Source organism: Heteronotia binoei, chromosome 2 (genome assembly GCF_032191835.1).
Source record: "Heteronotia binoei isolate CCM8104 ecotype False Entrance Well chromosome 2, APGP_CSIRO_Hbin_v1, whole genome shotgun sequence".
Taxonomy (NCBI): domain Eukaryota; kingdom Metazoa; phylum Chordata; class Lepidosauria; order Squamata; family Gekkonidae; genus Heteronotia; species Heteronotia binoei.
Genome location: NC_083224.1, coordinates 189,338,386 through 189,479,112, shown reverse-complemented (window position 1 = coordinate 189,479,112; position 140,727 = coordinate 189,338,386). Strand labels below are relative to the sequence as shown.

Sequence of the window (140,727 nt, the reverse complement as noted above, 5' to 3'; positions counted from 1 at the left end):
CATGGCAGATTTTTGGCTATTGCCTCTTCGTATAAAAAAGGAAAGGAACTGATTAGCTCTAATTTGGTTGCCAACATTACTAAACTGAAGGAAAAATTTAAGAAATTCAGTAGCAAAAAAAATTTATTCAAAACTTCTTATTGAAAGGAAAAAATTAGACTCCATTGAAGTCTCCAATATTCAAAAACAAATGGCATTTGTCAAGCAAAAATACTGGTTCGAACTCCTCAATCCCTTAAACTCCTCTCGTGGAAGGTAAAAAAAAATATATCCTCAATGACTATACCTTCTATTCATTCCAAATCTGGTTTATTGAAGCACTCAACTAAAGACATAGTAAGAGTCTTTAAAAAGTATTACTCAACCCTTTATACTTCTCGGCACCCATCATCAGATCTTATATCGTCTTTCCTAGACTCCCATTCAAGCCTTAAACCTATCTCTCCTGAGATTAAATCCTTTTTGGACCAACCTTTTAAAGCACTTGAAATGCAGGAGACTATTAAATCTTTGAAATCGAATAAATCTCCAGGCCAGTACGGCTTTATCCCAGAATTTTATAATTTTTTAAATGTCGTGCTAGCTCCCATCTTGGCTGATGCCTGTAATCAGTTTGTACAGTCTGGCTCTTTTCCTGACACCTGGTCACAGGCAAAAATTATAGTCCTTCCAAAGAAAGGTAAGGACTTGTTGGATCCTGGTTCTTATAGACTGATATAGCTCCTTAATTGTGATTATAAGATTTTCACAGCACCGTTGGTGTCTAGGCTTAATACTTTTATTGGGAAATATATTCACCCTGACCAATCGGGATTTATCCCACATCGGGAGTTAACAGACAACACTAGAAAGGTCCTTAATATCATTCAATATTGCAGGAAATTCAATATAGAATCTTCTTTTATCTTATCCATTGATTTTGAAAAAGCCTTTGACTCAGTTGAAGTTCCTTACCTTATCACTTTATTACAGAAAATGGATTTTGGCCCGAACTTCATCAAGATAATTCAATCCTTGTACGAGTCGCCTTCAGCTATTCTGAATATTAATAACTTAGATTCAGAAGAATTTTATCTCTCCAGAGGGACTAGGCAAGGTTGTCCCTTGTCTCCTCTGCTTTTTGCGATTGCAATTGAACCTCTTGCAAACTACTATTGCAGGCATCCCTATTAAAAAGAATTCCATTAAGTTGTCTTTGTTTGCTGATGACTTAATGCTTTTGGTAACAAAACCTGACTCTTCTCTACCTGCTATCTTTGATTTATTATCTGTATTTTCTTCTATATCAGGCCTTCTTGCTAACCCATCCAAAACTATTCTTTATCCCATCACAATTTCAGATGCTCTCCAAGATTCCATCTATTCTAAGTACCACTTAAAAAAAATTGATAGGTTTTGGACATATTTGGGGATTAATATTCCTTTAAGATTGGGTGATATTTTTAAGGTCAACCATCATCTTTTGATTAAAGACATCCTTAACCTGCAAAAGAATAAGAATTCTTCCATGATTCCCTAGAACAAAAAAATTCAGATTATTAAAACTTATTTTTCCCAAATTTTTGTTTTTATTTCGAGCCATTCCTATTCTTATTTCTGAGGATTTATTCACTGGTTGGCGGCATTCATTCTTAAGATATATTTGGAATAAGGGCTTATCTAGAATAGGGTATTCTACCCTTATTCGTTCTAATGTCTCAGGTGGCTTGGCTCTTCCTGACTTACACAAATTTTATGAAGCTGCCTTTTTAGGTGGTCTTATCAGATACTATGATTTTGCTTTGTATCCAGATTGGAAGGTTCTGGAAGACACTTATCTAGGCAACAAATCGTTTCACTATACATTATGAGAATCTCCGAAGAACAGATCACCAAATATCCCATCCAATCTTTTTCTTAAAGCTATTTTTCAGATTTGGGACAAACATCGCCTTTCTTTAGCCCCCCCAGTGTCTCCACTTTCTCACTTCCTAGATATTTCTTTGTTTCAGCCTGGGTTTTTATATAAGTCTTTTCCAATTTGGAAACAATCCAATTTATGTCGGTTTGTGGACATTTTGTCCAATGGAAATATGCTTGATAAGAAATCCTTGGAAGACAAAACTGGTGGGAAAGCAATCCCATGGTTTGAATATATGCAAACTAATAATTTAGGGACATCACTTTCAAAGAAATATAATTTCAATCGTCCTCTCACTTTTTTTGAACATTTGTTATTCTCACCTTCTTTAAAGCGGAAGGCATTGATTTCATTTATTTATAAAGGACTCCTTGAAATTGATACCATTGATTTGCTTTCTTACCAGGAAATTTGGCAACGGGATGGCTTAATCAATTTTAAAGAGGAGGTTTGGCAACAAATCTGGTCTTCCCCTTTGTACACTTCAAATTCATTGAATATTCAATTGCAAACACAAAAAAATTTGTTTAGGTGGTACCTAACACCCCAGAGATTGAGTCACATTGCGATAATCAATCTTCCAAATGTTGGAAAGATTGTGGAGATGAGGGCACGTTCATTCATTGTTGGTGGTCGTGCCCGGTGGTGCATTCTTTTTGGGCAATGTTTGTAGCAAAAATCAAAGATATCACGGGCTACAGTTTACCCTTAAGATCGGAACTCATATTGTTAGACTGCTGGAAAGGTATTCCTATCACGTCACTCAACAAATCCCTGGTATCTCTCTTACTAACTGCTGCTAAAATAGTGTTGGCTCAATTTTGGAAATCTCCCAATATTCCTTCGGTTAAAATCCAATATGCAAAAATCTGGGCGGTTTATGCAATGGACAAGATAGCTGACGGCTTACGTTGTACAAGTGACCCAGAAGACAACAATTCCCTGATGTACAAGTGGCTTCCGTTTCTTGAGTTCTCTTTTGGCCCAGTAGATCAAGTGCGTTCACATATACCTTGTATATACTATGATATTATTAATCTGATGTAATCTGGATATGATCAAAATAGTTATCTATTAATTCTGCTGCCAATTATGTATTTGTTTTGTTGTTTTGTTTTTATTTTGTGTATATTATCATTTTATTGTTTTTGCTTATTCTCAAAGATTGGTGATACAGTCATTGATCGCCTTGTATATGCTTTTATTAAGCTCAATGCAATGTTTTTGAAAATTTAAAAAAAAAACACAAAAAACCCAATAAAATAGTCTTCCTCATTTGCACCATTGGCTTTTTTTGGTGTCTATTCTTAATCTCTGGGACTGGCGTAACATCCTTCCTGTGCTGAAAGATTCCCATTACCTGACAACCACAGGCAATCTGCCTCTGAACCTGGAGGTTCCATTCAGCTATTATAGCTAACAGCCAGCAGTAAAGGGGTACCCTCCCATGAAGTTGTCCATCCCCCTTTTGAATCTATCTAAGCCAATGGCCATCACTACATCTAATGGCAGTGAGTTCCGTTAGTCAACTATCATCACATGAAGCAGAGTTTCCTTTTTGTGTCTTGAATCTATTGCCAAACAAGCAATACCAATGGCCAGTCTTATGTGAAAATTGAGAAATGTTTCTCTCTATCCACTCGCTTTACACATAATTTTGTAGACCTTGATTTTATCCTCTTTTGGCCCAGTTTTTCTAAACAAAAAAGCCCTGCTTTTTCTAAACAAAAAAGCCTTGCTTGCTAAGGCGGACCGCTCAGCCCCATCATCATTTTGGTTGCAGCAACCGCTCTTTCCAGCTCTTTAGGATCCTTTTCAGCAATCAGAATATTGCAAATGTGGCAGCCCAAGAGACTTCTACAAGGTCTTATTCTCCCTCTCTCTCTCTGCAAAGTTTTCAAGGCAGGAGATGTTCAGAGTGTTGGCAAAGTAATTAATGGGGCACAGACTAATTAAAGAGTAGATAAAGGTTTATTTGAGAATTAACTTACTCGATAGGAAATAGGAGAGAGAGAGGGTTCTAACTCTCTACATCTCTAGCTAAGAGAGAGGGTAGGACTGAGCGCGGCACTTCCAAGAAGAAGGGCAGAACTGCTCTAAGAGTAGCAACCTGGAGACAGACAAGGAATGACACTTAACCAGGGCTTTTTTTGTAGCAGGAGCTCCTTTGCATATTAGGCCACGCACCTTTGATGTAGCCAATCATCCTGGAGCTTACAGTAGGCCCTGTAAGTTCTTGGAGAATTGGATTCATCAGGGGTGTGTGGCCTAATATGCAAAGGAGCTCCTGCTACAAAAAAAAGCCTTGCACTTAACAGAAGAGAAGGTGCTGACCTCGTTTCCTAATTGTCTTCTTGCTGCCCCCCACCCCCGCAGAGTCTTCTTCTCTTCCTTGTACATCTGACACAGAGGTAGTTTGCCATTGCCTGCCTCTGTTTAGCAACCCTGGGAGGAATCCTTGGGTCCCATTCCAGTCCTAATCAGGGCTGACCCTGCTTGGCTTCCAGTCTTGCCCTCTACAAGACCGGGGTAGCCTGTTTTATTCTCAGTCCCTTTCGCTAGCATGGGATTTGCCTTTTTATTCATCAGCATGCCATTACTGATGCCTCTGGCTGTTCTTTCACAGACATTTTAATGTCCCATCTCCGCCTCGTGCTTACCTGGAGGTTTGGGCCGCCCCAGCATTGAAAACGAGGGGCCTTTGGCTCTGCCAAAGCGGGTGATCTCAGGTTCTACATAGTAACAGGGTCCAGGGCTTGAGTCTTTCAAATGTACTGTAAACAAGCAGAACCACCAGATAGTAAGCCTGATGCAGAGCTGCGGGTACCGTGAGCAGAGTGGGGGTTTGCATGCAGCAAGGGGCCCAAGTGCCAGTTCACAGCAGCGTGGAGTGGAGTGCTGCCTAACTAAATCTATTGCACTTTGGAAGAAACACGCAGCCTTCGGGGCTCTGCAGTCCTGATGGATGAAAGGGTTTGGTCATGCCCAAAAGGGGAACACCTCCCCCTACCGCCCCCCCCCCCCCAGAAAAAGTCTGGCAATTTTCAACTTTGGTAGAAAGCCTTATATTAAAAGCTTACTGCTGTTGTGAAGTCTCTGATGGAGGGAGCAGGCAGGACTGGTGAAGCGGGTGTAGTCATGGTTGATGAATCCGACCGTTGGAGGCAAGCTGTAGCACCCAGGACCAGGGCCTGGCACAACAAAACAGCATCTCAGAAGCAGCATTTTGCCTCAACATTCTTGTACCCCTGGCCCTGCCCTCCCTAGATAGACCAGGAGACTGATTATAGGAAGTCCATGTTCTGAAGGTGGGACATTCCATTGGATACAAATCCCATTGGAAAGTCCCACAGATGAAAGGCCACCTGTTGCTGTGGGACTCAGTAAAGAAGGAATAATGCAGCCTTAGAGTTGGAAGGGTCTCCCAGGTCATCTAGTCCAAGCCCCTTGCACAATGCAGGAAATTCACAGATACCTCCCCACACACACCCAGTGTCCCCTGCTCCATGCTCAGAAGAAGGCAAAAAAAAAAAAAACCCCAAAAACCCTCCAGGCTCCCTGGCCAAACTGGCCTGGAGAAGAATTGCTGCCTGACTCCAAAGTAGCAAACAGCATTTTCCCAGGCAACCATGGCCTCTGCTCCATGCTCAGATGAAGGCAACCCCCCCCCCCCAAAAAAAACCCTCCAGGCTCCCTGGCCAAACTGGCCTGGAGAAGAACTGCTGCCTGACTCCAAAGTAGCAAACAGCATTTTCCCAGGCAACCATGGCCTCTGTGGGAAACTGCCCCACAATTGCTCAGTGTTCTATAAGCCCCCATACATTTTTCCTTGATAGGTCATCAAGCCCATTCTGAAACTACCAAGGCATGAAAACTGGGCATCAGAGCCAGAGTGATGTCATGTGGAAGAGCAACAGCCTGTAATCTGGAGAGCCAGGGTTGATGCATTGCCAGCTTCTCCTCCACATGCAGCCTGCTGGGTGATCTTGGGCCAGTCCCAGTTCTCTCAGAACTGTCAGCGAAGGGGCATTGAAGTTCCAACAATGAACAGGCTTAGCTTTGTTGAAAACAAAGTTTCCTTTTATTGATTACAGCAATGCATTTCACTACGCAGGTTCATTGATACTAATAACGAGAGGGGTGCAAGCATGAGCATATATGGAAACAGATCAAAGGGTAAGGGGTTTAAATCACTTCCCACAATAAAACTGGGACTTCTCTGTTTGAGAAGAGCCAGGGCACCTATCTGTTATCTCCCACCGACATGGCAGTTTCTCCTCCCCTGCAATGGCCTTGCTCGTCTCTGCTTGTTCCCGCTAGGCACCTGGGAACCGGCTAGATGTTTTGCACTTCAAAAAGCCTGTTGGCACGTCGGCTTCCCCCCTCCTTCACATTCCACTACAATACTATGGTTAGTATGGCAAAAGGTATGGAGTTAGCTAGCAGTAAATAAACAATTCAGGTCATAAAGTAAACTTCAATGTATACAAGCTGACAAGAACTCGCCCAGCCCCACCTACCTCACAAGGTGCCTATTGTGGTGACAGAAAGGGAATTTGTTTGGATGCTGCTTTGAGACTCCTTATGGTAGAGAAAAGTGGAGTATAAAACCAACTCTTCTTCTCTTTAGGCCCCTGGCACTTGGACTCATCACCAAGGCCTACTGGATGCAATAAGGTGCCCAGGGCTCCTGGGAACAACTCTTATACTGTCCTCAGAACTGTCCATGGTGCTGACGCATTCTGTGCCTCATTTGAGGCTCCGTCATCATGACCACCTAATGCAGCTACCACCACCTGAAGCCATTTGTCCACTTCTCCACATGCACAAGTTGAACCCATACGTTGAACCCACATGCACAAGTTGAACCCTTTGAGCCAAGCTTCAAAGGACCCTCCCAAGTACCCAACAAACCAGGAATATTACATCCTAGTGAGAAGGCCTGCGTCTTTTTGCTCCAGTCCCTGCCCCGTGCCAAAAACAGCCATTCCCCAGGTAGTGAAAGTGGGGGGAGAGACTCCCTGGTGGGTGCATTTGCCTCCACAATGAGTGTTTGAGGAGGAAAACGGCAAGCTAGCGGGCGAGCTTCCAACCTAACGGAGCCTTTCTCTGCTGGGAGCTTCATCTGTGCAAGAAACAAACTTCACTGTAAGGGCCAACAGCTTCAATGGTAGGCAGATCAATTAAAGAAATAATGGATAAAGTGAGGAGGGCAAATTCTAATCAGTGGGGCTGCAAATTAAAGGCAAGCTTGTTTATTTTTTCCAGTCTATTTGGGTTCTGATACATCTTTACTTTCCTGTTTGAACCCTGGGCCCAAAGTTGTGTTTTGGACCTACAAGCTGCGCCGGAGATGATCAGTAGCAGATATTCAAGTTGTCATTACCAGAAGCTTATCTGCTGCTAGTGAGGAGGTCTTGACAGCTGAGACTCCCCCCGCCCCCAGGCAGAACAAGTTGAAAACAGCAGCCTTGCTTCATAATTACCCCATGACAACAAAGGGAGCTTTTTTCCATACCGGTCTCTTGAGCAGCAATCCCTGGTGTTTTTCTCAGTCTTGAGTCTTCCATCTTGAATGCATCAGCTCTGAAATTTAGGCCTTACAAATGGCTTTTGTCAGAGGCCGTCATTCTCCCTTGCTCCTGTCCATCCACCCCACCCCTGTAAGTGCCCCTGCTGGTCAGAAGCAAACAAATTTTACGATGGAAGCAATGCTCTGCGTCAAGGGAGAAGAGTTTTCTCTTCCGAAGCTGATGAGCCAAGAGCAGGTATCTTGGTATGAGAGTGATCCTGGGGGTACAAAGGAGATGTCGAAAGCAGATGCGCAGCAGGGGGCCAGAAGGCTTCCTCTCTGTAACTGTATCTTCCTTCTCCTCTTTGCAGCGGCGGGGGCTGGCATGGAGGAGAAGGAAGGCCAGAGGCAAAAGACAGCCGGCTCTGCTGAACCTTGATGGTGTCAAGGGCACCGTTGCAGGCCTACGAAGTTAGACGCTTTCACAGGGGATGACAGGCACACACTGTGGCATTATGTTACATCTATGCTAGATCTGTGACTCACCCAAAGGAATGCTTGTACAAGGATGCTCAGCCATGCCTGACTCCCTTTTTTTAACTGAACAAAGTTTGAGTCCAGTGGCAGAACTCTTTGGCAGCCTGTCTGTATATGAAAGCTTATACCTTGAATAAAACTTTGATTACCCTCTTTAAGTACCGGAAGGGCTGTCGCTTAGAGGAAGACAGGGAGCTGTTCCTGTTGGCAACAGAGGAGAGGACTCACAATAACGGGTCTAAATTAAGGGCAGGAAGATACTGGCTGAATATTAGGAGAAACTTCTTTAGAAGAAGAAGAAGATGAAGATATTGGATTTATATCCCGCCCTCCACTCCAAAGAGTCTCAGAGCGGCTCACAATCTCCTTTACCTTCCTCCCCCACAACAGACACCCTGTGAGTTGGGTGGGGCTGGAGAGGGCTCTCACAGCAGCTGCCCTTTCAAGGACAGAGACTCAGAGCGGCCTACAATCTCCTTTACCTTCCTCCCCCACAACAGACACCCTGTGAGGTGGGTGGGGCTGGAGAGGGCTCTCACAGCAGCTGCCCTTTCAAGGACAGAGACTCAGAGCAGCCTACAGTGTCCTTTACCTTCCTCCCCCACAACAGACACCCTGTGAGGTGGGTGGGGCTGGAGAGGGCTCTCACTGAAGCTGCCCTTTCAAGGGCAGAGTCTCAGAGCAGCTCACAATCTCCTTTACCTTCCTCCCCCACAACAGACACCCTGTGAGATGGGTGGGGCTGAGAGGGCTCTCACAGCAGCTGCCCTTTCAAGGACAGAGACTCAGAGCGGCCTACAGTCTCCTTTACCTTCCTCCCCCACAACAGACACCCTGTGAGGTGGGTGGGGCTTGAGAGGGCTCTCACAGCAGCTGCCCTTTCAAGGACAGCGTCTCAAAGCGGCTCACAATCTCCTTTACCTTACTCCCCCACAACAGACATCCTGTGAAGTGGGTGGGGCTGAGAGGGCTCTCCCAGAAGCTGCCCCTTCAAGGACAATCTCTGCCAGAGCTATGGCTGACCCAAGGCCATTCCAGCAGGTGCAAGTGGAGGAGTGGGGGAATCAAACCCGGTCCTCCCAGATAAGAGTCCGCACACTTAACCACTACACCAAACTGGCTCTTTTACAGTCCCAGTTGTTCAGCATTGGAATCAGCTACTGAGGGAGGTGGTGAGCCCCCCTCACTGGCAGTCTTTAAGCAGCAGCTGGACAAACACTTGTCAGGGATGCTCATCTAGGCTGATCTGTATTGGACTAGATGGCCTGTATGGCTGTGAGAGTTGGACCATAAGGAAGGCCGAGCACAGAAGAATAGATGCTTTAGAGATGTGGTGCTGGAGAAGACTCTTGAGAGTTTTGGACTGCAAGAAGATCCGACCAGTCAGTCCTAAGGGAAACCAACCTTGACTGTTTCCTAGAAGGTCAGATGCTGAAGCTGAAGCAACCCCAGAGTGTTTTAAGCACTTGGCAAATCAGACAACGCACCTGATGGCCTCTGCACAGCTTGGTGAGTCCCAGGGAATTCTCTCTGTGTCATACAGTCTAGCACAATCCTTCTACCAGAAAAGGGGAAAGGGAGTTTTTCACAGATGAAAATAGGGAGCACCATCTTGCATTAAGACTGTCTAAGATAATATTATGCAGTTGTTGCAGTTGCTGCAATGTCACATTGACAACGACTGAGATGTGATTATGGATGGTGACCACCAAGGTTCCAGTTCAGGATCAAACAAGCTGAAGTGCTGGGAGGCACCAGGTCAGATCTCTAGTGTATTTATGATCGGCACTTGTCATAGGAACTATTCAGATAGGGACTATTCATTTTGGGACAAATAGCAATTCTAAAGGCTATGGTATGTGCCAAAGGGGCCTTGCTTATCCATCCACCCCAAATCTAAATGAGGAATTTCCACAGGTTCTGCTTAGTGATTTTTTTTTTTTTAAGGGCCATGTCATGCATTCACAGTGCTTGATTCTCAGGCCAGCATCCTCAGGAACTGAGCTCAGTGAGACTTATTTTGAGGAACAGAATTTGTACTCAGACAGCGGAGGGAGAGTTGTTTTTATGAGCAGCCAGAAGGTCTCCACTTGAAGCAGGGATGCCAGCCTTCCGGTGGAACCTGGGGGTCTCCTGGAATTACAGCTGATTTCCAGACTACAGAGATCAGCTCCACGGGAGAAAATGGATTCTTCAAAGGGTAGACTCTATGGCACTCCAGACTCCATCCCCAAATCTCCAAGAATTTCCCAGTCTGAAGCTGGTAACCCTACGCTCTATCCCCCACTGGTATCCAGGAGGGACCTGGCAGCCCTCCCCCTGCTTCTCAAGGCATGATGAGAAACGAGATTCCCCAAAAGAAAAATTAGCCCACCACAAACACGGCTTTGATTGACTCCCCATGTCTGGTGGGGTTCTTTGGTTGGGAAAAGCCTGAAGATTGGAGGGTGGACCTTGGGGAGGGGGCATTTAAGGAGAGAGGGCCCTTATCAGGCTACAGTGCCACACAGTTCACCTTCCTGAACAGCCATTTTTTTTTTACAGATCAGTTGTAACTCCAGTAAGGCCACCATGTTTTGAAAAGCAAAAAGTAGGCATATTTCCCAACTGAAGTTTGAGTCAAGTGGTACCTTTAAGACCAACAAAGCTTAATTCTTGGTAAATGATTTGGAGTTGGGAGTGAGCAGTGAAGTGGCCAAGTTTGCAGATGACACTAAATTGTTCAGGGTGGTGAGAACCAGAGAGGATTGTGAGACACTCCAAAGGGATCTGTTGAGGCTGGGTGAGTGGGCGTCAACGTGGCAGATGAGGTTCAATGTGGCCAAGTGCAAAGTAATGCACATTGGGGCCAAGAATCCCAGCTACAAATACAAGTTGATGGGGTGTGAACTGGCAGAGACTGACCAAGAGAGAGATTTTGGGGTCGTGGTAGATAACTCACTGAAAATGTCAAGATAGTGTGCAATTGCAATAAAAAAGGCCAATGCCATGCTGGGAATTGAAAACAAATCAGCCAGTATCATAATGCCCCTGTATAAATTGATAGTGCGGTCTCATTTGGAATACTGTGTGCAATTCTGGTCACCGCACCTCCAAAAGGATATTATAGCATTGGAAAAAGTGCAGAAAAGGGCAACTAGAATGATTAAAGTGTTGGAACACTTTCCCTATGAAGAAAGGTTAAAATGCTTGGGGCTTTTTAGCTTGGAGAAACGTCGACTGCGGGGTGACATGATAGAGGTTTACAAGATTATGCATGGGATGGAGAAAGTAGAGAAAGAAGTACTTTTCTTCCTTTCTCACAATACAACTCGTGGGCATTTGATGAAATTGCTGAGCAGTTGGGTTAAAACGGATAAAAGGAAGTACTTCTTCACCCAAAGGGTGATTAACATGTGGAATTCACTGCCACAGAAGGTGGTGGCGGCTACAAGCATAGACAGCTTCAAGAGGGGGTTAGATAAAAATATGGAGCAGAGGTCCATATATATAATTTTTTTGGCCACTGTGTGACACAGAGTGTTGGTCTGGATGGGCCATTGGCCTGATCCAACATGGCTTCTCTTATATTCTTATGGTATCAGCTTGCATGCACACAGAAGCTTAGACCCAGAATTAAACTTGGTTTGTCTTAAAGGTGCCACTGGACTAGAACCTTTTATTGCTGCAGACCAACACAACTACCCGCCTGAATCCATACGGACTACTTCAAACACATGATCTTAAAGACCCCTCCTATTTAAGCTGTGAAATCAGAGCCTTTTTTGTAGATTCGTTTGCATATTAGGCCACACCCCCCTGACATTACCATTGTTTCACACAGGGCTAGCACGAGCTTATTTGCATATTAGGCTGCACTTCCTGATGCCAAGGCAGCCGAAATTGCATTCCTGTGCGTTCCTGCTCAGAAAAAATCCTGATTGTGATCATTGCTAAAAAAGATAAAGATAGTTCCCTGTGCAAGCACCAGTTGTTTCTGATTCCGGGTGATGCCGGGATCAAACTCAGGTCGTGAGCAGAGAGCTGGGATTGCAGTACTGCAGTTTTACCACTCTGCGCCACGGGCTACTAACAATGAATATTCCTAACCTTCCAATCCCAAAAGTGGACATTTTTATCTGTTTTTTGAAAAGAGCCCAAATATAGACGGACACCAAAAAAGAGGATATACACTTTTTTAAAAGGACACCTAATAGCCCTAAACTCCAGGATATCTGCAGCCTCCACCTGGAGGTTGGCAACGGACATGATAAGAAGGACTGGAGGCGAATGGGCGGGACAATACGAAGGGAGAAGACTTGAGCCTTGCAGCGCTCTGTAGAGTAGGTAACCCGCAAGCGAAGCCTAGCTCACCTGCGCGCGCAATCTGTGAGAGCCGGCGTAACAAAAAAGCAAGTCGCTTCGAAAGGGGTGGGAGGGACTAGCTTGGTTGCGTGCGCAGCCGCGGAAGCGGGCTTTTTTGTGTGTGTAGACCGCGCGCATGCGCACCCATCTCCGTCGGCTCTGAGGCGATGCTGACGGGCGGCGGGAAGAGGGAGGCGGCGTTGTCGTCCGCGATGGCGGCGGCCTGGAGAGCAATTCGGTGAGAGGGCGGCGAGCGGCGGCGGAAAAGGAAGAGGATGGGGGAGCCTCGGCGGGGGCCGCCGCGCAGCAGGATCCACGCCTGTATCGGCGGGCGGGCCTGGGCGGCCGCGCCATGACCGGCGAGAAGAAGAAGAAGAAGCGGCTCAACCGCAGCGTCCTCCTGGCCAAGAAGACCGTCATCCGCGATGGCGCCGGCGTGAGTGGCTGGCGGGCGAGGGGAGGGGAGGCTTCGGCCTCGGGCTGTCGTATCTTTCTCCTCCGCGGTGGAGCCAGAGCCGGGGAAGATTCGGCCTTCGCTCCCTGCGCTGGCTGGGTCATCTTTGGGCAGCCGCGCTCTCGGCCTAGCCTACCTCACAGGGCTGTTGTGAGGACAGAATGGAGGAGGAGGAGGGCAGCTGCTCCCGGGGGTGGGGATGCATGCAGAGCGGCGGCTGCCCTTGGCTGTGCTTCCGGGATGGCCCCCGCGTTCACACGGTTGGAGGCTTTATCGAGTGAGCGGCTCAGCATGCAAGAGGTGCTGCCTCCTCCTCGAATGAGACGCCCCTGCTGATTCCTCTCCCTCCTGTCAGGTGGCCTTCCAGGGAGACACCTGTCTCTCCCGTCGTTGCAGTGCCCTCAGACTCCCACACCTGTGATGCTGGGCTGCCTGGCCAGTTGCCAGAGGAAAACTGCTCTTTAGATTAGGCCTCTCTCTTCTTATGATTGTAACCCAAATGTGAACTGAATCTACTTGAATAAATAGATCCAAGCGGGGTGGCCCTGTTGGGCAGTCTGATGAAGTGTGCTTAGAGCACACGGAAGCTTGCATTCTGAATTAAAACTTTGCTAGTCTTAAAGGTGCAACTTGACTCCTGTTTTGTTCTACTTGAAGAAATGTAACTTTCCATCAAATTGCTGAGCAGACAGGTTAAAACGGATAAAAGGAAGTACTTCTTCACCCAAAGGGTGATTAACATGTGGAATTCATTGCCACAGGAGGTGGTGGCGGCCACAAGCATAGCCACCTTCAAGAGGGGGTTAGATAAAAATATGGAGCAGAGATCCATCAGTGGCTATTAGCCACAGTGTGTGTGTGTGTGTGTGTGTATATATATATATATATATATATATATATATATATATATATATATATATATATATATATATATATATTTTGGCCACTGTGTGACACAAAATGTTGGACTGGATGGGCCATTGGCCTGATCTAACATGGCTTCTCTTATGTTCTTACCTTTTTTGCATATACTTTTTGGTACATTTACTGCTCTCAGTACTTCGCTTCTAAGACTGGGCAGAACTCTGTTATATTAACCAAATTTTCCAATAATGCATATATTGTTTTTTCACAAGAAGTTCAGGAAGGCATGTACCCTCTGCGCACCCCGCCTCCTCCATGTTAATTTCACAACATCAAGGGTTCAGGGAAGGTTAGACTGCATGAGTGTGAGTGACCCATTGTTGAGTGGGGATTTGAACCTAGCTCTTGTAAGACTTACGTAGTTTACATTCTGAGCTACTGTACCACATGGGTTGTTGTTTCACCTGTACGGCCTTGTCACAGCCTGCACAGCAGCCAAGGTTGTGCTGTTCTTATTCTTATAGGCAGGTTGAGGAGGGGCAGACCGTCCTTCGCCTTCAAAGGCCTGGTTAGCAGTTTGAGTGTTGTTAGGTCCTGCCTTGCTTATGGAAGCCCAGGTAGTGCTTCTGCTCTATAGTCACACCCTCTACCATCCTGACAAGGGACAATTGTGGCCTGGTGGTTAATGCTTCATTTCTCCCAGTTTTTTAAAATTGGTGTTAGCAATCTGCCTCCCTTAGTGAGTCGATAAAATCAATAGGATGGGATATTCAATAAAAATCAATAGGATTAGGGTTGTAGAAGCAGTCAGGAATTTAAAAACAACTAAAGCAAAGCATGGTATAACACATTATGATGCAGAATACATAACTGAAAGCCAATTTCAGCAAGCTAAACACAGTAGTCTAACCTAATGGTTTATCCAAGTAACTTTGTGAATCATGTTGCCCTGTTGAATTATTCAGTGTTGTATAGTTTGTAGAAAGCCAGGAGAGGGGGAGCCTTCCTTTTTTCCCCCCTCTCTCTGCAGCAGTAATTTTATTCCAAATTTCCACATAGCATAACATAAAATCACAAACCAAACTTAAACAATATAACATAAAAAAACAAAGATGAGGTGAGCAGTTCCTCCCTACACCATCCCTTTCTCACAATACAAGAACTCGTGGGCATTCAATGAAATTGCTGAGCAGTCGGGTTAGAACGGATAAAAGGAGGTACTTCTTCACCCAAAGGGTGATTAACATGTGGAATTCACTGCCACAGGAGGTGGTGGCGGCTACAAGCATAGCCAGCTTCAAGAGGGGGTTAGATAAAAATATGGAGCAGAGGTCCATCAGTGGCTATTAGCCACAGTGTGTGTGTGTGTGTGTGTGTGTGTGTGTATATGTGTGTATATATATATATATATATATATATAAATTTTTTTTGGTCACTGGGTGATACAGAGTGTTGGACTGAATGGGCCATTGGCCTGATCCAATATGGCTTCTCTTATGTTCTTATGTGACACAGAGTGTTGGACTGGATGGGCCATTGGCCTGATCCAACATGGCTTCTCTTATGTTCTTATGTTAATCTTATCTGTGTTTCTATACAACGATATACTCCTATTTCAGTGTGTACTTACGAATAAAAATATCAGTATTATTTTTATTCTTTTTATATTTTAATATATTTTCTCACCCTTAATTCTTGTATTTTCAACCTTCTACCATTTTCCTAAGTATTTCAATACATTTCTATTTTTCATATACATAACCATTTATAGAACTTGGACCAGTTCTGGGTCTTATTCTTGTTGGTTTGAGAATTAAGCATATATGTCAATTCATCTACTTCCACTACCTCCATTATTTTTACTATCAAGTCATCTATAGTCGGATTTTCTTTTTTTCTTCCAGTATTGAGCAAATATAATTCTCACAGCTGTTATTATGTGAATTATCATATGCTTTGCTGTTTTATCCATCTTGGCTGTAAACATTTAGCAAAAATAATTCAGGTTTAAAGGGTACTGGCTGTGTCAATATCTTTTGAATCAATTCATGAACCTTTATCCAATGCCTTTTTGTAATCTTCCAGGTCCACCACGTGTGGTAGTAAGTACTGACTTGTTGCTTACACTTCCAGCATCAGTTAGAGATCTCCGGATGCATTTTTGCCAATTTTGCAGGCGTTATCCAAGTTTAGGTTTATTCAAGTAACTTTGTGAATCATGTTGCCCCTGTTGAATTATTCAGTGTTGTATAGTTTGTAGAAAGCCAGGAGAGGGGGAGCTTTCCTGACCTCAGGCAGCCCATTCCACAAGGAGGGAGCTGGAATTGAGAAAGGACAGGCGGCTGTTGGATTTTGCCCATTTGCAGGTTGGCATCTGCAGAAGAACTTGCTTGTGTCTTTTCAGACACTGCCTTGAGTTTGAAGGCTTCTTTAGGGTTACCAGCTGAGAAGATCTGCCAGGGTGTGGGAGAGAAGGGTGAGATTAATTTGGTAATGCCAGATTGCTGCTGCACATGACCTTTGTAGAGTGTATGGAGATTTTTCAGTGGCTCTGAAATATGGTGGCCTGGTTACACTTGCTTGCTGGAAGCTGCTTGTGAATCCATTTCTCCAGTGCTGTGAACTCTATGAGGATAGTGTTGGTCTGCAATAGAACATCTAGAATTGGTTCCAGTTGAACCTTAGGGACTGACAAGATTTTCACAATATAAGCTTTCTAGAATCCAAACTCCCTTTGTCAAATGCAAAGCTTCTTCAAATCTGTGAGTCTTTAGCACACAAGTACAGTAAGAGCCCCGTGGTACAGAGTGGTAAAGCTGCATTACTGCAGTCGGAGCCCTCTGCTCACAACCTGAGTTCAATCCCAGCGGAAGCTGGGTTCAGGTAGCTGGCTCCAGGTTGACTCAGCCTTCCATCCTTCCGAGGTCGGTAGAATGAGTACCCAGCTTGCTGGGGGGAAAGTGTAGATGACTGGGGAAGGCAATGGCAAACTACCCCATAAAAAGTCTGTCATGAAAACGTTGTGAAAGCAACGTCACCCCAGAGTCGAAAACAACTGGTGCTTGCACAGGGGACTACCTTTACCTTTTTACAGTAAGTACAAAGGCTGTAGTATTCTGTAGTATAGCAAAGTTACAGATGTCCACTGGTGAAGAGAGTGCTGCAAAGTCCAGCACTCTATTCGACATTAGTACCTGAATCTTAAGATTTTGCTTTCAGATCGTTGTGAGGAGATTGAAAACAAAAACCTTGTAGTAAAGAGTGTTTATTTGGACAGAAACAATCTCTTACAGTTGTAGCAGGCTAGTGGCATATCTAGATAGGAAATTAAACTTAATGACACAGAACACATGAAATATTCAGTAGTGTATGCATTTTTTGCCCTAAAATTGGAGCAAATTGGAGCATAGGATGCTCAAGGCAAGAGACATTCAGAAGTGGTTTGCCATTACCGTGCCTCTGAGTAGCAACTGCGGCCATCCTTGGTGGTCTATTCAGGTACTAACCAAGGCTGACCCTGTATAGTTTCTAAGATCTGATATCGAGCTAGCCTGGGCCATCCAGGTGAGGGCATCATACACATTGAAGTACTTTAATAGTTGGGAAATCAGTCCCATTTTAACCATTATATGCTTGAAAATATGTTGTATAGTTCTACAACTGTTAACTGCAGGTTTATGAAAACATTTTGTAATATGCTTTTTAAGTGATTAGCACCTTCTCTTCATTCATTCCGAAAGGAAGAATATTAAGAGGTTTCTTCAGTGGTTCCTAAGATCTCCAGCATTACTGTTTGCAAAAACATTCTGGGGTGGTTCTGACCTCAGGGGTTTTTTTCCTTGGCTTTTTTCCAGAAGCCTTAATAAGAAAAATGAAAAAAAAATGCAAAGGGCTGGGAATGTAATGCCTGGTGAAATTTCATTATGGTTCAACATAGCCCCAATTTTGTCATGTGCAGGAGATAGGAAGTTCATAGTTTTTACAGCCAGTTGCTGGTCAGTAGTATTCCTTATAGCTTCTGGTCCAGTCAGCGGAGTGGTTGAAAGAGAGGCTCTGTAATCATGGATGAATGATGCCAAAATCTGTGAATTCCAACTGTGGAGCAGCCTCTTGGTCACCTTGATGTATTGCTTGGGGCAAAGAGCTAGGCAAGGAAATGGTTTGCACTAAAAACATCTGAAATAGTATTCTATGTCTAGAGACTTCTGGTCCACTGTGACTCACTCTCAACCTTCTTGTGCCCAGAACCCAGTTGGTTGGCTCTGATGGGGACAAAGAATACTGAACCATGTGTGCCTGCCTACTGACTTCCCATTCAGGCTACCTGCTAAGCAGCTTTTTCTAGAGACTTCCCACTCCCTTCTCAATATTGCTTTGAGTTAAAATGAAACAAAACCCTCCAAAACAGTATTTTTGAAATACTGCCTTAGTACATAACAAAAGAAGAGCCTTGCTGGACTAGATGGACCAGTGCAGTGGTCCATCTAATCCAGCATCCTGTCTCACACAGCAGCCAGCCAATTCCTCTGAAGGGCCAACAACAGGGCATAGATGCTGAGGCCTTCCCCTGATGTTGCCTCCTGGCTCTGGGATGCAGAGGATCAGTGCCTCTGAATGTGGAGATTCCTCTCAGTCGCCACAAACAACTTCATTGGTTTGTACCATACCATACCAAACCTTTAATGGCATAATAGATTCAGATAAAAATACACAGAATATAAAAATTTAAACATTGGAGATAAAATCAAAATAAAACCGAGCTTACAGATACATTCAAACATGGTCAGAATTAAATTTAAGGATGTCAGCCAGAAATTTTGCCACAGCCTCACTAACCACCCCCTCAGTATCACTCAATAAATAATAACAGGGTGGCAGAATAGACAAATCTGGAGAAAAAGAAAGCTTGCCAAATAAATCTTTACGGAGGTTATGGTAAAAAGAACAATCAAGCAATATATGCTGGATTGAGTCAGGGGTATTCGCTCCACAGGAGCAAAGTCTGTCGGCTAAAGGGACTCGCTGATATCTCCCTTGTAAAACTTTGGAGGGAAACGCGTTTAGTCTGGCCAACATAAATGCCCTGCGATGACTTGGAGTGGTTAGGTCTGATAGATAATTGGGCATTTTGCCACAAAAAGCATAAAGACCTAAGGAAGCTGGAGAGCAAGTATAAGGGAGAGTTGGCCATAATTTCGTTTCCTCCAATTCCCACAGTCTCAGTTTAATACATCTGAAGATATATGACTCTTCAGAGGTAGAAAAATCATCTACCTCTAACCCCAATTGATTGAGTTTAGACAGAAGCACTGCTGTCCAGGACGAAATATATGGGTCTCTTTTCATACAATCAAGAAGGCTGTTGGGATCTGTTCTAAAATGAATTTTGAGCCAGAATTTAAACACTGCAATCCAGGCTTTTGTCTCCACCAAAGACTGACCCACTTCAGAGCAGAGAGCAAAGTAGGACACACATTTTGGCATGGTTTGTAATATATAGGGGCTGGTGTAGAACGAAGACAGCAAGCGCTGACCTTTGTTCCTCCTTTTTCAGCGACAAGGGATTGGGGAGCCCAGTGTGTACCATGCTGTGGTGGTGATTTTCCTGGAGTTCTTTGCCTGGGGGCTGCTCACCACCCCAATGTTAACAGTGAGTACCTTTTGCTTGGTCATTGAAGGTGACAGTATGCAGAAACCATGTAGCCAAGGGGGCGGGCAGCACAGTGTGGTGTTGTGGGAACGTTTTCATGCTTTTGCATAGATCCTCCCCTCCTGCCTGTACAGAAGACATGAAGATGAATAATAGTTACAGGTAAGTGCAGTCATGGTTTTTGTGAACATTCAGTAGTATTAAATAACATACTCACTGGTGCCTTTAATGAGGGATACACATCTATGTGCCCAGGTCTCTAAATCAGTGTTAGATTAGGCTGCAAAAATTCCTTGCCCACAAAGTTTCATTAGTCTGCCTTCCACTGTCCACCGGTGGCATATTGGCAGCCAGAAAATGGACAGAAGTGGATGCTTTCCTGTCTGTGTAGTGTCTTCCTTGCAGCACCAGCACAATCTCAGTTTTGAGGTGCCTGCTGTGACCCATACAGCCAATCCAGCAGAAGCTGACACCAACTAAAGCAGTGGCCCCCAGCCATTTTGGCACCAAGGACTGATTTTGTGGAAGACAATTTTTCCACAGACCGGTGAGGGTGCTGGGGTTTTTGCTGCCCCAGGATGCCCCCACACCCCATCCCTGTCCGTCCCCCACCACGAGGGTCTTTAAATGAGGACTAGGTGAAGGTCTCTGCCTCACTCCGCGGCCCAGTTGCTAACAGGCCACGGACCGGTACTGGTCCACAGACCGGGGGTTGGGGACCCCTTGAACTAAAGGAAGATGCTTGTAGTCTGGCCTGATGATTTTATCTCTGGTGATACTTAAATGCCAGAAAACTGCTGCTCTCAGAAAGATTTAAACAGTATTCTTGGATTCATTTTCTGGAGGCAGCCTGCCACTTTGCTCTGAGGTGTACCTTTAATATCGTTCAGGTTGATCTGATTATCTGGAAAATGTAACTTGCACAACCAGCTTATTGTCACAGGTGTTGACAATAGGGTGGGGAGGGGGAAGGAAAAATTGAAGCCAAACAATGGTTAGAGCTTATGCAGAAGGGACAAGAGTGACTGTAGGTATGGGGCTGGCTGAAGTTCTAGATCTAAACAAATGCATGCCCAACTTCTGCAGTTTTTCAAAGGAATATTCTTTCCCCCCTAATTTCCAGACATCTCTTTAAATTCAAATTCAGAGAACAGTTTGTGAATCAATAGTACTGACCTGTCTGGTTGGTTCTCCCTGCAGGTCTTACACCAGACTTTCCCTCAACATACCTTCTTAATGAATGGTCTTATCCACGGAGTCAAGGTAAGGCTGTCTCCCTGAAGCAGTTCCTGTGCCCAGTGGCCACCATTGGAAAACTGAGCTTGGGGGGTGGATGCTACTTTTAGGGCAGCTTGGTGATGGACTTCTTCTGACTGTACTAGCTTGTGATGTATTCAGGAATAATATTTTGGAAGGAGTGTGTATCCCCTGCCATATTTTCCGTCACTGGTGCTGCACCAGATCACCGACTGTCACCAGCAAAAGAAGTTGCTGTGAAAGTCGCCCCCCCCCCCCAAAAAAAATTTCCATCATAGCTGTTGAAAATCCTTTAATTGACTAATTGGGGTGGAGGGGAGTCTAGTTGCCCAAGTGTGTATTAAGTCTCCTGTTTCATGTGATGATTTATATACTTTTGTGATTTTTTTTTTAATTTTTAAATGTCAGTATGATACCTTTCTTGGTTTTACATCTGTTGTGCAGTATGTTTTTGTGGTGTGTAAATTGCTTCAAACAGAACTCTCCCCCCCCCCCCCAAGACTATAGACATACCTCAAATATTTCTTAAGTTGTAACCTCTTGGCTCAGGATATTGACATCTTACTTTGGCAGAAGAGGCTTAAATAGTTCTTGTGACCAATTTTAAGGTATTGTAGCAAAACTGGCTATGAGCTATATAGCTGAGATCCCCCTTCTGTTCTCTTCATAGGGTCTTCTCTCTTTCCTAAGCGCCCCGTTAATTGGAGCCCTGTCTGATGTCTGGGGTAGAAAATCGTTCCTGCTCCTCACAGTCTTTTTCACCTGTGCACCAATCCCTCTCATGAAGATCAGTCCATGGTAAGTAACTTCCAAGCTGAGCGTATGAAGGCCTGCCCATGGCCTGGGTATGTCAGCTAAGTGCTGGCCTTGATTTTGGCTCCAGATCCTGCCTGTTTTGGGGTGCAAAGTTCTGGATTCTGGTACACTCTAAGTTAGCCTGTTGATGAAGAAATTGCAGTTTCAATATATCTGAGAAAATGTATTTGCATATGAAAGTGCATACGTTGAATAAAACTTTGTAGTTCTGCGTTTGCGTGTGCCCATTGTACGCATTCTTTGGCTTTTTACCAGGCCCTCTGATAAAATGTAAGAAGAAAATTTTGGGCATGGAACTGGGTTCTGGGGATGCTGATTTGTTTTGCAGCTGCTTAAGTGAACGAAATTTGAGTCCAGTGTTACCTTTAAGACCAACAAAACTTTATTCAAGGAATGAGCTTTCACACGCGCTCACATTTTCTCAGATGCATTGAAATAGAAGTTACCAGCCCATACATATAAGTAGAGGTTGAATGGAGCAAATTAGTATACAACATAGTGAAAATGTTTTCGCAAATGCAAAAAGGAATAACATGCTTAAGTTTATATCGTCGCCATTTGTTTGGATTTAATTCTAGGGGAAGGGAGACAGTAACATGTATTTGTCGAAAGCTTGGTGTGGAAGCACAAATAAATGCAATTGTTTCCCTCTGTCCCATTCCTTAGCTGCTTGCTGAAAGTTGCTTTTCTACAGATGTGGCTAAACAGGTGTTGATTCTTTCATTATAAAATGTAAATCTGATCCTTTGGAACTGAGAGAAGGTTTGAATGCAAGATCTATAATACAACATATGTGAACATATGAAGCTGCCTTATACTGAATCAGACCTTTGGTCCATCAAAGTCAGTATTGTCTTCTCAGACTGGCAGCGGCTCTCCAGGGTCTCAAGCGGAGGTTTTTCACACCTATTTGCCTGGACCCTTTTTTGGAGATGCCAGGGATTGAACCTAGGACCTTCTGCTTCCCAAGCAGATGCTCTACCACTGAGCCACCGTCCCTCCCCAATGATAATACCAGTGCAGATGTATAATACAAAATCCGGTCAATGTATTTGCCAGACTTTTAGCTGTTGGCAGGGACGATTTCTTCATTTGTGTAGAACTGTGCAGTGCCTCGCATGACACTTGGATTATCTAGTGCCAAGCATGACATGCAACACTATGGGTTCTGCAGTGCTGCCCCATCCCAAAGAGAAGATTTCCATGGCTCCCATAAACACCAGTTTAGGAGTTAGATAAGTCAATGACTTGGCTGTGTCATGGCAGGCATTGTCTTTGATTCAAGTCAGGTTCTCCATTTGCTTTTGTGAACTCTACTTCAGAGCCATGTGGCATCACTCAACTCCTTCCTTCTCTTCCAGGTGGTATTTTGCCGTCATCTCAATGTCTGGAGTGTTTGCTGTCACCTTCTCTGTGATTTTTGCCTATGTTGCTGACATCACGCAAGAACATGAACGCAGTACGGCTTATGGCTTGGTAAGGCCTCTTGTTTTGCTGGCTATCCTTCTGTGGCTGTCTGCTCCTTGTGCCACTTGTTTTGCTTCTGGGAGAAGATGTTAATCTTCTAGCTTTGTTTATTTTTTTTAAGAGTAAGGCAGGTTTTTTTCCTCTGGACCTGAGTAAGATTAGGGTGCTGATAATAAAGGGTTCTGAACTGAATGGGAAGTTCAGCGATACAGCCTTTGTGCCAGAAGATCCCTAATCTGCCTGCCTGCCCGCCCATCCTTGCTCTCTCCAAGAGTTAAGAACATCAGAAGAGCTCTGATGCATAGAGGCCAAGGCCTTACCCTGATGTGGTCTCCTGGCTCCGGGATTCAGAACTCTATCTGCAGCCAGTGCAGCCTGCAGAGGACTGACCAAATGTGGAGGTTCCCTTCTGCCACCATGGCTGGTAGCCATTGATAGACTCATCTTCCATGAAAATTATATCTAATCCACTTTTAAAGCTGTTTATTCCTGTGGCACAGACTGGTAAGCTGCAGTACTACAGTCCAAGCTCTGCTCACAACCTGAGTTTGATCCTGGTGGAAGTTGGGTTCAGGTAGCCAGCTCACGATTGACTCAGCCTTCCATTAGAACATAAGAACATAAGAGAAGCCATGTTAGATCAGGCCAATGGCCCATCCAGTCCAACACTCTGTGTCACAAAGTGGCAAAATTTATATATATATATATATATATATATACACACACACACACATACACACACACACACACACTGTGGCTAATAGCCACTGATGGACCTCTTATCCGTTTTAACCTGTCTGCTCTTCCGAGGTCGGTAAAATGAATAACCAGCTTGCTGGGGATAAAGTGTAGATGACTGGGGAAGGCAATGGCAAACCACACTGTAAAAAAAAAAGTCTTCCATGAAAACGTTGTGAAAGCAGTGTCATCCCAGAGTCAGAAACAACTGGTGCTTGCACAGAGGATTACCTTTACCTTTTTATTCCTGTGGCCATCACTATCCTCTAGCAGCAAATTCCACATTTTAATCACTCTGTGTAAAGTATTTCCTGTTGTCCATCCTGAACCTACTGCCTATCAGCTTCATTGGATGTCGTTGAGTTCTAGTATTTTAGGAGAGGGGGGAAAAATTCTTTGTCAGCTCTCTCCACCCAATGCACAATTTTATAAAATTTGCTCATGTCCCCCCCCTTATTGTCTCTTCTAAACGGAAAAGACTGAGACTCTTCAGCCTTTCTTAATAGGGAAGATGTTCTAATCCCCTAATTATCTTGCTCACTTTCCTCTGTACTTTTTCCAGACATGCAGTGCTCTTTTTGAGATTCAGTGGCCAGAACCGTACACGGTATTCCAAATGAGGCGGCATCATAGATCTTTACAGGAACATCACAATGTCAGCCGTATTATCTTCAATCCCTTGCCTAATAATCCGTAATAGAGTTCCTGTTTCTATCCTCTGAGAGGCATGGGTCCCTTGGCATTAAAGGAGATCTGTGCCACCACCTGGCCTCGTTCTTCATGTGGCATGTTTCGCTACCACTCAAGGCATGGGCTTCGCTCCCTTTAAGCAGCCATTCCATGTATCATCACAAGCACGCTGTTAGATCAGCAGTCTTCATCCTGTGGGACGGGACTTCCAGGTGCTCAGGATTTTCAGAGCTCCATCTGCTGGAGTCAGCATTCTGTCTGCTGCCTTTGGGAACATCCTGCTGCTAGTGCCCATGCATGTACCAAGACGAGGCCGCTGAGCAGTGGAGAGGATTCCGCCAAGGGGCTAACCCGTGGCTTGCTCACCTTGTACATGTTTCCTGGTGCTTGTCTTCTGTTTCATATTCCTGCCTGTCTCGGTTCGCTTCTAGGAGTCATAAGAAAATAAGTAGCCTGCTGGATCAGGCTAGTGTTCCATCTAGTACAACTTCCAGTTTCACCGAGTGGCTAACCATTTGCCCTGGAAGGCCAGACAAACAGGGCATAAAGGCTAAGGTCCTCCCCTGCTGCTGCCTCTGTAGATGGAGGCTTCCTTCAGTTACCGTGGCTAGTAGCCACTGTTGGACCTCTCCACCATGGATCTGTCTCTCCCCTTTTAAAGCTAACTGTGCTCATGGCCATCACTGCATTCACTGGCAGTGGATTTCACAGTTGAATGACTCATTGAGTAAAGCACTTCCTTTTGCCTGCCCTGAACCTGTTCCCAACAGTTAGATTTGAATCCACTAGCACTGCCGAAAAGCTTCTACCTTTAAGATCTGTTTGATCTTTGTGGTGTTTGATCTTTGTGAACATAAGAACATAAGAGAAGCCATGTTGGATCAGGCCAATGGCCCATCCAGTCCAACACTCTGTGTCACACAGTGGCAAAAAATTTTATACATACACACACACTGTGGCTAATAGCCACTGATGGACCTCTGCTCCATATTTTTATCTAAACTCCTCTTGAAGGTGGCTATTCTTGTAGCCACCACCACCTCCTGTGGCAGTGAATTCCACATGTTAATCACCCTTTGGGTGAAGAAGTACTTCCTTTTATCTGTTTTAATCTGACTGCTCAGCAATTTCATCGAATGCCCACGAGTTCTTGTATTGTGAGAAAGGAAAAAAAGTACTTCTTTCTCTACTTTCTCCATCCCATGCATTAGCTTGTAAACCTCTATCATGTCACCCCGCAATCGACGTTTCTCCAAGCTAAAGAGTCCCAAGCGTTTCAACCTTTCTTCATAGGGAAAATGTTCCAGCCCTTTTGTGGTGTTACTGGACTTCATAGAATCATGGAGTTGGAAGGGGCCATAAAGACCCATCTAGTCCCAACCCCCTGCTCAGTGCAGGATCAGCCTAGATCAGTGTTTGCCCAGCCACTGCTTTGAAGATTGCCAGTGAGGGGGAGCTCATCACTGTCAAACAACTCTTGCTGTAAAAAAGTCACTGTCAAACAACTCTTGATGTAAAAAAGTTTTTCCTAATATCCAGTACCTTCCCACCCTTCATTTAAACTCATTATTATGAGTCCTCTCCTCTGCTGCCAACAGAAACAGCTCCCTGCCCTCTTCTAAGCCCTTCCAATGCTTATAGAGAGCAAACATGCCCTCCCCCCACCTCCTCTTCTCCAGACTGAACAGTCCCAAGTCCCTCAGCCTGTCCTCCTAGGGCTTGGTCTCCAGGCCCCTCATCATCCCAGGCACTTTCCTCTGCGCCCGCTCTATTCTGTCCATATCTTCTAGAACTGCACACAGGATTCCAGGTGTGGCCTGACCAATGCAGTGTACAGCAGAACTATGACCTCTTGCGATCTGGAAGTTATGCCTTTGTCGATACACCCCAATATGGCATTTGCCTTTTTTGTCGCTGCATCTCACTGGTTGCTCATATTTAACTCTGGTCCACCCATACCCCAAGATCTTGTCCACACACACACTGCTACCCAGAAGTGTGTCCCCCATCCAGTATGTGTGTTTCTCGTTTTTGTTACTGAGATGTAGAACTCTGCACTTATCCTTGTTCAATTGTATCTTGTTCACTTCCGCCCACTTTTCCAGCATGTTCAGATCTCATTGAATTCTATGTCTTCCAGCGTGTTCGCTGCTCCTTCCAATTTGGTGTCATCTGCAAATTTAAATGAGCAGCCCTCCTCCACACTCTCATCCAGATCATTGATAAAAATATTGTAAAGTACCTGGCCCAGAACTGAGCCCTGTGGCTCCCCACCGGACATCTCCCTCCATTCAGATGTAATGCCATTGATAACTACTCTTTGAATATTGTTCTCCAGCCAGTTCCCTATCCACCTAACTCTCCTAGAGGAGAATCTAGCTGTTCTCCTGCAGACTAACACAGCTGACCTCTGAATCTATTTCCCAACAACTTCTTTGGAAGAAGTTGTTGGGAAATAGATTCAGCTAACCTCTTTGGAAGAAGTTGTTGGGAAATAGATTAAGCTAACCTCTTTGGAAGAAGTTGTTGGGAAATAGATTCAGCTAACCTCTTTGGAAGAAGTTGTTGGGAAATAGATTCAGCTAACCTTTTTGGAAGAAGTTGTTGGGAAATAGATTCAGCTAACCTCTTTGGAAGAAGTTGTTGGGAAATAGATTCAGCTAACCTCTTTGGAAGAAGTTGTTGGGAAATAGATTCAGCTAACCTCTTTGGAAGAAGTTGTTGGGAAATAGATTCAGCTAACCTCTTTGGAAGAAGTTGTTGGGAAATAGATTCAGCTAACCTCTTTGGAAGAAGTTGTTGGGAAATAGATTCAGCTAACCTCTTTGGAAGAAGTTGTTGGGAAATAGATTCAGCTAACCTCTTTGGAAGAAGTTGTTGGGAAATAGATTCAGCTAACCTCTTTGGAAGAAGTTGTTGGGAAATAGATTCAGCTAACCTCTGGATCTGTTTCCCAACAACTTCTTTGTGGGAGAGGGAACAAAAGCTTTTTTTCCACATGTATAGCCCTATCCTGTATCCATGTATAGCCCTGTAAAGCCCTATCCTGTCCTTGCTCAGTGATTTTTTTAACTGAAAAAGCCTAGAATCTTCAGCCTTTCCTCCTGGGGAAGGTGTTCAAGCCCTCTAATCACCTTGGATGCCCTCCTGGGAGCTCACTGGGAAGTTTGGAAGACTTGAAGGACAAGCGTGGGAGATAACACAGAGGCGAGGAAGAAGAAGGCCAGGGAAACTGTCAATACCGGAGCTTAGAAAGGACTGTGAGCTGGAGAGTTCTGAAACTGAGGGGGGCTGTAGAAGTCAGAAAATCTGGGCTATACATTGACTTAGGCTGCAGGTCTTTGTGGCAGGGGTGGATAATAACTTCCGCAACCCTCTTGTGCTTAGTTTTATTTATACCTGCCTGGATTCTCCTTCAGTGGAAGAGAACTAAGCTCCATTTTGAAACGGGTGCATTTACAGGTATCGGCCACGTTTGCTGCCAGCTTGGTGACGAGCCCTGCCATCGGCGCCTACCTGTCCCGTGACTATAGCGACACCCTCGTTGTGGTGCTAGCTTCAGGGGTCGCTTTGTTGGACATTGGCTTTATCCTGTTGGCCGTGCCGGAGTCCCTGCCAGAGGAGATGCGCCCTGTGTCCTGGGGGGCGCCCATCTCTTGGGAGCAAGCAGACCCCTTTGCTGTAAGTTGGAGAGAGGGTGCTGTGTGTTTCTGTGTGGGCTGGCACAGTGTCAGCTTCAGGCAGAGGGTGGGGAGTGAAGAGCCATGTTGCATTGAAGGATTTCCTGTGGGGGAGAGTCGGTGGCGGGGAGAGTGAGCTTGGATGCCCCTGGTTCAAGTCTTGCCCGATTGTTAGGCCAGCCATCATTGTTTCACATGTGATGGGGGATACGATTGACAAAACCACGCTTTCACTTTATCAGTTTGCTTATTTTTCAACTTTATATTCCGCCCTCCCTAAGAGCGGGCTCAGGGCAAATCACAAGTAAATAATCAGTAATCCTGTAAGGTGGGCTGATTATCTTTTTCTTGGCGAGGTGTTGAAGCTGGACCGTTTGCATGGCCGAGATCATGGTGCAGGTGAGGCATGAAGGAAGGGTTTCCTGGCTTTCTCACTCTCATGCCCTGACCTGGGATAGCCCAGGCTGGCCTGATCCTATCAGATCTCAGGAGCTAAGCAGGGTCAGGCTTGTCTAATATTTGGATGGGCAACCGCCAAGGAATACCGAGGTCCTTATGCAGAGCCGGACAAGGGCAGACCGCCTCTGAAACATCTCTTGCTTAAAAAACAGGTCTAGTTCACTACCTGGTGGTGCATAATGCTAAAAGAACTGGAGCTTTTGGCTGCCAGGTCATTTTAGGATCTCCTACACACACTGCCATATGATAGTTAATTATCTCTCATGTCCGTTATGTTTTTGCAATCCCTGTTCTTAACTTTTAACAACAGAACGACGGAGCTGGCTGTGTGTCAACTGGTGTTGCGCCCTCGATGCAGCAGCAGCCCCTTTTCACTTTCCTTAACCTGAGAACTTGCCAACTGCAGAGAAAGCTTGTCTTTTTTAAAAAATCCCTTCATCCGGGAAGCTCAGAGCAATGCATACGGTTCTCTGTTTCCCATTTTATCCTCACAACAACTCTTCAAGTTGGTTTGGAAGAGTTGGCTGCCTTAAGGTAGCGTGGCTGTGTGTAGGGATTTGATCTCTTGTTTCAAAAGGTCATAGCCAGACAGTGTTGCTGCTGCAGACGTTTTGCACCATAATTGAAATGGCACGTTCTCGCCTCTTGCAGTCCCTCCGCAAAGTGGGCCAGGATTCCACCGTACTCCTGATTTGCATCACAGTCTTCCTCTCCTACCTTCCTGAAGCTGGCCAGTACTCCAGCTTTTTCCTCTACCTGCGCCAGGTGAGCCACTGCAGTCATGGGGCATGTGACTTTTGGGGCAGCTGACCTGTTCACTATCCTTCCCTGTGGGTAGAGGCCCTATTTCAAAAAGGTATGGTTGTGCATTATGGTGTGACAGGTGACCGCCATTAAAAATGGCAACTCCTTAAAGAGAGCCAGTTTGGTGTTAAGTGTGTGAACTCTTATCTGGGAGACCTGGATTTGATTCCCCATTCCTCTCCACATGCAGCTGCTGGTGTAACCTTGGGTCAGTCATAACTATCAGAAGCTGTTCTGGAAAGAGCAGTTTCTGTCAGAGCTCTCAGTCCCACCTGCTTCTCAGGGTGTCTGTTGTGAGGAGGGGAAGGGAAAGGAGATTGTAAGCTGCTCTGAGACTCCTTCGAATAGTGAAGGATTGGGGTATTTATTATTTTATTTTATCACATTTATATCTCGCCTTCCCCTGACAGGCTCAGGGGGGCTAACAACAAGTAAAAACGACATACATTTAAAAACAGAATATACAGTATAAACCATAAATACATAATTTACAATCAACAAGGTCCGTGTCGATGTTACAATTTATTATTTAGCGCTATATCTATTGGTGTTTCTAATTATTTAGCGCTTTTTATCTATATGCTGGTATCGGTTAGGCTGTTAATTTAAAAAAACAAAAATAATAAGAGAGATTAATTAAAATCCAGCATTAAAAACACCTTGGCATAAACACGTAGACCCTTTAACGTGTGGGGCACTTGCTTGTGTTTGGTAGTGTTCCTGGCTATTCAACATTCCAAGCACATTTGGCTCTAGGACCATCAGCTTGTGTTATTGTCTTTGCAGGTCATCAGTTTTTCCTCAGAGACTGTGGCAGCCTTTATTGGTGTAGTTGGAATTCTTTCCATACTGGCTCAGGTGAGTACCTGGTTTCTTCTCTTTGGACTAAAAAAACCGTAAAGGCAAGCACCAGTCGTTTTCTGGGGTGATGTTGCTTTCACGTTTCACTGCAGACTTTTTACGGGGTGGTTTGCCATTGCCTTCCCCAGTCATCTACACTTTCCCCCCAGCAAACTGGGTACTCATTTTACCGACCTCAGAAGGATGGAAGGCTGAGTCAACCTTGAGCCGGCTACCTGGACCCAGCTTCTGCCGAGATCGAACTCAGATTGTGAGCAGAGCTTAAGACTGCAGTACTACTAGAGCACTAATTCCTGAGCAGTGTGCTCAGGGCACTTTGACTTGCATTGCAAAATGAAAACTGCTGTCAGTTCCACAGAACCCTCCCTGGATTAAAATGCTTACTGCCTTTCTGTATGAGCCCCAGCTTTGGCCTTCCCTACTTCCAGCCAGGCTCTTCTGGGGGGAGGCAGATAACTTTGCCATCAAAAGGAGGATTTATATCCCGCCCTTCACTCTGAATTTCAGAGAGCAGCTCACAATCTCCTCTACTTTCCTCTCCCACAACAGACACCCTGTGAGGTAGGTGAGGCTGAGAGAGCTCTCCCAGAAGCTGCCCATTCAAGGATAACTCTGTGAGAGCTATGGCTGACCCAAGGCCATTACAGCAGCTGGAATTGGAGGAGTGGGGAATCAAACCCAGTTCTCTCAGATAAGAGCCCATGCGCTTAACCACTACACCAAACTGGCATAAGGTGAGTCATCCACTCACTGTCAATGCAGACCTGTCACAGAAAGCTGCCTATTGTGTCTCTGCATGAGTTGCTGCTATGACTTCCTGGTCATTCAGATACAAGTAAATCTCCCTCATATATTGAGACTCTGTATGAGGGAAACACACCTTCAAATTTAAATTGGCCATAACAATGCATCTGTACTGTAAGGCATCTGAATAAGACTGCACTAAACATGGCTGTGATGGACTCAGGCCCTTAGCCTGAGTAGCTGAGAAACAGGCTTGCAGCATTGCCTGAGCAACGGAAAAGTATCCTTTTGAGGTTTGCTTAGGAGAAAAACACCTCAGAAACACCTGAGCCAGGGAGCCTTCAAGAGAAGTCTTCAGTATACCAGTCTGAAGTGAAGACAGTGGGCTTAGGCTGGGCAGTTGTAAAATCAATTGGACGAGGGGCTGAGAACGGCCAGAGTGGCTGGGCTCCTTGTGGGGGACAGAGCTGAGTGGACTCTGTCTGAAAGAGGGAATTTTCAAGCGGTTTGAAACTCTCTGTGGGAGATTTTGCCAGCACATCAGGCAATCTCCAAGTACAAACAAGAACACACAAATACACACTGAGGGGTGAACTGGATTCTGGTGGTCGGCAGGGTTACCCAAGACTCAGACCAGAGGACTAGCTGTGGGGCTGTGATGCATAGGTATTGAGGGTTGCAAGTCCTGGAAGATAGCTAGTGTGAAAGGGTCTATGAGGGAGAATACTGACACCAGTCAGGAGATCTCTATGTGTGTGTGGAAGAGTGATTGAGGTTTGTTATTTTTATGATTTGGCACTGCCAAAGTTAGGGTTAAACAACTGAAGAAACAGAATTCTGAGTGCCCAGAAGGCACAGACAGTCTATGTGAAGTAGAGTCTAGTGGGACTCTGAAACCTGCCTGGTTTATTGTTTATTTTAAAGATATTCTGCCCAAGTAGTGTTATATTTTTCCTCAGCCTGATTAGTCTCTACTCTCTGTAATTGTTTTATTCTGCCAACCAGCTGCCAGCTGATTTGCCTCTTGCATAGTGAATAGCCATAATCAATATTATTTCATCCCTCTCCCTTGCCTTTTGTTCCTTAATAAATATTTTGTGGTTTTTAACTTTAAAACCGTCTGGTGCCGATTATTAATAGTTCTGACAGGATTTGTGGGAGTGTTACCAAGGGACAGACGGAAGGTGACCGGGGAGAAATTTAAAGTGGTCGCCCTCCGGAGTGAAGGCTCTGACCGGCTCCCTCACAACAGCACTCCTACTTCACTACCAGTTACTCTCCTCTCCAAGAGCTCTTTGTTTTTAAAATTCTAGAATGAGAAGTAGCAATAAAGGTGTAATGTGATAAATAATTTTGAATGTAAAATGTTGAATATTAATGTACGCTAAAAGAAGTTATTTTTTTTTATTGTACCTTATAGTGTTTCAAAAATTATTTAATATAATGAAGGGTGTTGGGGAGAAATATTTTTTATTTATGATATTCAATTACTGTTCTTTTTTGTACTCTCTTTATATTGTTTGTACATGTGTGTGTACACACACACAGACACCCCTAAAACAAGGTCTGGAGAACTTCCTTTTTCCCCTCTCTCTCTCTGTTTTCTAGACTGTTGTGCTTGGGATTCTGATGCGGTCAATAGGGAACAAAAACACCATCCTCCTGGGCTTAGGCTTTCAAATTCTGCAGCTTGCCTGGTATGGCTTTGGATCACAGCCTTGGTAAGTGCTGTTTGGCGGATGGGAGCAATTTGACTGCCAGGCAGGCCTCCCAAATCAAAATATGGGCCATTTTCAGAGGAGAGTCCAGCCTGAACTGGCCCCAATAGGGCCCTGGGGCCAAATGGCCTGCTTGAAAGCCCTCGGTCATGAGGCAGATGCCCTGTTTGCTGGAGGCACAAATGGGAGCTCCATCTTTCCCAGCAGCGCTGTCAGGCTTCCATTGACATCCTCCTGGGTCTTCATTTGCTCTGCTGCCTTTTTGTGGAAAGACTCACAATCCCACCAGGCTGCCTACCAGATGCAGTGTGTTCTGGCCAGCGACATGTGCTTGACAAGTCTCTCCCCCCCCCCCCTCGCCCCGCCTTTTCATTTGAAGTCTCAGGCAGCAGATGGGTTTGTTTTTAAGGCATAGCAATTTAAATTATTGTGTGAATGGCCAAGTCACAAGGACCAATTTAAATCACTGACTTACCTTTTTTCCTTGTTGACCTTCATATCTTCCCTGAACAAGAAAGCTTACCAAGTGGGTAGCTACAGCAATTTAAATAGATTAGCCTACAACAAAATCCTTTACAGGAGCACAATTTGAAGTAATATCCTTGTTCAGTGTACCTTTTTTATCCTGGCCTTCTTCCAGTGAACTTAAGGCAGTTTTATCTTCTCAACAATGCTTTGCGGTAGATTAGGGTAAGAAAGCATGCCTGGCTAGAGGCACCTGATGACTTTCATGGCTTGAGTCTCTGGGGGCTTGAGCCTCTGTCTTCCCAGGCCTTGCCCAACAATGACTCCAGCCACAGTGCTGTGCCTTCTCTTTTTGGTCATGCACTCCAGTTACTTGCCTAAAAACAGATCTCTCTATGCATGCATGGATAATTGACATCTCTTGCTTGCTTTTGGCTGCTGTCCTGTCAGTGTGGAAGCCAGTCCCATTTGAACATTGAATGGCTTGGTTCTGACCAGTTAACAGCATCACGAAATCCTAAAACTTTGCAGAAGCAAGGAAGAAGGCATTGCAGGGCAAAATGTTTCTCCCAGAGATGAAAAATGAATGTTTGTGCTCTTGGGTGGGATCATCATAAAACAAAATGTTAACATGTCCTTCCGAGAAGTGGAAGATGTCTGACGAGATGCAGAATGCAACCTCTTGAATTCCACTGCTTATTAGATGATTTGGCAGACCCTGGGGCAGTAAGAAGGCAGTATAGTTTGTGAGTGGATGGTCCACGGTTATCTTCTCATTTGAGATACTTTTCCCCATAGGATTTACCTTTCAAATGCAAAAGCATGCTTCTCGTAATGCGTATGTTAGAGTGTCCTGGTTCTGTGTTCAAATGTTAAAAGTATAGCCATTAGCATGTTGGGTTTTTTTATGGAATTCAGATTTTAAAAAACACTTCAAAAGTATTCTTTTAAATGCAGTCTTTAATGTATTTTATCATCTTCCTAAGTAGCCAGAATGCTAGAGGGCAGTGAGAAGAGGAGGGAATTTAGCCTCTAGATGCATAGGTCTCGATTCTTTAACCGTTTGGATTTGACCTGATCAGCTGGCCATGCCATAAAACCTAGTCGTGTCAATTCCTAGAGTTGTGCATCTGATAATTGTTTGGAGACCAACTTTTATTGGCCTATCATATATATATATATGAAAATATATGAAGCTGCCTTATACTGAATCAGACCCTTGGTCCATCAAAGTCAGTATTGTCTACTCAGACTGGCAGTGGCTCTCCAGGGTCTCAAGCTGAGGTTTTTCACACCTATTTGCCTGGACCCTTTTTTGGAGATGCCAGGGATTGAACCTGGGACCTTCTGCTTCCCAAGCAGATGCTCTACCACTAAGCCACAGCTCCATTCATGGCTCTCCAGGGTCTCAAGCTGAGGTTTTTCACACCTATTTGCCTGGACCCTTTTTTGGAGATGCCAGGGATTGAACCTGGGACCTTCTGCTTCCCAAGCAGATGCTCTACCACTGAGCCACCGTCCCTACCGAAAGAAGCTGGTATGCCCTCATTTGTTTACATCCCTGTTTCGTATGCTGCTTCCACCCAAGGCGTATCCTGTTGGTGTGGTTTAGTGCTGAGCAAGAGGGGTGAGGCCCAGGTTCATCCATTGCCATGAAACTCACGAGGTGAACTTGAGTCCAGTGGCACTTTTAAGACCAATGAAGTTTAAATAATTTTTGTGTGTGCACCCAGAATTAAACTTCATTGGTCTTCAGGATGTTACCAGGCTCAAACGTTGGTCTGTTACCCACCCGAATTCAAGTAAGCTTGGGTCTTTCAAATGTCTTGGCCTAACGTCCCTCAGAGGGTAGCTGCGAGGACAGAATGGGGATAGGATAACTGTGTCTGCTGCTTGGAGTTCTTTGGGGAAAGGGCAAGATCGCAATGCCCTGGGCTGATTAAGGTGCCCCCCCCCCCCCCCCAGGTGGCTAGTCTGAACCATTTTCTCAGTTCCTCTCTTGTTTGTTCTTCCCTGGCAGGATGATGTGGGCAGCTGGGGCCGTGGCTGCCATGTCAAGCATCACTTTTCCTGCCATTAGTGCCATGGTGTCAAGGAACGCTGATCCTGACCAGCAAGGTAGCAACTGGTTTTCATACTAACGCTATGACCCATGTCCAAACTGTACGTAGAGCAAATATTTTTTTGGCAGTTTTGCTTGAGTGCAGAAATACTTTTGTTGTATTGCTCTCTGTTTTGGGCTGCCCCAGATGGGAGTAGTCAGAGGAGATGGATATTTTAATGTAGCTCTCTGCATTTAAACACCTACCGTCCACTCTTCCAATACGCTGAACTGAGGAGAAGGCTGAATGCTTCTTCCAAATATACTAATGTTCCATATCTGTTTTGCCTTTCGGTTGACTTTCTGCTGAGATGTAGCTCAAGCAGTTTCATTCCAGATAGTGCAGTGTGAAGGCCTGCAAGGAGTCATGTGGTTGTTTTCCTTATGTGGGGGGGGGGGGGGGCATGGCAGAATCAACTTTGAAATCCCATTCTAAAACACCCTCCCCACACAATACACCTGGAGCCTGAGAAGGCTGATTCCCTCCCTCCCTTCCCCCTCAGTTGTTTTTGTTAACTTGGTGGTGACAGCAGAAAGTGCCATCGGGTCACAGCTGAATTACAGCAACTCCGTAGGGTTTTCAAGTCAAGAGATTGTTCAGAGATGGTTTGCCATCGCCTGCCTTTGTGTAGCAACCCTGGGCTTCCTTGGTGGTCTCCCATACACATGCTAACTAGGGCAGACTCTGCTTAGCTTCCAAGATCTGATGAGATCAGGCTAGCCTAGGCCATCGAAGTGAGAGCAGGAGACGAACAGAGGTGGCTTTTGTGGTGGTCTCCCATCCAAGGACTAAGCAGGGCTGACCCAGCTTAGCTTCCAAGATCTCCCAATACTCTGTTAGCCTGGGCCATCCAGGTTAGAGATTGGTTAATTTAGAGTCACACACTGGTGAGCCAGTTTGGTGTAGTGGTTAAGTGTGTGGACTCTTATCTGGGAGAACCGGGTTTGATTCCCCACTCCTCCACTTGCACCTGCTAGCATGGCCTTGGGTCAGCCATAGCTCTGGCAGAGGTTGTCCTTGAAAGGGCAGCTGCTGTGAGAGCCCTCTCAGCCCCACCTACCTCACAGGGTGTCTGTTGTGGGGGAGGAAGGTAAAGGAGATTGTGAGCCGCTCTGTGAGACTGTCCTTGAAAGGGCAGCTTCTGGGAGAGCCCTCTCCAGCCCCACCCACCTCACAGGGTGTTTGTTGTGGGGGAGGAAGGTAAAGGAGATTGTGAGCCACTCTGAGACTCTTTGGAGTGGAGGGCGGGATATAAATCCAATATCTTCTTCTTCTTATAATATTATTATTTATTTGATTTACTAATTGTCCTGTCCTGTCCCAGTTTATGCCAGGCTGTGGGCAGTGTGCAAGAGCATAATGCCATAAAAACAATACAAAATTTTAAAAACCAGTATAGATTTTGAATAAAAACTTGAAAAAAACAAAATTAAAAAGAGTAAAGATCCCAGATGGAGTTCTGTGAATTTTCTATTCCCATGCTGAACCACCAAGCTGTCTTCTGGGGAGGAGGTAAAGCTTAAGACAGAGTGTCTGGGAGGAGGGGAGGAATAGAAAAAAAGAGGGTGCCTGCCAATAGAAACCATTGCTGCCCTCAACCCAAAGCCTTGACAGTACATCTTTGCCTTTCAGGCCCTGCAAGATTGCATTAGATCCCTCAGGGCCCTGGTGTCATTTTGCAGAGTTCCACCAGGACAGGGACAGGACCAAAAAGTCCTTGGTTGAGGACAGCCGGATCTCCCTAGGCACAGGAATGGCCAGCAAGTTATCAGTAGAGTGGAAGGCTCTCCTGGGGGTATACCTGAGGAGACTATCCCACAGATACGTTGGCCACAGACTGCTCAAGGCCTTACAGGTCAATACTAGGACCTTGAACCTGACTTAATACTCCATTGGGAGCCAGGGTAGCTGGCGCAGCACTGATTGAATATGTGCTGTCAGTGGTGTTTCCATTAGGACATGTGCTGCCACATTCTGTGGACCCATTGGAGTTTCTGGGTCAGTCTCAAGGGTAGGCCAGTGTAGAGCGAGTAATCCAGTCTGGAGGTGACCGTGGATTACTGTGGCTGGGTCAAGGTGTGACAAGAAAGGAGCCAGTTGCTGAGCTTGTTGGAGGTGGAAAAAAATACCAGCTCATCAACATCCATGACTTGGACCTTTATTGATAAGGAGGCATCCCAAGGTCACGCCCAGACTCTTGATGGACGGCACCAGTGTCAGGGGTGCCTCTTCAAGAACTGAAAGCCTGCACTCCGATTCCAAAGGCCCCCCCACCCAGCCACAGAACCTCTGTCTTGGACCAATTACATCTCGGCCTGCTCTTTTTAACCATTCCATCATGGTGTCAGCGAAGGGGCATTGAAGTTTCAACAATGAACAGCCTTGATCTTGTTTAAAACAAAGTTTCCATTTATTGATTACAACAATGCTGTTCACTACGCAGGTTCATTGATACTAATAACGAGAGGGGTGCAAGCATGAGCATTTATGGATACACATCAAAGCATAGGGGCTTTAAATCACTTCCCATGATAAAACTGGGGCTCCTCTGTGGAGAATAGCCAGTGCGCCTATCTGTTATCTCCCGCCTACACCATTCTGTCTCTCCTCCCCTGCTGTGGCCTTGCTTGTCTCTGCCAGGCGCCTGGGAACCGGCTAGATGTTTTGCACTTCAAAGGACCTTTGGCACCTCCGTTCCCTCCTCCCAGCCATCCTTCACATTCCTTTACCACATTGGGGTTAGTACAGCAAAAGTTATAGGGTTAGTTAGCAGTAAATAAACATTTCAGGTAATAAAGTAAACTTCAATGTATACAAGCTGACATATGGCCTCCAGACCTTCAGCCAGGTTTTGTGGAGCAGTGACCAGCCACCCAATAACATACAGTTGGGTGTCATCAGCATCTTTCTATGTAACTGGGAATCTCCCGAGTAGGAAGAGATCCCTACCTTGCCTGTTGGCAGCCCAGTTTACCTTCTTCGTGACTGCAAAAGGAGCCAGCCACTTGACAGTTAAAAGGAGTGATTGGATTGTGCACCTGGACCAGGGCGCTTGTCTCTGCTTCCAAGGGTCAGGGGTGGCCTTCATCATATCTTGCAAAGCTGCTGTTAGGCAAGAACACCTAATCATTATGCACAGATGAGTTCTACTGGAGGAGGCATTCTTGTTTTGTAAATTTGAGAAATTCCTGTATGAGGGTGAGCGAAATCAACTGCACACAACTGGAGTCAGCTGCTTCTGGTCATGTCTGTGTGCTTCCTCAGTACCCTAGCTGCACCCCTGCACTGTGACTAGAGAAGGGCGGGAGGGGGAAACAGCTCGCTCTTGCCACCCTGATTATCCTGATGCTCCATCTTTAGGTGTGGTTCAAGGGATGATCACCGGGATCCGTGGCTTGTGCAACGGGCTGGGCCCTGCCCTCTACGGCTTCGTCTTCTACCTTTTCCATGTGGAGCTGAACGAAATGGCCAGTGTGGAGCCCCTGGGCAAAGCCTCAAAGGCCAACATGGCCAACCCAACTGATGAGGTAGCCTTTTTTTCTGGAGGGGGAGGGGGTGCCAGGACATTTTTATGGCCCTGTCTCTTGTGGCGGGGCAGTTTGAGAAGTTCTCTAGGTGAGCACATAAGGCAGTGATGCCCACCCTGCGTCCTCGGAAGACAGCTGTGGAGCATGTCAGCACAAGAGGGGGCAGGAAGGGTTTGGCTGGCACAGTTCCCACAGCTGTATTTGCTAGATTGAGCTCTCACCCCCTTGTTTGGCTGGACGTATCCTACCCAGTGTTTTCTTTTTTTCTAGAGGGGCATCATTCCAGGCCCCCCTTTTCTCTTTGGAGCATGCTCCGTTCTGCTGTCCCTCCTGGTGGCCCTGTTCATTCCAGAGCACAGCCTTGCCCTGAGGTCGGGCAGCCACAAGAGACACAGCAATGGGGCCCAGGCCCACATTCATGGCCCCCCAGGTGTGGGCTCAGACAGCAAGGAGCCTCTGCTGGAGGACAGCAGCGTATGAAGGAAGCAGAGGCCACCCTGGAGCTCCAAACGCTCTCCAAGGACAGACCACGTGGCACGGATCAACGGTGGAGGGGACGACAAGGTGACAGGAACGCCGGGGGTCGCAGTTCAGTGGGACGGAGGTTGGGAAAGCCGTCCCTCCTGGAGCCAAATACATTCATCTGTGGCAGAAGGGAGAGGAAGCCTGTACCGTTGGGTGCCTCGAGAAGGAAAGATGTCTTTCAGTTTCCCGAATGGAAGATGCTAAAATGCTCTTAAACGCAGACAGGATCAGGGAGGAGGATCAACTTGCCAAAAACCCCTCTCCTTTTCCAGTTGGGAGGAAGAAGGGGTGGTTCTCATTTCTGCTTTCTGTAATAAACCAAGACCAAGCTGAGGTGTGTATCGCCTACAGGACATTTTTTTTAGAACAAAAAACGTTGCTAATAGCAGTCCTCTGATACGTGTTGGTCTATAACGAGGCAGCAAGGTTTGTGCCACTGAAGACGGCAAAGGCATCGCTGTATTAGTGTATTGCAGCAAAATTAAAAGTCCAGGGGCACCTTCAAGACAACCGGCCTTTATTTCTGTATGTGACTCAAGAAAGCTGGTAGAGAAATAAAGGCCAGTAGTCTTGGTTGTTCCGTTTGGTTGTTCTGTTAAGGCCTCCTGTTAGCCAGGAGGGGCCGGGGCTGTAGGATGCTTCTGTAGCCTGAAATGGGGTAAGACCTGAGTTCAGCTGGGGAAGTCTCTGGAGAGAGTTCCAGTCTCTTCGCTAAGTTGATCATCATTTGTCTGCTCTCTCGTGTTGCCCCAGGACCTTGATGGATGATCACCTTGAGGCCTATGAGGGTGTGCAGGATCCAACCAGGTAGAGCTGCACGTCCATTCTCAACAGCTAAATTCTCCCCCTCCCCCCGGTTTGAAGAGGTCCATCTGCCCATCCTAAGAGGCTGGATTTCATCCGGTCCAGCCTGTGTGAGCACTTCAGACCAAAAAAAAAGACAGACCTCTTTGCACACAAGTTTTGGCAGTTCCACAAGCTGACAGCTGTCCCATGGAGTTGGCTGCATGGTCCCTCTTCCTTGGGTTACACCCTCTAGATGTGAAGAAGCGATAGGATGGAGAGAGAGCCTGAGTTCTTTCCTTGAGCCAAAGAAACAGTTTATGGGTATGAAGTGCCCCCTTCCTTCCAGCCTCTATCTTGACGCGTTGCTTCTGCTGGTGCTTGAGAACTGACACTCCTGAAGAGCCCTGGAGTTCTAAGGAAGCCTGTAGGGAGCACTCAGTGGCAAGGGAGGGCCAGGGTGCCTGCAGAGCTTATTCATGGGATTACTTTTTCCTCTATGACTACCTGGCACAGAGTCCATTCCAGCGCATGCACACCTCGGTTGGGGTTGTGAGGAGGCTTAGCTAGGTCTCCGGTGCCCAGATGAAGTATCACTGCTGAGGCACAGAAACCCTGCAATAGGCAGGATGAGATGGAAGGGGGGGTAAGGCTACCCCGCCCAGAAGGGGTATCGCTTTATTGTTGGTTTCTTAGGTAGAGATGTGAATTTTCTGGAAGCTCTGAAGCAAGGCAGAGAAAAATCCCCCTCCCCCGTTTTTCTTTTTGAACTTTAGGGAAGAATTAAATGTATGCAATGTTTATCAAAAAATAAGCTTAGTTTTACTATTTTCCGCAACATAAAACACATCATTTATAACTTAATGTACAAAATTGTGCCATTTGGCATATTTATTAAACTGAGAATTGTAAATGCCTTAGATTTTGGTGGGCAAAACTGGAAAAAGGCACTGTATTAGAGAGAGAGCCGCAATCTGCTGTGCTGTGTGTTACCTACTCTCTTCTCGCCTGTTAGTTTTCAAGGACACCTGAGGGAGGCAGATAGCAAGAAAGGGCCCGGTCTGCTTGCTTTGTGAAGATGACCGCATCCTCGAGGGGTAGAAATGCCCCCTGGATCCTGGGCATTGTTCCTGTCTGGAGTCCATACAGAAATTTTCATTCCCTAATGCTAAAGGTCCTGCACTATACATTTTTAATGACCAAAACCTTATTTTTAAAACTTTCCTCACTAATCCCAAAAGAGAATACTTCATAGGAGTTGTTTTTGTTGCTCCCTCAAATGAGAAGTTTTCTGTTGGAAAACTGAAAGTCCATTGCATGGAGGACAGGGAAACAATAGTAAGCCTTCCCGCTGCCCCAGCCTTCACCTCCTTATTCTTAGAGTGACGTCGCATGTTATAAGCCAGCGGTTCCCTGCTTCTGTTCTGGACACAGGCAGTGAATTTGACTAATGGCTCCCGTTTGTGTAGAGCTTCTACTCGCAGAGTCTGCCTGCTGTGCCGTGGCATGCGTCTTTGCTCCGGCTCTGCCTCTTTCCTTTGCTTTGTGTCCGCATAAGTTAGCGCTCCAGATGTGCCTCATAATCAGGCATCATACCCAGGACTGAGGGGGAATAATCCTTCCTTCTGCACATTCAGACTATTGGGTGCAAGAGGGAAGGTTGCCTCCAGCTCTAACGTGGGGGGGTTGGGGTGGGGTATGCTTCAGGCTTTGGAGAACGGCCCAAAGAGGAACTATACATGAGTTGTTGAGGACTTGCTGTATCCAGGCCCCTCCCACTCCCCTTACTCCCTTGGTTAGGATGTTTGAAAACCTCTGGTGAGAAATCACGTTCCTGAATTTGCTTCAAGTTCTTTTCCTGTTCATGCATGAGGGATAGAAACTTAGTGCCAAGAGACAGAGTTTCAGGGATTGGCACAAGATGAAGTGAATTGTGCTGTAAGCAAAATGGGTTTTCTTAAGCTGCAGGGGGCATGTATAGAAGAATATCAGTGTCTAGAGGGAACATTGATCCCCATCCCATCTTCTCACTGTCTAAATTGGACTTGGTTGTCGCTTACCCCTGTCCTGGCTGACCGAGATATTCTGCTAGAAACTGCAGCCAGAAGAAGAGCTTGTTGGTTCAGACTGATGAGAACCCCACCCTCCTTTTTCTCGTGCCCTTGTGATTCCTGGCCCAAAAGTTTCCCTGCTTACAGATCTCTGCTTGTCCCTGTGCCTTGTGTCCCAAGGGACTGTGGCTCTGAAGCAGTGGACATACTTTGTATGCAGAAGGGTCTGAGTTCAAGCCCCAGTAGCTCCAGTTCGCAAGAACCTTGAATAATGTGTACCTCTTCTTTTGCTGACGATCCTGGACAATTGGGGCTCCAGTCAGATTAGACAATATTGAGCTCCTTCTTTTTCAGTTTTTGCCAACCAAACTGATCTTTAACTTTTCCGGTGGAAGAGTGAGTTGTTCTCAACATTCCTTCACTTGCATCTGAACGATTAGGAGAAGGAAAACAGGGTATAGAACAAAGGGAGGGCAGGTGGAAGAAAACTGCAAGTTCTGGGCGGAGAGAAAAGCATTTCATTGTATTTAAGCCCAGTGTGGACAAGTACCGAAAAGCAAATTATTTTCCGGTGGATGTCTCTTCTCATTCCCATCTTCTCTGCCTCTTTCAATGGGTAGGGGTGGGACTTCTTTATGTTGCATTCTCCCCCATCTCTGATCCTAAGTGCTTGTGCCAGATTGACAGGCCCAAAGCTACCAGAGCCCAATGAAGAAGCGTGCTGTTCTGAAGGGCCTGGAGGCTGCCCATAGGAATTGCTCTGCCGGTTTAGCCAGCTTTTGTGTCTCGGGATGGGTGCGGACTGCTCTTTGCCAACATCAAACGCCCCGAGTTCTCATCTTTCCTGGCACTGGAATGGCTTTCTGTGCCATCTTGCCTTTAGCATCACATCTGGCCTTCCAGCCACCCCCTGGGTTGGGGTCCCTGTCCCAGATACATTTCCTAGGATTGTGGTGGGGTCTGTCTTCTTTCAAGGCTGCTGAGTCAGCAAGGAGTGCGCAGCATGGGCATTGCGGGCAGAATTTGGAGCCCCTGGATGATAGCTGAGAAATGAAGAGATTCCCCCCCCCCTCCCCCAATACAGCCGCTGTGACGGACCTAGGGTTCTACATGCGCTCCAGTTCGCTGGAACACTGGTTTCTCCTGGCTCCCACCTTGAATGAACACTCTCTGGCATATTTGGTGATATATGAGCACAACCGTACCACCGGGGAGGGGGGGGGCGGGCAGTGAGGCTTCCACAACAGCGCCAAAATCACCTGCTGGCCAGGCGGTAATGTGTCTCCCCCTTCTTGCACCACCATCTAATCATTTTAACAAGGTTTGCCAAGCCAGAAACCTGTTCCCTTGCCTTGATCTTTTTTTTTCCCCTTTCACTTTTTAGATTACTACTTTTCAACTGAATAAGACAATCTTGTGGGGGTGTGGGGAGAGGGCTGGCAAGACCCAACAGCCCCTCTGGGACAAATCCATGCTTTGGAAATTCAGGGCGGGGCCTCCTCCACTCGATTGTTGATTTCTGAGTGTAAACTTCTTCGTTTCTGATGACATGTGGTTGTTGGGTTGTTTTTGTTTTTTAAAGAAAACTTTTATTTTGAATTTAGAGTTGGCTAATATTTTGTGGGCTATTTATTAAACTCTTTGCAGTTACGGTAAAATGTGTTTGTCTTTTTTTTTTTTTTTAAGTGTTACGGAAAAGGGTCTCTCCAGCTTTTCTGTGCTGAAGCTCCTCTGCCACGGTTTCATTTTGCCTCCTATGCACGGACTCTCAACTGGGAGAATCAGGTTTGATTCCTCCCTCCTCCACTTGCAGCTGCTGGAATGGCCTTGGGTCAGCCATGGCTCTGGCAGAGTTGTCCTTGAAAGGGCAGCTGCTGTGAGAGCCCTCTCAGCCCCACCCACCTCACAGGGGGTCTCTTGTGGGGGAGGAAGGGAAAGGAGATTGTAGCCCGCTCTGAGACTCTGTCCTTGAAAGGGCAGCTTCTGGGAGAGCCCTCTTAGCCCCACCCGTCTCACAGGGTGTCTGTTGTGGGGGAGGAAGGGAAAGGAGATTGTAGGCTGCTCTGACTCTGTCCTTGAAAAGGAAGCTTCTGGGAGAGCCCTCTCAGCCCCACCCACCTCACAGGGGGTCTCTTGTGGGGGAGGAAGGGAAAGGAGATTGTAGCCCGCTCTGAGACTCTGTCCTTGAAAGGGCAGCTTCTGGGAGAGCCCTCTTGGCCCCACCCGCCTCACAGGGTGTCTGTTGTGTGGGAGGAAGGGAAAGGAGATTGTAGGCCGCTCTGAGACTCTGTCCTTGAAAAGGAAGCTTCTGGGAGAGCTCTCTCAGCCCCATTCACCTCACAGGGTGTCTGTTGTGGCGGGGAGGAAGGTAAAGGAGATTGTAAGCTGCTCTGAGATTCAGAGTATAGGGTGGGATATAAATCCAATATCTCCTTCTGTTGTGATATGGATGGCCCTGCATGCTCTGAAAAATCCTTCTTTGGCTGTACCACTTCAGAAGGCAGAGAGGGATACTGCAGCAAATGTTTGTTTAAAAAAAAAAAAAAGCTGTCCAGAAAACGAATGCCTCAGGAAACAGTATCCTCGGTCAGGGGTTCTCTCCAAGATGCGGTGGCTTCTTTTGAGTGTGCAGTTTTGCCATGAGCAGACCTTCTTGTAGCAATTAGGTGGCCAGCTTGGGATCCGGAAGACCCCACCGCACATTCCCCTTCCTGCCACAGAAGCTCCCTGAGCGACTTTGACTTGCCTTCATAGCACTGCGGCGGCTGTGAAGAGGGGAGAACCTTGTAAGCCACTTTGAGTCCCGTGGTGTCCTTTTACTGCCTTGGATCAGGAACGCTGTGGTGGTCTCTGCCTCGGGATCCAACTTAGGAAGCAGAGAAAGCAACAGATTCCATGCTCAGCAGGGCTCGGCTAAGGATAGTGAGCTCCCTCTGCTACCCTTCGTACCTTTCCTTTTGTGTTCAAGCTCCCCCCCCCCCCAAATTGGGGAGTAAAGTATCAGGGAAGGGACCATACTTCTGCTGCTCTGTAAAGAGGGGCCACAGTTCAGTGGTAGATCCGCTTTCAAAGCTGAAGGGCCGGGTTCAAACCCTCCCCTTGAAACTCCTGTGAAAAAAAATCTGATAGTAGGTGGTGTGGCAGATATTGACTTGCTATCTATGCATAGTTTTAGAGCTTATTAGTGCAAGTAGTATAGATAAGGCCTATTGACAAGTCAGAGGGGTGGCTGAGTTTTATTTTGTTGCATGAACATGGGAGAGCGGGGGCCCTACTAGCATCTTACCCCTCCTAAGAACGTAAGAGAAGCTATGTTGGATCAGGCCAATGGCCCATCCAGTCCAACACTCTGTGCCACATAAGAACATAAGAGAAGCCCTGTTGGATCAGGCCAATGGCCCCTCCAGTCCAACACTCTGTGCCACATAAGAACATAAGAGAAGCCATGTTGGATCAGGCCAATGGCCCATCCAGTCCAATACACTGTGTCACACAGTGGCCAAAATTTTTTTATATATACACACACACACACACTGTGGCTAATAGCCACTGATGGACCTCTGCTCTATATTTTTATCTAAACCTCTCTTGAAGGTGGTCATGCTTGTGGCCGCCACCACCTCCTTTGGCAGTGAATTCCACATGTTAATCACCCTTTGGGTGAAGAAGTACTTCCTTTTATCCGTTTTAACCTGTCTGCTCAGCAATTTCATCGAATGCCCACGAGTTCTTGTATTGTGAGAAAGGGAGAAAAGTACCTCTTTCTTTACTTTCTCCATCCCATGCATTATCTTGTAAACCTCCTATCATGTCACCCCACAGTCGACGTTTCTCCAAGCTAAAGAGCCCCAAGCGTTTCAACCTTTCTTCATAGGGAAAGTGTTCCAGCCCTTTAATCATTCCAGTTGCCCTTTTCTGGACTTTCTCCAATGGTATAATATCCTTTTTGAGGTGCGGCGACCAGAACTGCACACAGTACTCCAAATGAGACCGCACCATCGATTTATACAGGGGCATTATGATACTGGCTGATTTGTTTTCAATTCCCTTCCTAATAATTCCCAGCATGGCGTTGGCCTTTTTTATTGCAAACGCACACTGTCTTGACGTTTTCAGTGAGTTATCTACCACGACCCCAAGATCTTTCTCTTGGTCAGTCTCCGCCAGTTCACACCCCATCAACTTGTATTTGACTAACAGAAACCAAATCAGTTGTGCAAAATTACTTCTAAAATCAGTTGCACAGCTGCGTGATTTTTGGGTCTGTGTCTCCTCCCCCCCCCCCCCGCCGCATGTTGATGATGGTGTCGTATTCCTAAATAGAGAATAAATGCACTCCTAATCTAAAGCTTTGCATTTGCTTCCAAGCTGAAAAAGTCCTCTTGACTTTGTTAACAAAAATCTGTGGGAATTAGTGTGAGCTAGCTCACCGGTTTTTAGCCTCCGGCTCATGCATTTTTGCCTTAGCCCAGGAAAGATGGCCCCAGAGCAAACTAATTTATGCAGCAGCTCGCAGTTTTAATGCCAGTAGCTCGCAAAGTAGAATTTTTGCTCACAAGACTCTGCAGCTTAGAAGGAGCATTGCTTAGCTCTATATGGCAGAATGAAAGAACGGTCGGCATGTGTTTGTGGCTCTGAGGTAAAAGAGGATCCTTTAAATAAAGCAGATGTATCCAGGTGGGCAGCCAAGTTGGTCTGAAGCAGCAGAACAAAGTCTGAGCCGGGGGCACTTTTAAGGCCAACAAACTCTAATTCTGGGCGTAAGCTCGCATGTGCATGCTCACAGCAGCTTACGCCCTTAGTTAAACTTTGTTCTAAATAAAGTAGTTTTCGCTTAAACATAGTTTATTTAGAAATAAAACAGTCTGGTGCGTAAGCAGAAGATTTCGGATAGGTTACTCAGGGATAATGGTTTCAGAGAGATGCAAACAGACCTCACCGCCGAGGCTTATTTTCTCACTCACCACTTAGACAAATAACTTCCACAAAGAACAGGGATTTCTCTCACTCTCCACAGTGTTTCACTCGTCGTTCTCTTCTCCTCTCTCCCCTACACGACACTCTCTACAACCCCATCCATGTGCCCCCCTCAAGGTGCAGCCACCACCAGCTCTTCGGGTCACTCACACAGCCCTCCCCCCTTTCTTACTCTAGAGACCTGCGTTTTAAACCACCCCACGTTAATTTGTGGAAATAAAAACACACACCCCATAATTGACGTAGGAAAACGTGGGGTTGCTTGGGTGCCTGCAGGAGAGCCCCCTGCTTTCCTCCTACGCTCTTCCCTACCGGTTGTGTTGAAGAGAGTAGAAATTCAACAGGTGTGCTTCATGCTTGGAGGAAGGAGCCCTCCCAGGAGGAGATGTGGCTCTCCACAAGCTTGCTGTCAAACCCCTCACCCCACAGAAAAAAATCCCTCCCAATTAGTCTGTGTTGTCAGTGTTCTCTGCAGCTCCCTGCCTTGAAGAAATATCACACGGAGGCTTCATCTGTTTCCTTCCCCCCCCCCCCACCCCCTGAGCTATTCATTAAAAGTTTTAAAATGTCTGCTCAAGCAGTGTTTCCTCGCTCTTCCCTTGATTGTGGCTTCCAGTGTCCTCTGGTGCCCCTGCCAATTTAGCTAATTGGGAGTCTCGGTGCCGTCAGGCATGATGTTCCCTTTGGCAATTGGGCCCAGCCAGTGCTCGGGTGGGGGAGGAGATCAGCATTCAGCTGTGTTTGCCTGTGCACCCCTCTCCCCCCCACCCGAGCTTCTCCTTAGGACCTTAGCTGTGGTCTCTCCCCCCCCCCGCCCCGCCATCTCAAGCGCTCGGGCTATTCCGGTGGAGAGGAGATTAGAGCACAAGAGAAGCCCTGTTGGATCAGGCCAGTGGCCCACCCAGTCCAACACTCTGTGTCACATAAGAACAGAAGAGAAGCCATGTTGGATCAGGCCAATGGCCCATCCAGCCCAACACTGTGTCTCATAAGAACAGAAGAGAAGCCATGTTGGATCAGGCCAATGGCCCACCCAGTCCAACACTCTGTGTCACATAAGAACAGAAGAGAAGCCTTGTCGGATCAGGCCAATGGCCCCTCCAGTCCGACACTCTGTGTCACATAAGAACACAAGAGAAGCCCTGTTGGATCAGGCCAGTGGCCCCTCCAGTCCAACACTCTGTGTCACATAAGAACAGAAGAGAAGCCATGTTGGATCAGGCCAGTGGCCCCTCCAGTCCAACACTCTGTGTCACATAAGAACAGAAGAGAAGCCATGTTGGATCAGGCCAATGGCCCACCCAGTCCAATACTCCGGCCAAAACTCAGGAGCCGGCAGGAGGTCCATCCATGGGGTCAGAACTCCAGAAGCCCTCTCACTGTCCCCTTGCAAAAAACCACCAAGAATGCAGAGCATCACTGCCCACGACAGAGTGTTCCATCTATATCTTGTGGCTAACAGCTACTGATGGACCTCTGCTCCCAATGGCCCACTCAGTCCAACACTCCTGTGTCACACAAGGGCCAAAAGGTGCCATCAGAAGGTCCACCAGTGGGGCCAGAACTCTGGAAGCCTTCCTATTGTTGGCCTCAAGTACCAAGAATGCAGAGCATCACTGCCGCATACAGAATGTTCCATCTATACCTTGTGGCTAAGAGCCATTGATGGGCCAAACTAGTTTCCCTCTGGTATTAATCTAGGAGCTATAGAAAGTGGAGGCATTGTTTGTTTCTAATGTGAGCGCACACAAGTCAGTGTGGTGTAGCACTTAGACTTTCTTAGGAGATCTAAGCTCAGATTCCCACTCTGCTCTGAAGCTTGCCAGGGGCCCTTGACTGTGTCTGGTTGTCTCTGCAGGCTCATCTGCCCACATGGAGATGCCACTGAGAGCAGTTAGTGAGCTTATGGCTGAGAGGATATTTGAACTGGGGACTTCCTAGGATTCTCTTAGCATTCCTTTCCACCTTTGTTTGTACAGAGGTTCGTGTGCTAGCCTTCCCGAGAGACGTCCACCTAGTCCTAACCAGGGCCAGAGCATTTTCTGCCCTGACCTCAGCCTGATGGGACACACTCCCTCTTGAGATCAGGGCCCTGCCGGAATTATCACAATTCTGCAGGGCCTGTAAAATGGAGCTGTTCCACCAGGCCTTTGGTTGAGGCAGTGGAAGTTTGACCTCCCCTGCCACGACTGTTAGTCTTAAAGGTGCTGCTGGACTCCTGCTCTTTTCTACTTTGACAGCTTCATGTGTTCTCAAAAGCACAGTTTTTTTTCCTGAGTAGAGGTGATCCTTCCAAATGATCAGTTCTCACTATTCCTTAGAGTGAGAATGGCCTGCCTGCAAGGAGCCCCCCCCCCCCTTGCATCTGCCTGAGACCAGTGCAGGGACTCTTGTCACCTCCTGGCAGCAGGTTTTTCTGCTGCATGCCTCTGTTGAGTGATCTGTGTGCCGAGGAATGGCGATTGGTAGGGAGTGCCAAGCAGAAAAGCTTACCAGCATTCAGGGCTCGTAGGTTTCAGTGAATTTCTCATGACACGCTCATTGGCCTATGATGCGTGGGTATTTCTCTCGCTTTCACCATGCATGTCTGTCAGGTTTTCTTTGTCATTCTGCATTGGTTTTCCTCCCTTCAGTGCTCAGTTCACTTTCTGGTCGCTGTTTCTCCAGGCTTTCTGCTTTTGTGCCAGTTTTCTCCTTGTTTTGCTTCCAAGCCAAAGGTAATTCACGAGCATATTAGATTGGCTCAGATTTCCCCCCTGTCCTTTTGCTGCCCCTCGAAGGTCAATCCCCCTCTCACATTGAGGTTGTCCTGCCCACTCTGCATCTTCCCCCTTTCATCAGTGTACAAGCTCCATTTTCTCCTCATTTAATTTTTTTTTACAAGTGGCACGAGTCTAGTGACACGAGACTATTGCTAGTCTCGGATCACTGGATTAAAAATTAAAACAACGGGGGAAATTAAAAGGAGCCACGTGAGGTTGCTGCTGGTACTGACTTGAAAGGGGGGGGATTGGAGAGAAGGCAAACAGCAGTGTCTCATGTGCAAAAAAAAAGGATTTCAGTGCTGCATGCAAACAAAATGGGGGAAGGGGTTTGAATCTTCAACACAGAATGAAATTAGCATGAGATGTAAAAAGAGAGAGACTGGGATGGGAAGCCCTAAAGCTTTGGAAACATTTTCCCCTTTAATGCTTCAGCGAACAATGTTGGGGTGGGGGCACCATTTTGACAGTCTCTGGAAGCTTAATATTAAAATGGTGGCTGAGCCACATGGACCTTCTGCAAAGCGACAAACTTAAAAACTGTTTGCAATTGATCCATTTGGAGGGCAGAGTGCAATCTGCACAGGACAGGCTCCAAAAATTGCCAAGATCATGACCAGTGTGCAGGATCAAATTAGAGAATCGCAAAGAAAAAAACCAGGCAAATCTGGAAGGAATGGGAGGGAATTTGTGTTATTATGCAGCAGTGCTCAGGCATGAGCAAAATACCACCCTCAGGTGTTGTAGTTTTTTTTTCAATTTAGTGACACAAGACTAAAAAAGCTCTCCAGAGCTTCTGCCAAAGGACTCCTCCCCCATCCAAACTGCAGCCCTGGGCAAAGCATGGTAGAAGAAGATGAAGAAGAAGATATTGGATTTATATCCCACCCTCCACTCCGAAGAGTCTCAGAGCGGCTCACAATCTCCTTTACCTTCCTCCCCCACAACAGACACCCTGTGAGGTGGGTGGGGCTGGAGAGGGCTCTCACAGCAGCTGCCCTTTCAAGGACAACCTCTGCCAGAGCTATGGCTGACCCAAGGCCATTCCAGCAGGTGCAAGTGGGGGAGTGGGGGAGTGGGGAATCAAACCCGGTTCTCCCAGATAAGAGTCCGCACATTTAACCACTACACCAAACTGGCTCTCTAGAGTTGCAGGCGACTGCACAAGCTCATGTGCACTCACACACTCATGTTGCCAACAATCACAGCTTGCAGCGCCAAAGTCAATGGGTTCTACCATGTATTCTGTACATTCAACACGTTGCCCCATATTATGAGATCATGTGACTCCCATTTTTCATAGCGGCTGATAACAAAACGGAGAACGCTCAGCAATATGGAAAAGCGGGGCTTTACGACTCCTTGGCAATTTCAACATTGGTTTTCCTCCTTTGCCTTCCTTTCTGTTCCCTTTTGTTCAGTGAAATAACACTAAAATGCATGCTCAAAACCTGAACCGTAAGGATTTAACTGGAGTCGTTTGCTAGATGCTACTGTGCAGCTGCAATAGAGCAGTTACGTGAATTCTTTTTTTTTTAAAGCTTTGGACTCCACCCCCAACAAATGACCTTTAAAATTGCAGCTGCAGGATAAATATATCGGAGGAAAAAGAATGATGTGTAAGGTGGGCATAGAATCTGAAGTCAAGTTTAAAGGTTTGCTGCTCTGAAAATCTGCAATAAGATAGATGTCCTTGTGTAATGGGCCACTGTTTGGGAATTTCTGCACTGGAGTGCTACAGGGCTGGCCTTGTGTTTTCACCACATGAGAAAGGACAACAGGAGGGGCCCTGTTCCCCCACCCCATTGTCAAGTCGGCAGATTCAATAACGAGTCTTTGATACAAAGAAACTACTTTATTGATACTGATACTTGAGGCTAGGCCAGCATTGAAAAGACTAAAGAGTATACAGTAGATACATTGCATATAAGGGACACTTCAAAGGAATTCCTAAGGGGGGGAGGATTATGCAGGGAACATTCACACATTGATGTTACCAGTTCGTTCTCAGGCTCGCATGGCCTTGATCGTAGTGAGCTCCTGACTCCCTTCCGAGAGCCAGGCCTGAGAAGGCACAGATAAGACTTTCACATCTTTCCATTTCAAAGCAAAGCTACACACTACAAGAAGGGAGGGGTGGGGAGAGTATGAGCTAGCAGCATTTGGTTATACTTTGGCTCTGCCCAGAATGCTCTTTGACTGAGCCAGAGTTACAGACAGACTTGACACCCAGTGTTGCTGGATGCTCTCGAATCCATCCCGGCTCATTCTCCAATGAAGGCTGACCGATTGTGTCACAAATTCATGGAAGAATGTACGCTTTACATGATCACGTCTCTTCAGACAGGTGAGTTTTGCCTCCTTGGCAGCTCCCTGCCATCTTGATTTAACTCCTTGGGCATTGAAAGAAATCGGAGCTTGGCCCGAACGAGGAGCTTTTTCTCTCAGAGCCTCTAATGGCATCAAATGGGGCTTTCTTTCCCACCCCCCCACCCCCGTCTTTTTAATATTTCATTAATTGCTTAAATTGGACTTTATTCGGGGTTTTAGAAATGCTGCTCCCCAAAGTAGGAACATACCCTGTGATGTGGCTATAAAGATCTGGCTGTAGTCAAGTGTATCGCTGCGGGCTTGCTGTGTATCCATTCAGTCGGGCAGGTTCCCCCCCCCCCTTGGGGTAATCATAGCTGTGTTGGTTGCTTGACATGCAAATAGGTGTGAGGACGATGAGTGTCACGGCTGGTGGTGTCACAAAGGCACTGTCTGGATGCATATCCTCTTCTTGTGCATTTCTTGGAGGGAATGGGCACTTTGAGGGGTTTCACTGAAGTGAAACAACATCACCACCACCTTGAAACAACATCACCACCACCACCCCAAGTGGGGGCTTCTGTCTCTGCTAGGAAAGCAGTTTGGGAGGGGCAGACTGTCCTGCTGTATGGTATTATTTTAGGCTAGCCCTGGCGATCTTCTATGTTTTTGGGAACTGTCTTATCTGTGGCTGGGGGGAAGGGTGTTCTTTCCAGGCTGGAATAATTGCTGGGAAGGAGCTCATTTCCCAAGAAAATAATTTGATTATGAAAGAAAAAGAAAGTCTTGCAAGCTGAAACTGACCCTTGAAGGTAAGGCCTGAGTGGAGGAAGCTGTCGATTGGCTGCGGAGGATGAAGGAAAGGGGCTGTGTTTACACAGAGGGAAGAGGGCCAGAATTCCACCCACCCGCCCCCATCTTCAGTCCCTCGAACTTCTTGGCCCATTCGCAACACGCATTGTGCAGCAGCCTGACTCTCAGCTGTTTATATAAGGCTTCCTTTCTCATCAACCAGGCATTCCAATCTTGAACAATCCATTAATCTTCTTTCCATCCAAAGGAAGGAAAACCTGACCTCTTCCTACCATTTCCTGCTTTGCCGGGTTTTTGTAATTTTTCTAGAGGAAGGGGGCATTGGAGAATTCTCTTTCACCGCCCCCCCCCCTTTTCTGGTAATCTCTTGCAAACTTCTTTCCGAGCACAACAATGCTGTAGAGATAACGCAGGTGCTTTTGCTGAATTATTTTGTATTGTTTGAGTCAGTTTCCTTGCGTAGTGGTCCAGGGGTCAGACTTGGGTCTAGGAGACCTGGGTTTGAATCCCCACTCTGCCATGGAAACTCACTGGGTGACCGTGGGCCAGTCATGCTCAGCCTAACCTACCTCACAGGATTGTTGTGAAGATAAAAAGGAAGGCGAGGAGAATGGCATTATAAGCTTCATCGGGTCCCATGGGGGAGAAAAGCAGGAAATTAATAAAAGAGTGAGTCCTTATGGTGGTCTGTCTTTCTTTCTTTCCTCTCTCCCCTCCCCTTTCCTTCCCTTCTTGTGTATTTTAGGTGTATGTGTATGTTGTGCGTGTCTCCGCCTGGAAGTCGTGTTGACCTCTGGTGACTTTTCACTGGGTTTCATCCTGTCTTCCTTGCAAAGAACTCCAGGGGTGGCTCTGATGGTTTCCCCTCTTCTGTTTCATTCTCCCGACAACCCTGTGAGGTAGGCCAGACGGTTGGGTCACTCAGTTAACTTTGAGACCCAGCAAAGATTTGAATCTATCTAGTAAACGTTTTTTGTCCTGCCCTGTCTTTGAAAGCAGCTGTTCTTGCAAAAGAAATCAGTGTTTGGGGCAAAGACTTGTTTTTGACAGCCGGCTGTGAACTCCTGGGTAGGGTCTTTTGCGCTGGCAACACTCCCGTCAGAGCCTCCTTTCACATCCCTTTGTAGATGCTTTCTCCTCCACTGTCAAGAGACCGGCAGCCATCAAAGTCAATCTAAGCAGGCCGTCTTTAGCCCTTAGTACCCCCCCCTTAATGCAGCATCTCTTACTATTGAGGGAAAGAAACAACTGGGATGTGGTTGTTGCATTTTAGACCACTGAGGTCGAGGTGCATCGTGCTCGAAGTGCTGCAAGAGAGCATTGGAGTTGCACTGCAAAAGGCTTGCTGCACAAAAGGAAAAGCCAGCAAGGTGACTGGGGGTAGGGTTGCCAGCTCCAGGTGGGGAAATACCTGGAGGTTTGGGGGACAGAGCTTGGAATGGACCTCAGCAAGGCACAATGCCATGTAGCTCACCCTCCAAGGAAGCAGCCGTATACTCCAGGGAAAAGTGATCTTTGTAGCTTGCAGATCAATTATAATGCTGGAAGCTGGCAATCCTACTGGGGGAATTTTAAAAAAAATATTTCATCCCTTGGGCTCAGGGCAGTGTATAACTATTGTCCCAGAGGGCCCACACTCTTGGGATCTTTTGGATATGGAGGGGTGGCATTGAAAATATCACTGGGGGATGACATCACATTTCTATCATCCTTTACCTCCAAGGAGCTCAGGGCAGTGGATGTGGTTCATTCTCCTTTTATCCTCACATCAATCCTGCGAAGTGGCTTAGAGTGTGTGACTGGCCCAAGGTCACCCAACAAGCTGCCAGGGCAGAGGTGAGCTTCAAATCTGTATCACACAGATCAGGATGGGGAACAGTGGCTCTCCAGATGTTGTCACCCAACAAGCTGCCAGGGCAGAGGTGAGCTTCAAATCTGTATCACACAGATCAGGATGGGGAACCGTGGCTCTCCAGATGTTGTCACCCAACAAGCTGCCAGGGCAGAGGTGAGCTTCAAATCTGTATCACACAGATCAGGATGGGGAACAGTGGCTCTCCAGATGTTGTCACCCAACAAGCTGCCAGGGCAGAGGTGAGCTTCAAATCTGTATCACACAGATCAGGATGGGGAACCGTGGCTCTCCAGATGTTGTCACCCAACAAGCTGCCAGGGCAGAGGTGAACTTCAAATCTGTATCACACAGATCAGGGTGGGGAACAGTGGCTCTCCAGATGTCACCCAACAAGCTGCCAGGGCAGAGGTGAGCTTCAAATCTGTATCACACAGATCAGGATGGGGAACAGTGGCTCTCCAGATGTTGTCACCCAACAAGCTGCCAGGGCAGAGGTGAGCTTCAAATCTGTATCACACAGATCAGGGTGGGGAACAGCGGCTCTCCAGATGTTTTTTGCCTACAACTCCCATCAGCCCCAGTCAGCATGGCCAATGGCTGGGGCTGATGGGAGTTGTAGGCAAAAAACACCTGGAGAGCCACCGTCCCCCACCCCTGTCCTAGTCCATCCATGACACCACACTGGTGCTCCAACAGTCCAAAGGGGCGTTGACTTGTCATTCTACGCAAAATGTAGCTCAACTTGGCCAGTGAAACGTGAAAGTATTTAGTGGTCTGCAGAGATGGGACACGCATGAAATCAGAATGCAAGCTTACGGGCCAGGGTTTTGAAACGGCTTTTGCCACACCTCTGAACCCCAAAGTTCTTTTCCCAGCTGGTACGGATCCCAGTGGAAATGCTGTGCAATTCCAGACCTGAGAATGGAAAGTCCTGTCGTTGTTGCTCAAGGCCTTGGCATGTGGTTGTTTGTTGCCGACCTTGAGAGCTGTGCCCCCAACCATGTGTGCAGCCCATTGTTCCCACCAGCAGGACTTGGACTCTTCTCTCGGCGCCTTCTCTTCCTGCCTTGAGATCCACTTTGCCACCTCAGCAGTTCCTGAGAAAAACGCTTCGTCCTCACTTGCGGTTGTGTGGCCTCGGCCATCTCTTGCCCTTTCCCCTCCACTTTCACAGCTTCTTCCTTCTGAGGTTGCCAACCGGGTGAGGGGATGTTGTGCCCCAGCCCTTCAGTGTCTCTTTGGACTGGGCCCACCAAAGCACAGGAGCCGTTGCCAGAGATGATGGATCACTTGCCGTATTTTGTTTTGGGATTGGCCTACAGGCTGCGGTTGGCAAAAATATGGAACAAACCATTTGCCTGTGTTCTGTTGCATGTGTTAATTGGGTTTTGTTTTTTGGGAAGAACACCACCACCACGTTCTTATACTTCTTTTTGACGCTACCACATTTCCCTTTACTCCCCCCCCCCCCCCCATCTGCCATCTTTTAGTTTTTCACTTTATTTTTGTCCTTTTGGCAAACGGGGAGTTTTGATTCTCAAAAGCTCTTCCCCCCAAAAAATCTGGTTGATCTCTAAGATGCTGCTGGACTCAAATTCCAACTGTTTTACTTTATTTAAACTATTTTATTCTGCTTTTCTACCCAACAAAGTCCACAAAGTGGTGAACATTAAAGCATTTAAACAATTAAAAATACAGTTAATGTTATACAGTTCTGTTAAATGGATACACACACAGGGCCAGTGAGAGTAGGCGACCTAGGCAATTGCCTCAGGCACCAGCTCCCACTCACGCCATCCCTGAGCCTCCAACTGCATGCTGACGGTTGGAGGAGCTCCCTCAGCACCCAGAAATAACAGTGCTTTCAGGCCGTGGGGCTCCCCGAACTCAGAGAATGCCAAGGCCTGAAAGCGCTGCTCATTGTTTCTGGGCGCTGAAGGGTCGGAGGAACTCCCCCGCCCCTCAGTGCCCAGAAACAATGGCGCTTTGAGGCCTCGGGGCTCCCTGAACTCAGAGAACGCCGAGGCCTGAAAGCACCACTCGTCGTTTCTGGGCGCTGAAAGGTCGGAGGAACTCCCCCGCCCCTCAGCGCTCAGAAACAACGGTGCTTCAGTGACCGACGTGATGACTTCACCTCTGGGTGATGTTATCACACTGCATGAGCGCAAAAATTTTCCCCCTTGGGAGGGGGGTGGGCATGTGTCGGGTTCTGCCTCGGGCAACGGAACCACACGCGCCAGACCTAGACACACAGTGCTGGAAGGATGACCAATGCCATTATTGGGGGTATGCCAGGTGACTCAAAAAGGTCTTTACAGATCTGAAGTGTCCTCCTTTGTCCCTTGCTGCTGCCTGAATTGGGTTTTTTTAAAGGTGAAGAAGGGAGCTGAACAGTCTGGGAATGGAACTATTTGGCCAAGTGCTGCATTGTGAGATTCGTAATGTTTCGTGTTTCTTTCCACACCTGCCCCATCTGTCAAATGCCAAAGGATAAAAAGTTCCTTCAGCCAACAGAAGAGGTGCATCCAGGCTGCATGGCTGGTACTTCTTGTATTCTGGGCTGGCTCATTGTGCCAAGCTGCACAACAGGCACGGAGGGAGCAAATGGGATGAGCCTCCTCTGCTGGAGCATCTGGTCCCCTTAATGACCCCAGTCCTCCTCACCAGTGATGGGCACCCTTCTTCTGCCCACTGACTATGTGGGTGGAAAAGCTCCTGCAAGTCACCACATGTGAGTTACAGGTGTAGCTTCTCTGCTCAGGCCCAGCCCAGCCACAATCCTGCTCCACACAGCATCCACTTAAAACTTGGAGCAACTATGCTGTGGGGATGAACATATATATGAACATATGAAGCTGCCTTATACTGAATCAGACCCTTGGTCCATCAAAGTCAGTATTGTCTTCTCAGACTGGCAGCGGCTCTCCAGTGTCTCAAGCTGAGGATTTTCACACCTATTTGCCTGGGCCCTTTTTTGGAGATGACGGGGATTGAACCTGGGACCTTCTGCTTCCCAAGCAGATGCTCTACCACTGAGCCACTGTCCCTCCCCCTTTAAATGCACCTGTACATATGAACATATGAAGCTGCCTTCTACTGAATCAGACCCTTGGTCCATCAAAGTCAGTATTGTCTTCTCAGACTGGCAGCGGCTCTCCAGGGTCTCAAGCTGAGGATTTTCATGCCTATTTGCCTGGACCCTTTTTTGGAGATGACGGGGATTGAACCTGGGACCTTCTGCTTCCCAAGCAGATGCTCTACCACTGAGCCACCGTCCCTCCCCTGCTCTCCAGGGTCTCAAGCTGAGGTTTTTCACACCTATTTGCCTGGACCCTTTTTTGGAGATGCCGGGGATTGAACCTGGGACCTTCTGCTTCCCAAGCAGATGCTCTACCACTGAGCCACCGTCCCTCCCCTGCTCTCCAGGGTCTCAAGCTGAGGTTTTCCACACCTACTTGCCTGGACCCTTTTTTGGAGATGCCGGGGATTGAACCTGGGACCTTCTGCTTCCCAAGCAGATGCTCTACCACTGAGCCACCGTCCCTCACCTGACTGGCAGCGGCTCTCCAGGGTCTCAAGCTGAGGTTTTCCACACCTATTTGCCTGGACCCTTTTTTGGAGATGCCAGGGATTGAACCTGGGACCTTCTGCTTCCCAAGCAGATGCTCTACCACTGAGCCACCGTCCCTCCCCAACAGGGATGCTGTAAGGGAGCAGTTTGATCAAGTTGGAATATCGTTTGCATCTGCACCAAAATTTGCAGCTTCCCTGTCTGTTTGACCCCCGCATGTTCCAAGTTTCTACTCTTATCCATTTAAACCTTTGCCCGTAAGACTTACTGTGGCCACTGTCTGAAGAGGAAAAGTTTATATTTGGGCTGGTGTTTTCTCAAGTTGTAACCCACCCTTCTTCTCCCCCCACCCCCGCCCGGTGTCTGGTAGGAACTTTAAAATGGTGTTTCTGGCAGTAAAACGATCAGGAGGGTCCTATGAGGAGTGGTGATGGAACGGGGAGAGACCAGTGCTGTTTAATTTGGAATTGTGGACGAGCAGCGTAGTTGCCAAGGAAGGTGAAAATCTAGGCAGGTTGGGAACAGCTACTGGAGGATCTTCCTATATTTAGGTGAGTGGGAAACAATGTGGCAGATGAAGTTCAATATTTGTAAATATAAGGTGATGAATACTGGAACAAAATAAAATCCTACTTTTAAATATATGCCAGTGCAGTCTGAACTGGCCGCGACAGCAACTAAAAAGATCTCGAGGTTGTGGAGGAAGCTTGATGAAAATCGTTGACCCATCATGTAGCAGTGGTGAAAAAAAGGCAAACTCTGTGCAGGGATTGATTAGGAAAGGGGCTGAAAATAAAAAGGCCAACAATGCAATGCCCTTGTATAAAGCTATGATGTGGCCTCAATCGGGATACCATGTGCAGTTCTGGTCAATGTATCTCAGGAACGGATATTGCAGAGCTGGGAAGAAGCACAAAGCAGGGCAACCGAGATGATGAGGCTGTTGGAGCAGCTTTCCTGTGAGCGAGCTTTCCAGTGGCACAGGTACGGGTGTATTAAGCACAATATATCCTTCAAAACCTCACCAGTTGAATGATCACTCTCACACAAAAAGTGTGTAAACATGCATTTAGTGCACAGTTTATAATTTATATATTTATTTATTACGTTCAACTTATATCCTGCCCTCTCTGCAAGCAGACTCAGGGCGGCTCACAGCATCATATCAATACAATTAAACCAATAAAACATATAAAGCCATAATTTACATATTTCAATTTTTAAAACATATTTCAATTTTTAAAACCATTCTGTGGTGCTGCATCAGTACAGCATAGGCGGCATTTTATTTCCGAACAGGGATCACCAGCATTCTATGTGATGTCCTGGTGGCAGCCCTCCTTCCGTCAAGCATCGAAGGCCTGCTTGAACAATTCGGTCTTACAGGCCCTGCGGAACGCAGACAGATCCCGCAGGGCCCGTATGGTTTCCGGAAGGGTGTTCCAAAGTTCTGGTGCTGCCACCGAAAAAGCCCTAGATCTTGTCACACATAACCTGGCTTCTTTTGGTCTGGGGGCGGACAGTAAGTTTTTTGCCCCTGAATGCAGTGCTCTCCAGGGAATATATGGAGAAAGGCGGTCCAGTAGATAGGCAGGTCCCTGACCATATATGTTTATAAGAAGTTCATACAGCAAAATAATAGAACAAACACCCACACGACGCTCCCGCAGGCTGTTTTCTAAAGACATGTCTCAGAGGCACTGCTTTCAGCTGCTTCTTGCCATTCAGAATCACCCAGATTCTGAACTGCAAGAAGCGGCTGAAGGAGGTGCCTCTGAGACGTGACTTTAGAAAACAGCCTGGGGGAGCGTCGTGTGGGTATTCGTTCTATTATTTTGCTGTATGGACTTCTTATAAACTGTGCACTGAATGTTTGTTTACACACTTTTTGGTGAGAGTGATCATTCAACTGGTGAGGTTTTGAAGGATTCCTGTGAGTCTGGGACTTTTCAGTCTCAAAAGATGATGGCTAAGGGGAGGCATGGGAGAGGTTTACAAAGTTATGCCAGGTGCAGAGCAAAAAAGAAATGAGTCGATCAAACGAAAGTATTTCTCTCTGGCTCCGTGGGACAATGGTTGTGGAGAGCTCAGGCTGAGGAAGGGACAAGAAACAAAGCTGTAATTTGACCTAGGAGTAGGGTTGCCAAGTCCAATTCAAGAAATATCTGGGGACTTTGGGGGTGGAGCCAGGAGATTAGGGGTGGAGCCAAGATCAAGGCTGTGAGAAGCATAATTGAACTCCAAAGGGAGTTCTGGCCATCACCTTTAAAGGGATGGCACACCTTTTCAATTCCTTCCTTCCATAGGAAATAATGAAGGATAGGGGCACCTTCTTTGGGGGCTAATAGAATTGGACTCCCTGGTCCAATCTTTTTGAAACTTGGGGGGTATTTTGGGGAGAGGCACTAGATGCTATACTGAAAATTTGGTGCCTCTACCCCAAAAAACAGCCCCCCCAGAGCCCCATATATCCACGGTTTAATTCTCTATGATTTTCTATGGGAATAAATCTCCATAGGGAATAATAGAGTTCCCAGCAGACATTTTCCCTCCCCTCCCCCCGCTTTCTGACGACCCTGAAGCAAGGGGAGGGCCTCCAAACCGGGGGATCCCCTGCCCCCACCTGGGGATTGGCAACCCTACCTAGGAGTCAAACCCTTTCTCTTTCCAGTGAATTTTTCGGATTCCTTGGAAGCAGCACAGAAGACAACAGGACATAGAGACATGTACAGGAAGTGAGCTTTGCCCTATATATGGAGTTGTGTGGACTTTTGCACTGTTAGACTTCTTCGGTGATTGAGTTTTGTAGCCAGCTGCTTTTCCGGAATCATTACTGTGTGTTTAAATGTTGTTAAGTCTTTGTCACTAAAATATATGTTTGTACACACTTTGGTGTGACAATATAAGTGTATTTCCGGTGCTGATTGTATTGTTCCTGTGAGGAAAGGCCGGAGAATCTGGGACTTTTCAGTCTTGAAAAACAATGGCTAAGGGGAGGCACAGGAGAAGTCTACAAAGTTGTGCATGGAGTGGAGGAAGTGGATAGAGGGGGCTTTTGTGGTGAAATAATAGACAAAAGGAAACACTTCTTTACTCAACAATTAAATTACAGAATTCACTGCCAGTAGGGTTAGAAGGAGGAGAGGGCCTTCAGTGGCTACTAGCCGTGGGGATGACTAAAGCAAGCCTCCAGCTACCGAGGCAGCAAACCTGACTACCAGTGCAGGGAGGCCACAAAAAAGGAAAGACTTTGGCCCCTGTGCCCCGTTTGTTTGTTCCTCCAGGGCAACTTGATGGCTGATGTGTGAAACAGGATGCTGGGCTAGGTGGACCCGCTGGGCTGATCCCAATCTAAAGAAGATAGAAGAAGATATTGGATTTATATTCCGCCCTCCACTCCGAAGAGTCTCAGAGCGGCTCACAATCTCCTTTACCTTCCTCCCCCACAACAGACACCCTGTGAGGTGGGTGGGGCCGGAGAGGACTCTCACAGCAGCTGCCCTTTCAAGGACAACCTCTGCCAGAGCTATGGCTGACCCAAGGCCATTGCAGCAGCTGCAAGTGGAGGAGTGGGGAATCAAACCCGGTTCTCCCAGATAAGAGTCCGCACACTTAACCACTACACCAAACTGGCTTGTGTGCTTTTCCTGTGCATGCTTAAAGTAGTCTCTGCTGTAGCAGGCAGGTCTCAGCCAGCAATTGAGCTCGTGGCCTTTGGTTAGCTCCCATCTCAGACCCTCCTTCTGGGACTATAAGAACAGTCAAGGGCTGGTTTGGCTGTGGACTTTTTGGTTTCTCCTTTCTTCCAAGGCTCTAAAGTGTCCATGGCTCCCCTCCCTCCCTCCCTCCCATGACAACCCTGGGATGGGAGGCTGGGATGGGAAGGAAGCCCACAGTCATGCAGTGAATTTCCCTGCTGAGTGGGCATTTGAATCTGGATCTCTCCAATCTTGGCACTCTTATTGTACCACATTGCCTCTGATAATGTTCATTAAATACTTTCAACATTGAAGGAAAGCATGATGTACATTCTCAATACAATTCTCTCCTGTATGTAGGGTTGCCAGCTCCAGGTTGGGAATTACCTGGAGATTTTGGGGGGAGGGGAGGGACTTCAATAGGGCATGACACCTCGAGTCCACCTGCCAAAGCCATTTTCTGAGGTGAATTGATCTGTCACCTGGTGATCAGTTGTGATACCAGGAGATCTCCAGCTACTTCCCAGAGATTGGCAACCTCACCTCTAGCTCTGCTTTCTGGGCAAAGCTTCCCTCCTACCAGCCCTGCTGTTCCCCAGCCACTTTGGCCACCTCTGGTCAGCCGCCACCCTCTGGCCCCACCCCTGTGGGCCCATGCCTGCCTTTCTCCTGCTCACAACCCCCCCAGTAAGGTCGGTCGGTCCTCCTGCAGACAATAGCACTCTTGCACCCTTACTGGAATGTTGTGGATTTGAACACAGGAACTTGCTGGCTGCTTCTGCAGAAACACTCCGTACAGTGGGGGGCTAAACCTCTTTCATATTTGCTCTCTCCTACTGTCACATGACACTAGAGCAGAAAGAAGCATGGCTCCAGTTGGATTGTCTCTGGGAAGCCCATTAAAACCCTGAGCAGAGGCTCAGCCCATTTGCTGGAATCAGCGTGTGTGTGTGTGTGTGTTTTCATCCCAGCCTCACAGAGCAAAAGAAGGCCAAAGGGTGTGGGTAGGGTTCTGGCAAAAAGAAAGGCCTCTGGTCAAGTAGGGGATTTTCCATCCCAAGAAGCTTCTGATAGAGGGTTGGACAATGATGGGCATTTCCCTCCCGCCTTCTCTTCGCTAAAGCATTTCCCAGAGTTCTAGGGGCTCCTCTCTGCAGTGTTCCTTAGAATAAATCTGTTGCTGGAAGCTGAGCTGATTTCCCCGAGGAATCCGGGATTCAAGGGAAGTCTGCCAGAGGCAGCGGAGGGGATTCCCTGTGCCACGACCGAGGGCAGCGCTGCAGTGCTTGAGGCTGCTGTTGGAGGTCAGTGGCCAAGGAACAGAGGGGCCTTCCTGAGGCTTTTATTGAACCAAGTTTGAGACCAGGAGCACCTTTAAGACGAACAATTTCACTCCGGGTATAAGCTTTTGTGTGCACACGTGGAGTGTGCAAGTACACAGGGCTGGCCTTAGACTGCCTGGCACCCTAGGCAAGGCTAACTTCTGACACACATCCCCTCCACGCACACTGATAAGCTCACTGAGACACCTGGGGGGGCACCCAATTCGGCACCCCCCAGAAGGCCAGCGCCCTAGGCAATCGCCTAGTTTGCCTAATGGCCGGACCGGCCCTGCATGCACATGAAAGCTTCTGCTTCAAATTAAACTTAAATGGTGCTGCCTCCTGCTTCTGGGGAGCACAGATGAAAGATGGAAATGCAGTTAAAGAAACAGAACTGTTAACGGGTTTTTAAGTGCACTGGCGGTCACACAGGAAAGTGGATTTATGGCTACATTTCAGCCTTCCTGTTGACGTCACTGTGAACAGTATACATTCCATATAAAGGGCATTTTCAATCATCCGACCACAATTTCCTTGTAGAATTGTACACATGGGGGGGCCTCATGTTTTTCTTGCTAAAAGGTGATGTATGCTTCATGGAACCACCTATGCTGCAGAGGCCTTGCCTTCACTGTAGGGTTGCCAAGTCCAATTCAAGAAATATCTGGGGACTTTGGGGGTGGAGCCAGGAGACATTAAAGGTGGAGCCAAGATCAAGGCTGTGACAAGCATAATTGAACTCCGAAGGGAGTTCTGGCCATCACATTTAAAGGGACGGCACACCTTCTCAATGCCTTCCTTCCATAGGAAATAATGGATAGGGGCACCTTCTTTTGGGGCTCATAGCATTGGACCCCCTGGTCCAATTGTTTTGAAACTTGGGGGATATTTTGGGGAGAGGCACTAGATGCTGTTCTAAAAATTTGGTGCCTCTACCTCAAAAAATACCCCCCCCCCAGAGCCCCAGATACCTGCGGATCAATTCTCCATGATTTTCTATGGGAATAAATCTCCATAGGGAATAACAGAGTTCCCAGCAGACATTTCCCTCCCCTCCTCCCTGCTTTCTGACGACCCCAAAGCGGGGGGAGGGCCTCCAAACCGGGGGATCCCCTGCCCCCACCTGGGGATTGGCAACCCTACTTCACCGTCTGCCTTCCAAGTTAAGAGTGGGGAAAGAACCCTTATGATGCCTTCATCCAGGGTCCCCAACTTTTTGGAGCCTGTGGGCACCTCTGGAATTCTGATGCTGCAGCGTAATGGGCCCAGCCACAATACGGCAGCCGTGAGAGGTGGAGCCAGCCACAAAATGGCTGCCGCAGCTTCTTTTCATAATATCAAGTAAACTCACCGTGCTAGCAAATTATGTCTATTAAATAGTATACAATTCTTTACAGTTTTATAAACACCTCAATATTTTACACAACAGCTTTTTGATAACACCAGTGTAACAGACACTTAACGATGGTTACAAACAGTTTTCCAAAAGAGCTGTGACTTATGAGTCACATGCTATATAAGCATGTGACTTCAATATGGTTGCAGTGCTTGCAAAAATTCTCTCAGTATTTGTCTCCTGATGGTATTGAATGTCTACACAGTCCGTTTCGGTCCTTTCTCAAAGGGATGCGGATTCTTTGAATATTCAGTGTCTTTATTTGTGTCCTCCATCTTGCCCCACTGTATCTCACTGCACTGACCAGCTCAATTAATCACATTCCACTTGTCCTTCTTTTAGTACATCATAATTCAAGTGCTCTGCTCAGTTCCTTGTGCTATGGTAGCAGCTGCTGCCAAAGCAACATTTTAAAAAATCTGCACAGCCAATCAGAAACCCTGCTCAGCAAAAGCGTTGCTTGGCTCCACCCATTTGCTAAAAAACACTTGCAGGCACCAGGAAAGGTCCCATCCATGGCACCCATGAGCCCCACGACGTCAGGCATCCCTGCCTTGATGACAGGATGCCCAAGCCCTCCAAACCTACCCAAATCCTTTTGAAGAGGGTGAAATTCACCATGTTGGGGAAATTGATAGGGCTCCTCCTCCTCACCCCCTGCCATATCTTGCCAGTTGCACCAGAGTGTGTATGTGGGGGTGGGTCTGGCCATGTTTTGAAAGAGATCAGCCCTGGCCCTTTTCCCACCATGCCAGGAGAAACAGAATTATTGTGGAAATAACCTGGTTATGTGAATGTTTCTTTGAGCAGTGATTCTGGACTAAATTGTGACAAGAGGAGGATGTATGTTTTTGAAACATGCAATTTAACCTAGGAAGCATGTTGTTGCATTTGGACAGAACGGTCTGCTGAATTGTGGTCCGCCTATTGAGTTATTCTGGAGACTGACATGGGCTCTTATAAATTTGTGTTACACTTCAATTCCTGTATTGTATAACTATAGTGTTTATTGTCAGGACCTCGAGTCAAGGAATAACACAGTCCAATGAATCAGCAGTTTATTCCATAAGCATCATAAGGCAGTACAGCATCTTTGCTAAGACTAACGTCTTAGCCCAGGGACTCTCCTTTTAACCCCTTGCCCCAACTGTTACAATTCAATTGCAAGCGTGGCAAAGCAAAAACCGGGGTTTTGGCGGGACCCCCTCCCACCCTCCTTTGGAGTCCACCCCTAGTTTAGAGTCCAGGTGTCTAATTTACGCTTCTCCCAGTGTCTGACCTTGAAGTCGGTGGAAACAGCTTACTTAATATGTTCCCAAAATAAGCACACAGCAAGGATGAGCAAAGCAAGAATGCACTCAAGCAAATTGGTTATAGTACAAAACATGGCAAGAGGAATGCAGAGGAGATGACTCTTGACATTTATGGACTTCGCTATGAACTTTAGAGAATAATGGTGGTTATATATTGTATTTACTCAAATTGAGTTACATGGTGTATTTACATTTCTCCGATCTCCACGCCATGGTTTTCTTAATTGTTCCCCACCTGGAGGCTGACAACTGTCATGGGTACTGGAGACCCTGCAGAAGAAGCTGAGCCTGCAGGAGAAACTGTGCCCCTGCCACCTGCACCAGTGCCCCTGCCTCCTGCTGGAGAAGATCCAAGCCCCCCTGCCTCGCCCTCTCGGGTGGCTCGTGTGCGTGACCGCCTTCGTCAGGACTTCAGGGATCGGAGGAGGGCGGCACGCTCACGAGCAAGACGCTCCCTGAGCCCTGAGTTTTGAAAGGATTCTGGCCCTTCTAGGAGTGAGGATGCTTGAGTCTCAGCAGGATCCAGCAATTAGCCCAAATGGGCAACAGACAGCAGAGGGCTATATAGCTGTGGGCTTTAGGAGGAGGCTTTGTGGAAGCAACTAGTCACTTACCTGACATTCTAGCATCCACTTTGGCTTTTGACTTTGGCTTCTGGACCCCTTGGCTTTGACTTCTGGACCCCCTGACTTTGGCTTCTGAACCTCTGACCTGTGATACCTGGACTGTGATTTGGTTTTGGCGCCTTGGACCCTCTTTGCTCACCAGCTACAGACCTTGGACTGCCCCTGGACTTTGCCTGACCCAGCCCCAGCCCGTGACAACAACACTCTACCATCTCACTTTCACCAGAGTCTAGAGGGGAGGAACAAGTGGGGTTGAAGGTCACGTAATCAGGGGGAAGGTGCAATGACCTACTCTCTGGCTGAGACCCACCCCGATGACGGGATTACATCTCAGTCCAGTTTCAGGGCAGTCTGGGACATGGGGAGGGGGCAAGGCAAAGTGTGTGTGTGTGCAGGGATGGCAAGAATACAGCATCACCATCAAGGCTAGGGTTGCCAATCCCCAGGTGGGGGCAGGGGATCCTTTGGTTTGGAGGCCCTCCCCCCCCCTTCAGTGTCGTCAGAAAGCGGGAGGAAGGGGAGGGAAATGTCTGCTGGGAACTCTATTATTCCCTATGGAGATTTATTCCCATAGAAAATCATGGAGAATTGATCTGCAGGTATCTGAGGGGGCTGTATTTTGGGGTAGAAGCACCAAATTTTCAGTATAGCATCTAGTGCCTCTTCCCAAAATACCCCCCAAGTTTCAAAACGTTTGGACCAGGGGGTCCAATTCTATGAGCCCCAAAAAGAAGGTGCCCCTATCCTTCATTATTTCCTATGAAAGGAAGGAATTGAAAAGGTATGCCGTCCCTTTAAATGTGATGGCCAGAACCCCCTTTGGAGTTCAGTTATGCTTGTCACAGCCTTGATCTTGGCTCTACCCCAATGTCTCCTGGCTCCACCCCCAAAGTCCCCAGATATTTCTTGAATTGGACTTGGCAACTCTAGTCAAGGCTCAGAGTGAGAGGTGAAGAAGACGGGGTGTGCTCGCAATCTCAAATTCAGCAGAGAGGAACAGGAAATTGCCTGCCCACAGGGACACAATGGCAGACTAGGAGAAGAGAAGGGATTGGCTTTATACCCCGCCTTTCACTTGGGGTCTCTGAGCAGCTTACAATCTCCTTCCCTTCCCTTCCCCTCCCCACAACAGACCCCGGCTTTGAGGCAGGTGGGGCTGAGAGAGCTCTTTCAAAAACTGCTCTTGAGAGAGCAGCTCTTTCAAGAACTATGACTGACACAAGGTCACTCAGCAAGTGCATGTGAAGGAGTGGGGAATCAAACCCATCTCTCCCAGATTAGAGTCTGCGCACTAAGCCACTACACCAAACTGACGCTCTGCACTAGATGAAGCCTTTGCACGCACATTGAATTAATTACTTCAAGGTGTGCTTTTTGTCCAGAAGGACGGCAGCCCCAGGCAGGGACTCCTGGAGAAAGACAGCAAGCCGACTGTGAAGCACGCCTGTGGAGAGCCAGTTTGGTGTAGTGGTTAAGCGTGCGGACTCTTATCTGGGAGAACCGGGTTTGATTCCCCACTCCTCCACCTGCACCTGCTGGCATGGCCTTGGGTCAGCCATAGCTCTGGCAGAGGTCGTCCTTGAAAGGGCAGCTGCTGTGAGAGCCCTCTCCAGCCCCGCCCACCTCACAGGGTGTCTGTTGTGGGGGAGGAAGGTAAAGGAGATTGTGAGCCGCTCTGAGACTCTTCGGATTGGAGGGCGGGATATAAATCCAATATCTTCATCTACCTCACAGGGTGTCTGTTGTGGGGGAGGAAGGGAAAGGAGATTGTGAGCCGCTCTGAGACTCTTTGGAGTGGAGGGCGGGATATAAATCCAAAATCTTCATCTACCTCACAGGGTGTCTGTTGTGGGGGAGGAAGGGGAAGGAGATTGTGAGCCGCTCTGAGACTCTTCGGAGTGGAGGGCGGGATATAAATCCAATATCTTCATCTACCTCACAGGGTGTCTGTTGTGGGGGAGGAAGGGGAAGGAGATTGTGAGCCGCTCTGAGACTCTTTGGAGTGGAGGGCGGGATATAAATCCAATATCTTCATCTACCTCACAGGGTGTCTGTTGTGGGGGAGGAAGGGAAAGGAGATTGTGAGCCGCTCTGAGACTCTCTGGAGTGGAGGGCGGGATATAAATCCAATATCTTCTTCTTCTTATCAGGAGTGTCTGAATGATCTAGCCACAGGGAGACAAGAGAATTCCCCATTCCCACAGTGGCTGCTGGGAAAAGAGGCTTAGTGGGATTAATTTGGTAAGCGAGAAATCATTCATCTTGCAGCTTTCGAAAATGTTTTTTGGGGGATTCCAGAGGTAATGTTCACACCAAGCATGTTAAAAAACAACAGGAGCAACAGCTTGACGTAAACCCACTGGGTGGCTACAGGCAAGTCTTCTTTCAGCCCAACTTTGCAGAGGTGTTGTGAGGACAAAATGGAGACAGGAGAAGCATGGATGCTGCGCTGAGCTCCTTGAGGAAAGGAGAAATAAAAATGTGATAAATTGTTACTTATTTATGAAAATGGAGGCCTGTAGATCCAATCTAAAAATAATGTGATTTGTCTTTTGAAGACTTGAGACTCTGATCAGGTCATTCAAGAGTTTATTGCTCTTTCTGCCTCCTCCCTTTTGTAAATAAAAACTCTTCGGGGAGGGGGGGGATGCAAAGTCCAGAATCCACGCAGCAGGAGGGCTACAGAAGGGGGCGGGCATTTTTCTTTTGTCAGCCAGGATGTGGGAGGAGCCTCTCGGTTCAAAATTAAGAGGTTCGCCAGGCATGATTTTGGGCCAGAACGAGAATTGACCCCAGTTCAGCCTCCTTGGCATCCGTGCTCCAAAGGAAGGAAGCGACCCAAACAAAAGCTTCAGCTCTCTGCGGCGGCGTATTGGGAAAGGGATGGAAGCCCTGCCTCTTGCACTTCTGCTCAGCCTGCTCTGCGATAACTGGGGTAAGTTGTGCTGTCCATTTTTTTGAAAAATCAGCCTCTGGCATAAGTAAGCAGTTAGGTTGCTGTCTGTTTTTTTCCTAGGCCTCGTGCCTTTAAAAGCACATGGGAAGTCATCTAACAGCAGTATAGGGTGATCTGAGAGACATCGCACGATGCACGTGGGACTCATTGCCACAACAGGCTATGTACGGCCCTCGGCCCTCCCTCCACCTCAGGTCGCCTTCAGAAGCATAGGAAGCTCTAATTGATGCTTTCTAGCCGGGCCGGCTACGTAGACTCTCCATGCTCAGAGACATGGGATACCATATGCCAGAAGACAGAGTGAGTGGGCAGGCTGTTGGAAACAGGATACTGGGCTAGAGGCCCTGTTTTTAACAGCAGTGCAGGCAGAATTTCAACAGGTGAAGCTGCTCACACCCATTCCTTACCTTTTATTGTTTGGGAAACTGCTCTGTCCATTGAATTTCTGACTGTTGCACCGCTGCTAAAGGCAGAGAGCAAGCAGAAATGATAGAAGTCAGAACTATCTTCTGTTACCTTCTTGACATTTAGCAAGTTAGCGTCCTAACAGCAGTCAACCCCCCGAGCAGCCCCTGTGCCATTAGACTGTGGTTCTGCTGTCATAGAATCAAAAGAGTTGGAAGGGATCTCCAGGGTCATCTAGTCCAGCCCCATGCACAGTGCCAGGGTCTCCTTTGCTTTTACAATTTGTTATATTGCATAGGACTTTCATGAACTTTAGAAATAAATGTATCTTTTGTTGCCCCAAACACTAAACCGCCTTGCTTTCAAATCTGCTAACTGCATTTTTACCTCCTTTCTCCAAGCAGCATGGGGTTTCCTTCTTTTTACCTTCAAAACAACAATCCTGTAAGATAGAAAAGGTTCAGACTGTGCCTCATTTTGCTTTGTGATTTAAAAAGGATTTGAACTCAGGTTTCTGTGGACTTCAAATACTGGAAATCCCTTCTCAGGCTTTCCCTCCTGTTTGCTTAGGGGATTTTGCTTCACCATACCTGCCCCTAGATGGTCAAATCTGTCCCTGAAGTCTGAAGAACTAGAAACATGCTTTAAAAAAAAAATCCGAAAAATGGAAACTGATTTTGGCACCATCCTGCTTGTTCTTTGGAAGGGCGGGCACAATCTGGGGTGATGCAGAGACTGTGACTGGAGTTAGTGCTTGTGTGTGGGGGGGGGGTGGAATTTGCTTTTTCCGTATCAGTTGAACACAATACACTCTCCTTTGCGGGCTGCCAGACATTAAGCCTCAAGTGCGTTGTGGCTACAAGCAAACCACCCAGGCCTTATGAAAGATACCTCCCATCTTCCCAAAGGCCATAATCAGGTGGGGCCAAAGGTTGCATGGGAGCTGGGGTCTGGGAGATCTGGGTTCAAATCCCCACTCTGCTAGGAAGCTTAGATGATCTTGAGCCAGCTGGTCTCTTTTGACCCAGGCCACCTTGTAGGATTGTTGGGAGGAAGGAAGGACCACGGTGGAGGAAAATGCACTAGACAGATCAGAACAGTGTGAAACATCAAGTTCAACATTCACATGAAATCCTTGGCTTTTATACGTCATCTGAAAGAAATTTCAGTGCTGGTGATCATTACAACCTGAGAGCTGTTGCTACTGTATGAATACTGCCAGACCCCGATTTTGACGGACCCTAGGCGGAGACTGATCCAAGCGGGCAGCCGTGTTGAGCTTACATTCTGAATAAGACCTAGGCAGAGACTGTTCAGGGCCCACCTCCCCACCCCCAGGACTCCCACTCACTCACTCCTCCCTCCCTCCCCTCCCCACGTTCTCCCTGCATCCTCCCCTGCTTGCTCTGACCCCTCGCCATGGCTCCCTGCGTACCCTCTCCTCAATGGCACTGGGAGGTGTGTGTGGCTGGGAGTGCCACTGCTGTGACCTTCACAATCTGCATACTCTTCCGTGGCAGTGCTGCTCGGTAGCCCAAGTAGCTACGAGCACAGGAAATGGGCAAGGGAAGGAAGGGCACGTAGCCAGGTCTAGCAGAGGAGAAGCCCCAACTGGGGGGGAGGGGAGGGAGACTGAGAGGATAGGCACTTGCCAGGGAGCTCCCCAGCAGCGGGGGCTCTTGCTCTAATACTGACCTCCCTTCCTTCTGCTTCAAACAGCTCTGCCGCCGAGGGCCAGGAACCCCTTGACCGTTCATCCCAAGGAACCTCTGGTGGAAGTCGGGGGCTCCGTTCAACTGCATTGTTCCTTGGATTGCCCAGGAGGCAAAGTCCAGTGGGAGGGCCTAGACACCGACCTGGGAAATGTCATTTCCGACCACACGTCCAGCATCCTGACTGTGACCAACGCAGCAGTGAGGATGGAAGGCTTGAAGATCTGCACAGGCCAATGCCAAGGGAAGACCTTCCAGAAGACAGTGGAATTACAGGTGTATTGTAAGTTGATGGGTGTGTCTCTGTGTGTGCCTGCACACCTACGAAGCGGCTTAAATCAGCCGCCTATCCCACTCCGTTGCTAACAGTCAGAATATTTGTGGACGGTCTATTGCAGACAGAATATCTGTGGGCATTCTGGGTCATCCTCGCAACAGCTCCGCCGAGCTGAGTTACAAATTTCATCAAACGTTAGCTTGGGAGGAACAATTATTTCACGAACAAAGGAGCCCTGGGTTAAGGGATATATTTTTAAAGTCTTCTTTCTGATCATCGTGGCCAATATGCAGAAAATAGGCAAGTCAAATAAATGGCCAAAGTGTGACGAACCCTTTTGCCTCGTGCATTTTGGCCTGCTGGCGAGAGATTCTGCAGCACAGAAGCTCTGCAGTGTTGCTTGCCAAAGTGCCCAAGACTTGCTTGCCCTGGAGTTACTCCTTGGGTTAGGCCTAGGTTGGAAGCGCTGACTTCCCACCACAGTAACACTTGCTCATTCCTCACTCTTCCCTGCATTGCTGCACTCAGGCTAGGAAAGAAGGGCTGATGGGAGCTTTCCCTGTGACCTCTAGGCTCGATCTGGACTACACAGGAAGTAGTCCAGACTGGCTCTCAGTCTCCCAGCAAAGTATAGAATCAAACAGTTGGAAGAACATTTGGGGCTGTATCAACAGAAGCATAGTGTCCAGATCACATGAAGTGATGGCAGCACTTTACTCTGCTCTGGTGAGACCTCACCTGGAGTATTGTGTTCAGTTTTGGGCATGGGCACCACATTTTAACAAGGTTATAGACAAGCTGGAACAGGTCCAGAGGAGGGCGACAAAGATGGTGAGGGCTCTGGAGACATAAGAACATAAGAGAAGCCATGTTGGATCAGGCCAACGGCCCATCCAGTCCAACACTCTGTGTCACATAAGAACATAAGAGAAGCCATGTTGGATCAGGCCAACGGCCCATCCAGTCCAACACTCTGTGTCACACAGTGGCAAAAAATTTTATATATACACACACACTGTGGCTAATAGCCACTGATGGACCTCTGCTCCATATTTTTATCTAAACCCCTCTTGAAGGTGGCTATGCTTGTGGCCGCCACCACCTCCTGTGGCAGTGAATTCCACATGTTAATCACCCTTTGGGTGAAGAAGTACTTCCTTTTATCCATTTTAACCTGACTGCTCAGCAATTTCATCGAATGCCCACGAGTACTTGTATTGTGAGAAAGGGAGAAAAGTACTTCTTTCTCTACTTTCTCCATCCCATGCATTATCTTGTAAACGTCTATCATGTCACCCCGCAGTCGACGTTTCTCCAAGCTAAAGAGCTCCAAGCGTTTCAGCCTTTCTTCATAGGGAAAGTGCTCCAGCCCTTTAATCATTCTAGTTGCCCTTTTCTGGACTTTCTCCAATGCTATAATATCCTTTTTGAGGTGCAGCGACCAGAACTGCACACAGTACTCCAAATGAGACCGCACCATCGATTTATACAGGGGCATTATGATACCAGCTGATTTGTTTTCAATTCCCTTCCTAATAATTCCCAGCATGGCGTTGACCAAATCCTATGAAGAAAGGTTGAAGGAGCTGGGTATGTTTAGCCTGGAGAGGAGGCGGCTGAGAGGTGATATGATCACCATCTTCAAGTACTTGAAGGGCTGTCATCTAGAGGATGGTGTGGAATTGTTTTCTGTGGCCCCAGAAGGTCGGAGCAGAACCAATGGGTTGAAATTAAATCAAAAGAGTTTCCGGCTCAACATTAGGAAGAACTTCCTGACCGTTAGAGCGATTCCTCAGTGGAACAGGCTTCCTCGGGAGGTGGTGGGCTCTCCTGCCTTGGAGGTTTTTAAACAGAGGCTAGATGGCCATCTGACAGCAATGAAGATCCTGTGAATTTAGGGGAAGGTATTTGTGAGTTTCCCGCATTGTGCAGGGGGTTGGACTAGATGACCCTGGAGGTCTCTTCCGACTCTATGATTCTACGAAGGGACCTTAGAGGCCATCTAGTCCCACCCCTGCTCAAGGCAGGATCAGCCTAGAGCATCCCTGACAAGAGTTTGTCCAGCCGCTGCTTGAAGACTGTCGGGTGGGCTTGGGGAAAAGCAGACCACCACCCTGAATTCCACTGCTGAATTACCCTTACTATAAAATAAATTAATTAATCCTAACATCCAGCCGATATCTTCCTGCCCATAATGTAAACCCATTCTTGCAAGTCCTCTCCTCTGCTGCCAACAGGAACAGCTCCCTGCCCTCCTCTAAGAGCCTTTCAAAGGCCTTTTATGTCCCAGCAGTTTCCCTCACTTTCACAGCACCTCTGCATTGCTGCCCCTCCGGGCCCCACCTCCCTTTCACCTGGCATGTCCATCAGGGGGGCGGGGCCCAGGGGGGGCAGAAATGCAGAACAAAAAAGACACAGCGATGCAGAGGTGCTGTGAGAGTGAGGGAAACCGCTGGGACAAAGTTCTGCTTTGATTTTCATCCCTTCACCTCTCAGTTCACTTTCTGTTTGCTGCTTCCCCAGCTTTTCTGAAAGCGGCTTTGTGACCATTTCCCCCTTTGCTCTTTTTCCAAGCAGATGGTAATTCAAAAGCATAGTTTCCCTCTGACTCTCTCTACCCCTCAGAGGTCGCTCCCCACCAACATTGGGGTCATTCTGCACCTTCTGCTGTCTTCCCCTCTGCATTAGCACTCACTTTCTCCATCAAGGAAAGTTTGTTTTACAAGCAGGATGAGTTTAGTGAAGTCGGGTGGTTGTTTTTTTGCTAAACTGGGCTCTCTGGGTTAAAAATTCCTAGGGAAAGGCTGCAGTAGTGGTGTGCAGAAGCCAATCCTGCAGGGAGAGTTCAGCTCAGCAGAGCATGCCAAGGAGCCCGCCAAGTTTAAACCATCAGAAGAAGGAGGCAGTGCACAGCTGAACTTACGCTGCAACTACTAATGCTGGAAGGCATGCACAAACCATGAACGATGAGGATTTAAATAGAAGGTGCTTGCAGCTGCTGTGATAAGGGCAATTGTGTATTTTTTTATTTTATTTCACGGACACTACCCACCACAGCTGACAAGTGACATTCACAAATGTGGAAAACTGCAGGGTTTTTTGTTTTCTTTTACATATTTTTTGAGCGGGGACAAAACCAAAAAATGGCACCCCCACTCAAAATATTGGGGGGGAAGCCCTAGGGCTGCCTTTGTCCCCTCCCTGCCTTGCAGAGAGATGCAAAGGCAGGCGATCTGATTCCCCCTCCCATTTGATTAAATTTTTAAATTAAATTTTTCGATTTATACCCCACCCTATCCCGCAAGTGGGCTCTGGGCGGCTTACAACATTAAAAACCTTAAAGAACCATTAAACAAACCACATCCAGACTAGAAAATATCATAATTACAGGATTAACAAAAACCATGATCTACATCATTGGCAACAAGTCATCAACCACATAGAGGCTGGTAGTGTTCAGCATAACCTAAGCACCTAGAGCAGGGGTCCTCAAACTTTTTAAATAGGGGGCCAGTTCACTGTCCCTCAGACTGTTGGAGGGCCGGACTGCCATTACTGTACAAGGCCGCGGGCTGTCAGTTCTCCGTCTTCTGCATCTCTCTCCCTTCCCCACACCACACACCCCGGCCTGGGAACTCACCTCACCTTGGTATCACCTCACACTCTGTCTCCGCCGCCTCAGCCCAGTGCCGGAAGTGTGCATTGCTAACGCGAGTTTAGGTCAAACGTCACTTCCGGTCTGATTTTGCCATAACCCGGCGGGCCGCATAAACGTCCTCAGCGGGCTGCATCTGGCCCGCGGGCCGTAGTTTGAGGACCCCTGACCTAGATGGTAAGGTGCTAATAAAGTGCTGGGGGAAGAGATGACTTCAGAGGACACCTATTGGATCAATTAAAAGCCTGGCGGAAGAGCCGCATCTTAAAGGCCCTGCAAAACTTGGGCAAGTCCCGCAGGGCCCGGATCTCCAGTGGGAGCTCATTCCACCAGGTGGGGGCCCGGACTGCTGGCCAGTGAGGTCTTTAAATTGAGGGAGGATCCACAAGACGGAGAGGCGGCAAAAGCAGCCAATCCTGCTCACCCTGGGGGAGCACTCAATCAGCACCCCGCCTCGTGGTGCCTGGGGCAAATGCCCCCTCTGCCCCCCCTAGACCCGGCCCTGTTATTTTGTAGCTGCAGAAGGATGGTGTAAGATTGGTGCGGATAGCAGACACAAAGTCAGGTTTAAAGCCTTGACTGCTTGGATACTCGGCAGTAAATTGCGAGTCCAGAAAGGGCCAAAGACTTCAAGAGAGCAAATATGTCTCCCGTCAGCCTCCCCTTCTTCAGACTGAACTTTCCCAAGTCTCTCAGCCTTTTCTCATAGGGCTTGGTGTCCAGCCACGTGATTATTCTCATCACTGTAATGGCCACAGGAATACACAGCTTGAAAAGGGAGTCAGATAGATTTATGGAGGAGTCGATCAATAGCTACTAGGCATTGTGAATGAGGGGAACAGCCACATTCAGTCAGCATGTGAATACCAGCAGCAGAAGGCAACATCAGGGGAAGGCTTTGGCCTCTATGCCCTGTTGTTGGCCCTTGAGAGGAACAGGTTGGCCACTGTATGACAGGAGGTTGGACTAGAGGGACCATTGATCTGATTCAGCAGGGCTCTTCTGCTGTTCTTCTTGGGGGAAGGCCTCGGCCTCTCTGCCCTGTTGTTGGCCCTCCAGAGGAACTGGTTGGCCAGTGTGTGAGACAGGAGGCTGGACTAGATGGACCCTCGCTGGTCTGATCCAGCAGGGCACTCTTCTGACGTTCTTATGCTCTCTTCTTCACCCGCTCCATTCTGTCCACATACTTTCCGATGGCCAGGCATTCATCCCAGACCTGGCCAATCTAGAGGCTTCAGGGCATTGGCCAATCACTGGGCCCTAACCTGCACACCCCAGTCCAGTTCAGTGTCGTAAAAAAGTGGTGAGACTTGAGCAGGTGCCATCCCAGGTAGCTCTGTAGGTCAGGCCCCTGAGGTTATGAACTCAAACCGCAAAGTTCACAACCACCCAGGTGAGGGAAGCTTTGGTGCATACACACAAACACACCACTCCTTTTCAGCTCTTCCAGACACCCTGCAATTGGACTCCCAGCCTGAAGTGCCAATGATTGGGCAGCCAGCCCATCTCTCCTGTTTGGCAAGTCATGTGTACCCTTCTGATGCCTTCACGCTGAGCTGGTTCCAGGGAGACAAGAGGATGGAGCGTCACGTGGAAGAAGAGATGGAGGATTCTGACCTGTTTACATTTCGTTCCAAATTGGAGATCCCAACAGCTGTGGAGCAGACAACCTACCGGTGCGAGGCACGGTTGCAGATTGGCCAGCGTCTGTTCAGTCAAAGCAGGAGAGTAACCATTCAGGCCCAAGGTAAGAGCCATGTGCAAATGGACCATTTGCCCAGTGCCCCCGAGCAAGGTGATAGGTGGACTAAGACTGTGGAGAGAGCCACTGGCTCCACTCTTGTCCTATAGAAGCCCCTCCCCTGTAGTAGAAACTTCACCCCAAACAGGAAACATATCTTAGCCACAGATATGACCTGACTGGAGAGGCCAAATAGACAGGAGAATAGATGTTTCATGTTTGGTTCAGTGTGTGATTTTGCTGCACTTTAAAAGCAGAGGAGTCAGGCTGTCAGATGAACTGAGGCCTACTTTGCTAAACCTACGGTCTGCTTGTCCAAACTCCTGCTCCCAAGAGATGCCACAGTTCAAGGTTATAATCAGAGTGCCCTACTGAAGACGGGACTTGACTGTCCAGCTTGGAAATAGTTTCAAACAGGTGGCCATGCTTGTCCTTGCATAATTTGCATCCAGAATTTCCTAGGACATAAGCTTTTGCGAATCGAAGCTCAGACGCCTGATGAAATGTGCCTTACACCCTGGCAGATTTTACTGGTCTTCGCAGTGCTACTCAGTTTTATTCACCTCGAAAGGGTAATAATTTATACCTTCTCGGTACTCTTGGTTCTTAATTTAGGGACGCAATATGAACCAATATAATTACAGTTAGGGTCATTACTGGCCAAACATGCGCAGAACATCTGGCTTGCAGGCCTCATCCCACCCAAACAGCTGCCAGGGCCAAAGTGTAGCCGCTGCACAACATCCGTGCCTTCGGACCACTTCTGAGCCACGTCACTTTGGGGCTTTCCTCTGGGTCAAGGCAGGGCCTGCAGAGATGTGGCAAAGACTGATTGTGTGATCTTTTGAAGAGTCACTCCGGTATAACTCCCATTGATTGCAACACTGATGCAAACAGCATGTAATTGTAATTTCCTCCATCCATAGAAGTGGGCAAGTCAGAAGCTACAGCACTGGTCTCTATTAGTCCTGTGCCCCAGTGTGGTACATTTCTTTATTATCTTCATCTGTACCCCAGGATTTTATTTATTATGCACTCATTTGATTTATAAACCGCCCTCCCCCAGAGTGCTCAGGGTGGTATACACCATAATTAAAACATACAATAAATTGAATATAGGTCAAATAATTTACAGAATAAAACCGTTAAAATAGTTAAAATCATCCGCGGCGTTCAATAAATTTCTCTCCCTCCATGGGGTGGGGGCCACTCATGGGCCAAGTATGATGGGGGCTGTTGCTGTCCCCACCCATAAATCCGGTGGAACACCTCAGCCTTACACACCCTGGGGAACTGTACAAGGAACCTGCAGGGTGCGGATGTTACCAGATCCACCAGGCGGGAACCAGCACCAATCCACCTCGATCCAGCTGTCTGTAGAGATCATCTGTGAGGGTGACCAGTGCATCTCCATCCCATGGCCAGGGTGGAAGCCACACAGGAATGGGTCTAGGCCGACGTGTCTTCCAGGAAACTCTGGAGCTGCTCTGCCACCACTTTCTCAATTATGTTGCCAGCCATGGCTTGGGGTGATGGTGAGGTGCTTGCTATGGCCAAGGAAAAAGTGGGGGATTTCTGGCAAAATGTAAGGTTTGATCCCAGTCAACTAAATGCATGTGAAAATGGTCAGAAGTTTATTAGAGATCAATGTAGAGCAATGGACCTTCATGCCATGAGGCCATTGCCAGGAATAGGGCAACTTACACACAGAACCAATAATACACCAATCAAAAAGGTGCACAAGCTAAAGCCAACCCCGTCTGTTAAGGTTCCCAGGGTTAGATGTGTAACAGAGAGTTTTCTTTGGGTGCTCAAGGTTGTCTGGCCAGAGCCAGATGTTGCCATGGCTACCAGATAACAGTTCCACTGCTACAGTCTTCCTCCTGCACATCTGCAGAATGCCAAAGCAAGCACAGCTGGATACATATTTGAGCAAGGTAGCAAATGAATATAGACCAGGATATGATATCAGACTCCAAGAACAGTTATGACTGAACATGCGTGAACACCACAATGACCCAATTGTCAGGGAACCTGACACCTGAGAGTAAAATCCTGACAAAATATTTAAAGATGCAAAACATTTGCTTTGCAGAGACACAGGAGGCAGCCACCATGGCAGAAACCGCCTCTTCCCAGACAGCTACAATGACAACTCTTTTGGGGACTCCAGAGAGACCTGTCTCTGCCACTGCTAGGAATTCTTCTCTTGAGGCACTCACCCAAAGCCTTCCACCCCACCATTCCACCAAGCATCCCACCATTGGTACTACCACAGCTTCCCCTGTCCTGGAATCTCGCCCCACCATGGGGAGACACCCTGCCCCCGGACCAGCTTCTACAGCACGGATCCCCTTGGGGGAAGCCTCAGCAGTCTCTTCAAAGCCTCCGGGGCTTTCCAGCACTACTGGAATGCCCCCCTCGCCGACTTCGACACCCCTCCCAGAGACCTCAGCTAAGCTGGGGGTTACTTCAAAAGCCCTTCCCACGACAGACGGGGATCCTGCCACCGAGCTTGTCTCTACCCCAAACAGCCTTCCCACCAAGAGGACGGCTGCCGCCAAGGGGCTAAACCAAACTGTGACTGGGGCCGGTGCCGGTGCCCCAGGCAGACTCTGCAGGCCTGTGATCACACCGTTCCCTCCCCAAGGGACCCTGGGGGGAAGGCTCCACATCACTTGCCACGCAGTGGAATGTCACAAAGACATCCAGGTCCAGTGGGTGGAAACTCCTGTGGATCAGTCCCGGTACCACCAGGAGAGGGCTGAGGGCCAGTCCATCCTGGCAGTGGACAGCGTCCGCTCAGAACACCAAGGGCTCTACCAGTGCGTCGTGATGACCAGCCAGCCCCGGATGGCCAGCATACGTGTCAAGGTGGTGCCTGGTGGTGAGTAATTCCCCGCTGCTCACACGGCCTAGGACCTGCCTACCTGAGGGACCGTCTCTCCCCACATGTTCCCCAGAGAGTACTGAGATCGGGAACCCAAAATCTTCTCGTTGTCCCCAGGCCAAAGGAAGCCCACCTGAAATCTACCAGGGACAGGGCTTTCTCTGTAATGGCCCCTTCCTGGTGGAACCAGCTGCCGGAAGAGGTGAGGGCCCTGCAGGACCTTGCTCAGTTCCGCAGGGCCTGTAAGACAACCCTCTTCCGGCTGGCTTATAACTAACCGGCATAGGAAACTGAATGTAGTTCTATTAGATCTCTGCTATGTTTTAATGTTTTTAATTGTGTAAAATGTTAAACTTAATATTTTTATGTTAGATTTTATGTGCTGTGAGCCGCCCTGAGCCACCTTGTTGGGAAGGGCGGGATATAAATCATAAATAAGCTAAACTAAAAATGGCGGCAAATTTCTCAGCAGAGCTGCTGGGGATTCAGAAATCCTTGTTCCTTCGGTGGGGCAGGAAACAAAGGCAGGCTACAACTGTGGGGGTGGGGGTCAGAGGTGGAACCGGATGTGGGGCAGGCAGAACTGGGGCTAGGATGAGATCGGATACTGGCAGAATTATCAGTCGACTACATTGCCCTCTTGTGAGATACATGTTCAAGGGGTTGCCAAGTCAAGTTGAAAAATTCCTGGGGATTTAGGGGTGGAGCATGAGAACAGCAGGGTTTGGGGAAGAGAGGGACCTCAGCGAGGTATATTGCCACAGAGTCCCTCCAAAGTAGCTGTTTTCTCCAGGGGCCCTGAGCACGCCTGTCTGGAGATCAGATGTTATTCCATGGGATTTCTGGGGCCCCACCTAGAAGTTGGCATTTCTAGTTGGTTTCCAATTTAGTGCTGCCTAGAAAGACTCATTTTGCATTTTTTTCCTCTCTGTTCAGATGCGTTCAGCACCCACACCATCATCACCATTGGGGCAGCAGGCTCTGTCTTGGGATTGTTTGTTGCCAGCTACATATCCCGGCGAGTGTGGCAACGCCACAGCGGCTAGTGTGGTACAATTCTGTTGTGGCAGCTGTTCTCCATGCACCAGCGATGTTGGCAAGAAGCAAGACGGTTCTCGCTGGCTGGAGGGGGACTTGCAACTAAAGGCACGGCTGTTCCAATGGATCCACTACTTGGGAAGGCTTGAACCCAGGCTCCTCTTCACTGGAACCTGTTGGTGGAACAGAGACCCTCCAGTTCGGGAAGCATGTGCTGTTCAACCACCTGCAGCTCCAACTTCTGCCGTGGTATTGGATAGCAATTTTTGACTCTGGACAATGGTCTTATACAGGTCCCCCTTTAGATGGTAGCGTATACTTCAAATGTGAAGCTACCACCTGCTTTGGGAGCCCAGTTTCGTTGGGGCTTCAGATTTCTGCTCCAAAGTCCATTCCAGACAACACCTGAGCCTGACATCCAAGCTGGTTTCCCCTCCGACATTTTACACAGGAAAAAGGACTTTGTCCTTCACTTGGGAGTCTCAGAGCAGCTTTCAATCTCCTTCCCTTCGTCTTGCCACAACAGGCACCTGTGAAGTGGGGCAGCATGTGAGGAATCAAGCCCCAAAACCAAAGGGGCAGGGCCAATTATGATGCTGAACGAGTTATGAACTCTGCTGAGTCAAGAGAGAGAAGCTACTGTCTCTCAGTGTGCCTACGCTACAGATTTACACAGAAATTCACAAGGGGGCTTTGGATCGCCAGCCTAATATTCTCACAAAGCAACTCCGTGAGGTGGCTGAGACTCCGTGAGGGGGTTGGGGACGAACATTCACGCCATGGCACACCTTTTAACGGACCAGAGCTCAAAACATCTGTGAAATTCTAGGTTACCACCATGGCTAGGAGGTCTCCAATATCGCGGTCCACAGCTAGCCTGTCTCCAACAAATTTTTATGGTGAATGGTTCGTATAAATTTTAGTTCTTGTTTTGTCCAGGTTTCTTTTTCTATTCTAAAATAGCAGTTTTACAATTGTTTTTTTTTATTTCTGGAAGACAAATATGGATACCTCCATGTACAGACTGATTCTATTGCAGAACCACATCTTCTCTTTCCCTGACAAAGCGGAATTCCTCCCCCTCAGCCAAATACCACCCAATTGCCCCCAGGCCCTGCTGAGCTACTGCCGGTACTTTCCTCCAATGCTCAGGAAAGATTCTTCCAAATCCTGGAGGAAGGGGTTGCTGCGAGTGAAGCAGACCGATTGAAGAAAAAGAAAAAAAACCCTGCAGGCTCCTTTTGCCACTTTTAAGACCTGCCAAAGCTTTAACAAACCAGCACTGGCAGCTGGAGACTTGAGGGCTGATAGGACACTCCTCCTTCACATCTGGCTTTTCCTCAAGGGAGGCCCTGGAGGGTGCTCAGCTACACATCTGAACTCCCACAACACAGAATTACCAGGCAGCTGAGGCACCTTCAGGAGGCCAGAAGTTTTTTTAAAAGAACTCTTTGGAGGGTGTTCTTGGCTGGTCCGGTATCCTGGGAAACAGGCCTCACCACTGCTTAATAAAAGTTAACACAGTCCATGGGTTTCTGGTCCCTGGTGGGATAATTTGAGGTGACTTCAGCATTCCCATTAGTTATTTTTTGGGCCCTAATCAGTTACAAAGACGGGGAAGTTTTTGATTTCCAACCTCTAGAGCCCAAGAGACCCCCCAAACCGGAATTTCAATGGGGTGACAACCTAAGGTAAGGATTCCCAACATGCTATCTGTGAGTGCCATAGCACCTGCAAACATCTTTCCTGGTGCCCACCAAGTGCCTAGAAAGTAGGTGGGGCTTTTGCCCAGCAAGGCTTCTGATTGGCTACTGGAGATTTGATTGCTTGAGCACAGTTCTAAAAACAATGCTTCGGCAGCACCTCACACCACAATGCATGGATCTCCGCTACGTGACTGAAGGCGAGAGCTGCGGCAGCCGTTGTATAGCAGGCTCCACTTCACGAGGCGTCCATTGTTCAGATGTGCCCACTGTGCCGAGTCAGAATTTCAACGGTGCTGTCAGCAAAGGATTCGTCGAAGTATCCAAAATGATCAGACTTGGCTTTTGTTCAAAACTAACTTTCATTTATTGATTACAACAATGTTGCTCTCTGCACATGTTCATTGAAACTGATAACGAGTAACTGGAATCACTGGTATTTATGAACATACATCAAAGGCTAGGGCTCCAAACTACTTCTCATAATAAATCTACATTCGTCCCTGCACTTGTTACTTTCACACGCCGGTTATCTTTTCCTTCAGGCGTAGTTACGTCCTCCCTCCTGCTGGCGTCCTTGCTCTCGCCCCGGGAGGCGCCAGAGCGGTCAGCCTGGTATTTTACACTTCAAAGGCCAGGCTGCTCTTTGGGAGTTTTGGCAACCCTATTCCCACCCCTCCTTCTCGTGCAGGGCCCCATCATTAGTAGCTAACGTTTTATTAAGCGTTAGGGTTAGTAAGCATGGATGAAACGTTATTCATAAGCACAGTTGACTTCAGTGAAGCATTGGGTGATTAACATGTGGAATTCACTGCCACAGGAGGTGGTGGCGGCCACAAGCATAGCCACCTTCAAGAGGGGTTTAGATAAAAATATGGAGCAGAGGTCCATCAGTGGCTATTAGCCACAGTGTGTGCGTATATATAAATTTTTTTGCCACTGTGTGACACAGAGTGTTGGGACTGGATGGGCCGTTGGCCTGATCCAACATGGCTTCTCTTATGTTCTTATGTTCTCATTGCCTGACAGGTGCCCGCAGGCTCAGCAAAGTTAGGACCCCCGACCTAAGGCATCTCCTGCCCCATAAGACATGCCAGAAATGGGCATTTGTTCTCTTGTTGAACCTGCGCTAGTTCCTTAAGGGAGGTTCGCCAGCTTCCTACCTTCACAATGTCCCTTTCGGCACCATTTTGGAGCTCAACTGATTACACTACAGATGAGTCTCTATTGGGGGGTGGGGGCTGGCTGGCGAGACCAAACTGCACCGCATTGTTGCACTAGCAACTTGAGAGTGCATCGTATGACACATTCAGTGCTCCCCAAAGCTGCATGCTACAGGGGATGGAAGAAGCAGCCAATGTACCTTCCAAGGAGGTGTCTCAACTCCTCTGATAAGCGTTTGAAGAGCACACACTTCAAATATGCATAAATACCATTTTATAACAGGGGTCTCCAACACGGTTCTTGTGGACACCACGGCACCTACCAACAGCTCTCCTGGTGCCCACCAGATGTTTCTAAAAAGTGAGCAGGGCTAGGTGGGGCTTCTGTCCAGCAAAGCTTCTGACTGGCCAGTGGGAGTTTCAATTTGCTATGCAGACCTTTAAGAATGTTGCTTTGGCAGCAGCTGCCACCGTAGGATTATTAGGGTTTGTAGAATCTTTCGGGCTCAAGTGCCGTGTTCTACTGGAGAAAGTTTTTCTTCCAGACTTTCTCCAGTAGAACACAGCACTTGAGCCCAAAAGATTCTACAAACCCTAATGACGTTGCCCGCCGTGAAAACCTGAAATCTTTTGACACCATAGGATTGTCCCCAAAGGGAAGTTGCAACAGCCATTTTGTGGCTGGCTATGCCTCCTACTGCAACCGTGCCCACCATGCCAGGTCTGGATTCCAAAGGTGCCCCCAACAGGCTCCAAATGCTTGGATCAACATCAATAGCTGCTTTCTGGCACATCAATTGAATCAACATCAATAGCTGCTTTCGGGCACTCTTTTTTTCCCTTGGCCCAGCCATCAGTTTGCAACCAGCTGCAAGACCAAAATCTCTTTCGTTTGACACCGATTTATGCTTTCTGCACCACACGCCCGGCTCGAAACCATTTCCTCACCTTGTTCTTGCCCAAATCGTAAAACGGAGAGTGACACTCTTGAGGTTTTAACAGATTCTATTACCTGTAGAATCCTGGCCATATGCTAAATCCAGTTACCCTGTGATGTAAGAATGCGGGCACATGGGTTAGTAGGAGTTAAGAGCACCCACCCACCCCCAAAATCACACAAATAGGGATTCTACCACCAACTAAAAGTCTGTTTTAGTATCCAAATTTGTAGGGGGTAGGCAGAAGCTGGGTTCAGGTAGCCAGCTCAAGGAAGCAGAAGTTCCCAGGTTCAATCCCCAGCATCTCCAAAAAAGGGTCCAGGCAAATAGGTGTGAAAAACCTCCGCTTGAGACCCCGGAGAGCCGCTGCCAGTCTGAGAAGACAATACTGACTTTGATGGACCAAAGTAGAAGGCAGCTTCATATGTTCATATGTTCAGCCTTCATATATTTTTTTTCATCCTACCACCTCTATTTCTCCACGGCACTTTGGTCAGTGAGCAGCTGCAACCAGCCCTTCCCCCCTCGCCCATGATTTTGTCTCCTGAAGTGTAGGCCTCTTATCTCCCCTGGAGCCAAGCGGTTCAGTCTGCCTCTTCCGCCCTAGAGCCCGAATGTGCTTCAGGAGCCCGAATGCAGAGCCCGAATGTGCTTCAGGAGGTTTGACTTGTGGTTGAAGGCCTTCGAGCAATGCTTGCAGCTGAAGGCCGGGTACTTCTGATGGGTGCGCTGATGCTGCAGGAAGGTGGAACGGTGGGTGAACGTTTTGGAGCACTGGCTGCACCGGTGGGGCCGCTCCCCCGTGTGGACCCGCTCGTGCTCCTTGACCGAGGCCTCCCACTTGAAGCGCCGGTCGCAGTGCGCGCACGCAAAGGGCTTCTCCTGCGTGTGGATGCGCAGGTGCTTCACGAGGCAAGAAGTCCGCTTGAAGCGCCTGGGGCACAGGTGGCAGGGGAAGGGCGCGTCGTCGGAATGCACCTTGCCGTGCTTGTCCAGGTCAGCCCGCAACTTGAAGCGCTTCCCGCAGACTTTGCAGCGGTACGGCCGGCTGACGGAGTGCACCAGGCGGTGCTTGATGAGGTCAGCGCAGCGGGTGAACGTCTTGCGGCATCGCTTGCACTGGTAGGGCCGCTCCCCTGTATGGATGCGCTGGTGCTCCCGGAAGTTTGCCAGGTACCTGATGTCCTTCCCGCATACATCGCAATGGTGTACTTCTGGGTCCCTGGAGGAAACCTGGGGCTGCTTCCGGGTAATCTTCTTCTTCTTCCGGGCCTTGGCAGGGATCTGTCCAACATCCATGGGGCACCTGGAATATGAGATTTCAAACTGCATGAATAGTCCGTGCCAACCACAGTCACACACAAGGAGTCTGAACTGTCCCCAAGTGAGCAGGCGCAATCACTTCTGGGAAGCTTAATCCCCCCCTCCCTGAATGGCTTCCATCCTGCCCTGGATGGCCCAGTCTAGTCCAATCTCAACAGATCTTGAAAGCCAAGAATGGCTGGCCCTGGTTCATACTTGGATTGGAGACCACTGAGGAGGCAGATAACGGCCAACCGCCTCTGAGCCTGCCTTGGCGGGGAGGGCTGGATATAAATAAAAAGTTATTATTATTATGAGGAGCTTCTCTTGCCTTGAAAACCCTCCCATAATTTGGTGACAACTTGATGGCATTTTCCAACACCGCCAGTTAACTTATGTGTCAGTTCACTTCCACTACATTCTAGCAAATATTTTTTTTCTTTTCTAAAAAAATGATGGGAGTTCTTGCGGATGGAAGGTGTCTTAGTTTGGCTTTCTTATTTTTGCCCCCCTGCTGTTGGGAGGTTGGAATTTATTGTTAAGGGTTTGGGGGAGGGAGGATGGGTCATAAAAATGGTAAAGGTGCAAGCACCAGTCGTTTCCGACTCTGGGGTGACGTTGCTTTCACAACGTTTTCACGGTAGACTTTTTACGGGGTGGTTTGCCATTGCCTTCCCCAGTCATCTACACTTTCCCCCCAGCAAGCTGGGTACTCATTTTACTGACCTCCGAAGGATGGAAGGCTGAGCCAACCTCGAGCCGGCTACCTGAACCCAGCTTCCGCCGGGATCGAACTCAGGTCTTGAGCTGAGCTTAGGACTGCAGTACTGCAGCTTTACCACTCTGCACCATGGGGCTCTTTAGATGGGTCATAGGGTGGGAGAAACGCTGGGATTGGTGGAGAATTTTATTTAGTACTGTGGCAAACCACAGTGTAACAAGTCTGCCAAGAAAATGTCACAACGTGACATCACCCCATGGGTTGGTAATGACTTGGTGCTTGCCTTTACCTTTAAAGGGAGTGACTCTTTCTCACTTATGTGATGTTTTGTATTCCCAGTTGGGGTGGTTGTTAAACACAGAAGCGCGTATCGCAGAATTTTGGGTTGGGTCTCTTATGAAATGGGCACTAAGTTTCTCAAACATCTACTAACACCTTAAGTTTCTATATTGCTCTTTGAGCTGGCTTTTATCATTATTCATGCAGTTATAGCATTTGGCCACCAGAGGTCTCAGTCTCTCAGAACCATAGAACTGTGGCAAGAACCGAGATGAAGGGGGCAGCCATTGGCATAAACCCAGCAACTAGGATTAGGGAAATGGTTGCAGCCATTATTGCTCATTGTTTATTTGGCTGCAAAATCATTTACCGGTACTGCTGAATGACATAAGTAGCTGTGTGTATGAGGTCATTAGAGCCTATATAAGCTGTGGATTTCTTTTGGCTCACGCTGCTGATCTGGACCGGAGGGTAGTTAAGATTCCATCTGTGTCAGATTATGTCACACTAATTGGGACTTGGAATCTTGGACTGCTCTGCAGAGACAGTTTCTTCTGCTGAAAAGCCTAAGAGAGGAAACAGCCTTTGCTGATTTAAAGCATCTTCTGTTTGGGGCCTCAAACAATAGCTTACCGCTCAACCTTAGATTCTGGGATATGAATTAACTCTTTAACAGGTGTCGGGGTGTCAAACTCATTTGTTATGAGGACCGGATATGACATAAATGAGAGCTTGTCGGGCCCGGCCATGAGTATCATAAAATGCAATACCAGATAGCGGACATATAAACTTTATAAAGGGCACAGACACACAATGAAAGATTTTTTAACTTAAAATAAAACATGCTTAAAATATCAGCCCGCTTGCAATATTTTGTTTTACAGTCTCTGATAAATGTCACCTCTTGCTATGAATTATTGCATCAAAAACTGCAGACAATGTCTGTGCGGTACCAGTCTGGAATATGTGCTGTTCAGGTGTGCACATCTGTAAGTTGCAAACTTACTTTTGATTCTTTGACATTCATTACAAAACTTCTCATGGTCAATGCTTTGAGCCTAGGACCCAGAGGAACATGAAGCAGCTGGGCCTTGTGAGCTTTTGTACAGAAGTTGCTGCATGTACTAGTCAAGAGCATGTAAAGGCACCATGGCACAGACTGAGGGATATGTGCTTATCTTAAAAAGTATCATTTTCCCCAGGAAAATGACTACAACTAAAAAAAAATACAACTCCCCCCCAAAAAAAATAAACAACTACAAGAACAGAGGGACAGCCATGTCAGTGTCAGCCTATTATCTGGGAAGTCTAAATTCCAGACCCCCAATCAAAGGAAAATGTTAAAGGAAAATTAAGGAAAAGTTGTTGGGTAAACCTAGGGTGGAACACACACTCAGCCTAATGCTGATATTTCTCTTCTAAATAGTTCACATGCTTTCCTATTGAGCAAGACTGGAGGGCATTACAGTGAAAAAGAGGAGGGGAATCCAGTTACACCCATAAGAAGCCCAACAAATCTCTCTCTGTAGCAAGGCACAAAGCTCATACCTTCACTAAAACGTTGCTAGTCTTAAAAGCACTCTTTGTAGCTCTCCTGATGGTGGGGACTGCACAAAGGAAGCTCTGGCTCTTTCTTTCCTTCCCCGGGGGGGGGGGGGGGGCACAACAAGGAGGGGGAGGAGCCTCAGCCATTCATTAGAAGGAAGAGAGGCTTGTCTCAGTAGCTCTGCAGGGTGATTAATTGAGCCTGGCCTTCGGGAAAAGGGAGGGGAGAGAAAGGCTGCTTTGCCGCTCTGGCTTACCCAGGGAGAAACACAAAATGGTGACCAACAAAAGCAGGCAAGGGAAAATGAAGCAGATGATAGACACTTGCTGGAGGGCATGATTGGAGCCTTCTGCAGGCCTGATCCGGCCCGCAGGCCATATGTTTGACACCCCTGCATTTGCTAAAAAGGCAAATGTAATTTTGGGCTGTATCAACAAAAGTATAGTGTCCAGATCACATGAAGTGATGGTATTGTTTATTTATTTTTATTCGATTTATATTGCTTTCTTATTGCTTTACTCTACTCTGGTAAGACTTCATCTGGAGTACTGTGTTCAGTTTTGGGCACCACATTTTAAGGATATAGACAAGCTGGAACAGGTCCAGAGGAAGGCGACGAAGATAGTGAAGGGTCTGGAGACTAAGTCCTATGAAGAAAGGCTGAAAGAGCTGGGCATGTTTAGCCTGGAGAGGAAGCAGCTGAGAGGTGATATGATCACCATCTTCAAGTACTTGAAGGGTTGTCATATAGAGGATGGTGAGGAATTGTTTTCTGTGGCCCCAAAAGGTAGAACCAGAACCAATGGGTTGAAATTAAATCAAAAAAGTTTCCGGATCAACATTAGGAAGAACTTCCTGACCGTTAGAGCGATTCCTCAGTGGAACAGGCTTCCTCAGGAGGTGGTGGGCTCTCCTTCCTTGGAGGTTTTTAAACATAGGCTAGATTGCTATCTGACAGTGATAGAATAAATATAAGATTCATTAATTCAATGAAGAAGGAGATATAAAGCCTAAAGAAGCCCCCACCCTTCCCCAGTTTTTGGCAGTTGAAGCTCTGTGTGTTTTTCTCTGCTACTGGCTTCCTGCCTCCCTCGATGTGGCTTGGTGGTTAGGCCATTTCCTTCTGCAGTTTCTCAGCAACCCTTTATTTTAAGCTTAGAGTTAGAACCCTCCCTTTCTGTTTCCTGCTCTTCATATATTATCTCTCTAGCCAGCATAAGTAACCTTTTTCTGGGGAAATGTTTTTCATGAACTAAGCAAGCCAAACTGTTATAAATCTATGATATTTAGCTAAGAAGAGTAGGGTAAGATATGGTACAAATAATTAGCCAATAGGGCAAAATTAGTTTTAGAGCTGTATACTCAGTTGAGTCATGCGCACTGTTACTGCATAGATAAGAGGTGTCAGAACTGGGAACTTCAAAGGGCACCTGCAGATGTTTGTGAGTGGTTATCCGTCACCCTTCAGTGGTTAGTGTTTGTTTGAAATGCAGAATCACAGGGTTAGTAAAGTTCACAATATGGAGTCGGTTGTGCTAACTGAGTACCATTCTAGCTAAGCATATAGATAAAGTTACAAGTTCTGACAAGAGAAAGTGTTGCTGGGCGGATGTTTGTACCTTTTACCTTATATGGTCATAGCCTTAGCCACCGGTCGTGGAAATAGATTGTGAGCTCTGCGTCCAATGGCAGTTAGCCTCAGAGCAAGATAGGGATGACGTCGGGAACCCTATAAAAGGCGACGGCTTGGCCAAAACAGACAGAGAGACAGCCTTGTTACCTGCTCTCTCTCTCCTCTTCTGCAGAAGTGAAAATAAAGTGGTTTTCTCTGAACAACAAGTCTCCTGCCTGGTAATTGGTATCTGGGACAAGGGGCATTGCCCCAAAAAACGGTTAACAACAGCAATGAAGATCCTGCGAATTTAAAAAGGTAAAGGTAGTCCCCTGTGCAAACACGTCGTTTCCGACTCTGGGGTGACGTTGCTTTCACAACGTTTTCATGGCAGACTTTTTACGGGGTGGTTTGCCATTGCCTTCCCCAGTCATCTACATTTTTCCCTCAGCAAGCTGGGTCCTCATTTTACCGACCTCGGAAGGATGGAAGACCGAGCCAGCTACCTGAACCCAGCTTCCGCCGGGATTGAACTCAGGTCGTGAGCAGAACTTAGGACTGCAGTACTGCAGCTTTAACACTCTGCGCCATGGGTGAATTTAGGGGGAGGTATTTGTGAGCTTCCTGCATTGTGCAGGAGGTTGAACTGGATGGCTCTGGAGGCCCCTTCCAACTCTATGATTCTAAGTGCAGCCACAAACCTCCTCTTTCAGGTTCCTTCAGCTTACAACATGCAACCCAACAGCGAAGGCCTGGCGCCCTGCATCCTATTCTAGCCCCAGGATTTCCCACCGTCTTCTCACCGCCAGCTCCCCCTCCCCCAAGTCCAGTTTACTGAAGGGTCCCGAGAAGGAAACCCAAAATGGTACCGGAAGTAGAAGGTCAGGTCAAAGGCCAAGCAAAGCAAGCACGCCGTTCAAGGACCCCCTCGCCGTGGAGAGCCTGGCAGCCGACTGGGTCCCGCGCTCTGGCCGGCAACTGGGCGCCTCGTCCTTCGCTTCGCGGAAGCCAACTCCGGAGGACCCGCAGTGCCATAGAGACGCTGAGGCACGGAGCGCCCCCCCAGCTTGACCACGCGCGTCGCTCTGGGCGCACCATCTCGGTGGTCTGCGGGCACTTCCGGTGTTGCTTGCGGGCGCCTTTTCCGCTTTCACCGTCCGAAGTAGAGCCTCGATAGGCGGTATCGGCGGCTCCCGCCCGATTGAATTCTATCAGCCGCCAAGGGAAGGACTCACTCGCGTCGTGTGGCTGAGGCCCCGGCCACGCCCCTTCCCTTCGGCCCGGCCAAATGGGGTAGCGCGAGGGGAGAAAGCCCGGTGGAACTTACGGGCGGAACTGTTTGCTGTTTTCCGGAGGGATCGCGCTTCCCACCGGAAGTTTAGGGGGACGCGGCGTTCTTGAAACACATAGAGCGGTTTCGCGCGCGCACACCAGCGCCCACGGACGGTCTAGGACAAGAGTCGTTCGCAGGTTTCGCATCTCAAGCAGCGCCCTTGACCCTAAAAGCTTCCGGAGAGCCTTCTCTATGATCTGTGCTTCTGCAGCCCTCATCATCTCTATGGCCCCACCCTTTCCGGGAATGCCCGCGGGGACTGGAAAACCGCTTCCTTGTTGCGCCGGAAGCACTTCCTGTATTGACGCCAGGCAAATTCCGTTAACCCAAAGCAAGGCAACGAAATGGCCGCCGCCGCCGTGATTGGCTGTCAGTAAGCAAAATGGCGGCAGAGGGGGAGGGCCCTCCTCATCCAAGATGGCGGCTTCGCCTTCAGCCGAGATGGCGGACAGCGAGAAGCGACGCCCGTCGCCCGCGAGCGAGCCCGGCCAGCCGGCCGCATCGAGCAACGGGGTCGCTGAGGCCGAGGCCGCCTTCCTGCTGCAGGCCGGCGTAAGCGACATGGTGCGCGGAGCCTTGCTGAGGCTGCTGGAGGCGCGGCCGGAGGAGCCCGTCGAGTTCCTGGCCGGCTATTTCGAGAGGCTGATGCAGAGCAGCGCCGAAGGGAGGGCGGGCGGCGCAGACCCGCCGAGGCAGCTTCACTGGCGCCTGGACCAGGCCCTCTGGCACCTGCGCCTAGCCCACCATTCCCACAGGTGTGTTGGGGCAGGGAAAGGAAAACAGGGAAAGAGGCCCTTGAGGAGCTGGACTACAGTCCCCAGAAGGCACCGAGGCAGCGGCATGAACGCGTTTGAGGCGCGCCGCCTTCTGGGAAACGTAGTCCTTCAGGCGATCGCGAGTAGGAGGGGTTGGAAAGAGTTGGAAGAAAAACCTCAGTTTCTGGAAATGTATTGCTTTTTTGTACATGTCTGTAGTTCTTTACTCCTAAGTAAGGCACACACTGAGTCGCATCTGGCCTAATCTCTGGGTAGGCATGTGTAGCAGGAAAATAACAGAGCCACACGCATTACTGGTATGAAATGAGGTATTTTACTTCTGGTAGTATAAGCAGGGTAAAGTTGAGTATCATAGCTCCAAAAATACTGAAACACTCCCCCCCCCCGCCCCGATCTTCAGACCATCTTTTTAAGCAGAAAGCAAGCTTAACAGGCAGGCCTTACAAGTTATCTGATGCAACATTCCCCACTCCCCTTGCTCTCCTTCTAGTATTTTTCCATCCCTCCTGTCTCCATGCGTTATCAGCTCGAGCAAGAAGCTTCTCAGTAAGGCCTCTTTGTGTTATCCAATACACATCTGTGTATCCACACCCACTGACGGCTGTCTAACGAACATTGCATCAGACACCCTCTTTTTGAAGGCAGAAGCATGCTTACATTCATTATTATAGGGGTATTCATTAATTATTCAGGGGTCCCCCTTCACATGCAGAGTGCTGTGATCCTCTCTGTATGTTTTGCTTTTTAAATATCTTTCTCCGCATTGGGAGGCTTACGTAATTCTTCCCTTGTCTAGTTGATCCTCACAACAGTCTTGTGAGGTAGGTTAGGCTGAGAGTGTGCACCTGGCTCAAGATCCCCCAGCCAGCTTCCGTAGTAGGAGTGGGGATTCAAGACCTCCAATCACATTCTGACTCTCAGGGGTCATTTTGTAGTTAGAGGTGATGGAGCTCATTAGCACAACTTATTTGACATTACCGGAAGTTGTACTAAATTATATCAGCTCAGCATCCACCCTAAAATGCTTATTGAATTACAATCGTCATCATAAAACATTCCATTTTACTTTTAAAATGACTTTCTCCTGTATGGCCTCAGTGGCATGCGGAAGATTTCCATCTGTCTGCTTTCTATGTTTTGGTTGTTTTCCCATTTGTTTGTGGGGGGAAATATTAGAAAGTTTGTCAATTCTTAAGAGTTCAGCAAAATTCTCCCAGGGGGTTTGAACAACAGAGCCCAGAAGCAAGTATGGGGGACAGGGTGGGGGAGAGAGAAAGAAAGAGCACGAAAAGAGGTTCCGGAGCTCCGCTCCTGTGAGCTCGTGCCCAAAATGAGGCCTGCTGACACTCATAACCACTACACCACACCGGCGCTCTCTGTATATGTGTTCTGAAACAAGAACCACCGAGTTCAGTTTTGTCTACTGGTGTCCGCTCTAAGGAGCATGGTTGACCCTCTATCATACTTCCTTCCCCAAAACAACCATGTGAGGTAGGCTAGGCTGAAAGAGAATTACTTCTCCAAGAAGCATCATGACTGAGTGTAGAGTGTAATCTGATCCTTTAAATCCACTTTATCCATCTTCCTTGCTGAGCAGATGGGCAGCTTGACCTTATGAATGTTCACTCTGTGTGAAGATGCTGGGTGTATTGGGCTTGCTTTCAAGTAAGGGCTATTGGCTTGCAGCTTTGTGGCATAACTTGCTGTGCAGCAAGTGCTAAGCTATCTCAATGAGGTTTACTCCCAAGCCAGGGCATGTAGTACTGTAGTCTGGTGCTGATTATCATGCGCTGGAAATTGGACTACTTGTATTCCTTGTTTTCAAGTACAGCAGGGGCTGTGGCTCAGTGTAGATCCTCCGGTTGGCATGCAGAAGGTCCCAGGTTCAATTCCTGGTATCTCCTGGTTAAAAGATCTGGCAGTAGGGGGTGGGGAAAGACCTCTGCTTTGAGACCTTGGAGAGCTGCTGCCGGTCTGAGTAAACATCACTGACTTTAATGGAGCAAAGGCAGCTTTGTGTTTGCTTCCAATAATGTAACTTTTCCTCCTCCCTGTTCCAGTAGAACAGCCTTCAGCAACAATGTCAGCATGGCATACGATTCCTTGAGTGCTGGTGGGAGACGGAAGAAGCCTGGGGTCAATGGAAAACTCTACAGCGAGTTGCTGAATATGTTCTTCCGAGACAGGGGAGCTGCTGAAGAAATTGTCGCGCCATTGCTTCAAAAGATAACTTGCCGGGACCATGAGATGGTGCCATTTGATGTCTTCCACTATGGCGTGCTCACCTGTCTGGTCTTCCTTGAGTTTTTGGCCAAGGCGAGTGCTCTCTATGAGGCCCTGGACGGCGGATCTGGTGTGGCTGATCAACGGATCTGTTTAGCTGTGCTCAGCACTCTGGAGGAAGCTCTTCACACTAGCAATGTCTCCAGTCCTATCCGTTACTTGGAGGCTGGGTCCAAGCTTGGGCCGGACTACTTAGCTTTAGCTATGGACAAGGCACTGGCTGAAAGGAAGGCCAGCGTGGCCATGAAGAAAGAGGAGTTTCTCAAGAAAGCATCGGTCATTTTTGTCACCAAAGTGAAACCTGTTGGCTGAATTGCAAGCCAGGACAAATGCCAGCTTGACCAAGAACTGGATTTATTTGGGATGGAGAGACAAGACTCCTGCTTTCTCTCTTCTGGAATGGGACAGGTGGAATAAAAATGGGAAAGAGGAGTGTATGTTGCCTTTGGGCTTAAGCAGAACTACAACTTTGTAAGCTGTGTAAAACTTCTGAAGTTCTCCTACTGAGTCTTATTCAGTATGTTTTATAGTGAAATGTTGAGGTTCCTGAAAGATATTGAGGTAAATACTTCTACTGAGAACTTATAAATGAATTTAAGCACACAGAAACAAAATACTCTTGATGTTTGAAAGCCTTCATCCATGAAACAACCTATTTTCAGATGTATATTCCTAATCTAGGATTGCCAGCACTGCCTTGGCAGGTGCTGGGAAATTTTTATGTCAGTGCCTGGGGAGAGGAAAGCTTGGGAAGGATGTGATGTAATTTCTGGTTGACTAGCTAGGAATTAGCCCTGCTCTCTATGGTAAAGACCACAGAGACATGGAAAAATTTGTAGAGCATCACTATGGAGACTTATTTTTTTTCTTCTGCTCCTCCATTTCTAGAGGGCGAGGGATTGGGGCCAAAGGCAAGGTTTTACTCACTATGAGCAGACAAATCGTAAGGACATCCTAGCTACCATGCAATTCTCAACTTCCCTTGTAATTTTGAAATCCTCCCAACACGACATCCAGGAGTGCTGCATCCTCAATTTTGTGTCTTCTTTTCAGGTTTTCCAGGAGTCATGGGAACTTTTGGACATCCATCTATTTCAGATTCCTCAGTTATGCAGCTGCCCCTTCATCATTTCAGGGAATATGTTGGTCCTCACCTTTTCAAAGAGACAGACACAAGAGGTTTTTCTAGGACTCCAGATGCTATGCACTCTCTCTTCACCTTGTTATGTCATGTGGAATACTTTTAACAGTTTTAATACCCTGGTGAGCATCAAGTTCGTGCGTGCATTCTTGAGGAGGATCTTGAGAAGAGGCACAGCCAACAGCTTGACTACAGGGGAGAGAAAGCAGAAGGGCAGCCAAACAGAAAGACAGTAGATCATCCCCTGCAGAGCATGGGGCAGGGGGAAAGGACAGCTAGACATTTGCTGGAAGTGGTGGAGAGACAGCTGCTGTGAGCCACAGTCCCTCTAACCCCTAATAGAAAGAAGGGGAGAACAGGAAGCACCGAGTACCTGAAAGGCTTAACCAGGGCTCCTAAAGGAGAAGATCAGTGAGGACAGCCACAGTTCCCTGAAATGTCATTTGCCTACTGCTCTTCTTCCATGAAGTACAGCTGCAGAGGTGTGTTGGGTGCTTTACTGTTCATTGGTGAGAAGGTAACTGCAGGGGCTTATGTAACGGGGTTGTGTCTCTTGCACACAAAGGTATCCATGGCCAAAAAGCCAGGGCAGTACAACAGAGTGTCATACTAAGAAATTGGAAAGACCTGGATTCAAGTCTCCATTTGACCATGGAGCTCACAGGTTGACTTTTAGCCAGCCACTCCCAACCTCTAACTCACCTCACAGCATCACTGGGAGAAAAAAAAACTGGAAGAGGAGGGAGGCTTGTAAGCCACCCTGAGCCAACTGGATGAAAGGCATGGTGAAAATGTGCTCTGCAGATGGATTCTTCAGCTGACAAGCTGATGTGGGAATGGTTTCCCTGAAAGCTGGAAGTTCCAGTATACAGAAGAGGAGGGAAACAGTAATGGATATGTATTTTTTGCTTGCAATCTCCTTGTGTTTTCCCCATTGCGCTTAACAATTTCAGACCAAAAGGTGGTACAAAATTATAGGTGTTTGTAGAGTTGGCGGCCACTCTGCATTGTCGTCTTCCTTGCCAGATAATTTTTTTTACCCTTAGCACATCATCCACAGGGCATGAGGCACCCAGTTAAGGGTAAATTGCTTTACAATGCTTCAAGCAGCCACAATTGCAGGAAAGGATTCCACTTAACTGGCAGGCATGTAATAGTGCTAAATGAGGAACCTCGAGCACCTTATTTAGACTGACTGGGTTGTACAGGTGGAAACAGCAGGGGCAATTGTGGACTCTGTCATTACCTGTGGTTGATGATTCTGAGCTTCTATTCTCTCTCCTGGGCAAAGGCTCTGCAATACAGGTGCCCAATAAAACTTTGTGGAGTTAAAGTTGGAAATATGCTCAATGAGTGAGTCAGAAGGGCATGACCATGTAACTGCTATCTAAGAGGTGCCTCCTTTTTACATATCTGTAGGAGTTGCTATTTTGGGGAGGCCGAAGCGGAATGGGTGAACAAAGCAAAAACTGTGTAAAACTACATGGTCCGAAACCTTATATAACAAAGCTTCATACAGCCAAACGTATTGTGTGTGCTAAATAATGATTTTATAATTCATAGACTATTAGAAAAGTCACAAGCATTTACATAGAAACCATGCGGTGAACAAAGGGAAACCTTTTTACAAGGTCAAAACTCAGGCCAAAGATGTTAATCCAGAAGCGTTTAAAGCGCAACCAAAATAGAACCGTCCAAATTTCTTCAGTCCATGCAGAGTATAATAATAAAGGTGACCCGGGGGTAACAGTGATAACAGGTCCCAGGCAGTCTCAGATGATAACAGGACCCAGCCTCTTACGGGCAAACTTACTGATAATAGCCAAGTTTTGCTGAAGTTTGATAGCAGTGTTTGCAATGTTGTTTCTTTGTAATGTTTGTAATATAAATATATTTATTCTTTTGATCATTTACATCGAGCTTATCCGTTTTCTCATACAGAGTATACATCTAAATCTCTACCCCCCTTTACAAGGTATTCTTGCTCGGCCCTTTTAGTCTAAATGTTCTTATATCAGTCCATATTGAGGCCTTCTCGCTTTCAAGTAGTACAGTCGCTCTTTGGTCTTCTTCCCCTTCTAGGCCTTATTGTCCATTTTCTCTTTCACCTTCATATTCTTGTCACTTCCGAGCTTTTCCTGTCCTAACGGTAGGGATGAGAATGTTTTAGTACATGTTTTGTAATGTTTGTGACTTTTATATACTATTAGAAAAGTCACAAACATTACATAGAAACAACATTGCAAACAAAGCTATCAAACTTCCGCACAACTTGGCTATGAAATAGTTGTTTAGCGCACACGATGTTTGGTTGTATTAAGCTTTGTTATATAAGATTTCAGACCATGTGGTTTTAGATAGTGTTTGTTTTGTTTACTTTCATCTACTGTGTATCTCCCTATTTTTTTTTAATAGAATGTGAGCAGAACACTGCTTTGTAAAGAGGGACAGTGGGCAATGTTTTGTGTGGGTATGGGGTTGTGTTGCCTTGGGAGATGCTACGTGAATCCCCCGAGAACATCCTGTGGCGAGATGCGGCAGAATTACCAGTGGAAGCTGATCTGAAGGAGAAGCAGCCCACTCACGCAGAGAAGCAACAGGCTACCTCCCCAGCTGACAAGGACTTTTTGAATGAAATCCTGCCCTGCGGTTTAATTCCTTACCATTTCGCTACCTTTAACCGAAAGAAAAAAAAAGTTACAAGGAAATAAAAGTTAATTATTCTACCCAGCACTGGTCAGTAGGAGAACAACTTCTTTGCAGTTTTCCTGCAAGGTCAGAGTACTAAGCTTTAGGATGGCTGACAGGTGTCTGGGTGCTTGAGACTGTAAAGTAATTAACACTCCACTTAATTTGATTCAAATTTGAGTTAAATGGGTTTAAGCATTGTCGATTATTTGTATTTTAAGCTTTTGCTCTACTTGCTTGGGCCGGCAGTGTCCCATGTCACCTTTATGGCTGAAAATTTTGCCTCTGATGCAGGAGGACGACCTGTGTGAATGCCCACTGTACTATCTTCGTTCCTCTCTTTTTTCAAACCGTCCCCTTCCTCGAGAAATTCTGGAAACTGTGGTTCTAAGGAAGGAAGAAGAATGTGCTGTCAAGTTACAGCTGACTTACAGCAGCCCATTCATGGGGTAGAGTTGCCAAGTCCCCCTGGGGGGGGGGAGGCTTGCCAGCTTCAGGTTTGGAAAGTCCTAGGGGTTTGGGGCATGAAGCCCGGGGATGGGAGGGACCTCAGTGGAGTGCAATGCCAGAAAGTCCACCTTCCAAAGCATCCATTTTCTCCAGAGGAACTGATCTCTACCGTCGGGAGGTGAGCTGTAATTCTGGGGATCTCCAGGTCCCACCTGGAGGCTGGCATCCCTACCATGGGGTGTTCTAGACAAACGCCAAGCGTAGGTGGTTTGCCATCACCTCCTGTATGGTAATCCCAACCAAGTATTGACTGGAGCCAACCCAGCTTAGCTGCTGAGCTCTGGGGAGCCTAGGCAGAGTTGGGCTATTGAGGCTGCTGGTGGGCTGAGAGAAGTAGGTGTTGTGAGGGAAGTTAATTTCCCTCTGTTGTGGCAGTTAATCTCAGGCGAAGCTATATCTATACTCTAGCTTCCCACCCAACAGCCAACCTACCTTTATCTGCCCCCTCCCATTTAGCGTTCCCTCCTTTCCATCCGACCGGGGAAGGCAATGGCAAACTACCCCGTAAAAAGTCTGCCGTGAAAATGCTGTGAAAGCAACGTCACCCCAGAGTCGAAAACAACATGTGCTTGCGCAGAGGACTACCTTTACCTTTCCATCTCCTGGCACCCTCTACCCTGGAAGGCTACGGCCCACTTGCATGGGGCCAGGCATCAAGCCAGGCCCAATCGCACAGTGGGGAACCCCAAGGACTTGCCAGGGCACCTTGCTTATCCCTGTATCGGCCCCCCCCCTTTATTCTTTCCCTCCTGCCAACTCCCAAGTACTCACCTTTCCTTGCTTCCTGCTGCCCACCTGCCAGCCCTTTCTGTACCTCCCATCTTTAGCGATATTTGTTATTTTTAAACTTCATTTATATCTTGCCCAGGGCTTTTTTTGTAGCAGGAACTCCTTTGCATATTAGGCCCATATTATACCCTTGATGTAGCCAACCCTCCTGGAGCTTCCAGTAGGCCCTGCACTAAGAGCCCTGTAAGCTCTTGGAGGATTGGCTCTATCGGGGGTGTGGCCTAATATGCAAAGGAGTTCCTGCTGAAAAAAAGCCCTGACTTTGCCTTTCTCCATTATGGGGCTCCAAGGCAACTTACATCATTCCTTCATTTTATCCTGTCAACAGCCCTGTTAGGTAAGTTAGTCTGAGAACGACCAAGTGGCCTAAGGTCATCCATTGAACTTCCACACCAAAGCTGGAATTTGAACCTTGTGTCTCCCAGGTCCGTGTCTGAAATTCTAACCACTAAACCACACTGGCTTTCATGGGGCGGTTGCTGTTGAACAGTAGCAAGCACAAGCCTGGTTGAATCATGAAAATTGGGTGATAAGTCACCCTGTGGTTGTTGCTGGGTCTGGCCCTGAGGAGTCCTCCCTGAACAGACAAAACGGCCCTGGAAAGGGCCCAGATTCTCCACCTGCTTTGTACTGACAGAAACCCAAGACCTGAAGGCTTACAATACTGTTGTGGTTATGTAGCAATGACCCTTGATGGTTTTTGTTTGTTACAGCTACAGGTTTTCTCCAAGCCACTTTTGCCAGGGATCTTGGAGGGTTTTTTGCCATCTTCTGGGCATGAAGCAGGAATCGCTGTGCGTACGAGGGGAGGTATTTTGTCTGCATTGCCTGCATTGTGTAGGGGGTTGGGCTGGATTATCTTCCAACTCTGATTCTATCTGTGTAACATTTAAACTGGTTAAAAGGACCCATTGGTAGTCACTAATCCAAGTACTGAATGGGGCTGATCCTCCTTTGCTTCTGAGATCTGACAAGATTAGACAATCCTGGGCAGCAACCTAGCTCAGAAATATAGAAAATATTGGATTTATATCCCGTCTTTCACCCTGAATCTCAGAGTCTCAGACAGCTTACAATCTCCTTTATCTTCTCCCCCCCACAACAGACACCCTGTGAGGTAGGTGGGGCTGAGAAAGCTCTCCCGGAAGCTGTTCTTCCAAGGACAACTCTTGTGATAGCTATGGCTGACCAAGGCCATTCCAGCAGATGCAAGTGGAGGAGTGGGGAATCAGTCTCGGTTCTCTCAGATAAGAGTGCACACTTAACCACTACAAGAAACTGAATTTAACCATGGCACCAAACAGAAGTTCTCCGCACAGCTGCTTGGGTCTGGAGAGCTAATAGGGTTTTCAACCTCCAGTTAGGCCCTGGAGTTGTCCTGAATGATTTATTTATTCATTCATTCATTCAATTTCTATCTTGTGCCTTTGCTGGCCAAACAGGACTCAGGGTGGCTTTGAACAGTTATACAATAAAATCAGCATTACTATTTTAAAATCCGATTTTTTTTCCTCAGTTTAAAAAGCCTAATAATCAAACTACTCTGCCAGATGTCTCCCAACAATCTATCACAGGTGGTCAGGTGGGAGGCAGCCAGCAGAGAGATTTGCAGCCCAACAGTAAATGAAGTGAGGCCAGCTGATTTCTCTAACCATCACTGTCCTCAACCATGTGTCCAGTGGAACATCTCTCTTACAGGCCCTGCAGAACTGAACCAAGTCTAGCCAGGCCCGTGTCACATTAGGAAGAGAGCTCCACCAGGTTGGGGCCAGAACCAAAAAGGGATCTCTCCCCACACGTTCCCCAGAGAGTACTGAGGTCTGGGACTCAAAACCTTCTCACCATCCCCGGGCCTAAGGAAGTCCGTCTCAAGACAACCAGAGACAGGGCCTTTTCCACAATGGCCCCTACATGGTGGAACCAGCTGCCGGAAGAGGTGAGGGCCCTGCGGGACCTTGCTCAGTTCCACAGGGCCTGTAAGACAACCCTCTTCCGGTTAGCCTACGCCTGACTGGGAATTAAATGTAGCTTATTAGACTTCTGTGACTCATATGGTATAGATTTAATGTTAAAATTTTAAGGTTTTTAGCTTTTTAAATGTTTTAACTTTTAAATGTAATAATTTTGAACTTTGTTTTATTGTTTGTTGTGAGCCGCCCTGAGCCACTTTGTGGGAAGGGCGGGATATAAGTTATAGAATAAATAAAATAAATAAATAAATCGCTAATCCCCAGGTGGGACAAACCGGAAATCGCAGTGTACTGATTAGTAATAACAAATCTCTTTGGTATTCTATTTCAAATACTTCCTCCACAAACCAAAATTCTTGTCAATGTGCATCAAAATATAAATGCTTCTTCATTAGTGCTGAGAGACGGTACTAAAGTCCACTGTCCTATAATTCCTTGTGTTGAGAGACAGAGACAGTACCAAAAAATTTTTTACCACTTCTCATGTGGGTAGTAGACCAAAAACTGGCAGGTGTAGCAGGTCCTAGGTTCAGTCTGGGTTTCGTTCACCTTCCACTGGCCGCTTGTCTTTACATTCCAGAACGTCAACATAAATACAATCATCATTAAACATATAAATCATATGAACATATGAAGCTGCCTTATACTGAATCAGACCCTCGGTCCATCAAAGTCAGTATTGTCTTCTCAGACTGGCAGCGGCTCTCCAGGGTCTCAAGCTGAGGTTTTTCACACCTATTTGCCTGGACCCTTTTTTGGAGATGCCAGGGATTGAACCTGGGACCTTCTGCTTCCCAAGCAGATGCTCTACCACTGAGCCACCATCCCTCACCTGACTGGAGCAGCTCTCCAGGGTCTCAAGCTGAGGTTTTTCACACCTATTTGCCTGGACCCTTTTTTGGAGATGCCAGGGATTGAACCTGGGACCTTCTGCTTCCCAAGCAGATGCTCTACCACTGAGCCACTGTCCCTCCCCCTTTAAATGCACCTGTACATATGAACATATGAAGCTGCCTTATACTGAATCAGACCCTTGGTCCATCAAAGTCAGTCTTGTCTTCTCAGACTGGCAGCGGCTCTCCAGGGTCTCAAGCTGAGGTTTTTCACACCTATTTGCCTGGACCCTTTTTTGGAGATGCCAGGGATTGAACCTGGGACCTTCTGCTTCCCAAGCAGATGCTCTACCACTGAGCCACTGTCCCTCCCCCTTTAAATGCACCTGTACATATGAACATATGAAGCTGCCTTATACTGAATCAGACCCTTGGTCCATCAAAGTCAGTATTGTCTTCTCAGACTGGCAGCTGCTCTCCAGGGCCTCAAGCTGAGGTTTTTCACACCTATTTGCCTGGACCCTTTTTTGGAGATGCCGGGGATTGAACCTGGGACCTTCTGCTTCCCAAGCAGATGCTCTACCACTGAGCCACCATCCCTCATATAACAAATCATATAACATATGAAAATTGTGCTCAAAATATATACAATAATCAATGCTCACCCCATACTAAGGGCAATTGTTCATACAGTACATTGTTTCATTTTAGCTTGCGTGAACGGTTCTCAAACACAGCATTTACCCGACAAGCATACATAGTTCCACGCAGCTGTAACCAATTACCATTCGATTTAACATGATATACACACAACAACTTCTTATATTTTTAAACAAATACAGACAAATCTAGTGAGGCATTCAGACCCCAGGGGGACATGGTCTGGAATTTATGGATAAAGGCTTCCTTCTGTCACAAAATCCTGGAAATATTCTCTACATTGTACTGGTGCCCTTTAAAGGCATACACCACTGTACATTGAATCTCATAATGAGTGTCCAAAATCGATACAGTGCTGGACCATTGGAGCATCTTGGACTTCCTGGCGTATGCGGGATTGCCTTAGCACGGGGTGAGCATTGACTAGTGTATATACGTTGAGCATAATTTTCACCTGTCGCATCAACCATCACCAGTGGTCTGACCTAGCCTCAGATCGCAAAGCATGGAGGCACACCATCCACCAGGCTGTCTCTTCCTTTGAGAACGCACGCACAGCTGGTCTCGAGGACAAAAGGAGATGGAGGAAGAATCGCACTGCTACAGCACCAACCCCAAATCAGACTTTTCCCTGCAGCCACTGTGGCCGGACCTGCCTGTCCCGCATTGGTCTTGTCAGCCACCAGCGAGCCTGCAGCAGACGTGGACTATTGCACCCTTCTTAAATCTTCGTTCGCAGTCAAGCCGAGAGAGAGAGAGAATTTTCATATGTTATATGATTTATATGTTCAATGATGATTGTATTTATGTTGAAGTTCCGGAATGTAAAGACAAGCGGCCAGCGGAAGGTGAACAAAACACAGACCTGAACCTAGGACCTGCGTAGCCACCGCACCTGCCAGTTTTTGGTCTACTACCCACACGAGATGTAAAAATTCTGGTACTGTCTGTCTCTCAACACAAGGAATTATAGGACAGCGGACTTTAGTACTGTCTCTCAGCACTAATGAAGAAGCATTTACATATTGATGGACATTGACAAGAATTTTGGTTTGTGGAGAAAGTTTTGAAATAGAATATAAAAGAGATTTGTTTAGCAATTCTTTGCAACTCATAATTTTGCAGTGGTTTGTTCTTTTGTAGCAAAATTCTGGAAATATTCTCTACATTGTACTGGTGCCCTTTAAAGGCATACACCACTGTACATTACTAATCCTCAGTTGGGAGCAGGGGATCCCCTGGTTTGGAGGCCCTTCCCCCGCTTCAGGCAGGGTCATCAGAAAGTGGGGTGGGGAGAGGAATGTCTGCTGGGCACTCCATTATTCCCATAGGGCATAATGCAAAATTGATCCACGGGTATGTAAGGCTCTGGGGGGGGGGCTGTTTTTTTGAGGAAGAGGCACCAAATTTTAAGCATAGCAGCCAGCGCCTCTCCTCAAAATACCCTCCAAATTTCAAAAGAATTACACCAGGGGGTCTAATTCTATGAGTCCCCAAAGAAGGTGCCCCTATCCATTATTTCCAATGGAGGAATGGCATTTAAAAGGTCTGTGGTCCCTTTAAATGTGATGGCCAGAACTCCCTTTGGAGTTTAATTATGCTTGTCACAACTTTGCTCCTGGCTCCACCCCCAAAACCCCCAGATCTTTCTTGAATTGGACTTGGCAACCCTAATTTGTGGGTTGTTGCCAGATGTGTAATGCTCTCTGTGGGGTATGTAGGGAGCGGCAGTCCTGATGGTCTCAGATCATTTAGGGCTTTGAACCTTGAAACTGATTTGGTACTCAATCTGGAGCCAGTGCCGCTAACAGAGCACAGGTTGTATGTGTACTTTCAAGGGGTCCTGGTAAGAACTTGCACCCCCAAATCGCGAAGAACTTTCCAAGCTGAGTTGGCAACCTGTGAAACCAAGACTAGGTCACTTTTACTTTGTTCAGGACCATCATGACTCCCTGCTAGGAGGACTGCATTTGCAGCTCCAGGCTGGGAAATTCCCGAAGGTTTGGGGTGCACCTGAGGAGGCTGGGACGGGGCGTGAGGAGGCGAGGGGCCGCAACAGGGCATTCCACTCCTCCCAGCAGCCATTTTCTCCAAGGGAGCTGACTGGTCTTGCCTGGAAATCCGGTCAATTCTGGGGCGTCTCCAGGCCCCACCTGGAGATTGGCGACTCTGGTTGTTGTAAATCTCTGGGTAATTTAGATATGCATTTAAATTGGTTAAAATATGGGAACAGATTTAGGGGAATAACTTCAGGGTAATACAGCTAAACCCTCCGCAGCGTGACGCGGCACCATATCCGCCCCTTGCCCTTGTTGTGACGGAAGTCGCGGCTTTAAATCGGAAAACCGCGGCGCGCAAAGGCCGATGGGAACTGTTGTTACGGTCTCGTCTTGCTCACGCGGCCGCTCTCTCTGCATCCGGGCTCCGCCTCCTCTCCTCGCCATTGGTAGATGCTAGGTGGGTGGGCGTGGCCACGGACTTCCCTCTCCTGCTGAGAACTACACGTCCCAGGTGACACCGCGAGCGCGCTGGCTGCTTTCGGGGCTGGTGGCGTTCTTTCGGGTCCGCAGCGGTTTTGCTTTCCGACCGCCCTCGACCTCCCGCCGGCGTCTTTCTCTAGCCGAGTCCCCGGCTTCAGCTGAGGCCTACTTTCCCCTTCTCTGGCGACATGGCGCGGCCGTCCGTGCCCAGCTCTCAAAAGGCGTTGCTGCTGGAACTGAAGGGGCTTCAGGAGGAGCCCGTGGAGGGCTTCCGAGTCAGCCTGGTGGACGAGGGGGATCTCTACAACTGGGAGGTGGCCATCTTCGGACCCCCCAATACTCACTATGAGGGCGGCTACTTCAAGGTGAGTAAGGAGAGCATTTACCCCGTTCCCAGGCGGCACCCCATAATATTAAGGGGGTAGAATAGCTGCCCCCATCCATTCACAGTAATTGTGTCAGTAAATCTAACCCGGAATCAGTTGGGACAGAATTTTTTTTTGGGGGGGGGTGGAAGGGGGGGGCGGTCTCTATCCAGTAGACATCTCGTTCCATGTTTCCCGAATCGATAGAAGTCTGTTCAACAAAAGTTATCCACGCCTGGCCTTAGCTGGTGGCCAGCCAAATGGAAGGGGGGTGGGGTGGGAAGGTCTCTTCCAGTTCGTGGGTTCAGGAGAACTGTGCCTGGGTGGGGATGGGGTTGGTCTGTTGAGGCCCAGGGGCTCCAGGAGGCAGGGGATGTTGAGAGAAGTTTGCTGAAGATGAAAAATGGCAGGTGGGAGGGATTGTTGCCTAGGTCGTTTTGGAGAAGGGGGTTGAAAAAGGGAATTTGTTTGTGTGAGTTTTTGCCATTCCCCTCCCCCCCCCGCACTGGTCCCACCTGTAAATATGAATAGAAATGTGAAATGGTAAAACATGATGGTGAATGCACTGCTTAAAAATATAAATAGTAGGAAATGATAGATTGAAGTAAGTATCTAAATGTGAAGTGTCTGACTTTGGACTCCTATACACTATACTTTTCAACTCTGTTTCTGAGTAAAGGTGCAGAAGAGTGTTTTCTCTTCTTTAAAAATGATCCAAATGTCTCGTGTAACTTCCATCTTCTCCATCCTTTGATGTAATAATTCTCTTTTGTCCCCTTCCTTGTTTGCAGTAGTCATAGGCACGTAATTGTCTCTTCCCCCCCACTTCACTAAAGTATAAGAATTAGTGGTAATAAATTGCTCCCAACAGTCCAGTGGAAGAATCCAGTGTAAAGGGTGTGTGTACCTGCCTTCTCTTAAAGAAAATAACAAATCTCGTTCTGAATAGCTTGGAATGCCCTAATTCTTCCCCTTAATAGGGAAAAATTGCAATTTTCTGTTCTCTTGATACATTGGTAACAATTTGAATAGTTATTTTAAAACATTTGAAACTATTATCAGTAAATAATAGGACTTCACTAAATTCTGCTTTCTTCTTTAAGTAGTTTTAGGCATTTAATTTTTTTTCCTTTTGTCTGCAATATGGCGAATAACTGGAACCATTTTTCTCAATGGCAAAGGATGTTGGTAGTCCCCCTTGCACCATGGTATCAGTTTACTAAGGCAATAGTTTGATGTCCCCCCCTCCCAAAAATAGAATCATCTCCCCTTTCTCCTGCGGTGGGGGGAGAGAAGTGATTATTACACAAGAGTGATTATTACAGAATGGCAATACTGGAATTAAGAATTATCTCCTATACGGGAGGACGTAGTAATGGTCAGTATAGGGCCAACCTGGTGTCTTCTGGTGACCAAAAATTGCACTGGGGCAAGGGAGTATCAATGAGAAGAGGGTTGGTTGTTCTAGGTCACTTGATGTAGCTGAGAAGCAGAGGAAAGCTCTCTTTTGTGGGTTTACCTGGTGAGACAGAAGGGACCAAAAATCCTTTGACTGTTCTGAGCAGGGCAGATGAGCATAACAGTCACTTCTTCCAAAGAAGTAAGCCACCAAGCGGGAGAAGCAGACAGAATATAAGACTGTGCTTTTGTTTCCCAGTTGTTGCTTAAAATTGAGGGTACAGTAGTTTTCCAGCCACTTCTTCAGGCTGAGTCTTGGTAGGTTTTAGCCTGTGCTCTATTCTCTGGAAGTCTTTTCAGTCCGAAAGTGGAGGAATGAAAAGAGCCTGAGGTTCCAGAGGTGCAGTGTGACTAAAGGTACTACGTCATAGGGACTGAGGGAGGTAAACAAAAGGAAGTGTCTTCCTTTAGGCCAGCTTTGGAAGACAAAGTTTCATTGGGTAAGTTTACAAGCCTGTTTTGCAAGCCAGACTTCCTGCCTTCCTCCTTTTCTTTCTCTTCCTGAAGAGGCTAGGTGGAGCTTGCATGAGTCATCTTGAAGCTGGTTGTTGAGTCCTTGAACTCCCGATGGTGGTTTGTTTGGGCAGGTTAACTTCATAAAACCTAGATCTGGAGATAAGGGAATGGCATCCCTTATTTGATTTTTGCATTTAGGATCTAGGCAGTGCATGACAAGAGTTTTAAAAGTGCTTCTCAGTTAATCCTTGCAACCACCCTGTAAGGGTGACCAATATTCTTCTTATGTCTAAGATCTCTGGGGCTTTGGAGGAGGTCCCCTGGCGAGTTCATGGTGAAAGTGAGATTTCGGTTGAAGACTGATTTATTTATGTGGTTACACCAGGAGTAAATGGTTTTTCCTTAAGGCAAGAGTTGTAAACACACTCTTGTGGCTGGGATTAGAAAGATCTAAGGGACCTGAAAAGATGTCCCTGAGGTATATAAATGAGCATTTTATATCCTAGTACAGGATTTGCACTGAAAAATACATGATTTGGACGTCTAGAAGTTCATAATATTTTTCCTTCTGTGGGTCACAGGGGTTCCTTCCCCAGAGGGTGGCAGGACACTAGGGGTTTCTGGGACTTTTAAACCTTAGCCAGAAGCCAACTTGTTTGTGTGTATATATTTAGGTTTCTAAGAACTGGCTGGTGTAGGAGGGAGTTATGCTGCATAATATTGAAAACAATGAACCAGCATATGATGTTATCACATACATTACACCGTGTTGGGCAGAAAATTAGACAATAAAAAGCATTTAACTCATTCTGAAAGAAAATATTGCATTGGATTTCTTCTACGATTGAAAAGATCTTTAGGGATGGAGGGGACAGGGAGCCAGTTTTTCCCTGGACCTTCACATCACTAGGTAGGCTTTCTTGTATTTATTTATTTACTTACTACTTTTATACTTCACCTTTCTCCCCAGTAGGAACCCAAAGCAGCTTACACTATTCTGTGCTCAATTTTATGCTCACAACAACCCCGTGAGGTAGGTTAGACTGAGAGTGTTCGACTGGACCAAGGTCACCCAGCCAGCTTCCCTGACAGTGTGGGGATTTGAATCCAGATCATCATCTGACACACTAACCACTATGCAACACTACTGATTCTCCAGTAGTCCCCTGGGAAATCCTCAAGAGTATTGATTTACCTAAGGCCACCAGATGAAGTTGTGGCTGAAGTGAAATCACTTAGTTTTGGAGTTGTTTTGTTTTGCTTTTCCTTTTAGGCTTAGCTTCACAACTCAGATCAGTTGGGTAGTTCGTCAGTTACGTTCCCGTCTCCTCTCTTAGCTCAGGTTGCTCACAGGTCTGAGCTGCATAGTTTAGTCAGGGTGGGACTGATGGTCGATAGATAGGAATTAAATCTGCTCTGCAGGGGAGCTCCCTCATTGAACAGCTGCTTGCCTGCGGTGAATCAGAGTCTTCTCCAGGAAACCTTGCATGTTGTTCCCCAGCCCCTCCCCCCGACCCCACCTGGTAGGTCTCAAGAAACTATAATAGATGCCGTAGGCTGGATTCTTTAGTAGATCTGTCCTGTAGGATTACAGATAGTCATCTGAGCGGGAGACTGATGCGTCCTTTCCCACACTTTTATTGAACATGTTTCTAAACAGCATTTGTGTCTGAATGTACCAGTGATAAACATTATCCTCAGTGTGGGGGGTGGGGGTTTGAGACCTGGGTGATTCTCTGTGTGGCTGGCCTGGTGCGTTCTGTCCCTGAAGCACAGCAGCCCCACCCCGTGCATCATCACGATCAGGTTTGTTTTGCATTGGAGTCTTCCCTCTATGGGAAGGGCTGAGAGAGGAGAAAACAGCTTCCCCGGGAAAGGCGGGGAGCACACGTGACACGAATGCGTGTGTTTTCCTGGTGTTTCTCCAACAACAAATGCTTAAGTTCTGTTCCCTTCTCCCTTTGTTTGACGTGTGTGTGTGTGTGTGTGTGACTTTTTCCATTGTTTTTCTTCAGGCAGGCGATGCAGGAGGAGACGGCTCCGCTGTTTCAGTCTTTCTAGAAGTGTTAGGAGTTCTGGAGTGGTAGCTGGGGTTGTCAGCTGCAGCAAAAATACCCAGGGATGTCGTGGCATTTCAGAGACTAACAAGCTCTTGTCCCAGCCTATGTTTTTGTGACCCAGAGCCCCCTTGGCTGTGTATCACTTGTGTCCAATGTACTTGGTTCTGGTCCAAGAAAAGCTGTAAATAAGATATTGTTAGTCTTTCGAGTACCACTTGACTGTGGTGTATTTTTAGACTCAATAGGTGTCCCTCCCTCTCCAAAAGTATTTACTCAGCTGTTTTTTTTTCCTCCCACAGATTTTATAACACCGTACAGTTTTGTGGTTCCCCAAAACAAGTGCCAGACAGATGATACAAATCTTAAGCTTGCCTGAAAGCCCATGTCAACTCTTTGTAGTTCTGGGAAGTGGCCGAGGGTGTTTGGTCAGATGATTATTATTATTATTAAATTTTATTTGTATCCCGCCCTCCCCGCCTAGGCAGGCTCAGGGCAGCTAACAGCATTCAATAAAACATTATACAAAATACAATGATTAAAAACAACATTAAAATTATACATAGTTAATACATATCTTAAAACTAATCCAGCATATATAATCTATAACTTAACAGCAGCAGAGATGTTCCAGGCGCTATCTATCCATTTACATATTTGGATAATGGCAAGAATCACTAAAGAGTTACTTTGTTAGATGATGGGCTCTCAGTGCCTTCAGGACTACAGTTCCCAGGGTTCTTCAGGGCCTGCCATAACCATTCAGACAAGGTCTGCCACCTGTGTAGCTCTTGTTAGAAGCCAGTTCCTGGTGTCTTAACAGTTAAATCTCTATCCCTCGGCCACTCTAGTTCCTGTCCTAGTTGACATGTTGATGTTACTAGATCTACATTTGTACGGTCTCCATTAATAACTCCGTAATGTTTTACTATGCTTGCTTTTCTCATGCCTTATTAATAGCCTGACCCTTGAATCTATGAACCCCACCCCCCAGCTGTCTTCCATCTAGATCAGTAGCCCCCAAACTTTTTGGCTCCAGGGATCGGTTTTATGGAAGACAATTTTTCCACAGACCGGTGAGTGGGTAGCGCTGGGGGTTTCGTTACCCCAGGCTTCCCCCCCCCCTCCGCCCACACCACATCCCTGCCCTCCATGGGCGTCTTTGAATGGAGGGGAGACTGGGGCTGTTTCTGCCTCCCCCTCCCATTTAAAGAGTCTATAAATGAGGGGAAGGCTAAGGTCACAGCAGCGCTGCCCTTCTATGGGTCTGGGACCCTACAAGGGGAGGCAAGCTTGGAGTGAGGCCGTGCTGCCTCTTTAGTCTGGGGCTGCTCTGTCTCACTCCACGGCCTGGTTGCTAGCAGGCCACAGACCGGTACTGGTCCATGGACTGGTGGTTGGGGACCTCTGATCTAGATAGTGGTCAGAGTCAGGCCTACTCAGCTTCAGCCAGAGTGCTGGGTTGTAATGTCTTCTAGAAACACTCTGTTTCTTCTGGGTAGTTGCATTAGAAGGTGCACTGGTTCAAAGAAAAACCATTTCAGCCTTGGAGATAGAAGTTGTTATCCCTGTGAACATGGGGAGTGGTGCCGTATATCTAGTGCTAGACTAGGGTCAGGGAGTCCTGAGTTCAAAATCCCGCCCTGTGATGAATTTCACTTTCTCTCAGCCTAACCTGCCTGACTATGCTGTTGTGCAAATTGAGTTGGGAAGGGAGCTTTTTGGAAGTGGGCAGGGTAAAATGTACTAGATGGATGTTCTTGCCTGGTTTCATATGCCTGGAAGGGGTGCAGAAATCCACAGGGCTGGTAGCCACCCATGCCTAGAACACTGGACTTTGCAGCTGGCTTGCAAGGTTGCTGCAGAAGCCAGAGAGCTGGTGTTTTTTCATCTCTGGCTCAGGAGTTTTTCAAAGCAATTATGGTCCTGCTGGAGTAGATCTTTGACATGCTCTTGGCTGTGTAATGCAGGGGTGTCAAACATGCAGTTTGGGGGCCGAATCAGGCCCCCCAGCAACTCACTGTCATCTGCTTCCTTCTCCCTCTCTCTTGCTTCCTTCTGCATCACAGCTTGTTTTGCCAGGTTTGCTCAATTGCACAGAAGCTACAGAGCAAAACCTCGATTTTCTCCATTGGCTGAGGCTCCTCCCTTGGGGAGGGAGGGAGAGCTTGCTTTGCCAGGTTCTCTCAATTGCACAGCAGAGCTACTGAGCCAAGCCTTTCTTTCTTCTATTGGCTGATGCTCCTCCCCCTCTTGGTCCCCTAAGGGAAGGAAGGAAAGAGCCAGAGCTTCCTTTGCCCAGTTCCCTGGATCCCATGGGAGAAATACAAAGGAAGCATCTTTAAGAGTGCTAACGTTTTAAGCATGTTTTAAGCTTAAAAAAAAAAAGTTTGCGTTTGTCTGTATTCTTTATAAAATCGGTATCTCTGCTACCTAATCTTAAATAGGTACACACATGGCTCAGTGTGACATGACTCAGCCCATGGTCCGGCCCAACAAGGTCTCATTTATGTCAGAACTGGCCCTCATAACAAATGAGTTCGACACCCCGGGTATCACCCCTGGTGATAGGGGGAGAGGTGGATTTTACTGCAGTATCCACAAGGTTTCCTGTTTGGCTGCCCAGAATAACCTCATTCAACATCTTCCCGTGGACAGGTGCCTTGTTTACAAGACTTCAGATAACTGGAAAGGTTACTAGTCTCCCAACAGTTCTTCAATTAGAGCTTGCTTAGGGCCTAAAAGGGGATATTATAAAAAAAAAAAGACACCTATTCTTTTTCTCTTCTTGATTGTGGGGGAGCAATTCTTGTTCGCCCGCAGGGTTTGGCAAGCCTAAGCTGGTTGCAGGTTAGCCTGATTTCCTCAGCTATTAGAATCTAAGCCGAGTCAGTCCTGTTTAGTATTTGGATGGGAGACCACCTAGCGAGTCCAGAGTCGCTACACAGAGGCAAGCAACGGCAAGCCCCCTCTGTTAGTCTCTGCCTTGAAAACCCTCGGGGGGGTCACCACAACTCAGCTGTGACTTGATGGTAAAAAAAAATGTTGATTGCTGGTTACAGCCCATAGAGATTGGAGCAATTGTGGGTGGGGCCTGCAAATTCAGGAAGAGAGGCAGAGGCTGTTAACGCTTGCTTGGTGTGGTTCATTGTGTGTATATATATATAATATAAATTTGGGAGGGGGACTATGGAATGTTGTCTCATTATTGCAAGTGTGTCACGGACTGTAAAGTGTCTGGGCGTCCTTCCCAGCCATTGGCTGACTCATGCGTGTTGCGTTTTTCATTGTTATAATGGGATGTCTGCCAGTGTCAAGGCAGCTCTGGCCCAGGGCCTGGGAAAGAAGGGATGGAATCAGGTGGGCAGGCAAGAGCAACTAGATGGGAAGGGGCGTCCAGGACCAGTATGAGGGGTGTGGATGGATTCAGTTTGGTGTAGCCAGTTTGGTGTAGTGGTTAAGTGTGCGGACTCTTATCTGGGAGAACCGAGTTTGATTCCCCATTCCTCCACTTGCACCTGCTGGAATGGCCTTGGGTCAGCCAGAGCTCTGGCAGAGGTTGTCCTTGAAAGGGCAGCTGCTGTGAGAGCCCTCTCAGCCCCACCCACCTCACAGGGTGCCTGTTGTGGGGAGAGGAAGGTAAAGGAGATTGTAGGCTGCTCTGAGACTCTGTCCTTGAAAGGGCAGCTGCTGTGAGAGCCCTCTCAGCCCCTCCCACCTCACAGGGTGTCTGTTGTGGGGGAGGAGGGGAAAGGAGATTGTGAGCCACTCTGAGACTCTTCGGAGTGGAGGGCGGAATATAAATCCAATATCATCATCTTCAGCATTTCTCTGAACCGGGGGCCACGAAAGAATTCTTACGGCAAGGGAACCTGACATTTTAAAGCAGCTCTTAAAACGAATTATGCCCCTCTCTTGAACATAGCATTTGCCTCCTGTGTGCAGGAGAAGGAAGTAAAGAGACTTTGGTTTGCTCTTACACTGCTTGACCGGTTCAACAGGAGCAGTACTGCCTCACCCAAAATTGGGTGAGGGGGGGATACAACCAGCCTAAGAATCAAAAAATGCTGGTCAAGAGCAGCATATTTGTTTGGGAAGAGCTTGCCTCCTATGCCAAGTGCTTCACCTGGCCTTAGAAGACCTTCGATAGTTGGGACAGGCCTTGACCTGGATGGCCCATGCTGAGATCTGATCTTTTCAGATCTCAGAAGCCAAGCAGAGTTGGTTAGTACGTGGTTGGGAGACCTCCCAGGAAGTCATAGAACCATAGAGTTGGAAGGTACCTCCAGAGTCATCTAGCCCAACCCCTGCACAATGCAGGAAATTCACAGACACCTCCCCCATACACACACACACCTTGTGACCATGTACAGAAGATGGCGGGGGGAAAAACCCTCCAGGACCCCTGGCCAAACTGGCCTGGAGAAAAATTGCTGCCTGTCCCCACAGTGACAAACAGCATTTCTCTGGGTGTGTCAAAAAGGGTCATGAGAGCTAAGCACTGATGCAGCCGTTCCTGCCCTCCTTCTCATCATCTGCCTAATTTACAGAATTAGCATTGCTCCAGGGCGTCTATATGGGAGATAGCAAAAAAAAAAACCCAACCCCCCCCCCCAAGTACTTCAAAGAAGTTCAGGTTCACTACACAATGGCAAACCACCTCAGAACATCCCTTTTCTTGAAAACCCCATGAGTGGTTGACATAAGTTGGCCGGGACTTGAGGGTGCTGGACAGGCAAAGAGGGCTGTTTGATTTTAGCCTCAAATGTATTTGAAAGTGACTTAGAATCATAGAGTTGGAAGGTGCCTCCAGGATAATCTAGTCCCACCCCCTGCGCAATGCAGGAAATTCACAGATGCCTCCCCCTAAATTCAGCGTATCAGCATTGCTGTCAGATGACCATCTGGCCTCTGTTTAAAAACCTCCGAAGAAAGAGAGCTCACCACCTCCCAAGGAAGCTTGTTCCACTGACGAACCCCTCTTATCAGGAAGTTCTTCCTAATGTTTAGCAGAAAGCTCTTTTGATTTAATTTTCTGGTCCGACCTTCTGGGGCAACAGAAAACAACTCCGCACCATCCTCTGTATAGCAGCCCTTCAAGTACTTGAAGATGGTGATGATATGTTTAGGAAAGGTCCCCTGTGCAAGCACCAGACGTTTCCGACTCTGGGGTGATGTTGCTTTCACGTTTTCACAGCAGACTTTTTACGGGGTGGTTTGCCATTGCCTTCCCCAGTCATCTACACTTTCCCCCCAGCAAGCTGGGGACTCATTTGACCGACCTCGGAAGGATGGAAGGCTGAGTCAATCTCAAGTCGGCTTCCTGAAAACGCAGCTTCCACCAGGGATCAAACTCAGGTTGTGAGCAGAGCTTAGGACTGCAGTACGGCTGCTTTAGCGCTCTGCACCACGGGGCTCTTCATATACGTTTAACCAACAGGTTAAACATATCCTGGTCCTTCAGCCTGTCCTTGTTGGAGTTGGTATCCAGACCCCTCGCCATCCTTATTGCCCTCCTGTGGTCACGTTCCAGTCTATATCCTTCTTAGATTATGGTGCCCCAAACTAAAGACAGTACTCTAAGTGAGATCTAACTGGAGCAGCTATGCCTATTCAATCCCATCTAGTCCAGTATGAACATATGAAGCTGCCTTATACTGAATCAGACCCTTGGTCCATCAAAGTCAGTATTGTCTTCTCAGACTGGCAGTGGCTCTCCAGGGTCTCAAGCTCCAATCCAGGAGACCCTAGGTTCAAATTTCACCTGTCTCTGGCAGCCCTTTTTTTCTCCTGCATGTGAGGTAATACTTGATTCCTTTAAAGGGTTGCTGTAAGAGAATGTGAAACAAGTGAGCCCACGTGGGGAGGGTGGATCAGAAATCTTAAAATAATCAATAAATTTGGTTCAGTAAAAGAACTATATGGAAGCAGAAACCTGAGCAGGGGTATCTTAGTCCTAGTGAGCTGTGGTATACTCAGGAAGCTCTTGCCTATAAGTTCATATGAACATATGAAGCTGCCTTATACTGAATCAGACCTTTGGTCCATCAAAGTCAGTATTGTCTTCTCAGACTGGCAGCGGCTCTCCAGGGTCTCAACCTGAGGTTTTTCACACCTATTTGCCTGGACCCTTTTTTGGAGATGCCGGGGATTGAACCTGGGACCTTCTGCTTCCCAAGCAGATGCTCTACCACTGAGCCTTCGTCCCTCCCCTAATAAGAAGAGCTGGATCATATCAGTGGTCCATCTAGTCCAGTATGAACATATGAAGCTGCCTTATACTGAATCAGACCCTTGGCCCATCAAAGTCAGTATTGTCTTCTCAGACTGGCAGTGGCTCTCCAGGGTCTCAAGCTGAGGTTTTTCACACCTATTTGCCTGGACCCTTTTTGGGAGATGCCAGGGATTGAACTTGGGACCTTCTGCTTCCTAAGCAGATGCTCTACCACTGAGCCACCGTCCCTCACCTGACTGGAGCGGCTCTCCAGGGTCTCAAGCTGAGGTTTTTCACACCTATTTGCCTGGACCCTTTTTTGGAGATGCCAGGGATTGAACCTGGGACCTTCTGCTTCCCAAGCAGATGCTCTACCACTGAGCCACCATCCCTCCCCAAAAAAATCCCAAGAAAACTTCTTGTTGCTAGCAAGTAATATGAAACTCTGCCTCATATGAAGAGGATTTCTCTTGACCCTTGAGAAAGACTTCATTTCGTTTGTCGAAACAGCTGTTGGGCAGAGGAGATCCTGAAGAATTTATTCAAGCGCTTTAGGGAGTGCAGACTTTGGAGAATATCATGCAAGCGCTTTTCTGTCTGGTGCAATGGATGGATTTTTAAACATATTTTTGCACACCTGAGAACCCCTTTTGGAAGACTCCACAGCCTCTGTGTATAGGTTCTGAAAGAGTGCCTTGTTATCAATCCTATTGCAAATGTTTCCTATGCTTTGTACAGTTTTGTGTATAAATATCATGTCCTTTCAAGCGTACTATTATATTATACTCTATTTGTTCACAGTGAGATGCTTTATTTGCTTCCTGCATCAAGGTGACTCATGGGGCCTTTTTTCATCTCTCACCCCATCTGGGGGCTGGCATCCCTACGCACTAATAAAGTGAATAAAATATGACCGGGGTTTCTTTGACAGGCACATCTAGTACAAGAATCCTGCTCAGATGCTGAGGGGTTGAAAGGGGGCTCGGTAGGTGGGTCTTCCATAGCTGAGGAAGTAGCCCAAGTGTTTGGGCGGGGGGGAGGGAGGGAGGGAGTGAGTAAGTGAAACAATGGAGGCATTTGAAGCTGTGGAGGGATGTTGCGGTCGAGGCACATAAGTTCACAGAAGGTGCCGTCGGTAGCGTGAGAGGTGGTTATTCACGTGGAAATCAAAAACAGGTGGCCATCCCCAAGTCAGCAGGGTCAGGGCAATGGAAATATTTCTTCGTGCAGTGCATGGAACTCTTAATATTATGGGCTGGGAGCAGTGTTCCCTCAAACCGGAGAGCCGGTTTGTTGTAGTGGTTAAGTGTGCGGACTCTTATCTGGGAGAACCGGGTTTGATTCCCCACTCCTCCACTTGCACCTGCTAGCATGGCCTTGGCAGGGTCAGCCATAGCTCTGGCAGAGGTTGTCCTTGAAAGGGCAGCTGCTGTGAGAGCCCTCTCAGCCCCACCCACCTCACAGGGTGTCTGTTGTGGGGGAGGAAGGTAAAGGAGATTGTGAGCCGCTCTGAGACTCTTCGGAGTGAAGGGCGGGATATAAATCCAATATCTTCATCTACCTCACAGGGTGTCTGTTGTGGGGGAGGAAGGGAAAGGAGATTGTGAGCCGCTCTGAGACTCTTCAGAGTGAAGGGCGGGATATAAATCCAATATCTTCTTCTTCTTCTAAGCTGAGTTTGTGTGAGCTAGTTCAGTTTTTTTAACCTCCGGCTCACACATTTTTGTCTTGGCCCAGGGAAAAAAAAGGGCCCCAGAGCAAACTGATTTGCTCTGTTGATGTTTCCTCTCCTCTTCCTTTGCAGTAGCTCACAATTTTATTGCCTGTAGCTAATGAAGTAGAATTTGTGTTCTTAAGACTCCACAGCTTAGATGGAGTCTTGGTTGGGAGTAACAGTTAGCAGTTCAGCTCTCGGGCATCAGAAAATGCCTGTGGAACTAGCGGCGGGGTTGGCTGTTACTCCTTGCCAGCCTTGATACTGGGAAAGGAGCCTCTAGGATCAGAAACTTGTGTTTTGACTTGGGAGGTCTGCCATGCCCTGGCATGAAGGTGAACCCACGCCAAAAAAAACCACTTGCCAGTCTTCCAGCAAGGCAGAATTTTATTCTTTGCTTATTTGGATCCTGTCTCTCAGCTGGAAGGTCTCAGAGGTAGCCAGTGATGATCCAGTTGTCAGAGAGCCACAGAAATAAGTTGAAACCCCCAGGGTGTCGCTCGGCCAGTTAGTATTCCTGGTGAGCAGTTGGTTCTTCCCAGCACAGCACCCTCTGTTCTGGCCAATGGTTTCTAGTGGACTGGGTGGCAGTACTTGCAGGCCCCACCCCTTGAAACAGGGAGGCCAGGAGACAGTGTCTCTTCCCCATTTCAGAGAACACAGGGGGAGTCTCCAATTACGTTAGTTGGGTTTGGGTGCACAGATGATGTCTTCTGTCCCTCACAAAGGACTCAAGGACCCCAGTCTGAGAAATGTGGCTCCAGTGCTTGGTGTTAAGGCAGTGTTGCCTCTCTTGGCTGCGCATTAGTGACAGCTGAGATCTCCATCTTGGTGCCGGTGAGTCAGACAGACGAGGAATCTTAAGACTGAGAGGCCCTTGATATTCTGTAAGGGATGGAGGATTGTGGACACTCGGAGACCCAGACTGAGTCCCGTCTTCTTGCTTGGGAGTCTCAGCAGAGCTGTCTGTGGATGGGGAGGCTTTTGGAAAGACTTCTTGCTGGCAGGGCTCCTCGGTGCAGTGCTTGTAGGGCAGCCATTTTGGGACTGTGCTCTGTGAAGATTCCAAAGGTGGTCTTCCAGACAACAGGCTCAGGAAGACTGGCGGGGGGGGAGGCTGATGCAGAGCATGCAAGTCTTCATAGCAAGCTGAGATGAGTGGCAGAGTGGTGGGGCTGTGCTGTGGTCGGAGAGGGTTGTACCAGGCTGTCAGCTCGTGCTTTCTGTCCAGTCTGCTGGCCAGTCACTGGTGAGGTGGTCTCTCTGGCTTTCCCGTGTCCTGTCATGTGACTCTGGCACATGACTTCCTGCCAAGTACTCGCTGCTCCTGTTTCCTGGATCTGGAAGGGTCGAAGACCACTGTGGAAGAGAATTAGCATGACTTTTTTTTGGGGGGGGGGTTGCATACCGAGGAAGGGGTGTGTGAGCTGAGATCCTAACCTACACAGTAAATCCTCTGGAGGCACACAGTTGAATACCATCTTGCTGGAGGGGAGCAGTGTCGCTTGCACTTTCCCTGTTGATGTTTCCTCTCCTCTTCCTTTGCAGGCTCGTCTCAGGTTCCCCATTGACTATCCTTATTCACCACCTGCCTTCAGATTCCTGACCAAGATGTGGCACCCTAACATATATGAGGTATGTGGCCGGCAATACGCCCTCTAAGAGAGCCAGTTTGGTGTAGTGGTTAAGTGTGCGGACTCTTATCTGGGAGAACCGGGTTTGATTCCCCACTCCTCCACTTGCACCTGCTGGAATGGCCTTGGGTCAGCCATAGCTCTGGCAGAGGTTGTCCTTGAAAGGGCAGCTGCCGTGAGAGCCCTCTCCAGCCCCACCCACCTCACAGGGTGTCTGTTGTGGGGGAGGAAGGTAAAGGAGATTGTGAGCCGCTCTGAGACTCTTCGGCGTGGAGGGCGGGATATAAATCCAATATCTTCTTCTTAAGCTGTAGAGACTTGTGAGCAAAAATTCTTCTTCATGAGCTACTGGCATTTAAGTTGTGAGCTACTGCATAAATTTGTTTGCTCTGGGCCATCTTTCCTGAGCTGAGACAAAAATGTGTGAGCTGGAGGCTAAAAAGCTGTGAGCTAGCTCACACTAACTCAGCTTAGAGGGAACACTGGTGGCCAGGTGGGTCCATGGAAATCACCAAGGGAAGGGGCTTTCCCATTGTGCTCATATGATTATTAAAGCATTATAATGCCTGGCTAAGCAGGGCATTTATCCCACTAAGGCAGGTATATGTGGCATAATTTTTAGATTGTTCCTAATTTTAGAAAAGAGCATGTAATACCTGATTAATTGTGTAATTTTGCTTCTTATATATATTACATAACTAGAAGAGAATTGCCTTCAAAATAGTACCTATCAGCTCGTACCCAAATATGCAGTTTCCGGGAATTCAAGGCCCTCCTTGCAAGAGAGAGCAGTGATTCCCCCCGATTTCTCTCCCCCTGTTTTATACCCTCACTTTGATGCCTGCACTGTTGTTTATTCCATATATTTTTGTCTAGCCCTCCCTCCAAGGAGACGAGGGTGGGATTGGTAGTTCATCTCCCTCCTTCATCTTATCCTAATGAGGTAGCTGACGCCGAGCAACTGGATGTATTGTCCTGAGATGGAAAAGAAAGTGGCTGTGCTGGACTGGGAGGTAGAGGGTGGGTAAATTGAACTCAGCTCTGACCTGGATGGCCCAGACTAGCCCAGCCTCATCATATCTCAAGCTACGCAGGATCAGCCCTGGGTAGCACTTGGATAGGCAACCATCAAGGAAGTCCAGGGTCACTGTGCTGAGGCAAGCAATGGCAAGCCACCTCTGTTCATCTCTTTCCTTGACCTGGATGGCCCAGACTAGCCCTACCTCATCAGATTTTGGAATCTGGCAGGATTGGCCCTAGTTAGCATTTAGATAGGAGACCTCCAAGGAATACCAGGGTTAAGAAGAAGATGATATTGGATTTATATCCCGCCCTCCTCTCCGAAGAGTCTCAGAGCAGCTCACAATCTCCTTTACCTTCCTCCCCCACGACAGACACCCTGTGAGGTGGGTGGGGCTGGAGAGGGCTCTCACAGCAGCTGCCCTTTCAAGGACAACCTCTGCCAGAGCTATGGCTGACCCAAGGCCATTCCAGCAGGTGCAAGTGGAGGAGTGGGGAATCAAACCCGGTTCTCCCAGATAAGAGTCCGCACACTTAACCACTACACCAAACTAGCTCTTATGAGAGGGGGGCAGGCAATGATAAGCCACCTCCAAACATCTCTTGCCTTGAAATCAGTTGTGACTTGTCAGAACTTTCCATCACCAAACTGAACTGAGCAAGTTGATGCTTCATTTATAGAGAAAAGTAGACTGGAACTCGAGGTATTAAAGAGAGCCAGCCACCGATTTCCTTTTAAAGAGAATTTTTAATGTGCCTGTCTTCAGATTTAGCTGTAACTGCGTGATCTTTAAAGTGAGATGCTTAGCTTGGATTTTTTTTTTAAAAAAAAATGGCTAAATTAGTTTAAGGCCTTGGTTTTATTCACACCACTAACCCTGATCGTGCCAGGGATTGGCATGAGCCAGAATTCATCCATGTTCACATTAATCGTTGTCAGAGTAGTTAAAATACTCAGCCCGTTTCCCTTTGCTGCCCCTTGTTCCTGAAAAGCTTTGTGCTTTTGCTTGCTCTCATGCCCTGTGCATCCCCCTTTTAACTTCCCCCTCCTTTTCTGTGAAGCTGTCGGCCTGAATCCCTCCTTCGTCTTCACCCGCCACGAGGCTCCAGCCAGGCCTGACTGTCCTTCCTCCCATTCACCCTTGGTTTGGCACTTGTTTCAAGGTTCCTTATTTTGCCTTCCCTGCTATCAAAACTCCTTCAGGGCAGAGACTGGCCTTGCTTGCACGCTTTACTTTTGAAACCACCGTGCACGGTTGGTACTTTGCGGAAAAGAATATATGTTTAGAAAAGAGCGAGAGCGCAGTAGCACCTTCAGGACTAAAAAAAAAATGTGGCAGAAGATGAGCTTTCATGAGTCACTGCTCAGGAGAGCCAGTTTGGTGTAGTGGTTAAGTGTGCGGACTCTTATCTGGGAGAACCGGGTTTGATTCCCCACTCCTCCACTTGCACCTGCTGGAATGGCCTTGGGTTAGCCAGAGCTCTCACAGAGTTGTCCTTGAAAGGGCAGCTGCTGTGAGAGCCCTCTCCAGCCCCACCCACCTCACAGGGTGTCTGTTGTGGGGGAGGAAGGGAAAGGAGATTGTGAGCCGCTCTGAGACTCTTTGGAGTGGAGGGCGGGATATAAATCCAATATCTTCATCATCTTCTTCTTCACTTCATATGTGAAGATACTTCGCGTCCGAAGGGGGAAAGAGCCCTTCTTGGAGGCTTGTTTTGTGAGAGGTTACCATTATCTTCTTATGGGTCCTGAAGGGTGTGCACCTGTCAGTAGACCAGAGGGCTTTGCCATATTTGTAATCTGTCTTTCTCTTGCATTCTCTCTCCCCTCCCGACCCCAGACGGGAGATGTTTGCATCTCCATCCTTCACCCGCCAGTGGACGACCCGCAAAGTGGGGAGCTGCCTTCGGAAAGGTGGAATCCTACTCAGAACGTGAGGTGAGACTTCTTGCCCCGAGGATGGCAAAACCCTGTTTCCTCGAACCCGTTGCTGACAGGCAGAGGTCTGAAGGGCCTGCAGGGGACCGTCTCTGTTCCCTGCAGGTGGCAAAAGCTTCTCTGATGCCTTCTTCCCTGACCTCCGCAGTGGCTCTGGCAGGCCTGTCCTTTGACTCTCACTCCCGTGGAGCGGCCAGGAGGCCTTTCATCTCATTTTTAAATGTCGCTGTATAAATCAATGGTGCGGTCTCATTTGGAGTACTGTGTGCAGTTCTGCTCGCCGCACCTCAAAAAGGATATTATAGCATTGGAGAAAGTCCAGAGAAGGGCAACTAGAATGATTAAAGGGCTGGAGCACTTTCCCTATGAAGAAAGGTTGAAACGCTTGGGGCTCTTCAGCTTGGAGAAACGTCGACTGCGGGGTGACATGATAGAGGTTTACAAGATAATGCATGGGATGGAGAAAGTAGAGAAAGAAGTACTTTTCTCCTTTTCTCACAATACAAGAACTCGTGGGCATTCGATGAAATTGCTGAGCAGACAGGTTAAAACGGATAGAAGGAAGTACTTCTTCACCCAAAGGATGATTAACATGTGGAATTCACTGCCACAGGAGGTGGTGGCGGCCACAAGTATAGCCACCTTCAAGAGGGGTTTAGATAAAAATATGGAGCACAGGTCCATCAGTGGCTATTAGCCACAGTGTGGTGTATATATAAAATTTTTTGCCACTGTGTGACACAGAGTGTTGGACTGGATGGGCCGTTGGCCTGATCCAACATGGCTTCTCTTATGTTCTTATTTATATCCCACTTTTCTCCCCGATCGGGAACTCGAAGCAGTTTTTCACATTTGTTGTGTGAAAAGGAAGATGATCATCAAATCCTCCTTTGCTGTTCATTCCGGAAAGGAGGGGGTTTGCCTGCCCCTTGGCTCCACCAGCCCTTGTGAGCTGTTTTCGCATGGTGTGTTTCGAAGAGGATAGGGTGTGCATTTGCCGTGTTGAGTTGGTAACTTGCCACCTCAGAATCCACCACAAGAACTGACTCCTTGTGGCCTTTTTTAGCCCGTGGCCATTACATTTCCATTGTTGTTCCCAGAGGATCGGGCTTTTTGTATCTTCCACATCCACTGATGTCTGATTCCAAACAATCGGAAAGAATAGAGACTGCCTGGATGTGTGTCTGGGGGTGTGTGTACGATTCTCCTTCAAAATAATGGCTGCTTCCACTTCCGTAGTTTGCTTTCTGAGACAGACTGGAATTACAAAGGGTTAATCGAACACTGTCAATGGCATGGGATATCTAGCGCAGTGGGGCAGTGCAGACATTTGAAACAAAGCATAAGCATTAAAACCTGGTCTGTTAAATGGCGTCCCAAGGGGCTTGGGGGTGGGTAGTGACCCACAGCACTGGAAGAGTTTTTGAAATCCTTTACCACCAGACAATGGATGTTATCATTTGCAACAAAGGTATACTTGCCAGATATCCCGCCACCTGCCAGAAATATGGGAAGGGGAATGGTGGAGGGTCAGGCCACAGGCACCTGTGATCTCGGGGGCAATGGGCGGCAGGGCAGGTTGGATGGAGGTTCCAGGCAGTTACGATTATGGACCATTTTCAGAACATGGACTTTCTCTGCGTAGAAGATGGAAGGAGGGAAGAGCTCCTTTACTGGAGCAGGCTGTGTCTCCTAGGACACTTACAGAGCATAGCCTGGAAGAGATGCTTTCAGCATCTGGTCTTTGGAGTGAGGCTGTGAAATCAGCAGATTTCCCTTTCAGTACTTTCTAGTTCAGCACAGAATATATATGCAGCCAATGAGGTCTTCAGTTGGTAGGAAGCCCCATAATTCTGATTGCTGCTTTACCTGTTAAGTTTGGCTATAGCCTTTATGCATGGGTTTCCCGTCAGTTACCTCTAAACTCTTTCCCTCCCCCTCCCATACTAGGACGATCCTCCTTAGCGTGATCTCGCTGCTCAATGAACCAAACACCTTCTCTCCGGCCAACGTTGACGCTTCTGTGATGTACAGGAAATGGAAGGAGAGCAAAGGGAGGGATCAGGAATATACCGATATCATCAGGTGGGTGGGAAGACTTCTCTTGTATCCTGTTTTGCCATCCCCCTTGAGTTTAACCTGTACTCTGCTATGAGGCCTCACCGATAATGGAGGAAGCCCTGTTCCGGGTAGAGTGGTAGTGTATAGTGGTTAATACTAGGTAGGATCTGAGTTCTAATTCTCACTTTGTTATGAAGCTCATTTGTTGACTGTGAGCTAATCACACTTAGCCTAAGCCACCTCAAAAGGGTTACTGTGAAGGGAAATGGTGGAAGGGAGACGCTTGGACGATGGCCTGACTTCCTAGGAGTAGGAGCCAAAAAATAAAAATCTCACACAAATAACTGTGCCTCCATATTTGGTCATCTGCGTCTGGGGAACCAGACAAAAAGCAACTGTTAACTGGAAGTGAACACATGAACTTTCCTTCTACTGAATCAGAGCACGTGGGTCCATCAAAGTCAGTCTTGTCTACTCAGACAGGCAGCGGCTCTCCAAGGTCTCATGCAGAAAAAGGTCTTTCCCATCACCTGGTCCTTCTAACTGGAGAGGTCAAGGATTGAACCTGGGACCTTCTGCATGCCAAGCCGATGCTCAACTACTGAGCCATGGCCCCTCACAGTGGCAGAAAAGTTGTTGGCTACTGGGCTGGCGTAGATTCATTTGAGCCTGAGGCTTGTGAGTAATGCCTATTATTGAGGACCAAACTAGACGTTAATAATAATAATTAAAAAAAAATTATTTATACCCCGCCCTCCCCGCCGAGGCAGGCTCAGGGCGGCTTACAGGTATGGCAAACGCCATATTGAACAATAAAACAGTTATACAATTCAATAAAATTTACAATTTACCATTAAGTTTTTACATAATCTAAAACAATCTAAAAACAGTCTAAAATAATCTCTACTCGCTGCTATCTCAGTTATTAATATTAGTGATGGCGTGATGTTTATTTCAAGCTCCATCTTGAAAGGCTAGCCGGAAGAGGGCGGTTTTACACGCCCTACGGAATTGGCTAAGGTCCCGTTGTATGACGCTAGCTCCCCCCGACCCTCTTCTCAGTCACGCAGTCAGACAACATCTGCTAGAAGTGCATTACTCAGGGGCCCCCGTTTGGATTGAGACCCTGGCATGGGCAGGGGACGCTTCACCCATCTCCTTTTCTGCTTTTTTCCTTACCTGAAGCAGCCTGGGGAAGGGAGGAGGACATTAATTGCCTGTGGTTTCAGCTCGTAAGAAAAGCTGACGTTTTGCAGTTGCATTTTGTTTTGATGCTTCTTCCGGCAGAGATTCAAATGTTCAAAGCGCGGCAAGAAAGCAAACGGCACCTCCCTCTCTGGTGCAGCGGCTAAATTCTTGCCTCGAGCAGACCGTAGGTCCCATAACATTCCCCCATAAGCACAAAGGTTGAGTTCAGTGACTCTGCCTTTAAAACAGGAAAGCTTACACCAAGAATAGAACTTTGTCGGTCTTCAAGGTGCTTCCGGACTCAAACTTTGTTCCGTCGCTTCAGACCAACACGGCCGCCCACCTGGATCTCCTCCCCCATGCGAAGAACCTCCCTCTGGTGGCTGCTGCCAACTGCAGACAGCTCTGCTCCTCTTCAGCTCAGACAAGGCAGGAGGTTTGGGTTAGGAGGCCAGCACTGGAGAAGTGTCTGTGCAGAGAGGGCACCAACCGCCTCTGTCTGTATATAAACAGCCTGCTCCAGAGAGCCTTATTGGTGGCTGATGGAGGGAGGGGGGGCGTGTTGACTTTAAGACTCTTTAGGCTTTCTGTTATACCTTAGGGTTGCAGGTACTGATTTCACGACTATGTCGTGCACATTCACAAATGGCTCGGTTTTGGGAGAAGATGGGGCAAAGCAATTTTAATCAACAGTCTTCTTTTATCAACATAGAATCATAGAGTCGGAAGGGACCTCCAGGGTCATCTAGTCCAACCCCCTGCACAATGCAGGAAACTCACAAACGCCTCCCCCTGAATTCACAGGATCTTCGTTGCTGTCATAGAATCATAGAATACTAGAGTTGGAAGGGACCTCCAGGGTCATCTAGTCCAACCCCCTGCACAATGCAGGAAACTCACAAACAACTCCCCCTGAATTCACAGGATCTTCATTCCTGTCATGGAATCATAGAATACTAGAGTTGGAAGGGATCTCCAGGGTCATCTAGTCCAACCCCCCTGCGCAGTGCAGGAAACTCACAAACGCCTCCCCCTAATTTCACGTATCATGTTCCCTCCCACGTTCCCCACCCACTTTCCAGGAAGCAAGTCCTTGGAACCAAGGTGGATGCTGAACGCGACGGAGTCAAGGTTCCCACCACGCTGGCAGAGTATTGCGTGAAAACAAAGACCCCTGCGCCAGATGAAGGCTCCGACCTCTTCTACGATGACTATTATGAGGACGATGAGATGGACGATGAAGTTGACAGTTGCTACGGCGATGAGGACGACTCTGGCAACGAGGAATCTTGATGAGGGATGCCTCCCCGGCCCCTCCCCCCTCTTCTCCCCCTCCCTTTTGCACCGCTGCCTCCTGAGGGGAGCAATAAACTTATCTTGACTTTTTTTTGTACTTGAACCCAGGAGGCGACAAGCAGCTGAGACCCGGAACCCTGTTTAGCCCTGAGACAAAACTCTCTACCTCAAAAAAAAAGGGAGACTCGGCTTCTGCTTGTGGGGGGAGGGGGCACTGTGCTGTAGGACACCTTGGCTTCGGGCAGCCCTTGCAGGGTCTGCAGTTCCACGTTCTCTCCAGCTGAGAGTGCGGGAAAGGGAGGGCAGCCGTTCTGACAGGCCCATCCCCGGTTGCTGGAAATCAAGCCGGTGCTTCTACTGGCATGAAGGGGAACGCAAAGGACACCCAGCCCTGCGAGCGGCGCAGTGTCTCTCTGTGGGCGCGCGTGCTGGTTTTTTTCAAATGCCGCGTTACTTTGGGGGAATTCGTAGCAAGGGCTGCTTAGGAAAGCAGGGTGGGCAGAGTAGGTGGTTGAGCACATTGGCTGTAGTTTTAACTAGCCTGTTTTTTTTTTCTTTAAAGCATTGAAGCGATTTTCATCGGAGCCCTACTGAAATTGCAGTGCCACGTTTAGCCACTGGAGGGCCTTTGTGTACTGCTGCCTAGTTCTAGGTGGTCTAAACTCCTCTAGCTGCCTGGGCAGAGGCGTCATTTGCAACTTTTTTGGGCATTTGGAACTAGCATATATTAGGAAACCAGAGGCGCTGTTGGAAAGAGGTGGGAGTTCATGGGCACACAATGATGGGGGGGAGCTTTTTTTTTTTGTCAACACAGGGTGGAGGTTCTTCCTTTTGAGGTCTTATTCCCCCCCCCCTCCCTCTTTGTTTGAAGCTATTTAATAAAAGGACTTTGAAATGAAGCTGCATCTGGACACCAAGCACTGCCCATGAGCAATGAGATCACGTCTGAACGGGTGGCTGGGCTCATTTATTCACTCGCATTGACTTCCTTTTTTTGTTTTTGGATGTGTGAGAGAGCGTCTGCACGTGTGTGCGTTGTGTCTGGCATCTGGAAGTCATGGTAACCTCTAGTGACGACTGACCCCTACTGCCTCTGCCTCCTGGTGTTCCAAGGAGGTCTCCCATCCAAGTACTTGATAATGATATTGATAATGATATTGGATTTATATCCCGCCCTCCACTCTGAAGAGTCTCAGAGCGGCTCACAATCTCCTTTATCTCCTTCCCCCACAACAGACACTCTGTGAGGTAGATGAAGATATTGGATCTATATCCCGCCCTCCACTCCGAAGAGTCTCAGAGCGGCTCACAATCTCCTTTTCCTTCCTCCCCCACAACAGACACCCTGTGAGGTGGGTGGGGCTGGAGAGGGCTCTCACAGCAGCTGCCCTTTCAAAGACAACCTCTGCCAGAGCTATGGCTGACCCAAGGCCATCCCAGCAGGTGCAAGTGGAGGAGCAGGGAATCAAACCCGGTTCTCCCAGATAAGAGTCCGCACACTTAACCACTACACCAAACTGGCTCTCCTTGCCAGAGTCAGCCCTGCTTAGCTTCTGAGATCTGATAAGACCAGGCTTGCTTGGGCTATCCAGGCCGGAGTACTTCTGGAGGCTTTCAAGGTTGTGTTTGTCCATGTGGGGCTTTGATTTTGCTTCGCCAGGGCCTGCTGTCTTGCCCCACTGCTGTCTTGTTCTCTGTGCGTTAACAGGCACCGGTGGCGAAGTCTTGGGGGAAGTTTGCACCAGGCAATCTGTCTTGCAGGGCAGTCTGTCTCCAGCGCTTGACCTTCTTAATGAACAGCCTCGGAAAAGCTTCCAAGTGTTTCAAGTTTGCCTGAGACCCATTAGGAGAGTCACTGACCTGTAACACGCCTCAGTCTTTGGCAGCGTTCTGGAGAGCTGCTGAAGATGCGTCAGTTCAGATAGAATCAGTTCTCTGCAGACGGAAAGCATGTTGTAGGAAGTGTATTCTGCAGCCAGAAGGCTCCCAAAGAGGCTTCTGCAAAATGCATTCAGGAACTCAGAAGTAGTTATACATAAACGGTGCGTGGCAGCATCATATTTAAATGCCACACCTGTCAGTGAAACACTTAGAATCGTTAAGCCTGAAGAAAAGCAGCCAGTAACTGAAATGTCAACCAGAGGTCTAGCACAGCAAAAACATTTCTGCTTGTTGCATAAAATCAAATGTCTGGCAAGCAGGGTTCCAGACCTGGTGGCTGTTTACTGCCTCGCACAGCAGCCTCTCCACCCAGGATGGCAAGCAAAGTTCAAAAGCCCCCCCCCACCCCCACCCTGCAAATGGCACTTGAAATGACAGGGCTGTGCACTGGTGGAGTGGGGATCCCCAACCTTTGCAGGCACCTTTGGAATTTTGATGGGTGGTGGTGGTGGTGAATGCCACCTCAAAACGGTGTGTAGAAGATGGAGCCAAACTGAATACCTCACACCTCCTGGAAGGAAGGAAAGCCTGAAGCGGGGAGGGGGAATGGAGCCACACACTGACTAAGGAAAGCCCAGGAGCTTACCAGTCCTAATCCTCCAGCAGAAAGCCTATTTCATATGAATAAGGGCACCCTGCCTTACAATGGCCCCACCCACTTTCTGAAGGGGTGTGAGGGAATGTACTGGTGATATCTGTGGTGACCAAAGGTGCCATGTTGGGGAGCCCTGTGGTAGAGTATATTTGTGGTTGCCAATATGGTCACGCATTACTAGTGAAGGTCAGTTGACTGTTGATTCCAGCTTGGGAAATGATTTCAAGTTGCTTTCTTTCCACCTCTCCATCTATTTCCTTCCTTTCTTGCTTGCAGTTCTCAAACATCTGATGTTAATGTCTTGTAGCTCTCAGACATCTGATGATTACTCTAGGTGATTCTTATATTAAGCAAGTTTAGCCAACCCTGTTCTAAACTATAATTGATCCTGTGAACTAGGCAGATCATGAGATGGAGGGCGGGAAGGATTGCATCAGTGCTTAGTTCTCATGGCCCCTTCTTACACGCCCAGGAAAATGCCAGTCATGAGTCAGGAAGCAATCTTCTCGAGGCCAGTTTGGCCAGGGATCCTGGAGAGTGGTGGTGGTTTTTGGCCATCTTCTGGGCAAGGAGCATGGGTGACTGGAGGGGGTGGGGTGGGGGGAGGTATTTGTGAATTTCCTGCATTGTGCCGGGGGTTGGACTAGGCAACCTGGGAAGTCCCTTCCAACTCTATGATTTGTCGGCTTATGTTCCAGATCAGGAATTGTGGAAGGGTGCCATGAATTTCTATTTGCTACTCAGATGGAAGCCGGTCCTGCAAGCCAAGCAGCATTTGTCAGTCTTTGGGTTACCTTGGTTTAGTTCTTTTAGTGTTGGTCTGCAGTAGAACAGCTAGAGTCAAGTCCTTGGAGGCCAACAAGGTACCCAAGGTGTAAGTGTTGGGAGATTGAAAGCTCCCTTTGCTGGATGCAAGCTTTGACTGGGCAGCACATGCTCTGAAAATGTTGGTCTCTACTGGAATCCTATTGAGCTGTTCTGGGTTTAATCTGATTCTCTAGTCTTTTCTTTGATGGATGGACAAGGCCACCAAGCAGGAGGTTGTTCAAACAGAAGACTTTACCAGTAGACTAGCTTAATTGGATGGTGCTTAGAAAGGCCTTCTGTGGGCACAGGCTGCCGTCTCAGCAACTTGGTGGTATCCTGTACTTCATTTGCTGGGTTGCTGCAAAGGGCAGTTGTTTTTTCACATTGCCTTGGGGAACAGAAGTGCGCCGCGGCAGCCTGTGCATCTCCAGGCCCTACTTAGGTGGAGCTGGGGCTGGTGTATAGCGCCCCATTTGAACAAAAGACCACAAGGCTAAATTCCTGCAGGAGCCAGTAGGATTTGGGGTGTGTGACTGGCAAGCCCCCATCCCACCCAGGTTGCTGAGGGAGCAGCTCAAGAACAGTTTGTGAATGGGGAAACCTACCTGTTTGGGGGTACACTGCTTCTGCCCGTGGAGATTCAATTCCCCAGCTGACCATGTCCTTGGCTAGATTTGTTTTTCGCAGTGGCCTTAAAAAGGCATTTCAGGGCGAAACCTCTCTTGTACATAGGGTAGCCAGGTCAGGGTTCAGAAATACCTGGAGATCTGGGGGGTGGAGCCTGAGGAGGACGGGATTTGGGGTGGGGAGGAAAGTCAGTCGGATATAATGCCATAGAGTCCACCTCTATGGACGTGCCGTTTTCTTCAGGTGAACTGATACGTGACACTAGGGTTGCCAATCCCCAGGTGGGGGCAGGGGATCCCCAGGTTTGAAGACCCTCCCCCTGCTTCAGGGTTGTCAGAAAGCGGGGGGAGGGGAGGGAAATGTCTGCTGGGAACTCTATTATTCCCTATGGAAATTTATTCCCATAGAAAATCATGGAGAATTGATCCGCAGGTATCTGGGGCTCTTGGGGGGGGGGCTATTTTTTGGGGTAGAGACACCAAATTTTCAGTACAGCATCTAGTGGCTCTCCCCAAAATACCCCCCCAAGTTTCAAAAAGATTGGACCAGGGGGTCCAATTCTATGAGCCCCAAAAGAAGGTGCCCCTATCCTTCATTATTTCCTATGGAAGGAAGGAATTGAAAAGGTGTGCCGTCCCTTTAAATGTGATGGCCAGAACTCCCTTTGGAGTTCAATTATGCTTATCACAGCCTTGATCTTGGCTCCACCCCCAAAGTCCCCAGATATTTCTTGAATTGGACTTGGCAAGCCTACGTGACACCCAGAGATCTAGCGGGAGATTTCCAGCTGCCACCGTATCCGTCGGCTATTATTCCATGGGCCTGTCCCTATCCACGGTGTTCCGTTTTTTAAATCGGGGTCTTCTGATGTTCTGTTTTTTTTAAATATGGACTTTTCCACAGAGCGGCCCCGCCAGAGGTCATTCCGGCGCCTCTGAAGGTCGCGCGCTCGCAGGCGGGTCACGTAGCCGCGGCGCGGTTGGCTGCGAAAGTTAGCTGGGCGTGGCCCGCGAAGTCCCCGCCCAAAGGGAGGTGGGTGGGGCTGTGACGCTCCACGCGAGAAGGCTGAGGCCATGATTGGTCCGGACCGGGGCCAATTTGAAAAAGCAATTCTCTGACGGGCAGGGTCCGTGAGAATTCTGGCGCTGATTGGGTAACGGTTTACCGGGCGGACGTGACCAAGCGGTACCCCTCGCTAGAGTGAGACGCAGTTCTCGCCTGTTTCCGGCTCCCCCCCCCCCAAGAAACACCTCTTGTTTCCCCTTCACAACTACTACGGGGCGGGCAGACTCGGACACTTTCCCTCTCCGATTAGATCAGCCAAGTGTCATTCAGAGCTTGCGTTGCCCACTCCGGCGGTTTCCTTCATAAGATACCACCCCCCTCCCGCTCTCCCTCTCCGATTGGACCAGCCGCTTGCTCTTGGCGCCCTCTCCCACCAATCGCGCTGCTAGTCCGTTTGCCCTTCGTCCGTGATTGGCTGGCTGCCGCCGCCCCCCTCCTCTTCCCTCCCAAGTGGGTCAGGCGCCCGAGGTAGCGCGAGCTTGGCGGCGGCGGTTGCGGGGAAGCAGCAGCAGCAGCAGCAGGAGACCGAGGAGAAGCCGAGATGGCGGCGTGGGGGGCTGTGGTGGCCGTGGGCGCCTTGCTGTGTTTCGCTCGTGGGGCTGCGGGGGCAGGTGAGGAGGAGGGGGGGGGGGCTGCGACTCCAGCCGCCTCGCCCGGCCTGCCTCGCAGGGCTGTTGTGAGGTGTGCGGCGGCGGTGGAGGAAAAGGGCGGCTGGGAGCGGGTCGGGAGGGCAGCTTCGGCCAGGGCACGAGAGGGAGGAGGTTGGTAGCCCCGTTGGGGAGGTTGGGGCCCCAGCCCCGTTTTGCTGGCAGGCAGCCTAAGAGGCCCCGCTGCTGCTGCTGCTGGGGAAGGATGCCCTGAGGAGGAGGCGGCTCGCCCCCTGAAGCGCAGGATTCCGACGTCGGTGGATGGGAGGATTGGTGTGAGCCGCCTGGGGACAAGGGCGGGGTGCAAATGCAGGAAGTAAATGCAGGAAGCGTTCCTGGGAGGGGGGGGGGATAGTTAACATAGCCTGTTAGGTTGAAAACAGTTTCACGGTCGTGATGACAGAAGCCGAGCTCTCTTGCAGGCCTGAGAAGCCTCTGTCCCTTTGGGGGGGGGGGGGGCGCTCCTCACGCCCCATGTCCTTTGTGTGATCCCCAGAGAAGCTGGCTTGTCCTTTTCTGTAGCCGCACTTCCCAGGTCTGCGATGCCCTGTGGGGTTTTTTTCCCCTCCATGAAACCAGAAGGTTTCTATTCTCCTTATAGGAGACAATAATAGTAATAATACTTTTTATTTATATCCCGCCTTCCCCGCCGAAGCAGGCTCAGGGCGGCTCACAACACATAAATACAATGTACAATAAAACCATGCACGATAATTACAATCATATAAAATCATCCTTAAATCGTTAAGACAACTTGTGTTAAAATTAACATTGTGGTGCTATGACTAAGGTCTTCTATAAAATTCAGTGGCTAAAACATATCCAGCGAGACTTCCTTGGCTCGGTATTAAGTGAAGGCTATTTTAAAGAGGTAGGTCTTGCAGGCCCTGCGGAATTGGTCTAGACATCACAGGGCCCGCACCTCCTCCAGGAGTTGATTCCACAGTAGAGGAGCTGCCATGGACAAAGAAAAAGGGTGCGGTGGGGGGGGGGGAAGATTGAGGTCTGCTCACTTCCCATTGTTGGTTTCCCTAGCCATGGGGGTGGGGGGAAGCATCTTTCGCCTGCATAGCTCACACCGCTTTCTGTTTCATAGCCCTGATTCTCAGGCAGGAGTCCCAAGTTGTGCCGGTCCAGGGCTTTTAAGAATGGATGCTTTCGATACTTGGGAGTGGGGGGAGGAAACTAGCATTTTAGGAGCTGATGTTAAAACTGTGCTAGTTTTATGCTCAGGTGGGTAGCTGTGTGGGTCTGAAGCGATTGCAAAGTTTGAGTCCAGTGGCAGCTTTAAGACCAACGATGTTTAATTCTGAGTATAAGCTTTAATGCGTCTGCATTAAACTTTGTTGGTCTTAAAGGTGCCACTGGACTCAAAGTTTGTTCTAGTTTTATGTGTAGGATTTGATATAGGTGGGAAAACTGAGATTGGGGTGGAAGGTTCGCACTTTTCTTGAATTATGCCTGTATATTACTTGTTTCTCTTTTTTATGTATACAGCTCTGTAATGGCAGATATAGGGCCTTTATTAAACAAAAAAAACTTCCTACCAGAAGACCAGAAATCCTTTCTTCCCTGCCCCGGGTTTGAGTGAGGCTGTTGGTCAGTTAACAATTAACACAGTCTTTCGCCAATTACGTGTAAACCTTTGCAGGCCTTCCAAAGGCTTAGTATTACGCAATATGCAGAAACAAAAGCAGACTGCATCACTGGAAAGAGAGGCTGTGTTTTGTTCCCTACTGCTGGCTTTGAGAGCAGTGGGAAACATTTGGGCAGCTGTGTAAGAGGGAAGAATTAACTACTTTATTGCGTCTTAAATGCCAAGGGCTGCTGGCGATGGGAGGGCAATGAGGGGTAGAGAAAAGGAGCCTCCCAGTTCCACGGAGGGGGTGGTATTTAAGAAAGCTGTGAGCAAGATTGAGAAACCCAGTATTTCCACTGTGGGGGAAAGCACTGGCTGCCTGGGAAATAAATGTGTATCCCACTCTTCTTCCACAGAGCCCAGAGTGGCACGTGTGATCTCCCCGTCTAATTTCATCTTCGCAACAATATGTTAGGCTCAGAGAGCAAGTGGCCCAAGGTCACCCAGTGAGCTTCACAGCTGAGTAGCAATTTGAAGGCAGATAACAGTTCACTCTGACTGTTTGTGCTATGCTTGTCCAAGCAGGACATGGGGATATAGCAGAGTGACTGGGGTGGAGGGGGCAGTCAGGCACAAGGTTAGCACAAGAGGCCTCAAGGGGATGGTGCATGGCCGCTGTCTACCCTGCCTGCCTCTTATGCTTTGAGATAAAGGGGTGGGGTAAGTTGGGGAAGATTGTAAAAAGCGTAGAGGTACACACCCTCACATCCAGTTTTGAGGGGAAGGAGCACAGATCAAGTGAACAGTACAAGATTGGGAGGAGTTAAGAACTCCTCACATTGCCAGTTGGAGACTTGGGGTGGGGGGTGTCTGGGGCAGAGCAGTGAGGGTGGAAAGGTTGTGGGAAAGAGATTTAAGTTAAAAACAGGAAGGGTTTTCTTATTATTTTCCTATTAAGAGAGCCAGTGTGGTGTATGGTTAAGTGCATGGACTCCTTATCTGGGAGAACCAGGTTTGATTCCCCACTCCTCCACTTGCAGCTGCTGGAATGGCCTTGGGTCAGCCATAGCTCTTGCAGGAGTTGTCCTTGAAAGGGCAGCTGCTGTAAGAGCTCTCTCTGCCCCACCAACTTCACAAGGTGTCTGTTGTGCAGGGATGGGGGGGGGCGGTGGAGGTAAAGGAGACACTGACTGCTCTGAGATTCAGAGTATAGGGTAGGATATAAATCCAATATCATCATCAACTCAGCGATAGGGATAATAGTGTGCCCCTGTGTATTGAGTGGAAAGAAGAGTCCACTGGGAAGGGGACTAAGGGAGGGGGTCAGAATGAGGCCTCGTGAAGATGGAGTTTCTGCAAAACAGCACAGCTACCTAAAGTGGAAACAGGAGTGATTGAGGAATTAAGGTTTGCAGCCTGGCAAATGGCTGTGAAGGACCCCTCCCCCTATTGCAGAAAAACCGAGGTTAGATTAGCACACAGGTTGGGAGCAGGGACCTTTTCCACTCTTGAGTGAGCGTACAAAGGCTTTGTTGGGAGCTGCCAGTTCTTCAGAATGTGGAGTAGCCTTCCCAGATGTTCAGAGAGGTTTACAGGAAGATGTGTTGTGGTTTGTTGATCACACATGATGAGTTCTGAGGACATGGATTCAATTTCATAAAGAGTTCGGGTGTTGTGAGACCCATCTCTCCCCATAGCATGGGAAAATGCATGGGATGGGAGCATAGGGGAATCATTCGGGCACTTCCTCATTGCCTTCAGAGTTTGGTGGGCGTTTGGGATAAGGATTGAAGGCATGGTCTGACTTTGCATTTGTAGGATGTTCAGGAGCTGCCCTCTTGAATCTCCGAGCAAGTCTTTGTCTGCTTTGGGTTGTGTGCAAAAATGGGTCAATGGGATACCATTCTAAGAAATGGGCCTCGGTTGTTAAAAGGATGTGTATATATATATCTGCCTGGAAGTGATCCCTGTTAGGAAGCATGTTGGAGTACGTTTGTCACAGGGCTCTTCACTCTCTTCAAAATAATTTTGTTTTTCTATCCATTGTCTTCTCATGGGGCAGTGAGGTTTTTTTTTTCATGATGGAAACTCTTACTTTAAAGGTTGCCCTTGCTATTTTTATTACAAATCAGCTTGAGCCCGTCACTCCCTCTTCTCTACATCACTAGTCAGAGGGTGGTTTTTTTCCTCTCTTCCTGCTCCCAAATGGTAAAATAACCTGGTTTTGCTAAGTAATGGGTTGGTGGCTTTCATTCGCTTGCAGAAAACTTCAGCGGTTGTCTTTAAAGTAGGAGCTGGCAACTTTTTGGCCCAAGTGCTGGAAAAAAACAGTCAGGTAGTATCTTTGTTTTGTGGGCAGCGTTTGTATGTGTATGTATGGGGTGGCGGTCAAAGGTGGTTCCTTGTCCAAGCCCATTGAGAGCAAGCTGAGTCTGTGCGCCACTGCTAGAACTTCAGGAACTCAGACTCGATTGGGAGCAGCACATCATGGGCATAAATCATGTCACTTACCTCCTTCCATCCTCAGTGACACTGCCAACACCTGGGGCTTGTTTCTGCTGCTTCAGTGGTAAACTAGCTGTAAGCACTGAGCTAAATGGTCTTGGGTGCCAGTGTTCAGCACATGTGCCAGAGGTTCCCTACCCTCAGGCCCTTTTGGTGCTTATGCAGTGTGATAAAGATGGTGGGCTGCCCATTGGTATCTTTTTCTAGACCCAGTTGCCCTGTGCTACACTAATCAAATCGATAAAGTAGCATAGTACTGCAATTCATGAACCCTGTTCTGGGATCTTGTTACACTTCGGTTGGCCCTGAAGTTATTTTTTTGTTCGTTGAGTTCTGGGAAATGCAGCGAATTGATTACTGGCAAAACCCCAAACAAATAATCCCCAATCATGGCGCCGTATTTTTTTTTCAGGATTTTATGGTAGCTGTGTATTTAGGCCACCTATGTTCTCCGTGCTGAAAAAATAAAATAAGCATCTGATTCAAAGTTTAAGTTTAGCACTGCATGCATAGCTCTGCCACGTTTTGTTAATCCTAAAGAAAGATCAACCCCTGGTTCTCTGCTTAGTCAAAGTACCTACTTCCCGTATGAGTACGGATTCCAAGGGAGTTGGGAGTGAGCTAGAATCTTTTATTTTTTAAAAAAGACGATTTCCCATCTCTTCTTTATGGGCTCAAGGGGACTAACAGCTGGCCTGCTTGGCTATCACAGGCCAGCCTTGCAAAAACTTGACAAAGGTACTAGCCTGGCTGTCCAGGCATGCCTCTAGCCATGTATGGCCCGTGGGAGACAAACTACACAGGCATCCTACTCCAGTGGGATTTTGTTACCTTTGGCTGCAGCAGCCAAGCCAGGCTGACTGTTGAATAATTATGATTTATTTAGTATGCTTCCTAGTTTTTTAAAAATGAAAGAGCTTATCAAAATGGTTCCACTGTCGGTTGTTTACAGGGCTAGAAACTTGTGTTTTCCCTCCAAAATTCCATCTTGGTGGCTGCCTTTTTGTTTGAACTACCCATGTGTTGATTCTGTGCTTCTTCTTCTTTTTTGTTTAGCATAGTGGACTTTAATACCCAGTTTGGTTCTCAAAATTAAGGGTATGCAAAACTTGTATATAATCAGCTTGTATCTTGTATTCAATCAGCTCTTATATAAAGATTTTGTTTCCATGAGAAGCTTTCAAGTATGTCTTATTTTTACAACTCTGGTTTCCTCCCCCCCCCCCCCCGCCGGCCCCTTCAAAACTTTATTCTGCAGGATGTAGTTGTTGACAGATATTTCTAGGCTTCTTTGTTGAACATATGTGAAACTTTAAGCGCTGCAGGTGGGTAGCCACATTGGTCTGAAGCAGTAGAACAGAGTTTGAGTTCAGTGACACCTTTAACACAGTACACAGCCACATGATATCTTACGCCCGTAATTAAAGTTTGTTGCTTTTAAAGGTGCCACTGGACTCACAGTTTAAGGGCTATTGTTTGCTTTCGTCTGCAGCTGTATCGTCCTTTCCCATAAGACACATGCTGAGTTGAAACTGAAGGAATAGCCCTGCCTAGGCATGGCATTACCTGTTGTAAATTTCATGGCTAAACAACAAGCCAGACCTCATTGCCTCTATATTGTGGAATGTCAAAGAGACCAAGCAGTTAAGTTTAGTAATGCCGCTGTGGGTGCTGACCTCTGCATGCAAACCAGAAGATTAATGTTTGTTAGACCAGCCTTTAAGCAGATCATTAGCTTAGCTTCGCTTCTGAGAATGTACATATGACACAGCTTTATAGCCACCCTGCAGCATTTATTGAGCAACTTCCTTGTGAAATACCAAATAGTCTGGAGATTCTCTGTAATGTTTTGTATAGTGGGTTCATTTTTGTTTAAATGGCCCAGAGATCCTTAGCCAAGTCTTCATGTACTGGTTTAAAACAGGCATAGAAGTATGTCTGAATATCTGAAACTAGTTTGACCCAGCAGTGTTTCACAGCTTCAAGCAGAGGCCTTCTCAAGCTTTAATGTATGAGATATTTAACTGGAAATGTCAGGGACCGAACCTGGGATCTGCATGCAAATCCACCACTGGGCAGTGCCCCTCCCCACTAAATCTCCCATTATCCCATTGGTCCTTGTTTGTCTGTAATTAAATTTTACCTTTGGCATCTCAACCAGATGTGGTGTCCATGGAAGACAAAAATACATTGAAGTTCAAGCAAACTCCCATGGGGAATGAACACGCTCCCTTCCTGCTGTCATTCACGGTTGAAGTACCAGCCAAGTGGGTTAGGTTAATAAAGAAAGGGGCATTGTCCTTGGTTATTCCCCAGGATTGCCCCTGCCATGAAACAAAATGGTGTCTCAGGTGGCAGATTTTGGGTGCTGTTAAATGGGTGCAAATGGTCAATTATTATTTTTATTCCTCATATTTGAAACAGAGAGCCATTGTGGTACAGTGGTTAAGAGTGATGGACTCTAATCTGGAGAGCTGGGTTGATCCCCCATTCTTCCTCCACAGGAAGCCTGCTGGGTGACCTTGGGCCAGTCCCAGAGCTCTCTCATCCCCACCTCCCTCACAAAAGGTGCCTGTTGTAGGGAGAGAAGGAAAGGTGATTGTAACTTTGAGACTTCTTCAATGGAAAGATACCGCCAGGATTTTTTGTAACAACAGAAAAACTCCACCCGAGGGGGAAAACCTCCAAAAAGTAATTCCTTTTTGATCAGGGGTGGCCAAACTGTGGCTCTTTCACACGCATTGTGTGGCTCTTGAAGCCCCCACCACCCTGCAGCCAGCTCGCAGAAGGCATTTCTCTCTTTAAATCACTTCTCCAAGCCAAACCATCTGGCAGCTTGGAGAATGCATTTAAAGTTGCTTTCTTTCCACCTCCGTCTCCCTCCCCCATCTATTTGCCTGCCTGCCCGCCTTTCTGTCTTGCAGCTCTCAGACATCTGATATTCATGGCTTTCAAGCATCTGACATTTTTTTCTATGTGGCTCTTATGTTAAGCAAGTTTGGCAAGTTTGTTCTTGATTCTGTTTGTACTAGGTGGGGTGGAGAAACAAGGGTAAAAAGTCATCAGTCTGCCCCCTCCCCCAGCTTAATCCATTTTGGATGCTGTCTCAGCCTTGCAGTGCCAAGGAGAAGGTGTGCTTAGCCGGGTTTAGTTAGGATACTTGCTGCCAAAAATGTGGAAGGAGTATTCTGTCTTTCCCAGACATGCCACACTCTTGTTTCGCTTGCCATTCTTCAGTGGCAGGTGAACTTAAGCACCTCTGGTTTTCTGCGTTATTCAGTGTATTTACACCTGAAAGAGTGTCTTTTTTTTTTTTTTTGCCATAATAATTTTTATTTTCTTTGTATCAATGTCAATGGCATTAATACACCCACTTCATCAACTTACTGTCACATAATATATACACGTTATTTACATAAGTAGAGTTGAATAAACTTCCTTGAGGAGAATATCCGCGGCATCTATCTTAACTTAAATACAAACAGTGTTTAACTTTAGATCGTTACATTACAATTACACGACTTTTTATCTGCTTTATAGAATTCAGAACAAATTATAAATACAACA

General features: G+C 47.7%; 6 protein-coding genes across 8 annotated transcripts in view; 4 read left to right on the top strand and 2 right to left on the bottom strand.

Annotated features, from left to right (window-relative positions):
- Positions 1 to 12,647, bottom strand: part of CIMAP1D (CIMAP1 family member D) — a 16,194-nt gene extending 3,547 nt beyond the window's left edge. The window contains exons 1-5 of the mRNA XM_060233096.1: positions 12,303 to 12,647; positions 9,437 to 9,507; positions 7,602 to 7,792; positions 4,981 to 5,091; positions 4,561 to 4,674 (exon numbers count right to left, since the gene is read on the bottom strand). Coding sequence (XP_060089079.1) covers positions 4,561 to 4,674; positions 4,981 to 5,091; positions 7,602 to 7,792; positions 9,437 to 9,507; positions 12,303 to 12,647 — 832 coding nt within the window. The remainder of the gene's footprint in view (positions 1 to 4,560; positions 4,675 to 4,980; positions 5,092 to 7,601; positions 7,793 to 9,436; positions 9,508 to 12,302) is intronic.
- LOC132567100 (hippocampus abundant transcript 1 protein-like) lies at positions 12,415 to 43,606 on the top strand. The gene is made up of 12 exons (XM_060232717.1): positions 12,415 to 12,729; positions 19,166 to 19,261; positions 20,462 to 20,524; positions 21,189 to 21,316; positions 22,696 to 22,810; positions 27,692 to 27,910; positions 29,020 to 29,133; positions 29,959 to 30,030; positions 32,386 to 32,498; positions 34,981 to 35,078; positions 38,423 to 38,589; positions 38,860 to 43,606. Exons 1-12 carry the CDS (start codon positions 12,646 to 12,648, stop codon positions 39,067 to 39,069), a joined length of 1,479 nt encoding a protein of 492 aa, XP_060088700.1. The 5' UTR covers positions 12,415 to 12,645; the 3' UTR covers positions 39,070 to 43,606.
- A 28,028-nt stretch (positions 43,607 to 71,634) lies between these two features.
- MADCAM1 (mucosal vascular addressin cell adhesion molecule 1) lies at positions 71,635 to 81,273 on the top strand. Its single transcript, XM_060233093.1, has 4 exons — positions 71,635 to 71,947; positions 77,038 to 77,343; positions 79,433 to 80,224; positions 81,164 to 81,273. Exons 1-4 carry the CDS (start codon positions 71,872 to 71,874, stop codon positions 81,271 to 81,273), a joined length of 1,284 nt encoding a protein of 427 aa, XP_060089076.1. The 5' UTR covers positions 71,635 to 71,871.
- A 3,495-nt stretch (positions 81,274 to 84,768) lies between these two features.
- Positions 84,769 to 91,442, bottom strand: LOC132567726 (zinc finger protein 548-like). The gene is made up of 2 exons (XM_060233412.1): positions 91,399 to 91,442; positions 84,769 to 86,375 (listed from the first exon to the last, which is right to left on the bottom strand). Exon 2 carries the CDS (start codon positions 86,366 to 86,368, stop codon positions 85,691 to 85,693), a length of 678 nt encoding a protein of 225 aa, XP_060089395.1. The 5' UTR covers positions 86,369 to 86,375; positions 91,399 to 91,442; the 3' UTR covers positions 84,769 to 85,690.
- An 816-nt stretch (positions 91,443 to 92,258) lies between these two features.
- Positions 92,259 to 97,380, top strand: TPGS1 (tubulin polyglutamylase complex subunit 1). Of its 3 annotated transcripts, XR_009555085.1 has the most exons (3): positions 92,259 to 92,617; positions 94,702 to 95,482; positions 95,975 to 97,380. XR_009555085.1 is itself a non-coding variant. In XM_060232716.1 (2 exons), the coding sequence occupies exons 1-2, from the start codon at positions 92,280 to 92,282 to the stop codon at positions 95,231 to 95,233; spliced, it is 870 nt and encodes a 289-aa protein (XP_060088699.1). In that variant the 5' UTR covers positions 92,259 to 92,279; the 3' UTR covers positions 95,234 to 97,380. The 3 variants fall into 3 exon arrangements, 2 of the variants coding, with proteins under 2 accessions (XP_060088699.1, XP_060088698.1); XM_060232716.1 differs by having other exon boundaries at positions 94,702 to 97,380; XM_060232715.1 differs by having other exon boundaries at positions 94,699 to 97,380.
- An 8,545-nt stretch (positions 97,381 to 105,925) lies between these two features.
- CDC34 (cell division cycle 34, ubiqiutin conjugating enzyme) lies at positions 105,926 to 128,293 on the top strand. The gene is made up of 5 exons (XM_060232711.1): positions 105,926 to 106,357; positions 119,805 to 119,891; positions 122,752 to 122,849; positions 124,800 to 124,934; positions 127,181 to 128,293. The coding sequence occupies exons 1-5, from the start codon at positions 106,181 to 106,183 to the stop codon at positions 127,389 to 127,391; spliced, it is 708 nt and encodes a 235-aa protein (XP_060088694.1). The 5' UTR covers positions 105,926 to 106,180; the 3' UTR covers positions 127,392 to 128,293.
- The last annotated feature ends 12,434 nt before the right edge of the window (positions 128,294 to 140,727 follow it).

What these genes read in the sequence shown, in the direction of transcription:
- MADCAM1 (XM_060233093.1), top strand. Translation starts at nt 71,872, where the DNA reads ATGGAAGGCTTGAAGATCTGCACAGGCCAATGCCAAGGGAAGACCTTC. An exon ending in AGTGGAATTACAGGTGTATT is followed by an intron (nt 71,948 to 77,037) that starts GTAAGTTGATGG and finishes ACTCCTTTTCAG; the next exon opens with CTCTTCCAGACACCCTGCAA. An exon ending in TGTCAAGGTGGTGCCTGGTG is followed by an intron (nt 80,225 to 81,163) that starts GTGAGTAATTCC and finishes CTCTCTGTTCAG; the next exon opens with ATGCGTTCAGCACCCACACC.
- LOC132567726 (XM_060233412.1), bottom strand. Translation starts at nt 86,368, where the DNA reads ATGGATGTTGGACAGATCCCTGCCAAGGCCCGGAAGAAGAAGAAGATT.
- LOC132567100 (XM_060232717.1), top strand. Translation starts at nt 12,646, where the DNA reads ATGACCGGCGAGAAGAAGAAGAAGAAGCGGCTCAACCGCAGCGTCCTC. An exon ending in CTCATGAAGATCAGTCCATG is followed by an intron (nt 21,317 to 22,695) that starts GTAAGTAACTTC and finishes CTTCTCTTCCAG; the next exon opens with GTGGTATTTTGCCGTCATCT. An exon ending in TTCTTTCCATACTGGCTCAG is followed by an intron (nt 30,031 to 32,385) that starts GTGAGTACCTGG and finishes TCTGTTTTCTAG; the next exon opens with ACTGTTGTGCTTGGGATTCT.
- CDC34 (XM_060232711.1), top strand. Translation starts at nt 106,181, where the DNA reads ATGGCGCGGCCGTCCGTGCCCAGCTCTCAAAAGGCGTTGCTGCTGGAA. An exon ending in ATGAGGGCGGCTACTTCAAG is followed by an intron (nt 106,358 to 119,804) that starts GTGAGTAAGGAG and finishes CTTCCTTTGCAG; the next exon opens with GCTCGTCTCAGGTTCCCCAT. An exon ending in GAATATACCGATATCATCAG is followed by an intron (nt 124,935 to 127,180) that starts GTGGGTGGGAAG and finishes CCCACTTTCCAG; the next exon opens with GAAGCAAGTCCTTGGAACCA.
- TPGS1 (XM_060232715.1), top strand. Translation starts at nt 92,280, where the DNA reads ATGGCGGCTTCGCCTTCAGCCGAGATGGCGGACAGCGAGAAGCGACGC. An exon ending in CTAGCCCACCATTCCCACAG is followed by an intron (nt 92,618 to 94,698) that starts GTGTGTTGGGGC and finishes TCCCTGTTCCAG; the next exon opens with TAGAACAGCCTTCAGCAACA.